General features: G+C 53.1%; 3 protein-coding genes, 1 long non-coding RNA gene and 2 other non-coding genes across 18 annotated transcripts in view; 3 read left to right on the top strand and 3 right to left on the bottom strand.

Moving 5' to 3' along the window:
- The window catches only part of MDM4 (MDM4 regulator of p53), a 46825-nt gene extending 2662 nt beyond the window's left edge, over nucleotides 1-44163 (bottom strand). Inside the window, exons 1-11 of one of the 8 annotated variants that reach the window (XM_002717573.6) lie at nucleotides 43545-44163; nucleotides 26063-26175; nucleotides 24446-24520; nucleotides 21605-21738; nucleotides 19990-20045; nucleotides 13787-13854; nucleotides 12909-13008; nucleotides 10584-10744; nucleotides 7493-7642; nucleotides 6164-6244; nucleotides 1-3543 (exon numbers count right to left, since the gene is read on the bottom strand). The exon at nucleotides 1-3543 is cut by the window's left edge and continues 2662 nt beyond it. In XM_002717573.6, the coding sequence (XP_002717619.2) occupies nucleotides 2971-3543; nucleotides 6164-6244; nucleotides 7493-7642; nucleotides 10584-10744; nucleotides 12909-13008; nucleotides 13787-13854; nucleotides 19990-20045; nucleotides 21605-21738; nucleotides 24446-24520; nucleotides 26063-26140 (1476 nt within the window). In that variant the 5' untranslated portion in view covers nucleotides 26141-26175; nucleotides 43545-44163 and the 3' untranslated portion in view covers nucleotides 1-2970. Of the gene's footprint in view, nucleotides 3544-6163; nucleotides 6245-7492; nucleotides 7643-10583; nucleotides 10745-12908; nucleotides 13009-13786; nucleotides 13855-19989; nucleotides 20046-21604; nucleotides 21755-24445; nucleotides 24521-26062; nucleotides 26176-43544 lie in introns of all 8 variants that reach the window. The other 7 variants (XM_089311360.1, XR_011381362.2, XM_008268530.5 and 4 more) reach the window with 7 other exon arrangements.
- Nucleotides 44164-50294: 6131 nt separating this feature from the next.
- On the top strand, nucleotides 50295-50367 carry TRNAK-UUU (transfer RNA lysine (anticodon UUU)). Its single transcript has one exon. It is a non-coding gene; the product is annotated as a tRNA-Lys (tRNA).
- Nucleotides 50368-50719: 352 nt separating this feature from the next.
- Nucleotides 50720-50792, bottom strand: TRNAK-UUU (transfer RNA lysine (anticodon UUU)). The gene has a single exon. It is a non-coding gene; the product is annotated as a tRNA-Lys (tRNA).
- An 8159-nt stretch (nucleotides 50793-58951) lies between these two features.
- Nucleotides 58952-122114, top strand: PIK3C2B (phosphatidylinositol-4-phosphate 3-kinase catalytic subunit type 2 beta). 3 transcript variants are annotated; one of them, XM_051821194.3, is made up of 33 exons: nucleotides 58952-59089; nucleotides 78013-79033; nucleotides 83094-83194; nucleotides 84809-84963; nucleotides 85217-85337; nucleotides 91255-91366; nucleotides 91494-91573; nucleotides 93061-93124; nucleotides 94323-94469; nucleotides 94984-95017; nucleotides 95763-95958; nucleotides 97040-97162; nucleotides 99982-100149; nucleotides 100576-100687; nucleotides 101886-102028; nucleotides 104062-104250; nucleotides 105323-105416; nucleotides 105557-105651; nucleotides 106316-106496; nucleotides 106992-107099; nucleotides 107628-107720; nucleotides 108943-109072; nucleotides 109679-109815; nucleotides 114409-114578; nucleotides 115260-115416; nucleotides 115735-115844; nucleotides 116500-116701; nucleotides 117058-117182; nucleotides 118063-118180; nucleotides 118906-118987; nucleotides 119254-119360; nucleotides 119796-119924; nucleotides 120321-122114. In XM_051821194.3, the coding sequence occupies exons 2-33, from the start codon at nucleotides 78101-78103 to the stop codon at nucleotides 120504-120506; spliced, it is 4902 nt and encodes a 1633-aa protein (XP_051677154.3). In that variant the 5' UTR covers nucleotides 58952-59089; nucleotides 78013-78100; the 3' UTR covers nucleotides 120507-122114. The 3 variants fall into 3 exon arrangements, with proteins under 3 accessions (XP_051677154.3, XP_002717620.3, XP_051677155.3); XM_002717574.6 differs by lacking the exon at nucleotides 58952-59089 and adding an exon at nucleotides 59314-59635; XM_051821195.3 differs by lacking the exons at nucleotides 58952-59089; nucleotides 78013-79033 and adding an exon at nucleotides 81316-81730.
- LOC103350997 (uncharacterized) lies at nucleotides 114656-129802 on the bottom strand. Of its 4 annotated transcripts, none has more exons than XR_016218840.1 (4): nucleotides 129673-129802; nucleotides 126822-127066; nucleotides 121556-121630; nucleotides 114656-114824 (listed from the first exon to the last, which is right to left on the bottom strand). It is a non-coding gene; the product is annotated as an uncharacterized LOC103350997 (long non-coding RNA). The 4 variants fall into 4 exon arrangements; XR_011381355.2 differs by lacking the exon at nucleotides 114656-114824 and adding an exon at nucleotides 120755-121120; XR_016218841.1 differs by lacking the exon at nucleotides 114656-114824 and adding an exon at nucleotides 120755-121120 and having other exon boundaries at nucleotides 121556-121626.
- A 92-nt stretch (nucleotides 129803-129894) lies between these two features.
- Nucleotides 129895-138458, top strand: PPP1R15B (protein phosphatase 1 regulatory subunit 15B). Its single transcript, XM_008268536.4, has 2 exons — nucleotides 129895-132198; nucleotides 136030-138458. Exons 1-2 carry the CDS (start codon nucleotides 130333-130335, stop codon nucleotides 136249-136251), a joined length of 2088 nt encoding a protein of 695 aa, XP_008266758.3. The 5' UTR covers nucleotides 129895-130332; the 3' UTR covers nucleotides 136252-138458.
- The last annotated feature ends 514 nt before the right edge of the window (nucleotides 138459-138972 follow it).

Raw genomic sequence — 138972 nt, 5'->3', positions numbered from 1 at the left:
TGATTTCTGTCAGGTACACTGTAAGGTAAGTGAGCTGATATTGAGAGAAAAGATCTTTGCAGCTGTTATTTAGAAAGTATTTATCTAATGATTTATCATCTCTGTTCTGAACTTCCTGTCCAAGATAGCATCATTATAAATATGAATGTAAATGGCAACTAGAGTAAGGAAGCCAATGCTAATGTGGTGTGAGGTCACCATTCAGTCCATGGCGCTGTGCACCACGAACACCGACCCCAGTGCCACCAGCTCTGGAGCCTTCCTCACAGCCGAGGTCTCCACTCGGGCATGGCCTGCTTGTAACTAGGGTGGCCACAGAATTTACCACCAAGTGAAGACATTAGCGTGAACGGGCAATGGCAACAAATCAGACAGGATGGCGGGCCGCGTCACAGCTGAAGATGGACGGCAGCATCTTACAGTAGTAACCTGAAGACTTCCACAGAAACAACACCCTGCTTCTGTGGCAGCGAAAAAACTTGTACCGCAGGGGCAATGAAAAAAGAACAAAATCCAATCGAGGAGGTTTAACGTCTCCTGCAGCTGAAGATGAGGTTTCCCTCAGACGGCGCCAAGCGAAGGACTTAGTGCTACTGGAGACAGGGAAACCCAGGGAAGCAGACAGGAAGCAAGGGATGCTGGGTAGTGCCAGACTGTGCTGAGCAGGGATGTACCAAAATTAGCATTAAACATCTACAAACATAAAAAAAAACATTTGGTTCTTACCTAAGTTTTATCTAAAAGACTGCATCTTTATATATGGGATCACGGGGTACAACTGCAGACCCCTAAATCCCCAACTCTAATCTTAATCACCTCAAAAGCACACTGGCAAAAACTTAAGATCGAGGCTATCAAACCACGATGAGAGTATGGGGCGGGAGGAGGAAGGAGGATCAGCTTTCAGAGCATTCACCTAGGTCTCATCTACTCAAAGGGCTGGTTCTGCTTCTGGGTGAAAACCAGTGTCCTCCCAGTGCCTGGAGAGCCAGAGACTTGAGCTTCATGTCTGAGACAGGAGCAACGCTGCCCCCTTTCCCTGCCCTCACAGTGGGAGAATCTGCTAATTAGCTACGAAAGCATGACACTTACAGGGCTGTTTTCAGAGTCTCTGAAGTCCCATCCTGGCTGCAAAATCCTAATCTCCGATACCATTTATTAGAAGACCTATATTTGAAGCATCACCATTTAAAATTTTTAGCAAATGATAAAGTTAACAAGGATCATATGAAGATTTACTCGTCAACAGATTCAGATTCCAGCGACAACTCTGAACTCCGGCTGTGCACTAGCTGTGTCATCTAGCCTCAGGTGCAAAAGAAGAGACATTGAATACATGAGTACATTAAGGTTTAAAATTAGGAAAATTTCCTCTCTGGAAACTAAATAATAAAGGGAGGCTGTCTGGTCTATGTTCTAGTTTGGCACCAAACAGCGAGGCAAAGCCCTTCCTTTTAGGGCAAGGCATCTGAAAGCAGTCGGTAGAAAACCTGCATCAGAGCTTCCGGGCACATCTGCTCAAAGGCCTGGTCCTTGGGATCAATCCCTGGGGAGCTGCGCACGTACATGCAACGCAGGTGGTATTTCTCCATGAGTTGAACAGACATTGGTACTTTCCATTTCTGTATGTATTGTCCTGAAATTGTTGTGGCATGACCAAGCTTCTTCCAGTCTATCACTTTTCTTTCATTACTTCGCTTGTCCCAATTGCCTTACTCCCTATTCTCTAAAGAAAGGCTGCCTCTGACCCACCCAGAACTAGGTGAGGCACCGCTTCAGGTGTAAACTATCCTACAGGTGACAAAGAGGCCTTCCAAGACAACCAGGAGCGAGAAAGCAAGACAGAGACAGCTTTGGCTGAAACTTCTCTGCCTTCTCTAGTTCAGAACCACCACCAGGAGGGCTGGCATTGCTTCTCGGCCTTTTGGCTAAGATCAAGTGCAGGAGGGTTGGGCCAGAGACCTATGTAGTCATTAGAATTAACACTTTAATTTGGCTGATTCATTTTGAAATGAGGACAGGCTTTGCCAGTTTCTATGAGGACTTTTTCTATAAATTTAATCACCTAAGCCTACAGCTCCAAGGCTTTGATACAAGTATCTTTAAAGCATGTATATAATATACACTATATTGCATAATATCTTTTTTAAGTACTTAAATTTTTAAAGAACTTAGATGTCAAGTTAAAGATGTGCAAAAGGAGAACACAGAGAGAGCGCCATGAACTGGTTGAAGAATGGCCTGCAATGGGGCTAAAGGAAGTGTTCTGGTTCTATGGCTTATTTAGGGGGGTTCCTCAAGGTTTCTACAACTCAGCTGAAGGGAATACTTTATTACATGCTAACCATACCTCATTTTTCAAATGTGCAAAAGATTATATATATACTTTGAAATTATTTTAGGGGTATGTTAGAACAAATGTTTTATAACCACTATACTAGGCATCCCTGGAAGAAATCTCTTGCTTTTCAATACTTTCTCTTTTGGCTTCTCTGAACCATGCAGCCTAACTATAACATAAAGTGACTCTCAGTCCTCCTAATTGGACTAACCAGATCATGTATGTTTTCATTATTAGCTCTAATATTCTTCTAGTAACAACCTTGGATTATGATAACAGGAAAACATTCCCTAACAGATGGGTGGGGAATAAAAATCAACTAAGGAAGATTAATTCTCAAATAGTTTGGTAAGTGAATGAATAAATGCATTTTTGTTTGTCCTGGTAGCAGGTTCTGTCCTACTCTTTGGAGGGAGAATGAAGTGATTATTTGCATTTGTTTTCATGTTAATGGAGCCCCCAAAAATCAATCAACTAGTTCTAAAGAACTCACGCTCAAATCCTTCTAGGTGCAGAGGAACAATGTCCGGGAACACAGGGGTTAACAATAGGTCAGCTAGGAAGAGGTGCTCAATACTGATGTTTCACATGACGTGGCTCTCTTATTTCTCTGCAACTCACAGATTCAGCTATGCTATGAAAACCTTAATAACCAACTGAATCTCTTTCTTGCAAATAGGGCACGAAGCCCCAGTCTTCTTTAGTCTTCTCGCACAGTGGAAACAAGTGGTAAGGTGGCTCGTCCTCCCGTGAATGATGTTCCCATCTCGGGGTCTTTTCTCACATAAGCTGCACGGCTTCAAGATGTTCTGGCAGTCCTCCATGTTTTCTGTATCTGTCCTCTGCTCAAAAAGGTGATCTGCTTGTTCTCCCATGCTGGAGATGGTCTCTTGGCTTTCGGAACTATGAGCCAAATCTAAGAATTCCACCGAGCTGCAGGGATCAAAAAGTTTGGAGTTTTCTTCCTTTCTATAAACATCTTTAGGTCTAACAACCGGAGCTGAAATGGTTCTTCGACAATCAGGGACATCAATTCCTTCATTTTCCTTCTTTTCAGGTATGGCAGTGATATCGGACGTGGAGAGAGAATGGGTTAACTTAGAACAATCTGAATACCAATCTTTCCTCAAGGCCCAGCATCGAAAACAGTACCTCTTGCTTGGAGAGTTAAACTTCCTGCACTCAGTGCACTGCCACTCGTCCTACAAAGACAAGTGCGGTCAATTAACATCCACTCAAGTCGTGAGCAAGCCCTCAGGAGGAGAGGTGAGATTCACACCACCTCGCTAAGGATAGTTCGGACATTCCATGTCAGTGGGCTAGCGAAGGACTGGGGCAAATTCTACAGATACATGCAAGAAATGTCAGAGTGCCACAACTGCCATTTTCAAGCCAAAAAAAAAATTTTTTTTTTTTTTTTGACAGGCAGAGTGGACAGTGAGAGAGAGAGACAGAAAGAAAGGTCTTTCTTTTGCCGTTGGTTCACCCTCCAATGGCCGCTGCGGCTGGCGCGCTGCGGCCGGCGCACCGCGCTGATCCGATGGCAGGAGCCAGGTACTTATCCTGGTCTCCCATGGGGTGCAGGGCCCAAGCACCTGGGCCATCCTCCATTGCACTCCCTGGCCACAGCAGAGAGCTGGCCTGAAAGAGGGGCAACCGGGACAGAATCCGGCGCCCTGACCGGGACTAGAACCCGGTGTGCCGGCGCCGCAAGGCGGAGGATTAGCCTAGTGAGCCGCGGCGCCGGATTCAAGCCAAAATTTGATACTGCTATCTCCTAAGTTAGAGTAACTATTTAACAACTTCCCATTCAGTCTGGCAAAATGTACGTGTCTTCCTTTTCCTCACTGCCTTCTTTTAGACCATTCCTCTATGCATATTTGTTCCTTTCAGCCAAGAGGCTAAAAAATGAGGAAGCAATAATACAGTCACTCTTTCCCATTAACAGATGTTATGAAATCTAGCAAAAAGGAGGACAAAAAAGATTTGAGAATTTCAGTTTACTCATGCTCTTTCACTGTCCTTGGGATCACAGGGGGTTAACTGTAGGCCTAAATCTCTCTCTGAAACATCAGTGTTCTTGTCCTTGAACACCAAGTTATTTTCTCCCCACTTCTCCATATTCAAATTGGGAGACACGAGAGCTCAATGAGATCTCAATGGACGTGAAATGCCTTGCTCAATTCAAAGGCAGCCAGCTGCAAGAAGGCAGGAGTGTTTACTGTGGACAGCTGGCTGTGACATGACACTGGTCTCACACAGGCCGACTCGACTGCTCTCGGGATGAGGCAGAGCACTTCAAGTCTGGAGTGGGAGCTCTGCTGAGACACAGGTCATGCCTGTGTGTCAGACTGGTACACTTCCCAGAGAGCCTTAAAACTTCTGCCATTTTAAGATTTTCCAGTCACATGTGAAATGCTACATAAATACTCAAAAAGAACTTCACGAAGATTTGGAATTCATAACTGACGGTGTGTACAGCTGAACTGACATCATTTTTTCTTCTTTAAATAGTACAGAAAATAATAGGGCTTATTAAGTTCAGTGTCATCTTAGACTTGATGAAATAGTCTATCTGTTTAACATGTTTTCTGGGCCCAAGTAGTCACGGAAGTCTGATTAGGATAGAAACATTCATCTTGGCCGGCGCCGCGGCTCACTAGGCTAATCCTCCGCCTTGCGGCGCCGGCACACCGGGTTCTAGTCCCGGTCGGGGCACCGGATTCTGTCCCGGTTGCCCCTCTTCCAGGCCAGCTCTCTGCTGTGGCCAGGGAGTGCAGTGGAGGATGGCCCAAGTGCTTGGGCCCTGCACCCCATGGGAGACCAGGAAAAGCACCTGGCTCCTGGCTCCTGCCATCGGATCAGTGCGGTGCGCCAGCCGCGGCGGCCATTGGAGGGTGAACCAACGGCAAAAGGAAGACCTTTCTCTCTGTCTCTCTCTCTCACTATCCACTCTGCCTGTCAAAAAAAAAAAAAAAAAAAAAAAACAAAAAAAAACATTCATCTTTACCATTTGTATTGTGATCAAGAACACTGATGGGCCAATGTGTGCTGTTGTACTACCGAGCTATGTGCAGACAGATAATCTGCCGTAAATTATCATAATGGTCAACAGCAGTATGCTAGGGGCTGGGGGAGGAGACAGGAGGAAACACCAGAAACCACCTAAAGATGCTTCTGCGCCCAAGCAGCAAAGTGTACAGTCCCTTCTTTACCCTTCCACACTAGACTGCTTCCCACGGTGAGTGAGCTGCAGGAAATACTGCAAGAGCACAGTAAATAACACGAAAAGAGAACAGCAGGTTCACACACATTTGTATCTAGAAATGAGCTGTCAGTTGGTGACGAATCCGTATCTACTAAGAGATTGATACCCAATCTTCATCAATAGCCTCCCTTCGTATTAGCTTGTGTAGAAACTAGGACATTTTCTATGTGCTTCTTCCTGGGAGAGTACTGACAATATCATTTTTATACTCTACAGAGAAATGCACTGAGCCTACAGGTGTCTGTAAGATGGCAGTGTGGCGTGCAGTGGGACAGTGGCGCAGGCACTTGGTGAAGCCGTGTCTCCTGCGCACCATGCGTGGAGAGTTCTGTCAGCACAGAGAGCGGCACGCACAGGCACTGAAGTCAGCCTTTCACAATGCAGGAGATGATCCGATCGGAGTCTCTCCTCTCCTCCGACTCCAAGAGAACCTCTAACAATACGTACAAAAAACCAGTGCCTCTCAACAGTGAGGGAAGGCAGAAGCAACAGGCAAAGGGCCTTCCTGCCACACTGGGGAGCTTTGGGGGTTCCCGCGTCTGAAGGAGTTGTACCTCAGAGGTGACTTCTACATCAGTGTCATCACTTAAGGACTTCGAGTCCTCAGGGTCATCACTTTTCCTCTCTTCGACCATCTGTAAAGGCAAAGACACCTTGTTAGTAAGACTGCCCTGAGAGGAGCCTTTCATCTCAAGGTGAAAAAGAACAGCTTCAATTTAACTCACATTCTATCTCCATCACTAGCACTTAGAAAGAAGGGAGCTTAAATGTAAGCCCAAATACATGATTCTGTACACACCCCGCGGAAACTTCAGTCAGACCAGCGACGGAAAAGCACCAACGAGTGTTACCAGGTGTCTCCCACATTCCAAAAGGAAAAGCTGTCCAAACTTATAAATAATGTAAGGAGTAGAAAAGCTGCAAATGATTAAATATAGAAACATTTTACCTTGCAGGTGAAGGTAGAAGTGAGGAATGAAAACAAAGCATTTCAAAATCTTACTTTTCACATTTAAGAATAAAACTAGTTAGACGATACTCTGGCTGGCCTATAAAATCCTGCTCATATACCAGGGTTGGGGAGGGTCTTCCAAGTTTTAAAATTTAGGATTTAAAATTATAAAACTTAAAACCCTAGTTTCATGGTCTAATAAATGGAATAAAAATAGGAAACGATTAGGAACCTCTAACAGCAACTTCCTCAATGCCCATCTCTCTGAGTCTTCAGGATGTCACTTGTGTCCTCACTGTAGCTACCCGCATGCTTTCTAGTGCGCCCCTGACCAAGTCTGCCTGCAGCAAGCATACCAGGGCATCCACTCCTGACAATCAAGTAACTCACTCAGCAACTGTGGCAGCCTAAGTAGATGTGGTGTTCTGCTGCAGATTCAACAGATGTCTACAGAGAGTGCACTGAGTGCTGGCCCCAGATGTGCCGCCTGTGCCACTCCTGCCCAGGATGCACTTACACTCCACGTACTCATAGTTCTAACTCCCTCATTTCCTCCAATAACACTACAAGGTAGAAAGACACCATGTGCATTTCATTTAGATATAAAGTGGTTATAAAAGCTACTGAGAGTCTACAAGTTAAGGACTTTCTCTTCCAGGATGCTGAGATGTTCAGAACTTCGCCTTGTTAGCAAGCAAAGGTCACAGCTGAAAGAAGCTTCCCGACAGAAGACCCGCAAGCAGGTGAAGAGGGAGCTACAGCTCCCAGAGAGGCAGAAGCTTCTCTCACTTTAGAGACAGCCTCGGCGACACTCAAAACTGAATACAGGAAAACATGAAAAATTTTAAAACGGGAAATTATTATTTGAGTAATTTTTTGTACAAAGATATCAAAAGACCAAGATTACTATGAACACATAAACACAACATACCTTTTTGTCACCCACTTTTCCTACTTCTTCACTTGCTTGATCAGTAAGAGCAGCTTCACCTTTTATTCCAACACCTAACTGCTCTGATACTGACTCATTCAAAAACCACAAGTCATCTGTAGTGTCTGAAACAACGGCAGTACCTATATCCTAATAGAAAAAACAAACACGTGTCTGTAGTCAGTGGCTTATAAAGAAATGCTAAACCAACATAAATGAAACAAAAGTCAACGTATTCACACTACATCTCCAAAGAGCATCTCATTTTTCTTCAATGGACAAAAAGTCATTTAACAGGTATCTAACTTGACACCTACAATGGTTAAACTACAATGAATGGATATATGGTGCCTGGCAAGGGATTTTCTATTTTAACAGTGAATCAGGAATAGCACCTGAGAAACAGCACTAAGGGGCTCCAGAGTTGAAGACACAGAGTTACACAACTACACAGAACACACTCCCTACTCCTTTCCATGGGCGGCGCTCTAGAAGTCAGAAAAAACATTCCACCAGCTCTGACATATTCGCTAAAGTTGCTTACTGAGAAATCTGAGAAATCCTTTGCTCTGACACTTTCTGATATTCTAAACAACTTTAAACAAACAGAACTTTCCGCATTCATCCATGGACATTCTAGGACACGCTTTTCTACATCCTAAGGGACAATTCCTCATTTTGCCAGGGTCCTATGCCCTTTCATGTTCTCAACTAGCACTCACTGAATGTCTCCAATGTGTCAGATATGTTCCAGGTACGAGGTAATGGAATATAGTAGTGAATAATACAAAACCCTGGGCTTGCTTTGCCTTTTCTTTTCTTTAATTTATTTTTCAATACTTGAAAGAGTTACAGAGACAGAGAGGTCTTCCATCCACTGGTCCACACCCCAAATGGCTGCAATGGCCAGAGCTGAGCCATTCCGAAGTTGAGAGCCAGGAACTTCTTCCAGGTCTCCCACGTGGGTACAGGGGCCCAAAGTCTTGGGCCATCTTCTACTGCTTTCCCAGGCCATAGCAGAGAGCTGGATCGGAAGTGGAGCAGCCTGGACTTGAACCGGTGCCCACATGGGATGCCAGCACTTCAGGCAGGGGCTTTAACCCACTGCGCCACAGCGTCGACCCAGGGCTTGACTTTCAATGAGAAAAAACAGACCAAAAAATACACACAAAAAGACAGTGATAGGGGCCAGCAATGTGGCATAGCAGGTGAAGCTGCAGCCTGCAATGTCGGCATCCCATATGGGTGCTGGTTTGAGATGCAGCTGCCTCACTTCTGATCCAGCTCTCTGCTATGGCCTGGGAAAGCAGTGGAAGGTGGCCCAAGTCCTTGGGCCCCTGCACCTGTGTGGGAGACCCAGAAGAAGCTCCTGGCTCCTAGCTTTGGATTGGTGCAGTTTCGGCCATTGCAGCCATTTGGGGTGTGAACCAGCAGATAGAAGACCCCTCTCTCTCTCTCTCTCTCTCTCTCTCTCTCTCTCTCTCTGTTAACTCGGCCTTTCAAATAAATAAATAAATAAATCTTAAAAAAAAAAAGACAGTGACAGCTTTACAACATGAAGTGAAGAAGGTGTGGTAAGGTAAAGCAGCAGAGGGACTGGGGAGGTCGTCAAATGAACAAGGGGTGAATTTTGGAGGGCCACCACTTAAAATGTACAGCCCCCAAACAAAAGTGAGTGGACCCCCTCCCCCCCAGAACTGCAGCGTGACAAGCTTTGATGGCCTCTGAGAAAACTACATTTGAGCTGAGTTCTAAATCTGGGGCAAAATGTTCCAGAAACAGGAAAGAACAACCTTAAGGTACCTGAGGAAGGAAGAAGCCTGGTGTATCTGGGACACACATAGTGAACAATAAAGGCAAGTGAGGTAGCAGGGGACCAGACCAGTCATGGCTATGGTGAAGGAGTCTAGATTTTATTCTAATGCTTTCTAAGCCATCACTGAAAAATTAAAAAATGGCAGTGATATGACAAAACTTACTCTCTGAAAAGACTGAACTACTTAAGATGAACAAGAACAGCTGAGTAAAAGGCTACGACAACACCTGCATGAAAAATTACGACAGGTTGATTGAATCCGGGTACAACAGTGAAGAAGTAAAAAGTGGTTAGGTTCTGGATAGGACCGGTGCTGTGGCCAGTGGGTTAAGCTGCCACCTGTGACACTGGCATCCCATATGGGTGCTGGTTCAAGCTCTACTTTCGGTCCAGCTCCCTGCTGCAATAGCCTAAGTACTTGGGACCCTGCACCCATGTAGGAAACCTGGATGAAGCTCCTGGCTCCTGGCTCCAGCCCAGCCCAGCCCAGCCCAGCGCAGCCCAGCCCCGGCAGTTGCGGCCACTTGGAGAATGAAACAGAGGATGGATCTCTTTCTTTCTCTGCCTCTCTGTAACTCTGGCTTTCAAAAATAAATCAATCTTTTAAAAAAATATTCTGGATGTTTTGGGTAAAGACCTGAGAACCTGAATGCGTATGTGACAAGAGACAGACACCGTTACGGCAGACAGTACATTTACGAAAAGAAAAAGATTGTGGAAAGAGTGATTATACCCCTCCAAAAATAATACTCAAGAGTTCTATTTTGAACAAATTGAATGTCAAATCCTCTGAAAGCGGAGGTGTTGAGGCAGCTTGACGTGGAGACTGGGCATTCAGGAGAGTGGTCAGGGCTATACATGCAAGTTTGGGTTTGTACATTTTTTATTTATTCAGGAGACAGAAAGAGAGAACTCCCATCTGCCAATCCATTCTCCAAATGCCCACAACCTGGAAGCCAAGAATTCAATCCAAGTCTCCAACATGGGTGGCAGGGACCCAACTATGTGAGCCATCACCTGCTGCCTCCTAGGGTGCACGTTCTCAGGAAGCCACAGTCAGCGCTGAGCCAGGCTCCAACCCAGGCCCTCACTATGGGACGCAGGAATTCCCAATGGCGTCTTAACTGCTGCACAAAATCACCACCCCAGATGGTATCTAAAGTCATGGCAGTGCATGAGAATCTTAAAGGAACAATGTGCAGTGGTCAAGAGTAAACAAGAATGCTACCACTCTTTCAAAAGGAAAAACAGTTCCCCTTCAAATGTGAAATTTACCTGATTGGTCTGTAAGTCAGTTGAGCCATTACTTCTAGGTGTATAGTTGTTTCTCAAGTTTCCTAAAAACCACCAAGGCAGGCCAGCTACATCCCACTCCTCAAACCCAAGGTCCAGCCTAGATGTCTCCTCTTGGGTTAAATTTTCTATCAAGTCTTCATCTATAGGAGTCAAATGAAAATGGTGATAACTACATACACAACACTTAATCACCAAGACTTTCTTTAGAATACTTACAACTTCTCTGGTGGACAAGTAAAAAATTCCTACTCCCAGTAAGAAAAAAATCAGAAATCCAGTATCCATCTTAGTGGCAGAGCCCATGTATCATCCCCTGGTGTTAGGCTTTCCAGCGAGCAATGACACTATAAGTAGATGATCAGTATTAAGGAGTCTCAACTCTGGAAGCACCTTAACAATGACACTGTTCAACAGGATTTCTAAATAGTCATTCACTGCATTCTAAACATTCTTACCACCGTAGAAACTAAAGCAGGACCTGCTCTGGCACACACTGCTGGATAATGGCTTAATCCACTGAACTGCAATGGTGACAGCACAGTGGCCTAACCCTAGAGACCACAGGCAAGGTATACACACCTAATAATCTGAGCAACCACACGGCTGTCAAGGCAGCTTCATTGGTACTATATATTTTGAGAGATTTCTCAACAATTTTGGTATATGACAATCTTATAAAAAAGCAATGGACTCCTGGTTTCCAAATTAATACATATCTATGTCCCTTCTGGATCAGTGGCTTCTTTTGGACTTATGTATCTAGTGACGTCATGAATATTAAGGCCCCACATATTCCAAGTAAATGACCTTGTGTTGCACATGTGCATGACACTCAAGGCAATCATTAACTTGAGTTTGCTACCATACAAAATTCTTCTCTTTCTTTCCCATCCTCCACTTTCTTTTGTTGTGCTTTGCTCTCTCATTCTCTTCTACCTTTGCCCAGTGCACTAAGCCTGCCAGCGGCTATCAGGTGTTTACATGTACAAGGCCTAGGGAATTTCTGCAGTAAATGGGTCCCTGCCAGAACGTAAGGTCACCCTAATTCCTTATAAACCATGTGAATACGGTCTATTAAACGGTGTATATGTGCCCAGGGAAATTTCAACTTCCTTTTTATTTACTCATTGTTGAAATTAGCAGAAATCCAATTCCTGAGATGGTATCACAAAACTATCCACAGCTACAACACTGCAGCTTAGGTGAACGAGAGGACAATGAGTCCTTGCTACAAAGAACACCCTGCCCTTCCTACCTGTAGACCATCCTGAAAATACTTAACTGTCCCCAAAATTTACACCACAAGGTACAAACAGTCTCTTGAATGGATGATTCTTATATTTTAAGTAGTCTTTTGTGTAGAAATAAGGATGTGCATTTAGATAGTACCGCATTTAGTAACACATATACTACATACAGGCTGAAATTATTCTAAGGTAACTAAGTACCCTAAAATTCAGCTTATGTTCAAATGCAATTTGAAGGAAAAAGCAAAACTGATTCTCAACATCAGAAACAACTTCAGGAGCATCACGATCTAGGACAGAGCTGGAGGCCCAACCTGCCATTGGTCCAAGTGTGAGCCAAGTACCTCTACTAGAATCCAGCACATCATAAAACACCTTTGGGGAAACTTACGATTTTTATATTCACACACATCTGAGAACATTTAGAAGATATCTTATCAAGTGGGTCTTGGGGAAGGCTTCCAAAGGTATCAGTGAACTCGTTTCGCCTAACCACACCATATCTAACTACTGGCACAGCCATCCAAGGATAAAGGAACCACTGAGCTTTTTAGCTATCACTTTTGGCCAAAGGATATTTTGAAATCTCTGCAAATGTCAAAATCTATGAAAACTGGCCTTTAACTCAAGCAGGTAAACCAAAATAAAAATTGCAATGAAATCAAATAAACACATATACACACAGAAGGCATTTGAATTCATGTTTATAGCAAATTCGGCAGGTGGCCAACTAGCAACTGTGTGGCCCCTCTATCAGCCTGCTCACTCCTGGGACAGCCTCATACCCCCCGCCCAGTGACCACGTGCTGCTGAAAGAGCACCACCCTCTGCAGTTAGCAAGTTACCACTAGGTTGAAAAAACGTTATGAAAAAAGAGAGGTATGTACAACAGGTAGCCCTCCTACTCACATGCCCAGACAGCATCTATTTTGAGTCCTCCATATAAAAGTTTCTACAATGCTCTTAATTACAGATAGTGCTTAATATGGACAGATGCCACATCTAGAAATAATCGACATAAAGACAGAAACATCTACAACGCCTTATCAAGATTCACCTTCTCTAGAGTTTCTGCGTTTATGCTGTGAGGTAGGCAGTGTGGGAACATTGTTTTCTTCGGCTCTTTTCCTGGAACTGGAACTCCCCTCTGCACATTGCTGAAAGAAGGGAAAAGTGTGTATCAGGGCAGCAGAAATGACTGAGACCAGGGGATGTAGCAGTTCCATTCTAGCTCACCAGTTAGTGTGCAACACAACGGGCTACACACAAGGAAAAGAAGAGAAGTCTGGAGTTCAAGTCACTCAGCAAGTAAAAACAACACAACTCTCTCTTAACCCACATGAGCAGAACTAGGAGAATCCCAAACCTGAGGGGGGAAAAAAATCACTGTACAAAAGCCCAAATCCACTGTTAAAAACAGGCTGTCTAAAGCCTCTAATGTACTACAAAATTAAGTGTAATTCAGAAAGCATGTAAAACCCTCATCCTGCACCAAGATGTTCACTAAGTTACCCACGTTTGGGAAAGCTTTAAGAAATGACCTGATATGAACTTAACTGCAACAAACCTGTAAAATCTAACAAAGCTGTTTCTCAAACACATGTGTATACACACAAGCACACTCTCTTGCTCTCTCTCTCTCACACACAGGCACACACGCGCACACACACACAGAGGCACACACAAACCCAAGGAAAATGCAACTGGAAGAACTGAAGATCAGAAGTGCTACATCCCAATAAAGATGCAGAGACTGGAACTCTGTTATGGGCAGAACAGAGAAGGTTCACTCTGTCCCTGGTCTGTGAACTCCCAAGGACCTTTCTTATTATGTCCTTACCACGTCCAGGGAAAGGTCTTGGGAGTCCAAGATCCACAGGTACAGAGAAGGGGCCACTCTGTACAACAAAAGAAGTCACCGTGTGGTGATTTTACCTTCAGTTGGTCTTGACTTGGAATATCCATACTGTGATCTTGTGCGAGAGCGAGAGTCTGAGCGGCATCTGGATAGCAAGTAAAACAAAAGGAAAACCTTCCCTGGTAATAACCATTCTTTCCACACAAAAAGGACCTCAGCAAACAACCCTGAAGCCAGATTTGGTCCCTAGAGATGAACTTCTCCATGTGGGCTGGACAAGGCTCTCATTTGCAAGAGGGGAAAAATCAAAATCGATAAAAATGACACAGATCCAGACAGGCCATATTCAAAACATACCACCAAAATATAATTTGGGGGAAAGTGAAAAATAACTAAAAAAATTCTTCCATGGCAAGCTTTCAAATTTGGAAAAGTAGTTACAAGCAGAGGATAAATTACCAAATTTTCCTAACATATGAACAACCACCACCACCATAAAGAAAAGTACGTAAGGCTCTTTAAATTTGATTTTTATTTTCCAGTGTGAAAGTTATACAGGGCCATGAGATCTGAAATCTGGAATTTCCCCTACTTGCCTCATAAAATAACAGCATCTTCATGTAAACCCCCATCCTAAATGCTAATGATGATTTCATGACTTAAAATTCCTGTCACCTGAATGCAGTTAGATTATTTTTCATCAAGTGTTAGTTTGCCCACTTACTACAATTCATAAGAAGAGAAAGCAGATAGAAGTTTTTCTCAAATTCAGTAAGTATTAGCCCAAGAGAAAAATACATTTAGAAATTTCTGAAACAGAAGAGAAGGTAAAAACATGGTGGCAGGAAAAGAATAAATTGAAAGAAATGTAACAACCTGGAGCACTCATGACAGACGCTGAATGCAACTGAGATGCACCCAAAAACATCGACCATGCGGCAGGTACATCAGTCACTACCAGGTCCAGAGAGGAGACACTTACGGAAAACCTCACCCTAGCCTAATAAAGACCGAAAGAGAAACAATATAGATGCTACAGCTGGTATGACAATTCACTGGTTTTGCACAAAGCAAACATCTTCACAATTATAATAATAAAGAATATCGTTTCAAGAAGTATCTTTATAGCTAACTGGAGATACTGGAAAGTTCAATAGACAGTATTTCCTGACCACAAAGCAAAGTTAGCATACAATGCAGGTGAAGTAGTTCTTTAATGAAACAATTCTATCACTGTCATTTGTATTACCACGCCTTTCTAACACAGGTTAAAACAATTTGAAGCATAAGATAATCGAAAATGAATCTTGATGTGAATGGAAGGGGAGAGGGAGTGGGAAAGGGGAGGGTTGTGGGTGGGAGGGACGGTATGGGGGGGAAGCCATTGTAATCCATAAGTCGTACTTTGGAAATTTATATTCATTAAATAAAAGTTAAAAAAAAAATTTGAAGCAAAAAGATATTTCAGATAGCCACAATGTAAAAAGCAATCTTAAATATAAAGTTTGTCATATCTATTTCATTTTATTGATATACACCAGGAAAATGGAAGAAATTATTTAAAAAGAACTATCTTTAAATAATTCATTTTATTCAATAATCAAAAAAAAGGGTTAGAAGACTGGCACTGCTGCCAAGAGGGTGCCACCACTTGCGATGCCAACATGCCATACTGGAGTGCTGATTCAAGTCCCGGCTACTCTGCTTCCAATCTAGCTCCCTGCTAATGCACTTTGAGAACAGCAGAAATGGTCCAAGTACTTGAGTTCCTGCCACCAATGTAGGAACCAGACAGAAGTTTAGGCTCCTGGCTTCAGCCTGGCTCAGCCCTGGACAGTTGCAGCCATTTCAGGAAGTAAAACAGCAGATGGAAGATCTCTGTCACTGTGTCTCTTGAATAAATACACAAATTTTAAAACAAAAACAAGTTGGGGTCAGCGCTGTGGCACAGCGGGTTAAGCTGCTGTCTGCAATGCCTGCAACCCATACAAGCAGCTGCTCCGCTTTTGATCCAGCTCACTGCTATTTCGTCTGGAAAAGCAGCAGAGTGTGGCCCAACTCCTTCCAACCCAGGTGGGAGACCCAGCTGAAGATCCTAGTTCCTGACTTCCACCTGGCCCAGCAGGGGCCACTGTGGTCATTTGGGGAGTGAACCAGCAAATGAAAGGTCTCTTTCTATAAATCTGTCTTTCAAATAAATAAATAAATCTTTGTTTAAAAAAAAAAAGTTTAGCTCATTTGCAAAGGTATAAAATAAGTTATACAAAAAGCACTTTTCTCATTTGTCCTTATAAATAAAACACATGCAAACCAATTTATGAAAATCAATAAATCCAGCCAACACAAGAACCATGTAAGCAGAAGAAAGAATAGATAATCAGAATTACCTGGGGCAATTTTGGGGTCTACATCATTGTACTACGGCTATATAATATGTTACCATTTTTGGTAAAGAGTATGTGGGAATGCTATATAATACTTTTGCAGCTTTTTCCTAAGTCTGAAATTTTTTTAAATGACAAAAGTTAGGCACAGCTAACGTGGAACAATGGATTAAGTTCTCTTTGGGACACTCACATCCCACATCAGAATGTGTGCTAATGCACTTAAGAGGCAACAGACGAAGACCCAAGTACTTGAGTTCCTGCCACCCACATGGGAGACCGAGATGGAATTCTTGGTTCGTGACTTCAGCCTGGCCCAGCCTCTGGATACTGCAGGCCAACTGGGGAGTGAACCAGGAGATGACAGATAGATCTCTCTCTCTCTCTCTCTCTCACTCCTTGTCACTCTTTCAAATAAATACATAAATCCTATTTTTTAAATGACAAGAATAAATGTTTTAAAGATTGATTCTTCAGAAGGTAAAAATGTTTCCAAAAAAAATGAGGAGGCAAACTCTGTTACAATCAAGGGTTAAAGAGACATTCATGCTTGGCACAATAGGAAGACCAAGGACCAGCCAGTCAGAAATCTTGGCTCTGCCACCTATCAGTGGTGTCTCAACTTCAGCAAACCACTCGTTCCACCTAAAACACCTGTTCTTGGAGCTGGCTTTGAGGCACAATGGACTAAGCTACCATCTGTGATGCCAGCATCATACTTTAGAGCACTAGTTGGAATCCTGGCTGCTCCATTTCTGATTAAGCTTCCTACTAACGTGCCTAGGAAAAGTTTAGGTCTCTGCCACCTAGTGGGAGACCTGAATGGAGTTCCTGGCTCCTGGCTTCAGCCTGGCCCAGCCCTAGTCACATCAATCGTTTGGGGAGGGAACCAGTGGATGAAAGCATGTTAGTATGTATTCAATCTTTCCCTCCCTTCCTCCCCCAGTGTGTCACTCTGCCTTTCAAATAAATGTGCTGTGGCATAGCAGGTAAAGCCCATATGGGTACCAGTTCGAGTCCTGGCTGCTCCACTTTGATCTAGCTCCCTGCTAATGTGCCTGAGAAAGCAGAGGAAGATGGCCCAAGTCCTTCAGGCCCTGAACCCATGTGAGAGACCTCGAAGAAGCTCCTAGCTCCTGGCTTGGACTGGCCCAGCTCCAGCCATTGTGGCTATTTGGGGAGTGAAACAATGGATGTAAGATCTCTATCTCTCCTTCTAATTCTCCTTTCAAATAAATAAATCCTTAAAATAACTAAATAAAATAGACCTTATAACTGTTCTTAATAATATATGAATATGGGGGCTGGTATTCTGGGGTAGCAGATAAGCCACTGCCTGTGACACTGATATCCCACGTAAGCACTGGTTTGTGTTCCAGCTGCTCCACTTCTCATCCAGTTTCCTGCTAATGACCTGGGAAAAGCAGTGGAAAATGGCCTAAGTGTTGGGGCTCCTATCACCCATGTGGGAGGCCCAGATGAGGTTCCAGGCTCTTGGCTTTGGTCTAGCCCAGGACTGGCTGTTGGGGCCATCTGGAGAGTGAACCAGAGGATGGAAGATCTCTCCTTCTGTTAACTGTGACTTTCAAAATCAATCTTCCAAATAAATAAATAAATAGGTGTATGTTAAATTCCACAGAGAAAGTAAAAGAAAATGACAGGAAAAAAAAAGTAAGAATTGCACCTACTCTACACATTCAGAGAACAAATCTTACTGAAAGAGTAGATCAGCGATCATAAAATCCTCCATGTATTTCAAGCTATTAATGACTATCCCAAAAACACACTCCTCCACAAACGAGTAAATTTCAAGAAAGCTGCCAGACCCTTGCTCTCCAACAGAAATTTACAGCTACAAGTAGATGAAAGGGGCAAAAGGCTCAATGAAAATAACAGGCTTCCAAAGTCAAGCTAAGTTCAAAATCACATTTCACTGTAAGAGCAAAACATCTTTCTCTAATTTTAAAGCATAAATCCTTAATAGGAATGGATCCCTTTCAATGTTTATTTCCATAAACTATCTAATGATAGCCAATCAAGAGAGATTATAAACTTGGGCTTTCTTCAAAGGACAATGTTACTCAAAATCTAATTTGAAACTCAGAGAAGTGCTTCACAAAGGACTAAAGGGGGGGGGGAGTTTCATCACGGCAAGCGAGAGTTACAGTTCAGTTGTACCCAGTTCATTCTCCTATCTCTTAACAAACCACCACGTTGAAGCCATTAGACGCCAAAGCAGCCATCTTCCTATGTACATCTAGTAAATTACGCTCACAGGGTAATATTTTAGGAGTGTGGGTTGGCATTTAAGTAAGAGAACTAAAACTCTCAGGTGAGAGGTTCCTGCATCCCTTTACAGAAGCCGGGTCAGACATCACCAGAGCCTGCAGTCTGGCCTGGACCCAGGGGGCAAGGGCAGACCTTACAGGCACTGATGTGCTGCGACAGAAGCAGAGAGCCCACCTAGGAAGCTTCTTGGCAAAAATAAAAATAAAAAAAAAATTGGAAAAAAAAAAAAAAAAAAAAAAAAAAAACCTTGAATCCACTCAAGCACTACTAGTTTACCGAAAAACCTGGGAGATAAAGAAACACATTAAACAACACCACAGGGATACAATCTGTCAACTTAAGAATATGGGAAATCCTACAGGACCAATGACCCATTTCTACAAAAGGTAAATGACATGGAAGTAAAAGGAGTGTTATATAGCACAACGGGGCGAGTTAATTTACTGTATTACAAAGGGTCTTCAAAAAGTCTAAATTTCAGTGATTTGGGGGCTGGTGTTACAGTGTAGCAGGTTAAGCTGCTGACTGCCACCAGCATCCCACATGAGCAGCTGCTTCACTTCTGATCAGCTCCCTGCTAATGGCCTGGGAAAGCAGCAGCAGATGGCCCAAGTCCTTGGGCTCCTGCACCCACGTGGGAGATGGGGATGAAGTTCCTGGATCCTGGCTTCAGCCTGGCCCCAGCCATTGCAGTCATTTGGGGAAGGAACCAGTAGATGGAAGACTGATCTCTCTCTCTCTCTTTCCCTGTAACTCTGCCTTTCAAATAGATATACAAATAAATCTTTTAAAAAATTGTTTTCCACCAAAATAGACTTATTTTTCAACTCCAATTTTCCATAAATTATTTGAAGTACCCTCATATTTCAAAACAGTTGAGTATTTTAATATTTCCACAGAAATGATGAATGTTTGAAGTGACGAATTTACTAATTACCCTGACTGGATCACTGTATTATATATATATATCTTAAAATATCACCATATTCCATTAATAAGTACAATTATATGTCAATTTAAAATAAAAAAGATTTGTTACTGAATAAAGGTGATTCAATTAAACCCAAACCAAAAACAAGTCCAAAAAGAGGAAGATTAAATTTTCTCAATTAAAGACACAAGACGTATCAGCCAAATGCAACATATAGACTTATGTTCCAATCCTGATTCAATAAACCAAAAACAATAAACTTTTTGAGACAACTGGGAGCAATGGTACATGAACTAGCTATTAATAGTAGTACGGGATTATCTTTAGTTTTGTGTTATTCATTTTGTTGGGTATAATAATGATGTTGCAGTTATGTTTGAAGGAAAAAAGGCCTTATTTTGTTGGCAATTTCTCAAAGTATGACTAGAAGAAGCAAAAATGGCAAAACACCAGCAGTTATTTAATCTAGAAGAAGGGTAGCTCACTAATCTCAGTATGTTTCATGTTTTTTCACAATGAGAAGTTATCTAACATGCTAAAAACGTTCTGTATGACAGGTAGCACACAGCCTCCCAGCCATGCTAACGACAGCATTCTGATCCTCCTTGCTTTCCCATCATTTGTCCCCTTGAACCCAACGCTGGCATAAAGACTGAAGAAATAGGATGTGACATACCTGTAGTAGCAGTGGCTAAAGAGACAAGATTCTTTCTTAGCATATCATAGAGGGGGCTGTTAAAGAGAGAACATAAAAAATTAATCTCAAATACCACTATGAAGTTATCAGCCATATTGGTAATTTTCCATTAAATATTACATGGATTTCTTAAAATGCTATCTCCCCAATTTTTCTATAGGGTAAAAAAGAGAGAATCTTTTTCCCAGAATAGATTTTTTAAAAAATCAGCCAAATATTGGCAGGCGCCGTGGCTCACTAGGCTAATTCTCCGCCTGTGGTGCCAGCACCCCGGGTTCTAGTCCCAGCTGCTCCTTTTCCAGTCCAGCTCTCTGCTGTGGCCCGGGAAGGCAGTGGAGGATGGCCCAAGTGCTTGGGCTCTGCACCCACATGGGAGACCAGGAGGAAGCACCTGGCTCCTGGCTTCAATCGGCACAGCGCGCCGGCCGTAGTGGCCATTTGGGGGGTGAACCAACGGAAAGAAAGACCTTTCTCTCTCTCTCTCCCTCTCACTGTCTAACTCTGCCTGTCAAAAAAAAAAAAAATTAGCCAAATATTAAGATGTTTAATGCCTAGGCCCTTGTCTTACTTTGTCCTCATTAAAAAAAAACTATTAACTGGATACAGAAGGCAAGCTGCTGCTTGCAAAGCCTCTATCCCATATGGGAGCACTGGTTCAAACCCCACTTCCAACCCAGCTCTCTGCTGATGCAGCCTGGGAAAGCAGCAGGTTAGGTCCCTGCCAGCCACATGGACGCCCAGATGGAGTTCCAGGCTCCCAGCTTCAGCCTGGCCTCTCCTGGTCATGGGTGCCATTTGGGGAGTTAACCAGAGGATGGAAGATCTCTGTCTCTTGCTCACTCTCTCTATAACTTTGCCTTTCAAATAAATAAAATAAATCTAAAAAGGAAAAGAAAGCAAGAGAGAGAGAGAGAGAGAAAGAACACAGTGATTTCTGAATTTCTAATTAGTTTTTAACGGTATAAAGATAATGACCATGTCCCATGCATTCGGTGAAAGTCACATCACAGGTCAGATTAGCTCCGGTGATTCTTACAAGGCTAATCACCAACCTCAAAATGCCTAGCAATTTTTCATTTCACTCATCTGCTCAATCTCCCTCTAGTAGTAATTTCATACAATTCTAAACAAGACACATCCACCTCCCTCCTTACCTTGACCTTGGCACATGAAGCTCAAACTGAAGCTATCCTCCCACTAACCCCTCTAATCCAGTGTCCTTCATCCTTCAGCCCAAATTTTACTTCCGCAAGGAGCCCTTCCTGGCCCCACCCACTCTCCAGCCCACCCACTCCCTGTGCCAGGCACCTCTCGTTTCTGTAGCACTTACGCTCTAATTTTACCACATGGTGGTAATGATCACACATACTGGTGTGATGGTTTGATTAAGATGGAGAAGGTCATCTTCTATCTTACTCTGTAAGCTGCACAAAACCAGAGGCTGTGTTGCTCACAATACTCCTGTTGTATCACAGGCTACCTCACATCAGCTCGGCTCTTAAACACGTGTTGACTGATGGCACCATTAATAACCTTGAGAGATGAAGTGGACAGCTGTAAGTACCCAAGAAGGCAAGCAACCCTCGCTTTTTACCTTGGATCTTTCACAGAGAAGCTCTGCCGTCCTAGAAGCTCTCCCAAAAGATCTCCACCACAGTACACCATATGCTGCTCCTGCTGATCATAAAGCTGCTTCACCATTATATACTGGCCTAGGTAGTGCATAACCTGCGTAGAAGCAAAACTGCATGAGGCATCTAGCTAGCTGTTACCAAGGCCACAAATTACCAGTAACTGAAGTAAATCAGTATGGCAGAAAAAGACCACTTAGAAGGCTGTCAGTGCTATGCAAGGGGTCCTACAACAAAGAGGCTGTTCCTAACTAACGAGTGTTCACCCACTTGGCTAGTAACAGACCAGACATTTTAGCCCAGACATGCACCAATCTGCAGCTGGCACTGTGGCGTAGTGGGTGAAGCCTCCACCTGCGATACCAGCATCCCACATTGCCGCTGGTACGGGTCCCGGGTGCTGCTCTTCTGATCCAGCTCTCTGCTACAGCCTGGGAAAGCAGCAGATGATAACTTAAGTGCTTGGGCACGCCCTGCACCTGCAAAGAAGACTCAGAAGAAGCTCCTGGCTTTGGATCGGCCCAGATCTGGCCACTGCAGCCATGTGAGGAGTGAATCAGCAGATGCAAGATGTCTTTCTGTCAGTAACTCTACCTCTCAAATAAATAAAGTCTTTAAAAATATATATATACTGCTCTGACAATGAGAAAAAAATGGTAACTGACCTAATATCCCCTTAAAAATCCTCTCACCAGTCCAAATGAAGGGAAATGTTCTACTAGTAGTGATATACTCTGCCTGGGCCATAAGAATTTCTCCAGGGCAGGGGTCTGATGCAGCAGTTAAGGTGCCACTTGGGATGCTGGCATCCTGCAGGAGTGCCTAGGTTCAAGTCATGGCTCTGTTTCTGATTCAGCTTCTTGCTAATAAGCATCCTAGGAGGCAGCAAACGATGGCTCAAGTTCTCAGGTTCCTGCCACCCACACGGGAGACACAGATGCAGTTCTGGGCTCCTGGCTTCAACCAGGCCCAGTCACAGTTATTTCAGGAATTTGGGGAATGAACCAGCAGATAAAAGACCTCCCTCTTTATCTTGCTACCTTTCAAATACAATGAAGATAAATTTTTTAAAAGTTTTAAAAAAAATTCCAAGTCCAAGGGCACATAAACAATTTACCAAAGACTTTCATTTTTTTATTTGAAAGGCAGAAAGAAAGAGAGATGGAGAAAACAGAGAGAAATCTTCTACCCACTACTTCACTCCCCAAAGTACTTGAACCATCATCTGCTGCTTCTCAGGGTGAGCATTCACAGGAATTGTCATGGGAGTGGAGTAGCCAGGACCTGAGTCAGGCACTCTGATACAGAAAGCCAGCAGAGCAAGCAGCAACGTAACTGCCATGCCGAACACCTTCCCCTGTACAATGTTTAAAAATCCATCAACCCTGTAAGTACAAGAAACAGAACTGTGTTTATCAAGTAACAGTTTAGTCTATCTGGCCTTCTGTCACAAAGTTCACAAAATGGAAGAGAATATGAACAAGTTTATGATTCAAAACTTGAAAATGATCCACCATGGGGTAGGAATTTAATCTACCGCTTAAGCCCCAGTTAGGATATCCATGTGCCACATCGGACACCCAGCTCTCATTCCTGATTCCATCTTCCTGCTATGCAGACCCTAGGAAGCCTTGGTGACGACGGCTCAAGTAGCTCAATCCCTCCGACCCCCGTGGGACTGGGTTCTCAGCCACCAGCTTTGGACTGGTCCAGCCCCAGCTGTCGGAGGCATTTGGGGAGTAAATCTGCAGATCAGAAAGATCTCCCTGTCTCTTTCTTTCAAATAAATTTAATTAATTAAAATAACAAAAAAAAATATAGATTTCCTAGAAAAACCTGAAATGCCTGCAAATTTGTTCCCTTAAGAAGTCTAATAGCTCAGAAATAAGGCAGTGCCGATAGGTATGAAGCTTTTAAGAAAAGTTTTTAAAAAAGGGGGTTGATAATTTTGTTTCCTCTGTTTAGGAAGGCTTTGATACTACCCTACTAAATGCAAACAGTTCAGACAGATTAACATTTTAATACTTAGCCTGTTCCACTTAAAAATTCAATTTGCTTTTGCTTAAAAAAAACTTCAGAAGCTAAGTAAGTTATTTAAATGCATAAGTGTTTACAATAACTCACAGTGCTTGGAAGAGAGTATCTGACAGATTTATAATGAAAAACTACTACATTTAATTCTTGCCTGGCAGCATATCTTCTAAGTCACAATGTCATTTTTTAATCTGTACATGTTTTGCATTTTAACTCTGGAACAATGTATTCATGGTTAATTGTGTTTTTCTTCTAACTACTTTGAAAGGAACTCTGAATGAAACAAAGTTCAACTTGACAGTCTAAAACAGAACAGAAGTTGCCCTTCTAGTACTTCTAAGCATTAAAACTTCCTTTCTTAGGCCTGATTTCAGAACTACTTATTTGCTGGCTTCCATTTCTCAACTGTTCTTAAAACTGAGAGTTTGGAGCTGGTGTTGTGGCACAGTGGCTTAAGCTACCACCAGCATCCTATAAGGGTGTTGGTTTGAGTGCCAGCTGCTAACCTTCTTATCCAGCTCCCTGCTCATCTGCCTGGGAAAGCGGTGGAAGATGGCCCAAGTGCTTGTGACCTGTCACCCATGTGGAGACCTGGATGGAGTTCCAGGCTCCTGGCCTTAGCCTGGCTCAGCCACAGCTGTTGCAGCCATTGGGAGAGTGAACCAGGAGACGGGAGATCTATCTTTCTGTGCCTCTCCTTCTCTCTGTAACTCTTTCAAATAAATAAATCTTTAAAAAGCAAAACAAAACAGTTTTTCTTGATGCCTTACCTCTTTAACAGTGAACATTTCACCTTGTGCACCTGCTGCCTGCAAGATCTTCAAAAGCGGCAGTTTTGGTCGTACCTGATGTAAACATAAAATAAGCCTGCTATATCATTTCAACTAAATTAGTTTCTGAAAGCCTATGGAACAAGAATCTCCTGAAACACTTAAAAAAAAATCCCTGGAACTACTTAACATCAAATTATGCATAACCGTCCAATGCAAAATATAACTACAAATGATCAAAGTGTTACTTGCTGCCTTCCTGAAAAATCACTTATCAAAGAGCACTTCACACCTATTAGGATGGCAGTAATAAAAAAAAAATTTTAAGTAAAGTAAGCAGTAGTAAGGACACAGAAATTGGAACCCCTGTACTTTCCCTGCTGGTGGGAAAGTAAAATGGTGTCACTGTGGTGGTAACAGTCTGGCAGCTCCTGACAAAGCCTTGTGACCTAGTCATTTTGTTCCAAGGAACATACCCAAAAGAACTGAAGGTTGGGACCAAACTAAGCATTTATACACCAGTGTTCATAGCCGCATTATTCACAGAGAGCCAGAAGATGGGGACAACCTACATGTCCATGAGTAACAGACACATAAACTGCTAGCCACCTCGACTCTGCTGTGTGCAGTGCCAGCATCCCACATGGGCACCAGGTTCAAGTCCTGGCTATTCAGCTTCCGATCCAGCTCCCTGCTAATGGCCTGGGAAGGAAGCAGATGCCCCAAGTCCTTGGGCCCCTGCACCCACGTGGGAGATCTGGAAGAAGTTTCTGGCTTTTGCCTGGCTCAGCCCTGGCCATTGCAGCCATTTATAGAGTAAACCAGCAGATGGAAGATCTCTCTCTCTCTCTCTCCCCTTAACTTTTTCAAATAAATAAATCTTTATAAAAAAAGATACAGAAAGATGCATAAATTATAGCTTGAATTTTCTGTAAGAATACAATTGCTTATTTTAAAATTATTTTTTAAAGATTTATTTATTAATTTGAAAGAGTTACAAGAGAGGAAAGGCAGAGAGAAAGAGAGAGGTCTTCCATCCAATGGTTCACTCCCCAATTGGCCACAACAGCTGGAGCTGCACCAATCCAAAGCCAGGAGCCAGGAGCTTCTTCTGGGTCTCCCACATGGGTGCAGGGGCCCAAAGACTTGGGCCATCTTCTATTCCTTTCCCAGGCCATAGCAGAGAGCTGGATTGGAGTGGGGCAGCCAGGTCTCAAACCGGTGCCCATATGGGATGCAGGTGCTTCAGGCAAGGGCGTTAACCCACTGTGCCACAGCGCCAGCCCCTAAAATTAATTTTTAAAGCAAGCAAACTAACTATAACAATGTGAGGGACATAGAAAACAAACTTACCTAACTTGGCCCCAAACTCCTCACTAGCCACCTGTACCCAAAATCATGCCATTGTGTAGGATATGCCACTTTCGCCAGTCTGAAACCTCAAATATTTAGTCAACGATCAACTCAAATATCTAAGTGTTGGTACCATTTGCCCATTTCCCTAAAGTAACATATAGTCACGTTTGTTTTGTATAAAACCTAAGTAAATGAAGTCAGCTACATGCCTCAATTCAATTCAAAAAATAAAGAAAACAGAAGTGCCCAATAATGATTTACCTGATTGATTCGTTCTGTAGAGATCCCGCAAGCACTCTCGGATGCTGAACACTGGGCAGAAGTAGAAAGTGATGTCATTTTGGCAGTGAAGAAATCGCAGCCTGTGTGTAACACTAAAAGGAAAAAAATACATACAATCTTCTCTTAATGGAAAATTCTCTACAGCATTTACAAGTAAGAGGCAGCAGAAGTAAAAACACAGGGCCAGTGCTGCGGTGCTGGCATCCAATAAGGGTGCTGGTTCTCCATACAGTCAATGGTTCAAGTCCCAGCTGCTCCACTTCCAATCCAGCTCCTTGCTGATATGCCTAGGAAAGCAGCTGAGGATGGCTCCAAGTACTTGGGGCCCCAAACCCACGTGGGAAACCTGGAAGAAGCTCCTGGCTCCTTACTTCAGCCTGGTCCAGCGCCGGCTTTTGTAGCCATTTGGGGAGTCAATCTCTCTCCAACTCTGCCTTTCAAATACATAAATAAATCTTAAAGAAAAAAAAGACACATGGATTTGAAGTACCCTACACAAATGCAACAAACTCATGCTATACTTCATACCTTCTGTCCCTCTATAGTTCAGATCCTGCAAAAAGCTGAAAAGCTGAATTAAAAGAAAGAATCATCTATGCTTCCCTCAGGTAAAGCCCAAAAGAGAAACAGGTTTGGGCATGTTCCAACTTCCACATTGATGCTAATGAGTGAATTGTTTTTGCAGAAAGTCAAATTTACAGTCACTTCCCAGTGGCTATCAGTCCCTCACTCATCTCGTCTGGGGGACAGCAGCACTTGCAAGCCCCCTCTAGAAGATATCTGCAGGTCTGGAGAATGAACAAGGGAAACACACATGGGAGAGAATCTGGGAAAACACACTGGAGCATTCTTGACAAAGGACCACAGAAAGTCAGAGTCAACCTGTTCACTGTCAGTTAAAACAGCTTTAAAATGTGCCAACCCCAAAAGGAACAGAGCGACCAAAGACCTGCCAAATAGGCCCAACTGAGATGGTTGTATATCATCAGGAAAAAGATGCAGCCTGAATTGAAACACATGTTGAAAATTTTTCTTTTAAACTTCAAGATGCAATGACTTCGAACAGCCCTTGTACTGACTGTTGAGGAACAGTCTCTGTGTGTGTGTGTGCAAATTGTTGAACTCTTTACTTAGTATAGCGTTGGTCTTCTGTGTATAAAGTTAATTGAAAATGGATCTTAGTGGAGAATGGGACTGGGAATGGGAGAGGGAGCAGGAGGAGAGGTGGGAGGGTGGGAATGGTAGGAATAATCACTATATTCCTAAGTTGTGCTTACGAAATGCATAAAGTTTTGTATTCCTTAAATAAAAGGCTTCTTTTTTTAAGATTTATTTACTTTACTTGAAAGTCATTTACAGAGAGAGAAGGAGAGGCAGAGAGAGACAGAGACAAAGAGAGAGAGAGAGAGAGAGAGAGAGACTGACTTCCATCCACTGGTGCATTCCCCAGTTGGCCACAATGGCCGGAGCTGATCCAAAGCCAGGAGCCAGGAGCTTCTTCCAGGTCTCCCACATGGATGCAAGGGCCCAAGGACCTGGGCCATCTTCTATTGCTTTCCCAGACCATAGCAGAGAGCTGTATCTGAAGTGGAGCAGCCGGGACTCGAACTGGCACCCATATGGGACGCCGGCATTGCAGGCAGCGCCTTTCCCCCACCACAGCGCCAGCCCCAAATAAAAGGTTTCTTTGGGAAAAAAAATAAACATAACAGCATGTAAAAACATTTTTTTCTTTTTAAAAAAAGGCTCAAAAAAAAGTTCCAGAGAGGAAAATAATTTTTTTAAATAAATTTCTTTAAGTTGGGGCCGGCTGACGCTGTGGCGCATTGGTTTAAAGCCCTGGCCTACAGCACCAGCATCCCATAATGGGCCCCGGTTCGAGTCCCAGCTGCTCCTCTTCAGATACCGCTCTATGCTATGACCTGGGAAAACAGTACAAGATGGCCCAAGTGCTCGGGCCCCTGCACCCGTGTGGTAGACCCAGAAGAAGCTCCTGGCTCCTGGCTTCGGATCAGCTCGGCTCTGGTGGTTGTAGCCATTCAGGGAGTGAACCAGCAGAATGGAAGACCTCTCTCTCTGAGGCTCTACCTCTCTCTGGAACTCTTTCAAATAAATAAAATAAACCTTAAAAAAAAAAAAAAAGATTAACTGGAACAGGCGGTAAAGATGCACAGAGCACACTCTATACCACATACATAGACAAATCCATTTAATAACCAAATAGTCATAGGATGTAGTTACTATTCTCATCTTTATTTTACAGATGAGACCAAAGCCCAGAGAAGTTATCTGCCCAAGATCATGTAGTCAGTACATAGTTGGAGTCAGGATTTCAAACTCAGAGTCTGAAGTCCCCATTTAGCAACATTTTTCCCATTAGATCTCAAGTGCACAAAATTCATCACAATCCTTTCATTAAAGACATTCTCACTGTTTATCCACACACGGCCCATTTCTACTTAAGAATCCACAAGCTGACCCTTACAATCATCTATATTTAATCATAACACCCCCATCTTATTCCTCTGCCTCCTTAGATCAACTTGAATCTTACATTTTGATTCCTTGCTTTCCTTTTCTGCATTTTACTGCATCACAACAAATTCCTAGAAAGTTTGTATTTTCAGCTGCATGTAACTTTAAAAAAGCAGCAAGCATATTAAATTTAATTTGGGGGATTTTTATTTCACTAAAACGGACTAATTCCTACTGTCATGTCACTTCAGTTCAATAAAAATTACATTATGGTAAACTGCACATAACTTAGCATTTTAATATGTACAATTCAGGAATTCACAAAACTGTACAACCACCCACCTCCAGGACTTCCAAACTGAAACAGTAACTCCCATATTCCCTCTCTCCAACACCAGGAGCCATGGTGTTTATGAATTTGCCTTCTCTGGTACCTCTTTTTTTTTTTTTTTTTTTTTTTTTTTTTTTTTTAAAGATTTATTTATTTACTTATTTGAAAGGCAGAGTTAGAGGGCAAGAAAGAGTTCTTCCATCCTCTAATTCACTCCTCAAATGGCTGCAACAGCCAGGGCCGGGCCAGGCAAAAGCCAGGAGCCAGGAGCTTCCTCCGGGTTTTCCATATGGGTGCAGAGGCCCAAGGACTTGGAACATCTGCTGCTGTTTTCCCAAATGCATTGCAGGGAGATGGATTGAAGTAGAGTAGAAGGGTCTTTTTTTTAATATATTTATGCTAATTTATTAAAGCAATAATAAGAAATACAATATCATATTTTAACTTCTAAGGCATGTCATATTACTTCTTAAAAATTTTTTAATAGAAAGCTTTTATTTAATAAATTTCTTAAGTACAACTTTTGGATTATAGCGGTTCTTCCCCCCATAGCCACACTCCCACCTGCAAATCATCCCATCTCAGTAGAAGGGTCTTGAATCACCACCCAAATGGGATGCTGGTGCCACAGGTGGTGGCTTTAACGGCTACACCACAGCGCCAGCCCCTCTAGGTACCCATTATAGGTGAAATCATATAGTATTTATCCTTTTGTGTCTGGCTTTTTTTTTTTTTTTTAAGATTTATTTATTTGAAAGAGTTACAGAGAGAGGAGAGGCAGAGAGAGAGAGAGAGGTCTTCCACCCACTAGTTCACTCCCCAATTGGCCGAGCAGCGCTGATCCGAAGCCAGGAGCCAGGAGCTTCCTCCGGGTCTCCCATGTGGGTGTAGGGGCCCAAGGACTTGGGCCATCTTCTACTGCTTTCCCAGGCCACAGCAGAGAGCTGGATTGGAAGTGGAGCAGTCAGGACTGGAACCAGCGCCCATATGGGATGCTGGCACTTCAAGTCAGGGAGTTAACCCACTGTGCCACAATGCCAGCCCCTGGCTAATGTTTTCAAGGTTCATGTCTGTTGTGTTTTATTTTCGTTTTTTACTTCAGTGTAATATTTCTGTATATAAAAACATTTGAGTTATTTCTAGTTTTCTACTACTATGAACAGTGTTATTAACATTCTTTTACATAGCATAAATACATCTTTTAACTAACTTATCAAGGTCTTATACTGACCTATACTTAAAAAAAGAAAATGTTTTTTAAGGCCTGGCAGAAGCCAGGAGCTCAGAATTCAATCTGGTCTCCCACATGAGAGGCAGCGGTCCAAACAACTGAGCCATCTGCTGGCGCCCAGGATGCGTTAGCAGAAAGCTGGATAGGGAGCAGAGTAGCTGGGACCCAAACCAGTGCTGACACGGGATGCAGCTGTGTCCCACGGGACAGATTAACTCACTGCACTACGGTTTACACCCCACGTACCTATACTTTCTATTAAGTTTAAGGTTCATAAACCTTTGTTTATGACATCTATACTCTTAATCCACTGGATTTTTTTTTAATTTTTATTTATTTATTTGAGAGACAGCTGTGGGCAATGTGGCACAGAAGGTCAGGCCACTGCTAGGGATGGCCATATCCCATAGTGGGGTGCAGATTCGAATCCCAGCTCCTCTGCTTCCAACCCAGCTTCTGCTAATGCAGCCTGGGAAGCAGCAAGTGATAGCTCAAGTTCTCGAGCCCACGTTACCATCACAGGAGACCTGGATAGAAGTCTAGGCTTCTTGCTTCTGTAGGCATTGGAGAGTGAACAAGCAGATGGAAAATCTCTGAATTTAAAAAAAAAAAAAAGACACAGGCAGAGCTTCCTCCAATCTGTTGGTTCACTCCCCCAACGCCTACAACCAGGAAGCTGGGAACTCACTCAGGTCTCCCATGTGGGTCGCAAGGGGATCCAGCTACCTGAACCATCACCACTGCCTTGGGAAGGTGTGCTTTAGGAGGGAGCTGCAATCAGGAAGAGCTGGGACTGGAATGCAGCACTCCAATATGGGACGCAGATATCCCAACTAGCATCCCAACTGCTAAGCCAAACACCCATTCCCACTGATCATATTTTCATTACATACAACCATGTTCCTTGGGATTTTCAATGAAATTAGACTGAATACACAAATTGTTTTCTAATCCATATACATGGTACATTCTTCTATTTATTGAGATTTTTTTTTTTTTTTGACAGGCAGAGTGGACAGTGAGAGAGAGAGAGACAGAGAGAAAGGTCTTCCTTTGCCGTTGGTTCACCCTCCAATGGCTGCCGCGGCCGGCGCACCGCGCTGATCCGATGGCAGGAGCCAGGAGCCAGGTGCTTTTCCTGGTCTCCCATGGGGTGCAGGGCCCAAGCACCTGGGCCATCCTCCACTGCACTCCCGGGCCACAGCAGAGAGCTGGCCTGGAAGAGGGGCAACCGGGACAGAATCCGGCGCCCCAACCGGCTCTAGAACCCGGTGTGCTGGCGCCGCTAGGCGGAAGATTAGCCTAGTGAGCCGCGGCGCCGGCCCATTGAGAACTTTCTTAATAAGGCATCATTTTCCCTTCAACGTCCTCACACATTTGTGCTAGGTTACATGGGTTAGGGGGTGTTTATTTATTTATCTGAAAGGCAGAGTGACAGAGAGAGATCTTCCATCCACTGGTTCACCCCCAACATGGCCACAGCAGCCAAGTCAAAGCCAGGAGCCAGGAGCTCCATCTGACTCCATCTGCGTCTCCCACGTGAGTGGCAGGAGCCCAAGCACTTGGACATCTTCCACTGCTCTCCCAGGCACATTAACAAGAACCTGGATCAGAAACAAAGCAGCCAGGACTCCAACCAGCACTCCAAAATGATGTGCCAGTGTCCCGAGTGGTAGGTTAACCTGCTACACAACAATGCCAGCCCCTAGATTTAAAGTTGATATTCTAATACTTCTATAATACCTCTTAATTATTTGTTGACGTTTTTCACAGTAAACTCTTTAAACGTTTATTTTTATTCATTTGAAAGGCAGAGCAAAGGAAGGAAGGAGAGACAGAAATATCTTCCATTCTCTGGTTTACTCCCCAAAAGCCCACCAACAGCCAGGCTGGGCCACGGTGACAGCAGGAGCCACAGGCTCCATCTGAGTCTCCCACATGGATGGCAAGGACCCAAATATGTGACCCTCATCCATCAGCAGGCAGCTGGGACTCAAATCAGCACTCAGATAAGATACGGCATGTGGCCATCTTAAGCAGTGATTTAACCTTATGTGCCACGCCTACCCACTTAATTATGTTTTTAAGCTCTTTTTACAAGTGTTGAGAAATACAATGACTTTCATTAATCTTCCATCTGGTTACCTTGCTAAACCTAGTTATTTCTTTCTCTTTTTTACAGGCAGAGTGGACAGTGAGAAAGAGAGAGACAGAGAGAACTTCCTTCCATTGGTTTACCCTCTAATGGCTGTCACGGCCGGCGCACCGCGCTGATCCAAAGGCAGGAGCCAGGTGCTTCTCCTGGTCTCCCTTGGGGTGCAGGGCCCAAGCATTTGGGCCATCCTCCACTGCACTCCCGGGCCACAGCAGAGAGCTGGCCTGGAAGAGGGGCAACCGGGACAGAATCCGGCGCCCCGACCAGGACTAGAACCCGGTGTGCCGGCATCGCTAGGCGGATGATTAGCCTATTGAGCCGCGGCGCCGGCCCACAGTTATTTCTAATAATTGGACTGTAATCCTGGCTTTTCCATGTAAATAACTATGTCATATTTAACAAGATTTTATTTCCTACTTTCCAATTCTTATGTCTCAATATTTGTCTACTTTTCTTACTGATACAAGTTCTCCTTGTCAGTTATCCAGTGTTGAATACACACACACCATCTTTGTCTTCCACTTTAAAGGGAAGGTTTCTAATGTTACCCCTTTATAACCTGGAGGGTTTTGTTGTTGTTTTTGCCTTTTTTTGTCTTTTTGTGTGTTTTTGTTTGTTTGAGAATCAGAGGGCAAGAGCTTCCCTCTGTTGGGTCACTCACCAAATGTCTGCAGCTGAGCCAAGGTAGGGACCAACGAACTCAACTCAGGTCTCCCCCACGGGCGGTAGGAAGTCAGTTTAAGCCCTCACCTGCCTTCCAGGGCCTGCACAGCTGACAGCAGAAGTCAGGACTGGAATCAGTGTGGAACCAGGGCACTCTGCTGCAGAACGTGGAGGTCTCAACTGCTCTGCTGTGCCCCTAGCCCTGCTCTATTTTCTGACAGCTATTCCCTAGCAGCTTAGAAAGGTTCCATCTCCTTACTACAGGTAAATTGCAAAAACTGATTTATAAATCACTTGTCTTTATTAATGTAACAAACCTTGAATTTCACTTATGAATCTTCTAATATTAAATACTTGCACACTTTTGAGATAAACCCAACTTGATTTATATATATATATTTTAAAGATTTATTTTATTGATTTGAAAGACAGGTAAAGACAGAGAGAGAGGTCTTCCATCCAATGGTTCAATCCCCAGACGGCCACAACGGCCGGAGCTGTGCCGATCCAAAGCCAGGAGACAGGAGCCTGCTCCAGGTCTCTCACACGGGTGAAGGGGCCCAAGGACTTGGGCCATCTTCTATTGCTATCCCAGGCCACAGCAGAGATCTGGATCGGAAGAGGAGCAGCTGGGACTAGAACCGGTGCCCATATGGGATGCTGGCACTTCAGGCCAGGGCATTAACCCACTGCACCACAGAGCTGGCCCTGATTTTTATATCTTTTTCTAACCACTGTTAGTTTGGATTTGCTAGTACTTAGTGTAAGGTTTAAAAATCTGTATTAAGCAAAAAGGGTCTTCATTTACAGCGTCCCTTTTTTTATTTAGGTAGGATCTTAAAGTTACATAGGCTTCAAAAAAGAAATAAATTGTGGAATGGTCCACATTTTCCTAATTGCACAAAATAAAGTCTACAAACTTAGTATTTTTGGTTTTTGAAATATTTGTAGAACTCACTTGTAAAATTTCTAACCTACTGCTTTCTTTATGGGAAGATTTTTAACCATCCTTCAACTTCTTTACCAGGTAGTATTCAAGCTTTTTATTTTTTCTTCTACTTATCTTTGTGTAGATTTATCCTCCTTTTCACTCATGATTTGCTTTACTCTATCTTCTCTGCTCTCTTGACCAACTTTTTAGAGGTTGTTCACCCTCCCCCCCCCCAAAAAAAAGACTTCTGGCTTTGACACTCACTCTCTACTGTACCTTTAACAATTACTCTTATTTTGGGGCCAGCACTGTGGCACAGTGGGTTAAAGCCCCAGCCTGCAGCACTGGCATCCCATATGAGAACCGACTGGAGTCCCAGCTGCTCCACTTCAGATCCAGCTCTCTGCTATGGCCTGGGAAAGCAGTAGAAGATGGCCCAAGTTCTAGGGCCCCTGCACCTGCGTGGGAGACCCAGAAAAAGCTCCTGGCTCCTAGCTCCGGATCAGCTCAGCTCCAGCCATTGTGGCCTTCTGGGGAGTGAACCAGATGGAAGACCTCTTTCTCTTTCTCTGTAACTTTCTTTCAAATAAATATTTTTAAAAGATTGCTCATGTTTATTATTTCTTTGTTCAAACTTACTCTGCTCATTAAGTTGTAGTTATTCTTCTTTTACAATTTTAATATTTAAGGCTACAAATCCCCCAAAAATATTTTTGACTCAGCCCACAGGTTTTGATAGTTCATTTTTAAATTCCCATAATTCTTGAAATGCACAACTTAAATGTCTATGCCCATACATGCTGTTTTTTGAAACTTGTTTCTGAAATTAACTTCTGACCTAGCTACAGGGTGGTGCGATCATCCTCTGCATGAAACCTCATCTGAGAGACCGACAAGGTTTTCCACATAGCCCAGCAGATGACCAATACTGCAACGCCTCCATGTGAGCTTGCTGGTTCCTCAAAATCCAATACTTCCTTGCTAATCCGTCAGCTTGACCTAAATCAAGAGATGGTGAATTTGTCTGCTTATCCCGGAGCAGTTCTATCGATTCTGCTGCATATATTTAAGACTTTTAGAGCTATTCATACTTTCAACTGCTGTACTTTCATAAACTGTCATGTAACTTCCCATCCCAGGTAAGACAGTCTATCTGCAGTGTATTTTACTTTCCACTAGTATGACCACAAGTTTTCTTTGGATAGAATTGATGTTTCCAAGGATGTCTTCTCTCAAAATTTTCATTTCATAGCTTGCCATGGCCTTAGAAACTTCTGATACGCCACTCGTAAAAACCATGTACCTGGGGCTGGCACTGTGGCATAGTGGGTAAAGCCACCAACTGCAGTGCCAGCATCCCATATAGGTGCCAGTTCAAGTCCCGGCTGCCCCACTTCCAATCCAGCTCTCTGATGTGGCCTGGGAAAGCAGTAGAAGATGGCCCAAGTCCTTGGGCCCCTGTACCCATGTGGGAGACCCAGAAGAAGCTCCTGGCTCCTGATCAGTGCAGCTCTGGCCGTTGTGGCCATCTGGGGAGTGAACCAGCAGATGGAAGACCTCTCTTTCTGCCTCTCCTTCTCTCTAACTCTGACTTTCAAATAAATCTTTGATCCGAAGCCAGGAGCTTCTTCTCGGTCTACCACACAGGTTCAGGGGCCCAAGCACTTGGGCCATCTTCTTCTGCTTTCCCAGGCCAGGCACATTAGCAGGGAGCTTGATTGGAAGAGGAACAGGCGGGACATGAACCGGCCCCCACATGGGATGCCAGCGCTGCAGGCTGCAACGTAACCAGGCATTGCACAGCCTCAGCCCCATGCTTCATCTTAATGTCATTACTTTCTTAAGGAAACTACACCTGTCACCCTGCCATGAAGACCTTCACACACCACCTGGGCTTTAAACGCTCAGATTTTTCTTGCTTCTTAAATTTGCCTTCGCCTTTAAGACAATAAACAATATCAAGGACACTGATTCTCCTTTACTTCATGCATAACTTTTAATCACTGAATTAACTTAAATCACTGGATTTAAGTACCTCATCTTGCAGTGCCTTCAATGTAACTTTTTCTGTTACAAAGCTTCCAAAACCCCATGTACCTGAGTATTTTTATCATGCCCTTGTACTTAAATGCATGTGGTTGGCTATAAAATTCTGGTTGCCCTTCAATACTCTGAAAACACTGTTTTCTTGCATTTAGTAAGGCTGTCGAAAACTGTGATGTCAATTCAGTTTGTCTGTGATTTATTTTATTTATCTGAAGGGCAGAGTTACAAAGAGAGGGAGATACAGAGGTCGATCTTCCATCCACTAGTTCACTCCCCAACTGGCCCCAACAGCTTGGTCTGTGCCAGGCTGAAATCAGGAGTCAGGAGCTTCACCCGGGTCTCCCACATGGATTTGGGTGTGGGGGCCCAAGCACTTGGCCATCTTCTGCTTTTCCAGACACTTTAGCAGGGAGCAGGATCAGAAGCTGGACAACCAGACGCTCATATAAAATGATGACATCACAGGCAGGGGATTAGCCCACTGAGCCACAATGCTGGCCCCATCAATTCAGGTTTGCTCCTTTGTAGGTGAGCTTCTCTGAGGCTCCATTTTCTTCTGCATAGCCATCCATCCTTTAGAATGGGCCTAGTTTTCCTAATCTCTCATCTGCAGCACTCCTAAGCATCCTATCAATCTGAGGTCTTACCTATTTTTTCCTTTTTTATTCTAAAGGAGAGAACCATTTCACTATTTCTTCAAGTAGTTCTCTCTTGCCACTTTTTCTAAGACTTCCCTCACTCAGATGTGAGGCCCTCTCCTTAGCTCTCAGCTGGACTCTTGTACTACCTTTGCTCTGGGAGGCTTTTCTGATTCCTCAGCTGTATCCATTCTGTTATTTATCCCATCTGTGTGGTTCTTTATTTCAACGACTGTATTTTCAGGCCTAATATCTGGTTCTCTCAGCCTACACTCACGCTCATTCTTATTTCAAATTGCTAACACCTCCCCTCATTTCTTTACGGTTGATTATCAGTCTACCTTTAAACTCTTGATCCATCTGCTCTAACACTTCTGTTCCAATGAAGCCTTTATTTTATTTTTTCCCTTAAAATACCATGTTCTTCAGTTCTCCTACTCATCTTCCCCAGAGACAGTCAGCTGCCATGACAATCAAAACACATGGAGAAAATCCGGACTCCAGCGTCTGTCAGCCCCAATAGGATGAGTCAAATGGGAAATGCGCATGAAAGTGGAATGCCCAAGCACTGGAAAAACCACCACCACCTTCCACCCACCCTCTACTCAGATCAAGGCTTCCCCCTTTATTCCTGAGGGACGGAAGCAGCTCCCTGTAGTCCATCACCAGTTTGCTTTTTTCTCAATTTCTCCTAAGTATGGATTTCCGTAATGCCCTGACTTACACTTACGGAGAGTGGACCAGGATGCTGTATCACAGGTACTCTGGAGTAATTAAAGCCCAGGAGAAACGGTATTCCCACAGCTACCTTCCCCCACGCCTTCGCCCTCTACAGCTCTGCCTGGCCCACTCTGCTTCCAGGCCAGTCCTCCCCACCCCCACCACTCCATAAGGGCCCACATCACCCATTTATTCCTCTCAGCATTTTCCATCTGAATTTCCTCCAGGGATGACTCTAGGGAAGGGAGCCAGCAGTCATGGTAGTTCAGCATCTTGGTAAGAATAAGAACTGACTGTAAATTTACATTCATTAAATAAAAGAAAAAAAAATAAGAACTGACCATTTGCAGCTGTGAAGAATTTAAACACCAATACGGGTTTCTTTAACACCAAGTAGAAAGTGTTGTGCCATTAAAAAGATAATTTAAGGGCCACGAAAGCTCAAGAGAAGAAAAAATTACTTTTGAATGCAAGGCAGAGGAGGAATGGGCGGGAGCGGGGACAGCAGTGTCAAGATTTTTAAGCAGGAAAATACAGGAAAGAATGAACAAAGGCACTGCTCCATGGTATCTGTAAGATAAACATGACAGCCTTTGAATTTAAAGCAGCACTTTCTCCCTTCTCCATGTGGAACCCCATTTAATACAACCGGGTTGGGAATTGCTACCCACTTTTTAAAGAGAAAACGGAATAACAAACACCATGCCAAATCTACGCTCTTTTCCGGTAGCTGCACACTGGTGACATTCAGTTGCTCAAGCCAGTCAGGAGCTGCCCGTGATCTCTCTCTTCCAGGCTATCACACCCATCACCAAATCTTGTAGATAAAATCAATCACTTAAGCACCCCCTCCCCAAGTGTTATTTCTTGCCTGGATCACTGCACCATACTCTAAACTGGTCTTTCTAACTCATTCCAATCTCAACAGTAAAGCCAGAGGACTGAGAGAGAGAGAGAGAGAGAGAGAGAGAGAGAGAGAGAGAGAGAGATGCCTACAGCTGTGCGCGGCTCACTCCGCAGCCTGCTGCCTGTGCTTCGAGGACAGCACACTTCCTAGCTCACGGCGCCTCAGCCACCAGGCTCTTCGGGTGTCTCAGAGGTTTTGCTTCCTGCTTCAGGGTCTCCGTACACACTGTGCCTCCATTTGTAGCACCGTCAGTTTCATCCTAAACCTTCAAGTCCCAAGTGAATGTCACTTCTTCAACAGAAGCTGAAACAACTTGGGGGCAGGGGAAGAACTGAAAATACATGAGCAGGCACAGCACCTGACCACCCCAGTCAACAAAAGACCGTTTTTCACACATCATGTACTTCCTGGTAAGAAGCAACAGGAAGTAACCAGCAGCACCTATTAAGTATTCTTGACCAAAAACTGAAAAGAAAGAATCTGGATCTAACAACTAACACGTGTACAGAGAAAGAGCGGGCAGGGGAATAAGTAAACGATACTAAAAGGAGGCAACAGGGCAGGTGCTTGGCACCTGCATCCCATATCAAAGTGGCTGCATGCACCCTGGGAGGCAGCAGGAGAAGGCTCAAGTGCTCCGGTCCTTGCCACCCACCTGGGACACCTGGATTGAGCTCTGGGCTCCTGGCTTCCATCTGGCCCAGCCTAGCTTTTGCATTTGGGGAGTGAACCAGCAGATAAAAGATCTCTATTTGCCTTTCAAATAAAAAATAAACAAAGGCAATTAGCCAAATCCAGACTGTAGGAGACTCCACAACCTGAGTAGGAGGACTGTTCTGAAGACTAAGAAAACAAACAATATGTAGACACTATTTGAATCCTGATTCAAACCATTTGTGAAATGCCATTTTTTTAAGTCTAGCAATTGAGTTATGTACCAGATATTAGATAAATATTAAACTGTTAATAGCTATAGAAAGGCATTGTGGTAATTCTTAAACATTATTGAGTTTTTAAGTCTCTTAACCTTTTATTGATTTAAAGGTAAAATGACATCTGTGAAACGCTTTAAAATATTATAATTTGGAATAAACAGGTTTTAGTTACCTTACTGAATGGCACACAACAAATCTGGAAGAAATCACACGGAAATTCTATTTGTATCTCATAGACCCTAAAATATCCCAGTTACATCAAACCAATCATCACTCATATTGCTCTGGATTTCTGGAGATTTCTTTTTCCAGTGAATAACAAAGCCAAGGGCTGAGAATAGACAGCTGAAAATAATGTGCCTGCTTTTAAATGAGTGAAGTTCTTTTAAAATAAATAAATAAATAAATAAATCCTGGGGCTGGCGCTGTAGCATAGTTGGTAAAGCCGCCACCTTAAGTGCCAGCATCCTACATGGTCACCAGTTCGAGTCCCGGCTGCTCCACTTCTGATCCAGCTCTCTGCTATGGCCTGGGAAAGCAGTGGAAGATGGCAGGAATCCTTGGGCCCCAGCATCATGTGGGGGAACTCAGGAAAAAGTTCCTGGCTTCGGGCTGGCACAACTCCAGCCCGTTGCGGCCATTTGGAGAGTGAGCCAGCGGATGGAAGACCTCTCTGCCTCTGCCTCTCTGTAACACTCACTTTCAAATAAACAAAATATTTTTTTAAAAAAATCCTGATGGAGGGGCCAGAGTTGTGGTATAGTGCATAAAAGCCACAGGCATCCACATAGACCTGGCTGCTCCATTTCCAATCCGGCTCCCTACTAATATGCCTGGGAAAGCAGCAGAAAATGTCCCAATGCTTGGGCCCCTGCAACCATGTGGGAGACCTGGAAGAAGCTCCAGGCTCCAGGCTCTGGCCTGGCCCAGCTCCAGCCACTGTGGCCATTTGGGGAGTGAGCCAGCAGATGGAAGCGGACTCTCCCTCTCTAACTCTGCCTTTTAAATAAATAAATCTTTAAAAAAAAAATCTGAAGGGCAACAGAGACAGAGATCATTCACCCACTGGCTCACTCCCCATTGCCTACACAGCCAGGAGTCAGGAACTCCAACTCAGTCTGCCACGTCGGTAGCAAGGATCCAAGTATGAACCACCACTGCTCAAGATGTGAATTAGCAGGGAACTGGAACTGGGAAGGGGACCTGCCTGGCACCAGTCAAATCTACCCAACCTCTAAGCTCTTCTTACATTTCTTTGCTTGCTCTCATCCGGATGTATTTTCTGGTAAGAGTCTAAGGATGAAAAAGAAGCCAAACCCACCCCTCCTTCTGAAATATAACAGAACTAGGAATACCCAGTGCATGCCAAAATACCCCAGCTTTTCAGGGTATTTGAAGAGCAAAGGACTCCCCTACACGGCCCCACAGAGGTGATTCAGGAATGGGGGGGCTCAGAACACATCACCCCAAATAAGACTGAGGAGACCAGAATGCACCATCCCAAAATACACTTTTTTGGCCAAGCTTTTTATTTTTTAATTAGTTTCTAACAGATTCAATATGGTTCAGTATGGTTTATAAACACAATTCTGAGAACATGATATTCCCTCCTCCCTCCCTCCTCTTTTAAGCTGGTTTTTCTGAGAAACTGCAGCTGTAAGAACAGTTCTGGGAGCTGGCGCTGTGGCATAGCGGGTAAAGCCACCACCTACAGTGCCAGCATCCCATATGGGCAGTGGTTGAGTCTCAGCTGCTCCACTTCCCATCCAGCTCTCTGCTATGGTCTGGGAAAGCAGTAGAAGACGGCCCAAGTCCTTGTGTCCCTGCACCCACAAGGGAGACCTGGATGAATCTTCTGGCTCCTGGCTTCGGATCGGCCCAGCTCTGGCCATTGCGGCCATCTAGGGAGTGAACCAGCAGATGGAAGACTCACTCTCTCTCTCTCTCTCTGCCTCTCTTTAACTCTGCCTTTCAAATAAATAAATCTTAAAAAAAAGCTCTGAAAAGCTATCCTTCTATAAAATAGATTTACATCTATAAAGGAAATCTCTACCTTTCAAATAAAATTCTGAAAATTTATTTTAAAAACTACATTATATTCCTGTTTTTATGAGGATCCTATAGTGGGATGAAATCAGCGAAGAAAGTTATTCAATTCTCAAAGATGATGAATGGTTTTGTTAAAATATTTTTATTGAAAAGGCACAGCAATAGGGAAAATCAGGGAGAGGGTGAAAGAAGTCTTCTATCCACTGGGTCACTCCCCAAATGCTCACAACAGCCAGGGCTGGGCCAGGCCCAAGCCAGGAGCCATGAACTCCATCCTGTTCTCCGATGTGGGTGGCAGGAATCCAAGCCCTTGGGCCATCTTCTGTTGCCCACCAAGACACATCAGCAGGAGGCTGAATGGGAAGCCAAGTAGCCAGAACCAGGCCCTCAGTATGGGAGGCAGGCATCTCAAGGTCTTACTGCTCTGGGCCACTGCCTGCCCCTCAAAGGGCGATTTCCACCCTAAACCTCATCTTCAAATCTCTATCTTTGAAGACAACTGTCATTTTTTTTTTTTTTAAAGATTTAGTTATTTATCTGAAAGGCAGAGTCACAGGCAGAGGCAGAGGCAGAGAGAGGGAGGGAAAGGTCCTCCATCTGCTGGTTCACTCCGCAAATGGCAGCAACGGCGGGAGCTGTGCTGATTCGAAATCAGGAGCCAGGAGCTTCTTCCAGGTCTCCCACGCCGGTGCAGGGGCCCAAGCGCTTGGTCCATCTTCTACTGCTTTCCCAGGCCATAGCAGAGAGCAGGATCGCAAGTAGAGCAGGCGGGACTCGAATTGGCACCCATGTGGGATGCCAGCACTGCAGACCGGGGCTTTAACTTTAACTGATTTTAAAACTAAAATAAAATCTCCAACAGAATTTAGCAGAACCGATCATTCTTAACAATTTTTTAAAGGCCCAAGGACCTCTCTTAAACACTACAGTTCTATTCTTTCGACTGGATAGATGACAATAAGGAAAATAACTTTTTTCTTTGAAAAAGGAAGCTACTATTCAGATGTTGATGTGGTTCTCACCAGAACTGCTACAGGTCAAAGGGTGAAATATGTAGCAAAGGTGCACTCCAAAGTTTAATTTGCAAAACAAGTCGCATATAACCTAAAAATCCAAAGAAAATGTTGTACAACCCTGTAATCCAATACTATCCCAAGTCTTTATTTTTTTTTTAAGTGTTATACTTGTATGTATGCTTTATGAAAAGCTGTCCATGTTATCTGAAAAAGGTGCGGTATCAAACAATTAATACAAAATCATCCCCCTGTTAACAAAGTGAGTGCGGGGGTGGGCGTCTGGCAGCTGCTAGTAACATGCTCCCGTCCCCTCCCCACCGCAGCCTCCGGAGAACGCGGCCCTAGGGGGGCAGCAGGTGCCGGCTCCAGCACCGGGGTCCCCGCCACCCACGGGAGAGGCCAGGGCTGAGCACCCAGCCCCAGCTGCCGCCAGAAGCCGGGGAGCGAGCCAGCAGCCGGAGCTCTCTGCCTTTCAAATGCATTCTTTAAAAATCCTTCCTAAATAAAAACGCGAGCGAGTCTGAGAGGACAGACCATCAGGGACAGCAAAGGGGTGTTTAGCTCACATTCGCGCATTTCGCATCATTAAAAAAAAAAAAAAAACTTAAAAAGTTGTGATCCTGACAATACTGGGACACAGAATGCCGTATAATAAGCGCTTTCAAACGAAAGCATCGTTTGCTGCCAGGAAACTTAAACGCAGTAACAGTTAACACCCAAGGCTCCAGGCATCCCCGACGGACCCCGCTCCACATGGGGAACCGGAGGGAGGCAGCGGCATTTTCTCGGGGTGTCGCGTCACAGCAGCCAATCTCGTGGGGGTACAAGGACTCCCGGGGGACCCATCCGCGAGCCCCAGCCCCCGAGGGTTTCGGGAGGTCCGCAGTGTGGCCCCAAAAGGAGCATTTGTCAAACGCACACCCCAAGCGCGCGCGAGGCGAGGGCTTCGCAGACTGGAAGGAAAACCACGTTGCGACGCCCACAGCCCTCCAAGACGTCACGCGCCGGCGCGCCCCGAGCCCCTCTCCGCCACAGCGCCCGGCGTCCCCCCCGAGCCCCCGCCCGGTAACGGCCGCCAGCCCGACTCCGTCCACCGCAGGCCTGCGCCCAGCCGGCCGAAACCGCGTCGCGTCACAGCACCTCCATGTTTGTCTCCCGCCAGCCCTCGTCCCACAATCCTTTCCCCTCGAGCCCTCCTTCCGCCCGGCGCCATCCGCTCTACGCCGCCACCCACGCCCGAAGCTCCTCCCGCTGCCTTCAACGCTCCGAGTCCCGCAGAACCGGCCGCACCGCCGCCTCCTCCCCACGCAGCCCTGCCTGCCCCCGGCCTCCGGCACCCCGCAGACAAAACCCGAGAGCCACACCTCACGGCCGCTCCATGGAGTCGCTCCCCCTCCGAGCCCGGGGGGGAGGGGTGGCAGCCGCACGTCCTACTGCCTGGGCAGCATTTTCAAACGGCGAGCAGGGAGGGCGCACTTCCGGCCTCTCACACTCTTCTCCCCCCAGAGCTTCCGGTGTGGCCTCCGGAAACCATAGATGAGCAGGCCGAGAGCTAGAGAGGCTGAGCGCGCTACCATAGAGCAGGCCCTCGTCGGGGCAGAGAGGCGTGAAGTTCGGGGAACTCTCGGGGTCCTGGGAGACGAGAAAACTGGGAAGTGGGCCCGCTGTGAGAGCAGTCAGAGGCGGGCGTCAACTGTTCGGGGAAACTAGGCTTCCTCTGCCCTCGCCGCGGTTGCTCGGCGTTAGTGCCCTCATCCCTGCTCCGCCGCGGCCAGGGGTGGACGTGAGCAAGTCCAGGATCCGTGGTCCACGCCTAGAGAAAGGCGAAGGGTGGGATGGCGCTCCCCGAGCGTGGCCGCCCTTCAGCCCGCGCGGTGCCGGGGCCACCTCCCCGGACACCTCGGGCCGTTCTCCCAGGCTGAGTCCGGGTGTGACGGCTTCATTTCTTCACGTTGGAGAGCCGAGTCTTCCTTCGCCCAGTGTGAACACTGCCCGGTGCATGCCCACCCCCCACGCCCTTCGTGTTTCCTGCGGGCCAGGACTCTCCCTGAGCCCTGCAGCCCCGCCACCACTCCGGGCACCGTCTCCTGCTCGTCCTCTCGAAGATCTGGCTCCCAGACGTGCGTCGGTGCAGACCCACGCCGCACAAAACCGGGCAGAGCCGCCTTCTTTCGACTTGGCCCCTTGCTCCGCTCCTAGCGTAGCCTCCGGAGTTCTGCAGAGGAGCCCCCCCGAATCCGCGCCTCTCGCACAGCCGTGCACGACTGGGGAGCCCCCGAATCCGCGCCTCCCGCACAGCCGTGCACGACTGGGGAGCCCCAGAGTCCGCGCACAACCGTGCACAACTGGGGAGCCCCCGAATCCGCGCCTCCCGCACAGCCGCATCTTTAAAATGGGGAGGGGGGCTTCTTGGGTGAATCGCCGTTAACGAGTCCCCTCGTCTCTCGTGCGGTACATTTTAAGAATGTCCTAACAGGAATTTAATTTGAAATAGCGTCTGGTTAGTTAAGTCCTCTTTGGTGCTTGCACATATACTAAAATTGGAACCGTATGAAGAATAGCACAGCTGCTGAGCGAGCATAACGCGCAAATTCGTGAAGCCTTCCATACTTAAAAAATAAAAAAAAAGTTCTCTTTGTACCGTCTCCTGGAGTTTTGAAATTATGATCTCATGGAGTTCAGTATGTTTTCTAAGATCAACAAGAACTAACCCAGAAGATGCCAAAGCAAGTAAAACCTGCGGTGTCTAGCAGAGGAGACAGACTAGCCACATAGTGTGGTTAGTGCAGTGACTGATGAGACGCCTCCTGTGGGACCGAGAGAGGTCAGCTTTCATTTTTACATTTTGCCAAATATTGAACAACTCTTTAAAAAAAAATTTTTTTTAAAGAATTGCTTGAGAGGTGAAGTTACAGAGAGCGACACAATGGCTGGAGCCAGGAGCTTCCTCCGGGTCTCCCACGTGTATGCAGGGGCCCAAGCACTTGGGCCATCCTCCTCTGCTTTCCCAGGCACATCAGCAGGGAGCTGGGTCAGAAGTGGAGCAGCCGGGACTGGAACCAGCTGCCAATATGGAATGCCATCTGCCTCAGGAGGAGGCTCAAGCCACTAGCCACAGTGCCTCCCAGAAGAACATGTTTAATTTGTCTTCACTTAAAGCCTTGATAAATGTGTTGACTGGGACATGATTAGGAATAGAGCTTTTCCTAGTAGGATTGACACTGGTTGCTAATCCATCCTGACGGTTGCTCTTAAACCATCAGTGGTCCCACTTAGCATTTGGCAACATCTCTCCATCCTTTCCCAAGGATTTCATAAAACTTCACCATGCGACTATAATAAACAATAAGTCATAACTATCGTATTTCTGTCAATGTTACAGTCAAGTAGCATTGTCAATAAAGAAATTGTGGGGAGCAACTTGGACTAGACCAAGTTACTGGAATTAAGACTTATTCTATGCATTTGCTCTCCCACAATATGGCGCTGAGAAGGGAGAAACAGCTTCTACACAGCTGCCTCTAGTTCAACCAATAAACTGTAGGACCTACTCCTGATTGGAGGAGAGCAGCGTACTCGGCGTGTGGGTAGCAGAGTTGGGATTGGTGGAAGAGGACTATAAAGGAGGAGAGAGACAACATGCACCAGGAACATCTAAGGGGAACATCTATCTGAAGGAACACCTGTGCAGCCCCCGAGAGAGCCGGCCGGCGGTGTGCCACTCCCCTGCGGAAGTGGGGAAAGTGGCAGGGGGAACCGCCCTTCCACGGAGGTGGAAGGGACAGTAGCCAACCCAGGAAGAACCAGCAGCAAACCCGGGGAGGGCCGAGCAGATAAAAGAACAGCGCAGGGTCCTGTGTCGTTCCTCCACGAAGAGGGGGAGCGACAGAAATAAATAAATTGGCCTAAAATATCCAAGCAACTCTCAGTGATGATCACTTCCTTAAGACTTACAATTACATCAGTGCGGTGCGCCGGCCGCGGCGGCCATTGGAGGGTGAACCAACGGCAAAGGAAAACCTTTCTCTCTGTCCCTCTCTCTCACTGTCCACTCTGCCTGTCAAAAAAAAAAAAAAAGACTTACAATTACAAACCATTGATTTTTTTTAATTTATTCATTTGAGAGGTAGAGTTACAGACAGTGAGAGGGAGAGACAGACAGAAAGGTCTTCCGTCCATTGGTTCACTCCCCTAAATGGCTGCAACAGCTGGAGCTGCGCTGATCTGAAGCCAGGAGCCAGCTGCTTCCTCCCGGCCTCCCATGCGGGTACGGGGCCCAAGCACTTGGGCCATCTTCCACTGCTTTCCCAGGCCATAGCAGAGAGCTGGATTAGAAGAGGAGCAGCTGGGACTAGATCCAGTGTCCATATGGGATGCCGGCACCGCAGGTGGAGGATTAACCTACTGTGTCACGGCAGTGGCCCCCAAACCATTGATTTATTAAAAAGACAGGAAGTCTGGGTTCTAATCCAGCTATTTCTCTTTTTTATTCTTTTGGATTTTTTTTAATTCTTTTGTTTTCATTTTATTTGAAAGAGAGAGGTCTTCAATCCGCTGATTCACTCCCCCAAATGCCCATAACAGCCAAGGCTGAGGTGACCAAAGCCAGGAGCCCAGAACTCCAACCAGGTCTCCCACCTGGGTGGCAGAGACCCAAGTCCTTGAGCCATCTCAGGGTGTGCAGTAGCAGGAAGCTGGATCAGGAGCAGAGTGGCTGGAAGTAGAACCAGGCACCTGATCCGCAATGCTGGTAGCCCAAGGGGAACTTTAACTGCTGTGCTGCACACCCACCCCATGGTCTGTCAGTCATTGAAACCTGAAAGTTACACAATTCTTCAGGTCCCCAGTCTCCCAATCTTGACAATGAAGTGGCTGTCAGGCAGTTTTTCTATGGCTCATTCTGTATGTGAGAGAATTAGAAGCCAATATTACTGATCTATGGCTTCTACAGAAAAAGATGAATGAGCTACCTCATACATACAAGAAGATTCAAAGACTATATGGCCCTTTTCCCCACCACTCTTCCTAAAGAACAGTATGAGGGGTCTTCCAAAGGTTCGTGGAAAATGCATATTATTAAAAGCTGTGGATCTCAATATTTTGGCACCAAAACAAACATGTGAACGTGTTATATCTGAACAGGATCTAGTTTGAGGCACAGAAGGGTAGGACCCCATTTTGAAAAGCTCCCCTGTAAGGGCATCATGAATTCTGAAATGGAAACAAGAATGAATATCAGGTTGGTGAAGCTTGGGTGGAAGAATGATGACGCCACTGGTTCTTTACAGAGTTGATGGGGGAGGGGGCCATCAAACTGTTCTACAACTTGCATTATTGCTCAGCATAAATTTCACCATGCTGCAATTTTTTTTTATTCTTTTTTTTTTTTTTTTTTTGACAGGCAGAGTGGACAGTGAGAGAGAGAGACAGAGAGAGAAAGGTCTTCCTTTTGCTGTTGGTTCACCCTCCAATGGCCGCCGCTGCAGCCGGCGCACCGCGCTGATCCGATGGCAGGAGCCAGGATCCAGGTGCTTTTCCTGGTCTCCCATGGGGTGCAGGCCCCAAGCACCTGGGCCATCCTCCACTGCACTCCCTGGCCATAGCAGAGAGCTGGCCTGGAAGAGGGGCAACCGGGACAGAATCCGGCGCCCCGACCGGGACTAGAACCCGGTGTGCCGGCGCCGCAAGGTGGAGGATTAGCCTAGTGAGCCACAGCGCCGGCCATGCTGCAATTTTAATTGAAGCTAAAAATTATAGCAAATCATTTGTCATTGTGTTATTGTAATGCTGTATAGTAACATATTGCCTATTGCATTGCAAAACATGTCATGAATTGTTATATAGTAATTGAGTTCATTTTCCAGGGATCAGGCGTTTGGTGAAGTGCTTAAGATGCTGCCTGGGGACCCCCACCCCATGTCAGAGTGCCTGGTCTGAGTTCCAGCTACCCTGCTGGTTCACTCCCCAGATGGCTGCTATGGCTGGAGGTGCACTAATCTAAAGCTAGGAGCCAGGAGCTTCTTCCAGGTTTCCCACGCAGGTGCAAGGGCCCAAGCACTGGCGCCCATATGGGATGCCGGCACTGCAGGCAGCAACTTTCCCCGCTACGACACAGCGCCGGCCCATACCCTGCTTCTGATCCAGCCTCTTGCTAATGTGCATCCGTGCCATTACATGTGCCTATTCTTTTTATAAGGATACTGGTCCTATTGTTTAGGGCCCACTCACAAGACCACATCTTTCCTTAATCACCTCTTTGAAGGCCCCATCTCCTAATACAGCCCCATTCTGAGGTGCTGGGGGTTAGGGCTTCAACACAAACTTTGGGATGGGGGGCACACAACTCAGCCCTTAAGAGTTCTGTATGTACCACAATTTTTATTCGTCTCCTCCTTAATAAATATTTAAGTGTCTCAAGCTTAATAAATATTAAAGTGTTTGTTAATATTTAATAAGTGTTACAGTGCATCTCAGCTTTCCTGTGCTTGTCTCCTCATGCACTCTGGAGGAATGACTGAGTCACGGCCGCGCGCATTGTCCACCCTGCTGGCTCACGCCAAAGAGCTCTCCAAAGCGGCTGCCATGATTTGCACTTCTGACACAAGGGCATCAGAATTCTGTTGCTCCACATCTGTGTCAATTGTTGGCATTTTCAGATTACTAAAAGAAAAAAAGACGAATAGGTGTGAAACAGCATCTTACGGTGGTTATATATCCATGACTATTAATAAGGGACATTTTTCCATATTTATTGACTTAGGGCTCCTCATTCGTGAATTGCCTGTTCATAGATTTTTCCCATTGTTCTATTGGCTTGTTTGCCTTTTCTTGTTGGTTCATAGCAGCTCTCTACAGAACCTGGATCCCAATCCTTCTTGATTCCGTGTATTAGACACCATCTTCACAAATATAGCTTGTTTCCACTTTTTAAATGTTGTCTTCTGATAAACAGAAGTTTTTGTAATTAAGTGAAATTTACCAGTAAGTTTCTTTATGTTACATTTTTTTTGGTATATTGTTATTTAGCAGAGTATTCCCTGTCTCATGCATAATTTTTTTTCCAGAAATTCCAAGATTTGCTTTTCGTATCTGGGCCGTTAACTCATTCAGAATTACTTTGTGCCCGTTGTAACACAGAGATCCAATCTTACTTTTTCCATTGAAACAACAGCCGTTGAGGCTCTGATATGGAATCTGTAAGCTTAATGGGAGCCTACAGCTCTTAAATCACCCTTTCCTTCCCGTATACCATAATTACTGAAGGCTTCTAGAAGCTGCATTTGAGTGACGTCTTTAAAAAGGCAGAGATGGGCGAAGCCCCTGGAAGCAGCAGCACAGCACAGCACAGCACAGACGTGAGGATGAGGGATGAGTAGACGTGCGAAGGGGCCGCTTGCTGGGTGCAGCGTGGCAGGCGGACGCAGCACTGACTCCGCGTGGCTGGCAGTCCCAGCTGCGATGCGCTGAGGCGTCTAAGACCTCGGCGGGGACGCCCACACCCCGGGCGCGGCCGGGCTGTCCCAGCCCACGGCCCGCTGCAGCGTCTCGCCATGCACGCCTGGGAGGCCGCGGGGAGGGCTGCAGCGGCCGGGCCCCTCCGCGAGGCGCTCCGCTGCACTCGGGGCTGTTCGCCCCCGACGACTTCTTCAGGACGAATTCCACGCCCGGAGCGCAGGACTCGCTGCAAAAGCGGCTCAGGACTGAGCGCCGGGAACGCGACCCCAGCTAGCAGAGGCCCTTCAGGGTGCCCCTCGGGGAGCTCCGCGAGGGCCTGCGCCCCACCGTCCCCAGGCCGCCCTCGGGGGCTGCAGACCCTCCCCTCGCCCCCCGCACGCTGGCAAAGCAGCACGTCGGGCTGTCCTCGGAGACTGTTTCCGCGTGGGCCGGGGCGCGGACGTGATGGAGCCACAGCGCCCCGACAGTGGCGTCTCACCGTGCCCGTCGCCCCGGCCCTCGGATGCGCCCCCGAGAACCCCGCCTAAGGAGGACCGCGGGGCCCGCGAGGGGCGGCGGGCGGTGCTGCCGGCCGGGGCAGGAGCCGCGGCCCGCGATTCGGAGCTTCCGCGAGCGCGTTCCCATGTAAGAGAGCGCGGTAGGTGGCGCTTCCCGCGAGAGCCCGGATAGCTCAGTCGGTAGAGCATCAGACTTTTAATCTGAGGGTCCAGGGTTCAAGTCCCTGTTCGGGCGCTGCCACTTTTTCTTCAGTTTTTAAATTTACACTGAAAAGTGTGTGGCTTGCTTGGTTCCTGAGACGCGAGTACGTTCCAGGATGACCACATGCAGTCGGAGTCGTCCTGGGGAGAACCTGCGTGTGCCATTTTACCGCCGCGCCGGCCTCCTCGCCCGGAAAGCGCCGCGCAAACCCTCGACACCAGCCGGCGACCCGAGGACGCTTATCCAAGCATACGCGGAAATCGATGAAAAACTAACTGAACTCCCTTCAGGTTGTAACCGTAGGAACGCTCGGTAAGCAGAGACGAATTCCACCTCAGAGCGGAAGTCACTTCTCAGCGCTTGGAAGGAAAAAAAAAAGCACAAACGCCCGAACAGGGACTTGAACCCTGGACCCTCAGATTAAAAGTCTGATGCTCTACCGACTGAGCTATCCGGGCGCTCTGCGACAGCTGTCTCCGTGCATTTACTTGATATAGTTCTAACAGGTTGTTTCCTCTAGCGCAACAAGAGCAGCTTTTCCCGGATTGCGGGGGTGGTTCTGTTTTGCTTTTTTTTTTTTCCATGCAAAACAAACACTTGCCTTTTCCTTTTTGGGGGGCTCTGAGCACGTAAGTCATGGGTTCCCCAAGCTCTTATTTCGAGTTCGGTAAGTGACTCCGGAGCGGCCTGGCAGCACCTCCCAGGAACGCCGGCAGCCTTGCACCCTCTCCTGGCCCCGTGGCTCGCTCGGCTGCCCGGGCCTCTGCACTCCGGTCAGATCACACAGCGTCTTTTCCTGTCCGTGGCAAATCCATTTCCAAGTGCCGGATGAGGTGGGCGTAGGCTGGGTCTCCCTTCACACGGGCAGGGCAATGGGAGTGGAGGTGATGGCGGGAGGGTGAGCCTGGGTCAAGACGGATCCTTAATTGGACTTCGATGGGATTTCTACCTTTCTTCCAGTTTCCACTCCATGAGCCCTCTCCCAAGGGGGTGTTACTGTGCGCCAGGTGGAGGACTGAAAATAAGAATCGCCCCACCAGCCTCGTGTTTCTCAAAAGCGGCTTCCTCAACCCTGACGCACAGGGCGTGGAGCGCAGGGTGATGCAATTTTAAGGCTGATAAGGGAGTTCCTTCTCGTTTCTGGGAACTGGAGCTTTGTGAACACAACAGACAAACTAGCTCGGCCGCGGCTGGAGGAGCGCTTGTCTGCCTACAGTTGTCCGATTCTTCCAGAACAGAGGCCAGCCACAAACTGTGATCCTAAACTGGCCTGGCCCTCCACATCTGCAAAACGAGGGAAATTCATGAGATAATTTCTCCGATATCTTCTTCCTCTAGGATTTTACCACGCTGTTCCCCTTTCCACTGTGGATCTAATCAGAACAGCCTGACTCAACCTGCACCAGGCTGGAGTGATGAACAACATTCGTTGATCACCCACTCTAACTATGGTCGCGGGTGCCTCTGGAGTAGAGATGCATGGCATATGGACCCTGCTAACGGTCTACAAGGGCAACTTTAACACCAAGAGACAAGTGCAGTAACAGCCTCAAGCCCTCCCCGAGGATGGACAGAAAGACAGGGCTTACAGAGCGGGGGTGGAGGGAGGTCATCCGTTTTCAGCGAGGAAACCACGTGGTCGGAGTGGACTCCAAACTCCCCGCTGGCAGAGGTGTCGGAGGGAACCCTAGGACCAGAGACTTCTTCTGTGTAGACATATTTCTCGGGCACCCACTTCATTAGATGAGGGAAAACGCCTTGCTTGGTTTCTACGAGTAAGACGTGGACGCGAATTATTCCTGCAAAGTTGGAGGGCAGAGAGATGGCGGGTGCCCAGGCCTCTGTGAGCGGGGAGAAGAGACAAGGGGCCCTCATGCTTTTCCCTGCCCACAGGCCGTGACATCAACGTGTACCCCTTCCTTTAGGATGAGAAACCAGCCGCTGGAAGCTAACTAGGTGGAGTGGGGTGGGCCCATGGTCATTGAGCGAGGCACAGCCGGGCTCGGGAACAGTAAGTGTGGAAGGAGCGTGGGGAGGGTAAGCTGCATGTGGGGGATGGTGAGCAACTGAATCTAGGGTGCGGGGAGGCAGGGCTGGCTCAGGGGCAGCCCATCAGGCCCACGTCAGGGAAGGAGAATAATTTCCCCTTGGGGGCAGCGGGCAGCAGTCGCAAGTTTGGCCTGCAAACCTTGCAAAGTGGAAAGAATCTGTTCCACCTGTGTTGTGTCGTGACCCCCTCCCCCCCCAGGCGCTGTCATCCCGCAAGCTTCACATTTCACACAGGCTGTGTAACTTAGTTTTCTCACTAGAGGGCAGGCTAACCTCACAGGTTAGCGTAGTCTCGTGCTTCTGTTTTAAAATATTTCTTTACACATTATTTTTCATCTATTCATTTGAGAGGGAGAGAGAGAGAGAGGAGAGAGAGGTCTTCAGGTCTTCCAGCCACTGGTTCACTCCCCAGACAGCCACAATGGCCAGGGCTGGGCTAGGCTGAAGCCAGGAGCCAGGAGCTTCCTCCGGGCCTCCCACGCAGGTGCAGGGGCTCACACAGCTGAGCCATCCTCGCTGCTTTTTTACAGGCCATCAGCATGATGTCGAGTCAGGGATCAGAGATGCTGAATCGGAAGTGGAACAGCAGAGACACGAACCAGCGTCCATACGGGATGCTGACATCTTGGGCAGTGGCTCTACCCGCGTGGCGCCACAGCACCATCCTCGACCCAGTGTTCTCTCAATCTTTGTGGAGTCTTTGGAGCCGAGACCACTACAAGATGCCTGGTACAGAGAAGTTGTTCCAAGGAATCCCCTAATGGGGCCAGTGTTGTAACACAGCGGGTTAAGCTACTGCCTGTGGCATCCTGTGTCCTGGCGGCTCCACTTCCAACTCAGCTTCCTGCTGATGCACCTGGGAAAGCAGAGGAAGACTGTTCAAGTGTTTGGGTCCCTGCACCCACGTGGGAGACCCAGATGGAGTTCCAGGCTCCTGACTTTAGCCTGGCCCAGCCCTGGCTCTTATGGACACTTAGGGCCTGAACCAGTGGATGGAAATCTTTCTCTGTTTTTGTCATTCTGCCTTTCTAATAAATAAAATCTTAAAAAAAAAAAAAAGTCTCCTAATGATTCCAAACTGAGACTAACCTGGGTTCCTAGTGGGCCCTCTAACCTGCCCTCCCGGTGACTACAGGGGAGCCAGCAGTCCGAGACTTTGCGCCCCCTAAGGAGCTGAGAGACTGGGATGCGTAATTCCCAAATGTTGTGGGTCATTTAAAAGGTGTAGGGAACATGTGGGATTCCTTCCTCCCTCCCTCCCTCCCTTCCTCCCTCCCTTTATTCCTCCCTCCCTCTCTTCCTCCCTCCCTCCCTTCCTCCCTTCCTCCCTTCCTTCCTTCTTCCCTTCCTCCCCCCCCCTTCTTAGATATATCTATTATGTGAAGGACAGAGTTACAGAGAGAGATCTTCCATTCGCTGGCTCACTCCCCAAATGGCTGCAACTCCTAGATCTGGGCCGATCCAAAGCCAGGAACCAGGAGCTTCCTCCAGGTCCCCACACGGGTGCAGGAGCCCAAGCACTTGGGCCACCTTCCGCTAAGTTCCCAGGCCACAGCAGAGAGCTGCATGGGAAGTGGAGCAGTCGGGACACAAACCAGCACAACACAACCAACACAAACCATGGGATGCCGGAGCCACAGGCAGCAGCTTTACCTGCTGTGCCATGGCCCAGGCCCTGGGGCTGATTTCAAAAGCAGCAGCCATTAAGGGAGTAAAGAAGCGAATCCATCCACAGAATATCTGCAGCACCTCCATCTGATCTCAAAGGTCCATTCAGGTCCCAGAGATATTTGAGTCTTTAAAAGAAAGTCTACTAAAGGGTTTTAAAATGAAGATGCTACCAACACTGCCTTCTCAATGTCCACTTGAAGTTGTGTCACAGATCAGTCCTATCCCAGAGAGAATAGGGCTCAGGTAAGCAGGCGCCATCCCCATCTCCTCCCCGATTTCAGGCACCCGCTCCCTGGCCAGTGGCCTTGTTCCTTTCTCGCTAGCACTGAAACCTTAAACTCCCCAGCTCTCCGTGGCCTGGCTCCGTCACTCTCTTTCTTCCCGTGAACTCGATCCAGGTCTTCGTCAGTGACTGATTTGCTAAGTACTCACTAAGGAGAAGCTTGGAGCTAGGCAATTCATGAGGGCGAGGAAGTCACGGGAGTTTCCTTAGCCTAAAGAAGCTGACAGTCTAGTTGCCTTCCTCCTCTGTCCCCTCCCCAGGACAGAAAAAAAGTAGACCAGCAATATCAGCTGGCTGCTGTGTGTGTTTGGAGCTCTTTGAGGCCCCCAGGGAAGCAGCCTGGAGAACCTGCAAGGCATGTTTGTTTGCCATGGCTGCCATAACAAATCGCAAACCTAGCAGACTAATGACACGTGCATTTTTTATCTTGCTCAAAAGTCTAACACAGGTTTCACTGGGCTAAAATCAAGCCATCCGTAGGGCTGCGCTCCTCTCCGGAAGCCCTAGGGGAGAGTCCGTCCCTTGTCTTTTCCGGTTCCTGCAGGAGCTTCCCAGCGTTTGGCTCAGGGCCTCGGTCCCCAGGCAGCACTGTGTTGTTGAGAGCATCGGCCTCGATGCAGCGGGGCCGGCGCGATTGCCCTGGGTCCACCTGAGTGGCCCAGGCGCCTCTCCTAGCTCTAGGGTCTGGATTGAATCACACCCTCAAACTCCTGCTGCCTTGTAAAGTAACACATGTAGAGCTTCCAGAGGGTGGGAAGTGGACATTTCTCTTTGCGGAAGGCCAAGTGGAGAGATGGCCACGAAAGGAGACAGAGGTGGGGGCTGGGACAGGAGGCTGTTTCCAGGCAGTGGGGAAACTTGTAGCAAGGCCCCTGGACTCCACCTGCAAGATTTGCAGCTGCTTCTGGGCTGCCCTTCCCTCCCCGGACCCCTGGGAGGCAGGGACCTTCCTTCTCCTTTATCCTTCTGCTGTCCCTATAGTGCAAACCCCAATCCTGACTTCACCTCCTACCCTGGGGCCTGCAGGCCTTGCAGAAGAAAATGATGGTGCTCTCTGATTGCAGCCATGACACAGAACACCCGATGCCAGCTGTCATCTGATGCCAGCCGTCCAGCCGCCCACTCTCTCTCTAAAGGGCTGCTGTTCGCACTCCTGTCAGGGGCTAAACCAAACCTTAACCACTTTCCTTAAGCCTGCAACCCGCTCCTGACCTCTTACATCTCAGCAGGTTGCTTAGGGACCATCAGGTGGCAACCAGTTCTCTCATCCTCTGGCCTCTAGGTTCACCAGTCTTCTCCAGTGCAGCCCAGGCGACTCCACCCCGCATGCATGGGCCCCGCTCCTGCCATCTCCCCCGGGACATTTTCCATTCTTCATCTTCGTCAGCATCATTGTCTCTCTGTCTTCTTGGTCTTGCACCTCAAGATAGGTACATATTTAAGCCTTTCCCATCTTAAAGAAATCAGTCTCCTCTTTGCTGCTGCATTCCCCTTCACCCACTGCCTTCCATTTCTCCTTTTAATTGAGCTGCTTTTGGGAAGGATGCGTTCCTTTTCCTTTCTGACTCACTGGAGCCTGTGTTAGCTAGGACTGCTCACGCTCCATGAGTACTGCGGATTCCGGCTGATCGAGGAGCCAGGAGCCAGGAGCTTCTTCCGGGTCTCCCACACAGATGCAGGGGCCCAAGGACTTGGGCCATCTTCTACTACTTTCCCAGGCCATAACAGAGAGCTAGATCAGAAGTGGAGCAGCTGGGCCTTGAACTGGCACCCATATGGGATGTTGGCACTGCAGGCGGCAGCTTTACCCGCTATGCCTCAGCACCGGCCCCAGGCTACCAATTCTTAAGCATCAAGTGGGGAGTAACCCCACAACCCCGCCGGGTTCCTACATTCAGCGCCTTGTTAAATATTCCAGATGTGACCTCTCTGCTGTCTTTCGTCTCTGTCTGTTTCGTTGGCTCTCCACCACAGTTCTGGCAGATTCGATTCTGCCAGCCAGAATGTAGCCATGGTCTCCTTGTTGAGCCCCCAGACTGGATCTTTGGGAGTTTTGTTTGTTTTTTAAAATTTATTTATTTATTTATTTGAGAGGCAGAGCACAGGACAGAAAAAGAGATCTTCTTCCATCTGCTGGTTCACTCCTAAAATGGCTGCAACAGCTTGGGCTGGGCCAAGCCCAAGCCAGGAGCCGGGAGCTCCATCCGGGTCTTCTGCAGTGGGTGGCAGGGGCCATCTGCTGTCTCCCAGGTGCATTAGCAGGAATCCAGCCTGTACCTTTGACCTGTATCAGTCAGGTCCTGGTGGGAAGCAAACGGGACATTGCAAAATGTGGGGTGATTTCAGGAGAGCTTAAAGAATAGAGGACAATTTATAAAGGGTTGGCAGGGGCTAGGAAAGCTACAAGGAAGAGTGCTCGGTGCACTGGGACCAGCAGCAAGGCAGCACTTCCAGCCCTAGCCTGCAAAGGCTAAGGAAGGGAGTGGTGGTCTGAACTGAGAGAGAGAGAGGAGGGGGAGGGGGAGGGGCAGGAGGAGGGGGAAGGGCAGGAGGAGGGGGAGGGAGTGCACCTGATGGGAGCTGTGATCTGCAGCTGAGTGGCAGCCCCTCCCACAACATGACTTCACAGAGAAGGGTCCTGAGAATACACATGCAGCCTTCTCTGGCCTCCTCGCCCCATCTCATGCCATGCCCCGCCCCCCATCAGCTCCCAGGAAGCCAGGGGGTCCAGAGGACCTGAAGAGGCAGAGGCAAAGTGTGCGGTGTGACTTTCACATCCTCCTCTGTGACACGCCAAAAAAGTCCCCCCTGCTCACGCCCCTGCCCGGCCCCATTTGTCCACACCCAGCTGCTTCAGCACCTTCAGAAAGCTCAACTTTGTGGCATGCACCAGTTCCTCTTGATACCATGTTTCTGCTCACCAAATTGCATCACCAAGCGTTTGGCCTGCTCCTCCCGCAGCACCCTGGGCTGACCTCCTGGGAGTTCTCGGCCAAGGCCTCCCCCTCCAGCAATGAGGACCCACCCATGACCCCTATACCACTGTGTTCCCTCTGGCTGCTGAGATGGGCCTGATGACAGTTACAGTAAGCTGTCGTAAACGTGTTCAAGCGTGAGTAAGCAGACAGGGCAGGAAGAGCATGAGGGTACATGAGCAGACCAGGCCACTACAGTCATCACGATGCTTCACTAACTGTATTTTTCCACTGGAAAAAAAAAAAAAACAGATTTGCTTATTTATTTGAAAGGCAGAGTATCAGAGAGAGAGGGAGCGAGATCTTCCACCTACTGGTTCATTCCCCAGATGGCCACAATGGCCAGAGCTGGGCCAGCCCAAAGCCTGGAGCTTCATCCAGGTCTCCCACGTGGGTGGCAGGGACCTAAGTCCCTGAGCTATCACTTGCTGCCTCCCAGGAAGCTGGATCACAAGCAGAGACAGGACTCAAACCCAAGCGCTCTGATAGGGGTGCAGGTGTCTTAACAGATGCAAGTGCCCACTGTGCGTCTCTCCACAGCCACATAGATTGGATCGCAGGGGCTCACCTTAACAACGTAATCCAGCTGTAATCACTTGCCAAGGCCCCACCTTCAGACACCATAATTCCATTAAGTTTCATCCTTAATCCATTCACACTAAGACGCTGGGGATAGAGACTGGAACACTTGGGCCTTGGCCGACACTCACATTAGGCTCCAAACCTCACACCTGCACCCTGTGCTTTCGTTTCCACCGCAGCCCTGAGTGGTAGGTGAGAGGTGAGGCCCGCGTTGCCCTCTGTGTTGGGAGAGTGAAGTGGCCCAGCCAAGGTCACGCAGCAGAGGAGACGCACACAAACTCAACCCCAGGGCCCTGCCCTATGGCTTCTCCTCCTCCTCCTGCCTCACCCAGGGTCACCTGCTGTCAGTCCCTTTTTATTTTGCCCAGATTTCAACTTACCCATGAGAACCAAACAATAGCCTGAGAAAGAACTCACTTTCTGTATGGCTTTCTGCCCTGGCTGGGACTTCCTCTAGCTACTCAGATTCCTTGCCGGTTACCAGTCCTGCCCTTCCTGGGTGCTGGCTCTTTCTGTCCTATGACTCCAGTGTGCTAGGATGACTTACAACCGCGTCTCCTGGAGAGTTACCTCTGGGTATGCTGCAGAGTTTGCTATCAGCAAAGAGAATGTGGAAGGCCCCAGGTGTTTTTTTTTTTTTTTTTTTAAAGGCCTTGCTGAGACTTCTCTGTTTTTAAACTCTGGTGAACCCAAGACAGACCGGAATAGCAGCATCTTCACAAATATTTCCTGGAGTTGAGGGAAGGGGGAACCGGGCAGCTGTTTCCATGGGAACCCTGGCAGGGCCAGTGGGCATCTGAGGGCTGCACAGGCTCCAGCTCTGGGTACCTGAAGAGGCTGCAGAGACCCTGGTGTCTGGCGGCTGGGGGGGCGGGGAACAAGGTCGACACTGGGAGAAATGTCCTGTGATTTCAGACTTCATGGGTATTATGCAAAGCAAATGCAAAGAAGAGTTGGCCAGCTCTCGGTTTCTTCTGGGTGGAGCCTTCGGGAAAATTCTACAGACCACCGCTCCAAGCAAGGGAGGGCACCTTTTAAACGTAAACGTGACAGCTTGTCCCTCTACTCTGGCTGGGCCGGGGGTCGTCGCCCGTGCTCCCCCTCGGGGTGTCTGCCGCTGTCCCCGGGGCCGTAAGGCGGGAGACCCACGCGGAGTCGGCTGCTGGAAGCTTCCCCGACGCACGCCTGCCTCCAGGTTGGGCACCCAGATCTGTCCCCATGTCACTTCTAGCAGAGCCATCTGGCTTCCCTGCCCAGGGGGTCCGGCAGGGGGAAGCAGCGCCCCGCCGCAAACCCCTCCCGCCCGCGGCCGCGGCGGCCTCTGGCCCTGCGGAGCTCCGCGCGCCGCCAGCCGCGGGGAGGGCGGGCCGAGGGGCGGCGGCCCGGGTCCCGCGGCCGCCCCGCCCTCCGGCTCGCGGCCGATTCGCGCTGCGGCGGGGCCGGCGGCCGGGCGGCTGCTGTCCAGGCAGGGCTGGCCGGGCCTGGCGGCGCCGTGCAGTGCGCCGGGCGTCCGGGAGATGGCTTCGCCCCGCTCGCCCGCCGCTCGCGCTATTGTCTCGCCCGGAGTAGCCTGACGGCGGGCTCGCGCGCGCGCTCGGCCGGCCCCTGCGCCCCGCGAAGCCACTCTCCCTGCCCGGGGAGCCGGCGGGAAGCGGCGCGCGGCTGTAAGGGACGCCCGGAGCCCACGTCGCCGAGCACACGACCCGTCGGGTCTGGCCGCGGAGCCCGCCGCCGAGCGCAGGTAGGACGCGCAGCCGGCCGGGAGCGCCGGCCCCGGGTCTGCAAAGCGCCCGGGAGCCGAGGCGGCGGAGGCAGCGGAGGCCGGGGCTCTCGCTCGCTCCAACATGGCAACAGCCGAGGTGCAACAATGGAAGCGGCGAGGGCTCCCGGCCGCGGGCCGAGCGGGGGGCGCGGGGAGAGCCCCGGCTCCAGCCCGCAGCGCCCGGCAGGTTGCGCGCCCCGCGCCCGCCGCTTCGGGGCCTCTGCAGCTCCGGACACCCCCATCCCCACTCCGTTCTCGCCAAACACGCTTCCTGGCGCCCAGCGCGGGGCGATCGCAGCCAACCAATGGCTTGGAGGTTTGTTTGTCGGTTTGTTTAAGATGAGAGATTAAAAAGCAAAAACCTGCCCCGGAGCGGGGCGGGGTGGGGTGTGGGGTTGAGAGGGGGTGCCTAGCCGTGCGCTGTGTGAAAAGTCGGCATCTGGGCCGGGGAGTCGCCAGACAGAGGGTAAAACTGGCTTCTCCCATATAAGGGCACTGCAGCAGAGGGAGCCGGAGAGGGACCCTCCGCCCCAGGTCCCTGCGCCCTGGGAAGGCGCTGCTCTCCTGGCCTGCCCTCCTCCCTCGTTTTCAGCCCTCGACAGCGGTGGCTTTGAAGCTCGGGGAAGCCGGAGCACACTGCCAAGCTGGGGTGGGGTGGGATGGGCTTGGGGAGCTGAGCCCAGGGGCTTGGCAGGCTCCTGGGTTGTGGGAAGAGGTTAACAAATGTATGAGGTTAGCGCACACACCCTGGCCAGCTGGGGTTGGAGGGAGTGTGTGTAAGAGAGAGGAGAGAGAGAAGGATCTGTTACCCTCCTCCCCCTTCAAGCCAACCTCCCCCGTCTATTTCCACCCCCTTTTGGGGTCTTTGTGGCTTCCCTGCACCGGTCACGCCTGGGATGGAATTTCTATTGTCTCTGGCTGCCCTGATATTTTTTTCTCAACTCTGTTGGGGAGTTTTGTGCCCTGGGCTGGCCGATGCCAGCAGGGCCCCGGATTCGTTCACACGCAGCGACCCCGGCTCCTAGAATTGGGCCAGCACCACCCCTGGTTCTGTGTCTGAACTACCTGACTGTCTGGGATGTGGCCAAGCACATGTAAGCAATTTGCACCGAATTCAGTTCCTGAAGGGACTCGCTCTTCCGCTGCATTAGGCTTTGCAGAGATATTGGGAGAAGCCACAGCCCAGAGGGCCTGACCTCAGATCCTCCCCCGCCCCCTTCCCAGCTCCAGCTGCGGATCCCAGAGCAGAGAGGCCATGAGCCTTTGGAAGCACAGCTCCTCCAGAGCCTGGCGGTCCCATCTGGTATTGTGTCCATGGAAAAATGAAGTGGAGGCACATTTTATGGCTCTGCCTGGCAGCCAGTGTCTGACGAGACGGTGGCTCCGGGCTGGAGCCCTGGACCCGGGCTGTGGCTGCTTTTCCTTTGGCCTTTGGGTGAGCCCAAGGTTTGATTTCCATGGCTCTGAGCTTCCTGCTGAGTGTGCATGGGTGTGTGTCTGAATCTGATCAAGCTCTCGGCGCTGGCCAGGGAGCAGCTTGTCCATTGTCCTCTCCACTGGAAGCATGGGTGAGGGAAAGCCGGGGTGGGGGTGAGAAGAGTGAGTGTCTCCGGGGCCCTGGCTGTCCCCTGGGGTGCTGCTTCGGGCTCGCCCAGTGACCTAGTTATGCTCTAATAAAGACTCCACACCCTTGAGGGCCTTTGGTCCCTTTTATGGTGTTCTCACCCAGCCTCGGCCTGGTGCTTTGCAGGTCATATCCGTGATCCTGCCCAGGCCAGCAGGAAGAAAAATGAAGGGATCTCTGTGCCTTTGGAGGGTGTGTTACTGGCCATGAACTTCAGGCTCCTCCCGCTCTGAGGACGGGCAATTGCTCGGATATCATAGCTGGGAAAACACCGTCAGGAGACCCTGGCCTGGCTTCCTGCCGGGCTGTGTGAGGGTGTCTAAGATTTGGCTTGCAGATTTGTAAAGTGAGAGGGGGAGCGTCTGTGACCTGCGGGGTTGCTTTAAGGGTGAGAGGGCCTGCTCACCAGGAGCTGCCGACAGCAGCACGTGTGCACGCCTCTCTGCATGCTGCAGGGTGCCCTGCGAACGCCCCCTCTTCCTCCTGGGCGGGCTTAGCTGCATCACAGGGGAGGGGAGCTGCCGAGGATTGAAGTAGGGAACGTTCTGGAACTCTCCTTTCTGGCTAAGGTGGGAGTGATGTGACCATACTAAGGTAACGTCTTTGGCTGTTTGAGGTCGATCCAGCAGGGATAGGAGAGAAGGAGCGCTTCCTCAGTGACATTTGTGTGGCACTGGGGAGAGACAGACACCTTCCGAAGGCTGCTGCTGCTGAGCTGGCAAATAATGCAGTAGCTACCGCTTCCTGATGTCAGCCCCCGGTGCATGGCAGCGGCGGGTTTTGAAGCAGGGAGTCTCACTGCACACGTGTGCTTGTAGCTTCAGTGCCACCGTCGGAGAGTTTTACAGGGTCTTAGGAGAACAGAGAGGGGCAGCGGAGTTGTGGATTAATTCATTCGCAGTGGATTCCTGGTAGGCTGCAAAACATGTCCCCATGAGACCTGGGAACAAGGCAGCAACCTCCCAAGGACAGGGACCCTGGGGATAAATCTCTCCCCAGCCCCCGTCCAGCCTATGTCTGGGGGTTGAATTCCCTGGCTTCCTTCCAGCCTTAGCTGCTCTTCCACACGTTTTCATTTCTGTCTCTCCCCTTCCGTGGATAGAGAAGTCTTGGGACATTGAGGTCAAACCATGAGGCCAGCCCCTCGCGGCAGGGCTGGGATTTGGCCCTGGGAAAATTACAGATTTCGGGTTTGGTCTTTTCCTGTCCGCCTTGTGGCGCACCTGTTTCCCGCCATGACCTTGGAGGGACTATTGTTGCATTCCCTGTGGTCACATAAAGCATGTAAACTGGACAGCACCTTGGCCGTCCCTTGCCTGAGAAGGGACTCTCCCAAGGTCACATGGTGACCAGCAGTGCTGGGACCTGATGCTCGCCCACGGGTCACAACCTGGCCTTCCACACGTTGGAGTCTTGTGTTGGCCCTGACGGCCCAGCCCCCGTCGCGTTCCAGTCTTCCAGAGGGGAAGGGGGGTGAAGGGACAGAGCACCCTGAGAGTGGATTGAATTCTGGCTGGGAAAGGAGAGATCGTTTGCAAGTCAGGTGCTGGAAGAAGCTGGGAGAAGGCGATTCTGTTATCTCGGCATCCTAGCCAGAGACGTCAGACTTCCACTCGGCTTTAAGAAGCAGCATTTTGTGTGTGTGTGTGTGTGTGTGTGTTTTAATTTTTTTTAAGTTTATTTGAGAGAGATAGAGGGACAAAAAGAGCTCCAATCTGCTGGTTTGCTCTCCAAATGTCTGTGACAGCCAGCGGACTGAGCCAGGAGCTGAGAATTCAGTCTGGGTCTCCTGTTTGGGTGGCAGGAACCCAACCATTTGAGTGATCGCCTGCTGCTCCCCGGATGAGCCTAGCAGGAAGCTGGAGTCGGAAGCAAACCCAGGCACCCCGATACGGGGTGTGCGCATCTTAATTGCTAGGCCAAAGGCCCACCCCCTTTTTTAAATTTAGAGAATAGATACCCCGTAGATATATATAATTATGATTTATCAATTAAAAATAGTAATAAAGCCTAAAATAAATTACATTAAAGAGAGAGAGGATGTGGTTTCTTGAGAACAGACTGAAGTCAAGTGCATCCAGAGAGCTGGCAACTTCTCAGAAGTGTGCTCTGGGCCGTGGTGATGCAGGAGATCCCAACCTGGAGGGCAGCACTGGGGCCCTCGAGTCACCCCGTGCAGTGTCTCCACCTGCCGCGGCCTTCACTCCCCCGGAGGCACCAGCAGGGTGGAGGCTTGCTGGGGAAAGGGAGCTCACGGGGTGGGGGTGGGGGGTTGAGAAGGGGTGCACTCATTTCAGCAGGACCGGAAGGCTGGGCTCCCCTTGTGTGGGGAACGTTCAGACCGGGAGGGGTGGGCAAAGTGCTGGGGTGGGGGGCTCTGCTCCCGCCCCTGCGGCTCCCATCCGTGAGCCACCTCTGTGGCCGTCGGTCCTCTTGGCTGCAGAACGGTGCATTGTGTGTGTGGTTGGGACGGGCTGGGAGAGTGCGGTGTTCTGGGGTCTGGGAGGGCACGGGGCTCTTCCAGAGCCATTGCTAGCATCAGTGTGAACACACAGTCAGGTACACTGGGCCTGGGTTTCCGGGGCAGGATGGGGAGAAGGTGATGAGTCTGGAGCTCACACGAGTTTCAGTTTAGCTCTTGATTCTAGAATTCACGTGTTGCGTGACCTTGGGCAAATTACTCAATCTTTTTCCTGTTTCCTCATTCATAAAATAAGAATAATAATCTAAGGACTGAAGTGGGGATTAAATAAGACAATACCTGGCACGGGGGCGGGGGAGGGGCAGAAAAAAGCCTGCTTCCTTCCTCTGTTTCTGAGATGCCCGCATTGATTTAGCCTGCCCCTCCTCCCCACCTCCCTGCCTGCCTTCTGCTCAGAGCGTACACCCTCACTGCAGGCACTCTGCGTGCCTGTCCCCTCTCCCCGCCCCAAGGGACTCTTGGGACACATTTTACAAGGACGACAAGTAGGCGTGTTGACACTAGGGGGCCTGCATGACAGTCATACCGCAGCTTCTGATGGTGGCTACCCGGGAGACCCTGGAAAGGGTCACATGGGCAAGCGAGCCGTGAAGAAGGGGCTCACGGAATAGGAGTGCTGTGCTGGGCCACAGGGCCCCGTCTCTGCCTGGGCTCCAGTACAGACCTCGCCCAGGGTACACCTGAGGTCTGTCTCCCTTGGGCCCTCCCTGTGGCCATGGTCGGAGAGGCCATCAGACAGGCGTCAGGGCAACAAAGCCACACCAAAACTAACTGACGCGAGTCCTTGCCACTCCACTCTCTGTGCCACCAAAGCCACTTTCTCCTTTGAAAATCTCTGTGACCCTCCACCCACCAAGATGTCCCAGGTTTGTTTTATCAGCAACGGAGGCAGAGGTATTGGCCTTGTCCCCCGGAGCCCAGGCCGGCGCTGTAGTCACCCAGCATGCTGGGAGTCTGGGGTGAGGAGCAAGAGGACTAACCAGGGCGGCCTCTGAGCATGCTGAGCTGGGAGGGGGCAGGAGGAAGGGGCAGGTGCACCCAGCCCTGGGCAGGGCTTCGCAGCCCTCACAGTCAAGTGGGATTGGGAACTGGGGCATGGGGAGCCCATCCCTGGTTGCACACGAGCAGGCGAGCCGGGCTCAGGGAACGCCGAGAGCTACTGCCGTGGCAGATCTAGGGGGTGACCTGGGCAAGACCCCCGTCGCCTGGCACCATCAGGGTCACTGCCACCCAGGTTTGGGGATCCTGGGACCCTCAGAGGCTATCTCGGGGACTGCCTTACTTCTCAGGTCTCCTTAGGGCCCCGCATCCCGAGTGGGTTTCCCCTTTCACCCTTGGCCTCACCCTGGAGTCAGTGTCCTTGTCTGACTCCGGCAGGATGTCCTTCCAGCCTGGTGCCGGGAAGAGTGGGGGCTTCCAGCTTGGGAGCTGGGGGAAGCCTGGGAGCCACCTGCATGGGGCTAACAATAGCCAAGGGCAGGGGTCAGCGGGGGTCAGCGACTTAAAGGGACAGGTTGCCTCGTGGTGGGAACTGTGTTTAGGGGGGATAAGAGATTTTCTGGGCTCAGGAGCTGAGACCAGGGGAGGCCATGCCCTGGAGACCCACCCCGCCTGCCCCGACAGGACTGTAGCTCCCAGCGAAAATGGGAACCTTCTTGGCACATCCAAGGCCTGTTGGGGTGGGCACTGCCGTCTCAAAACAAAGACTCTGCTTTTTAAATACAGATGTCCCCAGGAGGGGCCAGCACCTTGGCCTGCCACGCCCCTGTGTGAATGAGTGTCAGCTGTTTGGTGCTGTTTGCTTTTTATGGTTTCTTCTGGACCGAGGGACAAAGGACAGGGTTTTGCTGGAGAGCCTGTGTCCCCCATCCTCCAGGGCACCCCAGAGTTTCCGCATGCCTTCCTGACTTAGGAAATGGCCGGCATCCCTTAGGCCCACCTCACTGACCCCTTCTGTCTGCGGCTCCTTTTCCTGGCTGTGTCTCCCGGGGGCTCACCTCCCAGCTGCCTGCAGCCTGTCCTGGCCATGTCTCCCTGGGGCTTACCTCCCAGCTAGCTAGCCTATGAACATGAAGGAGGAAGTGCGGCCGGAGAGGCCTGGGCCCCCCCACCTGACAACACCTGTTTTCTTTTCTTCCAGGGTTGACTTTCCATCTTTTTCCCAGACTTCTTTGCCCGTTGACACTGGGAATGTGACGTCATGGGGCCTAGGTCAGCTTCCTGTCCTCAGGGAGCTAAAGATGGGAGGGGGTTGTGTTGAGGGGACACAGGGGCTTGGGGTGTCAGGGGCAGGTGTGATGGGCAAGGGTGAGCATGGTGAAGGTGGGGGCTGGAGGGTGTGTTTGGGGGATGGGGTGAGTGGCGTGCAGTGCAGGGGAGGGGTGAGGAGGTGCGTGCAGACAGGGTGTGGGGGGGCACATGCAGTGATGTGGTTACCATGGCTTTGGGTGGCTGAGATGACACCTGCCCTGGCTTGCTGGTGTGGAATGTGTGGTGTCTGGGGGACTGTGACAACACTGAACCGCCCTCCCTCCGCCCCCCAGAGGCAGGGACGGAGCTTGTCCCCGCAGCGGTGTGAGGACCTGGTTGGGCCTCATCCGGTTTCCCATGGGTGGCTGGCTTGCCTTTTTCTGCCTCACTGACCTCGGCCCTCCTCGGAGCCCAGCAGGTGTCTGTCAGCCCACACACGCCTGTCCCAGTCCGCACCCAGGCCTGCAGGCGGCCACCCCACCCTTCCCTCAGGTAGCACCACCGCATGGGGCTGCCGGCCCGCTCAGGGCTCTGCAGGCCTTGGTCCTCCTGGCGGTGCCAGGCCCTGGCACGTCGGTGCCGAGTGTGTGCTTGTGCCAGGGCCAGGACGGTGCCTGTGTCACTGCTGTGAGACCCTTCCCAGCATCGGGTGTATGGGTCCTTCCCAGCCCTGCAGTGCCCCAGGGACAGACCCAGGGCCAAGCCACTTCTGCCTAGTGGCTCTCGCCACCCTCCACTGGAACAGACGAAAGGCGCCGCTGCAAAACACCGCAGAGTTGTCACACGCGGGTGCGGTGGAGGCGCTCCCGGAAGTGTTGGCCTCTGGCAGCCATGCCCTTCTCCCGGAGGGTGGCCGCAATGTTGGGATTCCATGGCCTCTGCCCTGACACGGGTCCCCCTGCTGGCCGGGGCCGGGGAGGGGGGGCGGGGGGCCCTCAGCACCGCCTCCTTGCTGTTTGCAGAGCTGACGCGCTGGCCCAGCTGGTGGGCACCGCCCTGTGAGATGGCCCCCCGGGACGCTGCTGCCCTCGGTGGGCTGTCCAGGCGAAGCAGGGCCTTCCCTGCACGATCTGCCCTTGCTTGGTGCCCCGGCTGGGCGGCAGCAGCTGCCACCTGCCTTGTGGATCCTGTCCTACGGGGTGGCCTTCTCCCGGGAGAAGTCCCCGCCCAAGCAGGAATCCTGGGGAACTGGATTGCCAAGGGCAGGAGCTGGGGAAGCTGAACTGGGGCAGGAGGTGACCAGCTGGGCCCTGTAGGAGACCTCAGCTGGCTACCAGCAAATAGTGTGTGGAAGGTGAGGAGGAGGACAGACGGGGGACCAGGACTGGAGAGAGCGGCTGTGTCCCTGGGCGCCTGTTTCCAGGTCCCAGCCCCTGGGAGCAGCTTCCTGTGTGCTCCCGTGGCCTCTCTGCCATGTCTTCAGTGTCCAGGCTTCCCTGCACGTGGCAGTTTGGAAATGTGGCCATGGTTTTTCTGATTTGGGGGGTGCAAAACTTGCATGGAGAGAGGTGTCCTCACGAGTCCTTCACTGGAGGCCAAGGTCAGTAAGGGGAGGTCATTATCCAGGCACCCTCTCCCCCTGCCATCCTGTCCCTGCACCCTTCTCTGGAGGGTGAGGGAGCGTAACCACTCTGTTCCTTAGAGGGAACCTGGGGCCATGTCGACAGCGGGGAGGAAGCCAAAGGCAGGAAGTGGGGAGCAGACAGAGGAGATGTGGCAACTCTGGCTGCCTGGATGATTCTTAGCTTGGAAACCCAAGCTGCCAAGCCTTTTCTTCCCTCTCCGCCCAATGTTCCATTCAGCTGATTGCCAGCTGCTGCTCCCCGGCCCCGCGATCCAAATCTCGGGCTGTAGAGGAAGGAAAGTTTTGAGAGGAGCCACTGGCTGCCTCACCTCTTCCATCCCTGCTTCTCGTCATGCTCGGAGCCCAGAACCTGTAGCCAGCGCGGCAGGAGCTCTGATCTCAAGGATTCTGCGTGCCTGCGCCCAGCGCCGGCTGTACACGTGGGCTGAGTTAAAGCCAGTAATGCCTGCAGACCTGGTCTCTAACCATGTCCCCCAGGCTCCTAAAACCTGCCCTCTGCTCATCTAGGACCCAGGAAGCCCTTTACTAAGTATCTGCTTTGGCTTCAAACTACGAGTGCAAGGTGCACCCCGGGACGAGAGGCACGGTGGGCAACACGGAGCCACACGGGGCCACACGGGGCCGCTTTGACCTGGCCGTGAGGACACTAGAAGGGGGACGATGAGTCGGGAGAAAACACAGCGGCTGTTTTCTGTCTCCTCACATCTGGGACTCGATGAGAGCTGCCGAGGGAGCAGGCTGCAGAAGAGAAAGACACTGTGGGCGCACGTGATTCAGCCGTGGATCTGATATCACACGGGCTTCTTGGGCTGCATAAAACCTGGGGCTTTTAAATAAGCAAGCAGGGCTCACATACACATCTGTTGGAGGCAGGGAGCTGGCCTGCTTGACCTTGGCAGGCGTCCTGCTGGAGGAGTCGCAGGGCGTGCTCTCTGGGACCAGGCAGCAGGTGTGTGGCTGCAGAGGCGGGGTCAGGGTCCCCGGCTGCAAAGCTGGTGGGAATTTGGGTGTGGGTGTTGGGGGAATGGAGAGAAGCAGGAAAGGAAACGTCTGGAAGCCAGGGGGGTTGAATCCTCAGGGCTTCGAACTCCTGGGCCCTGCCTGCCCTAAGGGGAGGCACTAAAAATCCCTTCCTTGGGCAGTCCTAGAACGAGTTCTCTTCCCTTAGTAACAAACCCCTGGAAATCGATTGGCCAGTGCGGGGGGCTTGAGACCCTCCATCGTTTGTCACCCCCTTGCTTGAGAGCTGGCCGATGTCTCCGCTGGTGAAGATGGGACAGGGCATGCAGTGCCTGCCTGTGTGGTTTCTGTGTATGTCGGTCCCAGTGTGAGGTCGGAAGCTCCCTAGACTTGCTCCACGGTCCTGTGACTATCCGCAGTGTTCAGATGTGCAGGTGCCTCGCATGGCGCGTGACTGGTACTCCCCACCCACTGGGGTCCAGTCCTGTGGTCAGGATGAGGAGGTGACCCAGACCCACTGAGGTTCTCAGTCCCACGCAGTGTGGCTTGAGAGGGACTGCAGGACGTCCCTCCACCCGGTGACTTCAGGGCTGCAGCCGCCCTGGCACAGAGCCAGCCCCACTGGAGGGGATGCCCCCCCTTTCTCTGCACCCTTTGACTCTGAACCATTGTGTGGCTCTGCCCTCACCCCATTGCCTCCCTGGCCAGCCCCTGGCCATCTGTGGGCAGCTGTGTGGCCTGAGTTTGGTGCCTGGTGATGCTGGGACCCTGGCACCGACCAGCTCAGCCAAAAGGCTGTCCTCTTCCCTCTCCATCTGACTGCCTGGTGCTTTTTGGGGTCTCTTCACCCAGTCCCTTCTTGTCATCCTGAGAATTCTGGAACCCTAGGGTATGGGATCAAAGCCAACAGCGCATCCTAACTGCCCCTAACTGCCGAGGGGCTTTGGAAATACACGGAGTGCAGGGACTCGTTCCACTGAGTCAGGACCACTGGAGATGAGAGTGCAGTCATTGGAATTAGATAGTAGTATCGTGTGAGTGTTGAATGTGGGGGCGTGCTAACGGCGCTGTGTTTATATAGGAGACATGTCCTAGTTCTTGGGAGATTCAGGCTGAAATATTTAAAGACAAAGGATTTGCATCTTGCGAGTGGTTCAGCAGAAAGAGAGCAAATGTGGAAAAATGTTAACAATTAGTGCATGCAGGTGGTGAAAGGAAACTGGCCCTAGCTGGCCTTTGAGAGGATTTGCAGCTGCTGTCAGAGAGACACTGGGAGGGACACAGCCATGGCCAGCGACTGCAGAGCACCAGGAGGGGCCATTCATGGCCGGCCTCTCTCTCTCTGTCTCTCTCTCTCTCTCTCCCTCCCTCCCTCCCTCCCTCCCCGTCTCTTTTTAAAGATTTATTTCTTTATTTGAAAGGAAGAGTGTAACAGAGAGAGGGAGGAAGAGAGAAAGAATCTTCCATTTGCTGGCACTCCCCAAATGGCTGTAACAGCCAAGGCTGCGCCAGGGTTAAACCAGGAGCCAGGAACTCCATCCGGCTCTCCTGCGTGGGCAGCAGGGACTCAGATTCTCGAGTCGTCATCGCTTCCCGGATGCACTAGCAGAGAGCTGGATTGGATGTGGAGCAGCGGGGACTTGAACGGCCACTTCAGTATGGGATGCCAGCGGCAGCTTAGCCCACGGCGCCGCAGCACCTGCCACTCGTGGTCTTTTTTCTTGTGTTCAGGGTGTGTCCTTCATGTGGAATACAGTACGTGGGGTGCTCCCTGGAGTTGTGGCACATGGTGGTTCTGGCCCCAGCCGCCTCTTCCTGGAGGGGCTGCATAGTGGCAAAGACCCTCTCTCCTGGGACCCACACGGCTGCTTGCTATCTCACTGACTCTCCTTGCCCTAGAAAAGAGCCAAGGGGACAGAGTGATGTCCAGTGTGTCACCCAGCAGAGGCGACAGAGGAACCCAGCTGGAGAAGGGGGAGCAGGGAACACGAGACCTTGACTCCTAAAATGCTTGGTGCATGGGCCCCACCCCTGGAACATAAAATCGGAGACTTTTTTTTTCTTTGAAGTTTTATTTATTTGAAAGCCAGAGAGAGAGAGAGAGAGAGAGAGAGAGGGAGATCTTGTATCTGCTGGTTCACTCCCAAATGGCCACAGTGACCTGGGCTGTTCCAGGCCAAAGCCAGGAGTCCAGAACAACCACATCAGGATCTCTCACATGGGCGGCCGGGGCTCAGGCACTCGGGCCGCCTTCTGCCTTCCCAGGTGCATCAGCAGGAAGCCGGATAGGAAGCAGAGCAGGCGGGATTTGCACGAGCGCTCCCATGTGGGCTGCCGGCATGGCCAGTGGCAGCTCAAGCTGGCCCCGCCAAACGTGTGGACATTTTCACACACATGCACCTCTGGATTTAAGAGCTGTCATTTTGGGGCCGGCCTTGTGGTACAGCAGGTAAGGCTGCTGCCTGCGTCGCCACATCCCATATGGGCTCCAGTTAGGGTCCCGGCTGCTCCACTTCCAATCCAGCTCCCTCCTAATGCACCTGGGAAAGCAGTGGAAGATGGTCCAAGTGCCTGGACCCCTGCACCCACGTGGGAGACCTGGAAGAAGCTCCTGGCGCCTGGTTTTGGCCCCGCCCAGCCTTGGTCATTGTGGCTATTTGGGGAGTGAACCATCAGATGGAAATTCTCTTTCTCCTAAACTCTGCCTTTCAAATAAATAAATAAATCTTTTAGAAAAAAACCAAAAACTACTGTTTTGCTGTATTTATCACTTATCTATACCTCCATCCCTCCCTCTATCCAGTCATCATCTCATTATTTTTTTAACATGCATATGTATGGAGTACAGTGTGATAATCCAGGGTATGATGATAAAATTTGGTTGGCATCTCCATCTCCTTAAACATTTCTTTAAAAAAAAATAAATAAATCTTGACTGGCCGGCGCCGCGGCTCACTAGGCTAATCCTCCGTCTGCGGCGCCAGCACCCCGGGTTCTAGTCCCGGTCGGGGCGCTGGATTCTGTCCTGGTTGCTCCTCTTCCAGGCCAGCTCTCTGCTGTGGCCCAGGAAGGCAGTGGAGGATGGCCCAAGTACTTGGGCCCTGCACCTGCATGGGAGACCAGGAGGAAGCACCTGGCTCCTGGCTTCGCATTGGCGCAATGTGCTGGCCGTGGCGGCCATCTGGGGGGTGAACCAACGGCAAAGGAAGACCTTTCTCTCTGTCTCTCTCACTGTCTAACTCTGCCTGTCCAAAGGAGGGGGGGAGTCTTGACCAACCCCTAGTACTTGTCTGTGTTTATGGAATATCATGTGACGCTGCATATATCAGAGGCGTGTGTGGACTGCTCACCTGGGCTGGTTCACGCCCCCTCCTTGTCAGCATGCACTCTCCTATTTCCTCACCCTGAGGCTTGAGCTCCTAGGGGAAGCCCCCTGGCTCTGCCCCAGGGTGGTTGGGACTGCTTGCTACCTCCCCTCGTGTTCCGCCTCTGATTTCCTCGTGCCTGGCTGAGCCTCTGCTTGCCCTGGGGGGGCCCTGGGGGGGCCCTCCCAGAGCCTAGAGGATGCTGTTGGTCCTGTGACCTCACCACACCTCCAGCTCTGAGCGTCAGAGTGAGCCGAGTGCTGAGCCTGTGGACAGGAGCGGCTGCCAGGGTGGCCTCCGGCATGTGAGCGGTCAGCGGGCTGGGCATGCCTCCCTGTGGTGAGGCCGTAGGTGGCGTCCTGGCCCAGCGCCAGAAAGATGGTGGTTACCGTGGCGTAGCTCAGCTTGCCTTGGTCTGAATTCCAGTCTGGGAAGACCCGCGGGACTGAGGGCTGCTTGGATAGCCCTCGGGCCTTTCGTTCTATTTCCTGTGACTTCGGAGTCCCCTGAGAGAAGTGACTGAAGAGGATCAGTAGGTTTGCATCACAGAATCCAGAGCTGGAGGTCACTCGGTGCGGTTTCCTTGTTCACCTGTGCACCTGCTTAGAGGTGCCCAGCCCAGCCCAGTCCGTCTTAGAAACCCAGGCCTGTACTTGAAGGACCTTGAGGGAGGTTACCACCTGGCTGTGGTCACTGTCTCCGAAAAGTCCCACTGCCCTTCCTTCCATATGGGTTCGTTTTTCTCAGTGGGACTGAAGTGAATCTTGAACTTGAGTGAGTGGAGGTGGCAGATCCATAAATGTGAGACTTTGAACTATTTTAGGACCTCTCTCTTGGCAGGATAGGGAAGCAGTCCCATCAGAGGGTTTCCAGCAACGCTTCCTGATGACTCTGGTCCGAGCAAGGTCAAGGTCGAGTTCAAGTTGCACAGGCAGCTAGCGCTGGGATAGGCGTGCCTCCGGAGGGAGAAGTTGAAGCAGGTCACAGAGGTTTCAAGTCCTTGGGAACGAGTGGCTGGGGATGGGAGGGCTTGGTCAGTGGGTCTGGGAGGAACGCAGAGGGACTGTAGGGTTCCTGGCTCCAGGGACTGGGTGACCAAGCAGGGTTTGGGAGGAAAGGACCACGTGCACTTTGAGATGTGGGTGGGATCACCCGCCTGCGAGTGGCAGGACTAGGAACCGAGAAGGGAGCAGGTTGCTTGAATGTACATGGTGGTGGTGGTGGGGGGGTGTCTGAGCCAACACTGGCGTGTCGGGCAGGACAAAGGAAGAGGGGGACAGAAAGGAGTGGGAAACAGGGGAAGCCACAGTGCCCTGACGGCCTGGGCGAGAGGAGGCGGAGCGGTGCAGTCTGGGCAGGGGGGAATAAATGCCTTCTGTGCCACCCGGCACGGTTGCTGGAGCCCGTCGGTGGCCTGTTGGGGCAGGTGCTGACTTGCAGTGAGTTCAAGGGTAAACAGTTCTGCAGGCGTGAAGCTGCCACTGGAGACACCCCCCTCCTGTCCTACCTCCACTTCTGACCCAGCTTCCTGCTAATGTGCACTGTGGGAGGAAGCGGGTGCGGCTCCAGTGGTTGGGTGCCTGCCACCCATGTGGGAGGTCTGCATGGAGCTCCTGGCTCCTGGCTTCTGCCTGGCCCAGCCCTGGCCGTTGTGGCCACTTGGAGAGTGAACCAGCAGATGGAAGATCTCTGTCTCTGTCTCCCTCTCTGTGTCACTTCTGCCTTTCAAATACATAAATATTTTTTTAAAAAAATATCTGAAGAAGAGAGCGATTAAATGAAAAGCGAGAACGTGTAGACATCAAGTGTCTTCCACTCGCTTCTGGAGCTGCCTCAGAAGGGAAGGAAGAACAGGAAGTCCAGGGGAGGGATTTAGGGTTAGTTTTCTAACTCCCGTCCGTCTGTCCATCCGCACTCCCGTCCATCTGTCCATCCGTCCTCCCGTCCACAGGAGAGGCATAATTATGCACAGAAGAGAAGAAGCAAGATGAGGAGGAGGGGTTGGAGACCCGGGAGAGGGCGGGGGAATCTATGGAGCATTTCTGAGGGGAGGGGCAAGGACAGGGTTGTGTCTGCATGCGAGGTGGCACCTGCTTTCCTGGGGACCGCACGGGAGGAGGCAAGGCTGAGCGCAGGTGTGGACAAGCTCATGCTGCAGGAGCGGCAGGAGGCAGAGGGGTGACCTCCAGGGGCCTCCGCTGTCCTCGCGTGGTGCCCAGCTGAGGCCGATCTTAGTGCCCTGCTTCTCCTCGCTCGGGGCTGAGCACGTCGTTTTCTGGATGGAAAGGCTTAAACTCAGTCCAGCTTTGAGCATTTATCTAGTGGCTCCTGTCTGTGAAGTGCGAGGGCTCCTTTACCTGGGACCTCTTTCCCAGCCCCCAGCAGCCAGGTTCTGGGCGTCACCATCTGCCTTTCCGGCCCCTGGGAATTTCAAGTTGCAAGACTCCCTGGTGCCCACTGAGGGTGAGGAGGAGTCTGCAAGCAGCTGTGGAAGGGTGCGGAAACCCCACAGGCCGTGGGCTCACGAGAGAACCACGCCGATCCCTGGAGGCTGCTCCTGGTCCCTTCTGCCTCTGGGAACTGACCCGGAAGTGCCATCATTGTCAGGTCTCCTGGGCCAGCCATGGCCCTTCAGGCCTGGGGCCTGGGAGCCCACCCCTGGTGAAGGGAGACCCTTGTCCTGCCTTGTTTTGAATCTAATAGAACTTGCCACTCCGGAATCTAGCTGAGGGGCTGGTGTTATGGCACAGTGGGTTCAGCCACCATCCGTGACACCGGCATCCCATATGAGGGAGGGTTTGAGTCCTGACTGCTCCACTTCTGATCCAGCCGTCTGCTGATGCTTCTGAGAAAGCAATGGAAAATGGCCCGAGTGCTTGGGCCCCTGCATCCATGTGGCAGACCCGGTTGGAGTTCCAGGCTCCTGGCTTTGGTCTAGTGCAGTCCTGGCCGTTGTAGCCATTTGGGGAGTGAACCAATGAGTGGAAGATCGATCTCTCTCTGTTAATTCTGCCTTTCAAATGTGTAGATGAATCCTAAAACAAACAATATGAATCTGGCTGAACCTTGTTCCTGTTGACATGTCTAGCTTCCAAGTCGGGAGGGGGATGTGCTTCTCCTGTTTATTTCCTGTTGGGTAAAGCAGGATGGTGCAATGACCATGTCTGAGAATTTGACGAGATTGTAAACTTCTTGGCTGCTGGTGCCAAGGGACAGTGGTGACTACTTCACACTGACCTCTCCCAACCTAATCCCCCCGCCAACACGTGCACATCCGTGTCCATGCAGCTCAGCTTCAGTGACAGACTAGAATCTCTTGGGGGAGTTTTTAAAAACACCATTACTCTGCCACAAACCAATCAAATTAGAATCTCTCTTTTTTTTAAAAAAAATTATTTATTTATTTGAAAGTTAGAGATAAGGAGACAGAGAGAGAAATTGACCTTCTGTCTGTTGGTTCCCTCCCCCGATGGCTGAAATCACTGGGACTGGGCCAGTCTGAAACCAGGAGCCCTGAGCTTCTTGCAGGTCTCCTGTATGGGTGCAGGGCCCCAAGCACTTGGGCCAGCTTTTGCTGCTTTCCCAGGTGCACCAGCAGGGAACTGGATTGGAAGTGGAGCAGCCAGGACTAGAACCAGTGCCCATGTGGGATGCGGACTCTGCAAGTGAAGGTCTGACCTTCTAACCACAGCTCTGGCCCCTCATATTAGAATCAGTACTCTAGGGGCTGGTGCTGTGGCACAGTGGGTTAATGTCCTGGCCTGAAGTGCTGGCATGCCATATGGGTGCCAGTTCGAGGCCCGGCTGCTCCTCTTCCGATCCAGCTCTCTGCTATGGCCTGGGAAAGCAATAGAATACGACCCAAGGCCTTGGGCCCCAGCACCCACGTTGGAGACCCGGAGGAAGCTCCTGGCTCCTGGCTTCGTCAGATTGGCGCAGCTCCAGCCGTTGTGGCCAATTGGGGAGTGAACCAAGGGATGGAAGACCTCTCTGCCTCTCCTCTGTGTGTAATTCTGACTTTCAAATAAATAAATAAATCTTAAAAAAAAAAAAAAAAGAATCAGTACTCTAAAAAAAAATCCCCCAGGGGCTGGCATTGTAGGCTGTGGGTAAAGCTGCTGCTTGGGACACCTGTGTCGCATATGGGACTGATGGACTGCCCGATTGGTTCAAGTCTTGGCTGTTCTGTTTCTGACCCAGCTTCCTGGGAAGTCAGCAGGGGATGGCTCAAGTGCTTGGTTCCTTGCCATCCACATGGGAGACCAAGATGGAGTTCTTGCCTCTTGATTTCTGCCTGGCCCAGCCCTTGCTGTTGTAGGCATTTAGAGTGATCCAGAGGATGGACAATTTCTCCCTCTCTGTTACTCGCCTTCTAAATAAATAAGTTTAAAAAAAAAAAAAAAAGCTCCCCCGAGTTTTCATGTGTGGCTGGATTGAGAACCACAGCGCAGACTAACCTTGTCATTACGACCAACTGTCCAGTGCCTCTTAACTGTTTTCATGTTGTGGCTTCTAAAGAAAAGGGTATCAGCGTCCGAGTAAGTGCAGGGCCTGCGTGTGGCTGGAGGCAGCTGGCCAGCGGCCGTCAGTATTTTGGCACATCTGTAATCCATCTGGCCCCTGGCCCTCACCTGTTGGCAAGCTTTGTTTTATTGCACGCAGTGGTGTATTCTGGGAGGAGCCTGTGTAGTCTGAGTAATTACGAGGTCTGTTTAATAGGGCCCTGCTGTGCGTTCCATTTACAGCTTTATTGAGGTGTGGTTGACCTACCATACGCTATATACAAAGTCCAGCTTGATAGGTCTTGACACTTGAATATACTGCTGGATGCACCTCCATGATCAAAATCATGAACGTACACATCAGCCCCGAAAGTTATACCACTTGGTCACTGCATCTCTCTCTCTCTCTCTCTCTCTCTCTCTCTCTCTTTCTCTCTTTTAAAGATTTATTTATTTATCTGAAAGGCAGAGTTACAGAGAGGCAAAGGCAGAGAGAGAAGGAGAGAGAGAGAAAGACAGGTCTTCCATCTGCTGGTTCACTCCCCAGATGGCCACAAGGCTGGAACTGTGCCAATCCAAAGCCAGGAGCTTCTTCCAGGTCTCCCATGCGGGTGCAGGGGCCCAAGGGCTCGGGCCATCTTCTACTGCTTTCCCAGGCCACAGCAGAGAGCTGGATTGGAAGTGGAGCAGCCAGAACTTGAGCCGGCGTCCATATGGGATGCCGGCACTGCAGGCGGCGGCTTTACCCGCTACGCCACAGCGCCGGCCCTCACTGCATCTCTTTCCACTCCTTCCCCAGCCTACTTTTTGTCCCTGTCGATTAGCCTTTGTTTTCCAGAATTTGATGGACTCACCTGTGCTCACACTCTGGCCGCTTCTTTTACTCAGCATGGTTACTCTGCGATACATCCACGCTATTGCAGCGATAGTTTGTTGGTTTTCATTGCCGAGTGGTATTCGATTCATATCACATTTTATTTAAGAAATCCATTCGCCTGTGGACAGACATCGGGTTGTTTGCAGTTTCCGATGTTACACACAGAGCTGCTGTGAACACTCTGTCTGTGCCTCTGCGTGGACATATGCCTGCATTCTCCTGGACCACCGTGAGTGGGTTAGTGGAGTTAGTGGTAGGTGTCTGTTTATCTTTTTAGGAAGCTGCCTGTTTTCCAAAGTGTTTGCATTCCCCACCAGCAGCACGTGGAAGCGTGGGAGCTCTCTTTAAACAGACCGAAGAGCCTCTTGCCCGTCTTTTCCTCTGTGTGGATGGAAGTGCATGTGTGTCTGTCTCAGGGCACATAAGAGAGAGATGACGTTTGCAGGTTAGGGACCAGAGATGGAGATACGCGTCGGTGGGTGGGCGCGGTAGTGTGGATGTGTAGACACAGACCCGTGTACATGGATGGGGGAGGGGCTGGGTGTGACAGATACAGTGGTTTTGGGATCCTCCTCCTCCATCTTTCTGTTTCTTTCCATCTGCTGTGGGCACTGAAGAAGCAGGTGCGGGCGCAGGCTATGTCATGGACACCAGATTATTGCTAAGTCTCTCTTTATGACTGAATGACTGATACTCCCCCCTTGTCTGCAGGTGCCCAGACACCATGCCACAACCCCGCAGACCTGGCACCGGCAGGAAATAGAAGGTGTCCTCGTCTCCTGTGCCCCCCGTCCTCACCATGTCTTCAACTCAGGGCGATGGGGAGCACTGGAAGTCCCTGGAGTCAGTGGGCATCAGCCGGAAGGAGCTGGCGATGGCCGAAGCCCTGCAGATGGAGTATGACGCTCTGTCCCGGCTCCGGCATGACAAGGAGGAGAGCAAAGCCAAGCAGAGCGCAGACCGCTCGCTCATCAGCTGGGACGAGCCTGCCTTGGACTTCTACAACAAGCCCACAGGAAGGCGCAGTGACCTCAAGCTCTTCCGCGGTCTCTCTGGCTCTGATCCTACCCTCAATCACAACTCGCTCTCCCCACAGGAAGGGCTGCCCGGCCACCCTGCCTCCCAGGGCCCCCAGCCTGGCCCGGATCCCTGGTCCAAGGGCTCCCTGTCTGGAGACTATCTCTACATTTTCGATGGTTCTGATGGGGGCCTTTCCTTGTCCCCAGGACCAGCGGACGTAGATGGCTCCTGCAAGAAACTGTCCCCACCCCCTCTGCCCCCCCGGGTCTCTATCTGGGATGCCCCTCCCCTGCCTCCCAGAAAGGGGTCCCCTTCACCCTCCAAGACCTCCCAGCCCAATGACATCAACACGTTTTCCTTGGTTGAACAGCCGCCAGGCAAGCTGCTAGGTCCTCAGATCCTGAAAGAGGACGAGCCACCAGCAGGCGGGGGTCAGGGGTGCCTCCTGGGGCCTGTGGACTATGACGGCATCAATGATGCGATTACGAGGCTCAACCTGAAGTCAACCTATGACACAGAGCTGTTGCGCGATGCCACCCGGGACTGGAAGGAGGGCCGAGGGCCTCTGGACTTTGGCAAGGACACCCCTGGGAAGCCCGTGGCCCGGAGCAAGACCATGCCCCCGCAGGTGCCCCCACGCACCTACGCCTCCCGCTACGCCAACCGAAAGAACGCCACGCCTGGCAAGAACCGCCGGATTTCCGCTGCCCCGGTGAGGCTCCTAGTGTGTTTCTTCTGTCCCCCATCCTGTGTCACTCAGAGATGAGGCCAGCCCCCCTCTCTTCTTTGCTGCTCCACATCCAAGCCCTCACCCCTTTAGTTCCCTGCCCCCTCTGCTTATGGCACTGGGTCCCTGCGCCCTGGCCTGGGGGAGATCCAAGGTACTCTTTTTTTTTTAAGTTTGTTTATTCTTTATTTGAAGGGCAGAGTGAAGGAGAGACACAGAAAGAAAGGTCTTCCATTTGCTGATTCCCTCCCCAAATGCCTGTGACAGCCAGGGCTAGGCCAAACCGAAGCAAGGAGTCAGGAGCCCTAGCTGGGTCTCCCACGTAGAGTGGCGGGAACTCAAGCACTTGAGCCACTGCCTGCTGCCTCCCTGGCGTGTTAGCAGGAAGCTGGATTGGAAGCAGAGGCAGGATTCCATCCCAGGAACTCTGGTATGGGATGTGGGCATTGCAACTGGTGTTTTTTTGTTGTTGTTGTTGTTTTTGTTTTTGTTTTTGTTTTTTTTTTTTTTTTGACAGGCAGAGTGGACAGTGAGAGAGAGAGAGACAAAGGTCTTCCTTTGCCGTTGGTTCACCCTCCAATGGCCGCCACGGCTGGCGCGCTGTGTCCAGCGCACTGCGCTGATCCGAAGCCAAGAGCCAGGTGCTTCTCCTGGTCTCCCATGGGGTGCAGGGCCCAAGCACCTGGGCCATCCTCCACTGCACTCCTTGGCCACAGCAGAGAGCTGGCCTGGAAGAGGGGCAACCGGGACAGAATCCAGCACCCCGACCGGGACTAGAACCCGGTTGTGCCAGCGCCGCTAGGCAGAGGATTAGCCTAGTGAGCCACGGCGCCGGCCGCAACTGGCGTTTTAACCTGTTGTGCCATAATGCTGCCCCCCAAGGTAGTCTTAATTGAGGGTTGGAGAACCCAGGGGAGATAGGGCTTGTCTTCAGGGCCAAGTTTCGTGTATCTTGGCCACAGTGGCCTTTCTGGTGTATTCTAATCCTGGTTCTTAGTGTATGTGCACTACATCATATCAGGACTGAGTTAGGAGCTGGGTGGTCCATTTAAAATTTTATTTGTTTTCATTTTCTTTGGACTGCAGAGAGCTAGAGGGCAGACAGACAGCAACAGCCACAGGAGATCTTCCATCCTCTGGTTCACTCCCCAAACATCTGCAACAGCCCAGTGCTGGGCCACACTGAAGCCGGGAACCTAGAACTCCATTGGGGCTTCCCACATGGGTGGCTGGGACCCAAGTCCTTGGGCCATCATCCGCTGTGTCCCAGGGTGCTTTAGCAGGGAACTGGATCGGAAGTGGAGTAGCCAGAACTCAAGCCCAGGCACTGCTGTATGGGATGTGAGCATCCCAGGCACACGCCTGCCCCTGGGGAATCTTGTAACTGTGGCTGAGTGGCCCCGTGCGTCTGAACAAGTGGCTTCCACTCCCCAAGTCCCTGCTCCGCCTCAGCACTGTGTGGTGATGAAGGTCTTTCATGATAGGAACCGCTTCTTTAATGCTCGCTGCGTGCCAGACCCTGGTCCGGTTCTGCACAACAGCCCTGCCTGGGAGTCCAGAACCCCCCCAGCGAGAAAGGGGAAGCTGGCATTCAACCCTGGTCTCGCTTGATCTGAAGCACACACTTGCTCTCTCGCTCACTCACTCTCTCTCGTTGTATATACATAGCATCAAATATACATAGCATCAAGCCGGCCACCTCAGCCATTTCTCAGTGGATGGGTCAGTGGCATCAGCCCCCTTCACACTGCTGGACAACTGTCACCACTCCCCATCTCCAGCCACTCTCTTTTCCCAGTGAAAGCATTTAAAACAAACAAGCAGCGTGACGGTGCCGATTCGACTGTATCCGAACACGGTGTCAGACGGCGGTGTCTGCTTGGCGGCCCCGGTGGGCTCCAGCGTGCGCTGGTCTCAGTTCTGGTGCTGCAGCGCGGTGGCAGCGCCTCCCCAGGGGGAACTTGGAGGCTGCGGCTCCCGTTTCACCCCTGGCCCGTGGAAGGGCTGGCGGCAGAGCGGAGAGGCATCTGGTGCCTGATGGCTCGTGGGGCAGCTAAGCCTTCCGCCTTGTCCCATCCCTGTCTCCGGCTTTGCCGTTGTCTGAGGGACGGTGGGCTTTGGTGCCGCGTGTGCAGCCTTGGGCTGAAACAGAGTCCCCCCAAAAGCAGCAGACTCGGCTCCTGGGAGAGGCCGTGGCTTTTTAAAGGGCTGCTCTCGGAGGTGGGGCCGCTCCTGCTATTTATAGGGCCTGGGAGATTACTCTTCCCGGCTCCCAGTTCCTCGCACGGAGCTGGGCCTGCTCACCGGCTCGGCCGCTGGTGGTCCCTCTGCGGCAGCCCCCCCATCCCGCCCCCCGCCCGGAGAGGGAGCAGGCTCAGAATCTTTCTGAGGAATCGAGGGTGAAGCACAGGCTCTCGCCAGTGCTTAGGGGAAATGCGGCCTTGGTCCTCCCCTCCCCAGCCTGCCGGGAGGGGGGACCCCCTGCGCCCTCGGCCTGTGCCGCCGCCCCGCCTCCGCCGGGCTGCCAGCCGGAGGGATCTTCCTTACCCCAGGCCCGTGGAGCCAGCCCTGGAAACGGTTGGCTCCAAATGCCAGCCTGGTCCCCCCACTGCCAGCCTCTGCCTGGCTGACTCCCCCAGCCGGCTTCGGGTGATGCCACCAGCGCCTGCCAGCCGGGCAAACGTAAGTGGCTTTTGTTTCCTTACAGTGCCAGGGAGTGGTACTGAGATGGCGTAAAAATGGCTTCCAGTAGCCGTTCTGTTCTCTCCCTCTGCCTCTCTCTTGTGCCTCCTCCCCCTCTCTCTCACTGTCTCTCTGTCTTTTGTGGGTTAATTGCTGACAGTGGTACTATTGTTTTGACTGGGACACAGGCATTCTCTTGGCAGAGCCAGGCCTCACATGCCAACTGCCCCCACTTCTGCGTGCACCCTCCCCAGCCCCCGGGGAGCCAGGCTGACACGAAGGGGAAGGGGTCACCGGAGGAAGCAGGCAGGATGTGGCGATGCGCCCCGCCTGCCCCCAGGGGCAGAGCAGACAGAGCGAAGCCCCGGAGGTGAGATGCGCCCCGGCCTTGGCCTTGCGGTGAGCGCAGACCCCGGTGTCAGGCTCCCCCCGGAAACAGCTGGGGAAGCCACTGCCTGTACCGGATGCAGCCTGGGACTACGTCAGAACTGCGGCTTCACCCCACTGGCACCCGGGCGGGCACCAGCAGCCCCCGGTTTCCTTATCTGACGGCTTCCTGGGGACTCTCCTGGGGGCTGAGAGCAACTCTGCATGGAGACAGCTTGGGGCCTTGTCTGGGAGTCCTACCAGCCACGGGTTCTAGGAGAGGGGGTGGGCCCGGTGCGAGCTCTCCAATGTTCCAGCCGGTCAGAACCAGCAGCCTCGGGAGCCGGGAGGAGCTGAGCCTTCTAGCAGGTTCTCTCCTGTCCAGGCACTTTCTTCCTCAAATAGCGTTTAATGAGAAGGCATGTGCATCTGAGTCATGTCCTCCGGTGCGGGAGCTCAGTCTCTCTCTCTCTGCTTGGCTCCCTGGGGCTTATGATGTTGAGACTTTCGTCCAGGGCCAAGGCTCCTTGGATCCATCTGGGTACCCCACCTGCCCCAGCCCTAGCGGAGGGGCTGGGAGAAGCAGCTGCCTGCTCAGCTCCCTGCCATGCCCCTGGGAGCAGTCCCCAGAAAGCCCTTGGCCTGCTGAGGGCCAACAATGCCACGCACCGCCCACGCAGCCACACTGAGCTTATCAGCACAGCCCTGTCTTCCTGGGGGTCTGGCCACACCCTTGGCTTCCGTGCTGGGCCAGGGCTTCCAGTCCTCTTTCTCCTCTTGGCTTTGGGGGTTCCTGGGACAGCAGATGATGTATTTCTGGATTTTCCGATCGCTTCTCGGCCTTTTGGCTAAGACCAAGTGTGTGGATTTTCCGGATTGTCTGGGTGTCTGTTCGCTGCGCTGAATAACTGGGACGGAGAGCAGGGAGGACCTTACTGGGGGGCAGGGCGGGTGCCACGAGCGACTGGGCACTGAGTCAGCTGCTCTTCTCTTGCAGGTGGGCTCCCGGCCCCACGCCGTTGCCAATGGCCACGAGTTGTTTGAGGTCTCAGAGGAGAGAGACGAGGAGGTTGCTGCATTTTGCCACATGCTGGATGTGTAAGAGTTGAAGAATGGGGCAGGGGACTTGGGAGGGTTGTGTGGGCTGGGGGGGTGGGTCACCCATTCCAGAACGTTCTTAGGAAAGAAGAGCCATAGTAAGTAAAATTCAGTTCATTGCTGTGGGAATTCCTAAGAAAGAGGTCTATAAAGTGTTTTTTTTTTTTTTTTTATTTTATCTTTTGACAGGCAGAGTGGACAGTGAGAGAGAGAGAGAGACAGAGAGAAAGGTCTTCCTTTGCCGTTGGTTCACCCTCCAATGGCCACTGTGGCCGGTGCATTGTGGCCGACGCACCGCGCTGATCCGAAGCCAGGAGCCAGGTGCTTCTCCTGGTCTCCCATGGGGTGCAGGGCCCAAGCACCTGGGCCATCCTCCACTGCACTCCCTGGCCACAGCAGAGAGCTGGCCTGGAAGAGGGGCAACCGGGACAGAATCCGGCGCCCCGACCGGGACTAGAACCTGGTGTGCCGGCGCCGCTAGGCGGAGGATTAGCCTACTGAGCCGCGACGCCGGACTTTTTTTTTTTTTTTTAATCCTTATAAACTTTTTAAATCTTAGAAGTTCCACATTTAAAAGAAATTTTTTATAAACCCATACAAGTGTGATCAGCTGATTTTTTTAAAAAATTATTTATTTATTTAAAAGGCAGAGTTAGAGATGGGGGGCGGGGGGAGGGAGAGGGAGCTTTCATCCACTGGTTCACTCCCCAAATGGCTGCAATGGCTGAAGCTGTGCCAGTCTGAAGCCAGGAGCCAAGAGCTTCCTCCAGGTCTCCCACGTGGGTGCAGGGGCCCAAGGACTTGGGCTGTCCTCCGTTGCTTTCCCAGGCGCATTAGCAGGGAGCTAGATTGGAAGTGGAGTAGCCAGGTCTGAAAATGGCACCCATATGGGATGCTGGCATTGCAGGTGGCGGCTTTACCGGCTATGCCGCAGTGGCAGCCTAAATTTTTTTTTTTTTTTTTTGAGAAAGATATAGACAGCTCCCATCTGCTGGTTCACTCCCGGGATGCTTGCCACAGCCAGGGCTGGGCCAAGCTGACGCTGGGAGCAGGGAACCCAACCCAGGTCTCCCACGTGGGTGGCAGGGATTCTACGTGCACCGTCATCGCTGCCCCCCAGGTCTGTATCAGCAGGCAGCTGGCATGGGGAAGGCGCGGAGCACCCGGTGGAGAATGCTGGCGGCACAGGTGGCAGTTTTAGCTCTGTGCCACAACGCCGACCCCAGATCCCACCTTTTTAACAAAATCCCGAGCCCTCCATCTCACAGTCCGGTTACCCCGATCACCTGAGGCTCTGACCCAGTGGCCCTTTGGAGCAAATGCTCCCAAGTGGAGACAAGCGTGTTATCTGGAACTAAGCCGGCCAGGAAATGGATTCATAGCAGTTCTCTGTTGCTCTTGCATGGAAAGCTTTGTCACTTTGGAGTCATCCCCGCCGTTCCACTGGGGGAAACATTTTGCAACTGTGGTCAATGTGAGAAGCACGGTTTCCCCCATCCCCATCCTGGTCGGCAGACCCGAGTCTTCCGACTGAGCGGGGACAGAGGGGCCCCTCCTCCGCTGCTGTCCGGAGGCATAGTGAGGTGAGGGTCCTTTCCCTCTCTTCCTGGACAGCCTGCGGTCCGGCTGTGACATCCAGGACTACTCCCTCACCGGCTACGTCTGGAGTGCCGTCACCCCGAGCCCAGAGCACCTGGGGGACGAGGTCAACCTGAAGGTGACCGTGCTGTGTGACAGCCTTCGGGAGCCGCTCACTTTCACCTGCAACTGTAAGTGTGGACCGGAGGAGCCTTCACCCTTGAGTCCCGCCCCCTGGTGGCGCAGCTGTGGGGCCGTGGGGACTCTCCTCTGGGGGACTGGCTCTGCAGCCAGCTTCCCAGGCCCAGCCTGTTTGCCTGCTCTGCCAGGTTGGTGGTGAGACCTGGGAACGCTTAGCTGGGGATGGCGGGTTGGGGTGGGGCAGCTGAACCCCACCTACCCCTAGTGCCCCCTGTCATGGCTCCCCCTGCCTACGCCTCCCAGGTTCCTCCACCGTGGACCTGCTCATTTACCAGACCCTGTGCTACACCCATGATGAGCTGAGGGAAGTGGACGTGGGAGACTTTGTGCTGAAGCCCTGCGGGCTGGAGGAGTTCCTGCAGAAGTGAGTGACAGCTGGGGCCACGCCTGCAGGGGGCAGTGCTGGTTTTCTGCCTGGGAAGGTGGTGAGGGGCTTCCTGGGCGTGGTGTGGGGAGCAGGGCTGGCAGCTCTGCCCCAACCCCACAGCCAGGACTCCTGCTTTCTGGGCACACTGTCGGCCACGTCGCACTTTCCCCAGGAGCTCCAGCTGCCAGCGGGCTTGGCTGGCTTCCTGCGCCCAAGCTGCTGTGGAAAGAGCTTGGAGCTGGGGTTAGGCAACGTGTAGGTCCTATCTGCAGGCTTCTGCTGGCGGGGGGGACATGTGCATCTGGGGGCCGGGGCCAGGCTTGTGTCTCCTGTGCTGGAGTCCGTCAGATAGCTTTGTGGCTGGGGGCAGCAGGAGGACCGGGCAGAGGTGCCCTGCGGGACCTGGGAGAGAACTGACAGTTGCTCACTTTCCCTCTTCCCCTGCTGTCCTGGGTATCCTCCCACAGGGGCTCACTTCCAGCTGCTCGCCATCCAGTGCTCTCTGCAGAGAGCAGCCTCCCTGGAAAGCCTGGCGTGGGCCAGCTGGGGCACCCCTGTGGCTCTGGAAGGCGGGGCGCAGAGGAGGCCGGGCCGAGGTCCTCACACCCAGGGAGCGCAGCTGGCCGGCAGCAGGCAGATGAGCTCTGCATCCCCCCCCCCCCCCCGTTGCTGCAGAGTTGCTCCTGCCCCCCACCCTGGCCCCTTGTGCTCCTGCCCCCCACCCTGGCCCCTCGCGGGAAGCAGGTCTTAGGAACTGGGCCAGGAGAGGCCCGCCCGTGCCTCACTTCTCAGGAGTGCGAGCTCAGGGCCACCCCCACCTTTTCTCTGTCTGGCCTCCGGGCCTGGATGCGGGGGTGCTGTCCAGTGGTCAGGCCTGAAGTCCATTTCTTGGCTGACTTCTTCAACCTTAGGGATTTTGGAGGTCCCTCTCTGGCCTCTGGGTCCTCATCTGGACACTGGGGGCAAGGAAAGGCACAGGGCCCTACAGGGCAGAACTCCAGGGACACCGGATGCCGTTCAAATCTCCGTGTGCTGCTTGCTCTTGTCCTTGATTTTCCCTGGAGGAATAAGGAGGGTGCTCAATGTGTGGTCTCCTGGCAGAGCGAGCCCCAGGCAGCTACTGTGAAGAAGGTCCCCAGGCCCTGGTCACATCATTATGCTGGCTTGCCATGTCCCCTTGCAAAGCCTGAGTCTCTGAGGGCTGGGTACAGCGGGCTGAGGGTTAAAGGTGGCATCGACCCAATGGGCAGTTGACACATTCCAGCAGGGGAGGGCCAGCCCAAAGCCGGGAGTCTCGGGGCTCTGGCTCAGACACATGCTGGCAGGACCCCCAACCCTGGAGCCCCCACAGGTGTTGCAAGCCCTGTGGTGCAGGAGCCCTGGCGAGGTGGCACAGGGTCCGTGGTCCTCAGGCCTTGCCCATTCTAGAGAAGGTCAGCCAGACCTCCTAGGGGACTGATGCCCACCACCCTCCCACCCAACAGAAGAGCACAGCTCCGGGCCCCTGACGCACGACAGCTGCCCTGGGCCAGGCTGGGAATGGCCCTCTGAGGGTTGGAGAAATCTTGTTTCCAAGGAAGCCCAGGTTTCTGAGCCCTGCCCGTCTCGAGGAGGGGCTGACCCAGGGGAGTGTTGGTCCAGGATGCTGGCTACTCTCAGATAAGAACCTTGAGCCGTCCCAGGAGAGGGCTGGGTTTCCTGCCACCGCCCCCCGCCCGCCACACTCTTCCTTCCTCTCAGACCTGCCCACCAGGCCCAGCCCCACAGCCCAGCCTCTCCGCCCTCGGGTTCTGGCCCACTTCAGTCTTAGCCTGTCGGGGCCCAGACCACCCCGGCGCCTCGGGATGTGGAGAGCCGGCTGGGTGTCAGCTGGACCCGGCCTGGCTTCTGCAAACGGCGCCCCTGTGCTCCGCCCGCCGTTTCTGGCCCAGGTTCCCGGCTCTGCTGAGGCAGGAAGCCCCTTTCCGGCTTCTGTTTCGCAGCCGCTGGGTTGGAGGCCTGGAGGTGGGACTCCCCCTGCCCATTCTCCCAGCTCCCTTTCTTTTCTTCTTTGATTTTTTTAGCAAGAATATGGGATCTTAATTTTTTATTATCTTCATTGTACTTGAAAGGCAGAGTGGGGCCGGCGCCGTGGCTCAATAGGCTAATCCTCTCCCTTGAGGCGCCGGCACACCGGGTTCTAATCCCGGTCGGGGCGCCGGATTCTGTCCCAGTTGCTCCTCTTCCAGGCCAGCTCTCTGCTGTGGCCAGAGAGTGCAGTGGAGGATGGCCCAAGTGCTTGGGCCCTGCACCCGCATGGAGAAGCACCTGGCTCCTGGCTCCTGCCTTCGGGTAGGCGTGGTGCACCGGCCGCAGCGCGCTGGCCGCGGTGGCCATTGGAGGGTGAACCAACGGCAAAGGAAGACCTTTCTCTCTGTCTCTCTGTCTCTCTCACTGTCCACTCTGCCTGTCAAAAAAAAAAAAAAAAAAAAAAGAAAGAAAAGAAAGGCAGAGTGACAGAAAGAGAGGCAGAGAGATAGAGAGAGCTCGTCCATCCACTGGTTCATCCCCCGCATGCCTGAAACAGCCAGGGCTGGGCAAGCTGAAGCCAGGAGCCCGGAACCGCATCCAGGCTTCTCACCTGGTGGCAGAAACTTCAGTACTGAAGCCGGCACCTGCTGGCCCTTGGGGTGCACAGGCAGGAAGCTGGGTGCAAAGCCGAGGAGCCAGGACTGGAAGTAGGCACTGGGGTGGGGGCTGTGCGTCGGGGCAGTGACGTAACTGCTGCCTCTGCCTGGGTTCCTTCCTGGGCCAGGGATGATTTGTGGGGAGGAGGGGGCTGGGTTGCCACAGCGCTCCCTGAGCCTCCTCTGCAACAGGGTTCTTTTTTTTTTTTAAACTCAAATTATCTTTTATTCTTTTGGCAAACATCAGATAATATGAGCAAAACTATATTGCTCACTAAAGTAATACACATTCTATTTTCTTTATACAAGTTGTAAACATATTTAAGTAGAAAAAATTCCTGGCTACGACATATTCCAGAACTCTTGACACACACTGTTCTAAGATGAAACCAAGCTTATGTAACTTCCATAAGACCATCATCATACAGCAAAACTAAATTAGTATATGCTGCTTTTGCATTAACACCTGCCATTTTTTTAAAAAGACTTTTTAAAAAAGATTTATTTATTTATTTGAAAGTCAGAGTTACACAGAGAGAGGAGAGGCAGAGGGAGAGAGAGAGTCTTCCATCTGCTGGTTCACTCTCCAAGTGGCCGCAATGGGCAGAGCTGCACCGATCCGGAGCCGGGAGCTTCCTCCGGGTCTCCCACGTGGATGCAGGGGCCCAAGGACTTGGGCCATCCTCCACTGCTTTCCCAGGACACAGCAGAGAGCTGGACCATAGAGGAGCAGCTGGGACTAGAACCGGCGCCCATATGGGATGCCGGCACTGCGGACAGTGGCTTTACCCACTACGCCACAGCGCTGGCCCCTAAAAGACTTTTTGGTTATCATTAAAATGATATTTACCTGAAGTTTTATGAATGATCAGAAGCCGATCACACAAACCTAGTTCATAATCATAGTGGTCATTTAAAAATTTGTTAAAATAATAAAAATACAAGTATGAATAAATAATTAAGAAAATTCTAACTTCTTGTTAGAGGGGAAAAAAAAGCTACCAGTAAGTTTTCTTCCAGATATTTTAGATGTAGGTGGAATTCACAAGTAGGCTACATCAGACTTTTACTGTTAATGCTGATATTTTTATTCTATAGCAGCAGATTGTTTCAAAATAAACCCAAAGCGTTTACCATTTTACAATTTAATTTTTTTACACATTTCTGACCCCCAAAAGTTGAGATCAAGTGTCACAAACAGGCAGCCCTCAGAATGTATTTCGTTTGGCAGGCAGAGTGACTTTCTCCTCTCTTGAACTGCAGTCCTTCAGGAGCTGCTCTGGTTGCCGGCAGTCCCTGGTGTGACAGGCGTATGAGACGCACACCTCATTTCACGTCATAAGCCCAATGTTTACTTACAAAAAAATTGATTGCATTCATGGAGCAAATGTCTTATGTTACAAGCATGATGATAAACCTTACTGTGGTACTTCTGATTTGGGGAAAACTCATCAAACAGAAAAGGTCGCAATTTCCTACTACTTCCTTAACATAACAAAATATCAGACACAGGTATGTATGGATACTGTGTGCTTAGAAAGGATACTGTTATGAGCCCTTGAAATTTGAGCTACACAAATCATTCCTATAGGAAAGTGTTGTAGACCGACTTCACTATGGAGGTCATGGCTCCCAACAGTGGCTGTCAGCCTAAAAACTCTCAGCTTTTTGAGTTGATGGAAAGGCAACATTAATAAGGCTAATAAAGCAACAAGTAACAACGACCTTCATCTAATCTTAAAGGGGAAACATAAAGCGAGAAATCCTCTAAGTTAAATTGGAGGAAAAAAAAAGAGGAAATTGAAATAAATGTGTCCTTGGACCCTTTTTCCTGTGCAAGGTACAGAATAAGAGAGGTCACAAATGTTTCTTGGTGGAGAGGCCACACAGACAGCAATGCAAGGACACACACACACACACACACACACATTTGTAGTTACAAAGAGAAGCAAGAAATGATGGTACTAGCTCCAGTCTGACGTTTAAGAAACAGCAAAGAACAAATGAATTAGAAAGACAGTAATCTGCCAGCGCCGTGGCTCACTAGGCTAATCCTCCACCTAGCAGCGCCGGCACACTGGGTTCTAGTCCCGGTCGGGGCGCCGGATTCTGTCCCAGTTGCCCCTCTTCCAGGCCAGCTCTCTGCTGTGGTCCGGGAGTACAGTGGAGGATGGCCCAGGTGCTTGGGCCCTGCACCCCATGGGAGACCAGGAGAAGCACCTGGCTCCTGGCTTCAGATCACACCGGCCACAGCGCGCCAGCCGCGGTGGCCATTGGAGGGTGAACCAATGGCAAAGGAAGACCTGTCTCTCTCTCTCTCTCACTGTCCACTCTGCCTGTCCAAAAAAAAAAAAAAAAAAAAAAAGACAGTAATCTGTTAGGTCTTTCTAAAGTTATACACAAATAAAAAACTAATCTCTCATTGTTTAGGTTTAAATCCGACAGGGAATACCTATTTGCCTTTGAATTTTTTCTTTGAAGTTAATGACTGATTCTCATCTGAATAAATATTTTTTAAGTTTTTAATTATCAAGGTAAATAAGCTTCTTAACTGCACTGGCATAGGGTTATATCAAAAGCTTCATTCACTAATCCCCTCAGTACCAAGGTTACTGTAATCAAGTTCATTGTATAAGCATTAATTAAATTTGCTATGCAACAGGGTTGTGAGTGCTGGGGCCGGGGTAGTGGGAACAGCCTGTAGGGGGCGTCTCCAGGAAGTCTGTAGAGCTGTGAGGGTTCTCCCCATAAGGCAGGGATCGCAGACGTTCAGTGGGGACATCCTGGCCGGCCTCCTGCTGGGTTGGCTTCTTTGCACCTGAGCTGGTGATGTGGGACGAGGGTGACACAGAGCTTCCGCCTTGAAGCCTGAGCAGTGACCCTCCCATTGGCTCCTTCTACTAAAGCCAAGAGAATGGGGTTTAAACAGCTGCCCCTATTAGCCTGGCTACTCCCCACTGTCCCCAGCAGTTCCTGCTCTGCAGGGATCCAGTGATGGTGACACCGGTGGTAATAACCCAGGCGAGTCGATATTTGCACAGACCAAGGGTTAAGTGTGTCGGATGGCTTCAGTGCAGGCTGACCTCCGTTCCTTCCCCTGGCACGACCCTAATGTCAGGAGCCACAGCAGGTGCCACCCCCTGCATCTCCACCTTCACCCCGATTCTCTCTCCCCACGGCTCGGGTGGGCCTCTCCCTTCCTGCTGAGCCCCCAGGATGCTAACGGTCTTGTCCCCCTGCCGCACCAGCAAGCATGCCCTGGGCAGCCACGAGTACATTCAGTACTGCCGCAAGTTTGACGTTGACATCCGGTTACAGCTGATGGAGCAGAAGGCCGTACGCAGCGACCTGGCCCGGACGGTTCGTGTGGGGCATGTTGGGTGGTTGCAGGGGGCTGGGGAGGTGGGGCGTTGGAGGGCAACAGTGAACAGGCGGACAGGAGGTAGGGGCACCGGGCTGGGGTGAGGATGGCACTGTTCATACACAGGTGAATGATGACCAGAGCCCGTCCACCTTGAACTACCTCGTCCATCTACAAGAGAGGCCAGTCAAACAGACCATCAGCAGGTGAGGGGTGGGGGACGGTCCTGGATGTGGTCCAGAAGGCACCGGGAGAGGCTCCCAGCAGACTCGCCTGCTTGCCTTTCTGTTAGAGCCAAGAGGTCCTTGCAGGTGGCAAGAGCTCCAGTCCTTAGGCTGACGCCGCGGCTCAATAGGCTAATCCTCCGCCTGCGGCATCGGCACACCAGGTTCTAGTCCCAGTCGGGGCGCCGGATTCTGTCCCGGTTGCCCCTCTTCCAGGCCAGCTCTCTGCTGTGGCCCGAGGGTGCAGTGGAGGATGGCCCAAGTGCTTGGGCCCTGTACCCGCATGGGAGACCAGGAGAAGCACCTGGCTCCTGCCATTGGATCAGCGTGGTGCTCTGGCCGCAGCACGCCGGCTGTGGCAGCCATTGGAGGGTGAACCAACGGCAAAGGAAGAAGGAAGACCTTTCTCTCTGTCTCTCTCTCTCACTGTCCACTCTGCCTGTCCAAAAAAAAAAAAGGCAAAAATCATAAAAAAACGCTCCAGTCGGGCCGGCGCCGCGGCTCACTAGGCTAATCCTCCGCCTAGCGGCGCCGGCACACCGGGTTCTAGTCCCGGTCGGGGCGCCGGATTCTGTCCCAGTTGCCCCTCTTCCAGGCCAGCCCTCTGCTGTGGCCAGGGAGTGCAGTGGAGGATGGCCCAGGTGCTTGGGCCCTGCACCCCATGGGAGACCAGGAAAAGCACCTGGCTCCTGGCTCCTGCCATCGGATCAGCGCGGTGCGCCGGCCGCAGCGCGCCAGCCGCGGCGGCCATTGGAGGGTGAACCAACGGCAAAGGAAGACCTTTCTCTCTGTCTCTCTCTCTCACTGTCCACTCTGCCTGTCAAAAAACAAAAAAAAAAAAAAAACAAAAAAAAAACAAAACAAAAAAACAAACAAAAACGCTCCAGTCCAAGAGTCTTGTCAGGCAACATCCATTCTTTTTCCTTTTTTTTTTTCTTTCAATTTGAGAGGCAGAGAAAGAGTCAGAGAGAAACAGCTCCTATGGGCCGGTTCACTTGCTAAGTGCCTGCAATGGCCGGGGCTGGGCCAGGCTTCTGAAGCTGGGAGCCAAGAACTCCATCCTGGGGTCCCATGTGGGTGGCAGGGACTCAGCTACTTGAACCATCATCTGCTGCCTCCCAGGGTGCACGTTAGCAGGAAGCTGCATTTGGAAGCAGAGCCTGAACTTGAACCAGAGCACTCCCATGAGGGATGCAGTATTTCCACTGGCGTTGTAACCACTAGGCCAGCTGCCCGCCCCCAGCTGCCCACTCCCCTTTCCTCTGGCCATCATACTCTGGGCCAGAGATGGCCAAGTGGGAAGGGCTGTGCCTCCGGTCTTCAAGGGGTGAACACAAAGGGTGGGAACCACTTTAAATCAGGGTCTGATCTGCGAGTGGAGGAGAAGGAGGGCAGGAGGGAGGCTCCTGGGCGGGCCCTGGGTCTTCTGTGACCTCTCCTGTGATTTCTCCCTGCCCCCACCTCCCCAGGCAGGCCCTGAGTCTTCTGTTCGACACCTACCACAACGAGGTGGACGCCTTTCTGCTGGCTGATGTGAGTGCGGCTCCCCTCCCCCACTCTCCTCCCCCCATCCTGGCATCAGCCGGCGCTGAGGGCTCTGGGGAGACACCAGAAATCCGTGCCAGACACTTCTGTTTATTTCCCAGCTCGTGGGTACACCGAGACTGCTGGCTACTGAGCAGCTGGCAAATAGGTCGAATGGGGTGCTGGTTTTGGGAGAAGGGCTGGGTCAGGACCTGTACCCTGGTCCCGCTCTCTGGAGTGGGGCACGTCCAGAGCTAAGCGACCCAGAGCTGTGCCCCAGCTGCGGCCCCCGAGCGTGCAGTGAGGGGCGTAGTCTCAGTAACCCCTGCTTCAGAGGTCTGTTGTACAGGTGTCGCAGGTGGAAACCCCTCAGGTGCAGGAGGACCCGGATGTGCGGTAGGGTGGGCGGGGCTGGAGACCTCCCCACGTGGACTCGCATGGAGTCTGCAGCCTTGGTACCGTGACAATGAGTGTTTGCCCAACGTCACGAGCTAAAGGAAGCCTGGCAGTGATCTTCAAGTTCATGGTTATTGGCAGGGCTGGGCACGCTGTCCTGTTCAGCCCTTTGCCCACTGCCGAAGTCCCTTCACCAGCAGCCTCTGGTGGTACGCGTGGGTGATGAGAGGGCGCTCTTTGAACACCTGTCCAGCGCTGGTCTGGCCTGAGCTAGAGGCTGTGCTGGCCCTCAGGAAGCTTGTGTTCTTGTTAGCAAAACGGAAGAGTCACGTAACACTAAGCAAATGGGCAGAGCTGCCCTGCAGAGAGACTCGGAGGGTACACGGTGGGGGCGGCTCCCCTGTGAAGCCGGTAGGGCATGGACGCGGGTCATCGGGCCGGGTTGGGTGGGAAGTGAGGAAGCTGCAGGAGCCCACGGGCAGGGGAAGGCGGGGTGGGGTCGGGGTGTCGGGTCTAAGGACTGAGATGAGATTTGGGAATTCTACGTGAGGTTATGAGAAGTGAGTCAGTGGGCAGGCAGGGCCTTGCATGGAGGGCCAGGTCCCATTGACTGTGTGTGAGTGTGGGAGGCTGTTGCTGGCGGGAGGCTGGCCAGAGCATTTGCTGGTGTTGGATATTGGTCTCTGAAGCATGCATTCTGCTAGGTATTTTGGAGGGTCGTGACCCCCCCCCCCCACGCATTTCTCCAAAGACCTTGGGGGCTGGGGGCCGGGAGCCCTCACTGGGCCGCTGCTTGCTTGCTCACTTGCAGGGGGACTTCCCGCTGAAGGCCGACCGGGTGGTCCAGTCCGTCAAGGCCATCTGCAACGCCCTGGCTGCCGTGGAAACGCCTGAGATCACCAGCGCCCTCAACCAGCTGCCCCCCTGCCCTTCCCGCATGCAGCCCACGATCCAGAAGGTACAGGGGCCGGGCGCCAGCTGGGGGGGGGGAGCAGCCCTGCTGGCCACCCGAGCTGCCACTGCTCCGTGCCCCCGTGCACGCTGGCTACGAAGCCTCTCCCCGCCATCCGCCTTTTATGTCCGAGTGCTTCAGTCCCGTGGGCCCTAGCATAACGTTTGCCAAGCATGGCCCCTCTTCCTGGGGCTGAGGACCAGCGAGGGCCTGCCCCTGGGCTTGCTGGGCTTGGGCCTACAGTTTGAGGATCCATCAGGGTACAAACCAGGCCGGGGGGAACATCCCCGCTGAGAGGGGTCTCCATGCCAGCGCCGGGGCCATGGCTGTCTGCAGCTGAGTGTCCTCTCACCTGGCGGGACACTGACCATTTCCACCTTCTGTCCCCTCGTCCTGACCATCACAGAGCCTGGGGCAGCCCTGCGCCTCCCATTTCAGCCCAGTCCGGCCCAGACGGCCCCGGCTGTGACACCAGAGGCTAGGGCTCTGCAGCCCATTCCCTCTCCTTTTTCCCCAACAGGACCCCAGCGTCTTGGCTGTACGGGAAAACCGAGGTGAGGGGGCTCCTGTCCACCTGTGTCAGGCAGCTGCAGCGGTGGCTCTGCAGGCTTCTTTTCTCCTGGGCCTCTGCACTTGCGTGTTTGAGTTCACTGCTGCATGTGTGGGCATGCGTGTGCGCACGTGTGCTGGAGAGCCCACTCCTTCCCACCACGCGCTTTCTCCTCTTTCTTCCATGTCATTGCCCCTGATGTCCCCAGGGGAGGGTGACAAGGTGGCATAATGTGGGCGTGGGGGCGGGCGAGGCTGCACGTGTCCACTGGGCTGCCCACAGCCCTGTGATTCCAGTCTGGAGTGGGTTGAGGAGGGACTTTTCCCTAGGATTCTCCCCCTGAGCCCTGCGAGCAGGACTTTGTTCTCAAAGGCCCCTCTCGCTGGGATCCCTACTGTGGCCCTCACAGTGCCTCCCGCATAGCCTGGGACCAGCGCGTCATCGGCAGCATCCTCTCTTTGGAAGAACTCGGTGGTTGTTATCACTGTCATTTCCTAAAAGGCAGGACCTCTTAGCACTAAATAAGTAACAATGCATAAAAATGAAGTGCGTGTTTAAAACTGAACAGTTATCACTCTAGGAAAAGCTCACGGCCCCAAAGATGGGGGAGCTTGGTCATGGCTGTTAGAGACGGTCTGGCATTTGGGGACCCCCGGTGCTAGGCTGTCCCCTCCTCGCCAGTGCCATGGCAACGAGATGGGGCCGGTGGAGGCCTCACGAGCGTCCCTTCCGATGCCTCCCTGCCACAGAGAAGGTCGTGGAAGCGCTGACGGCTGCCATCCTGGACCTGGTGGAGCTGTACTGCAACACGTTCAACGCAGACTTCCAGACGGTGGCGCCCGGGAGCCGCAAGCACGCCCTGGTGCAGGAGGCCTGCCATTTCTCCGGGGCCCTGGCCTTCACCATCTACGCCACCCACCGCATCCCCATCACTTGGGTCGCCAGGTGAGCCGGGCCGAGGGGCCCCCCGGGCCAGCTGAGCTGGACTCCCGTGCCCCCTCCTTGCCCGCGCCTGACCTCGCCAGCCTCACTCTTGGGATGCCTGGCTCTGTGGGACTGAGGGGTGAGCCGAGTGCCCGAGGGGGACCTGGGCCAGGCCGTCCCTGAGGAGGAGAGAGCGGGTCCCCTAGGAGACCCCGAGCCGAGCCGCTGCCATTCCCTCTGGCTCCGCGTCCCTGCCCCCGCCAGGTCCATGGCCAGCTGAGGGAGACGGGCGACAGATGGCCTGTTCCCAGAGAGTGACTGCGCTCCCCTGTGGGTGCACAATGGGCGGGGCGGGGAGGTGGGGGTGACCCTTTGTCTGGGGTTCCCCAGGCTGCAGGGGTGGGTGGAGGAGCAAGATCGCTGGGAATCCTCAGCTCCTCTGCTGGGTCCCCGGCCTGGGGCAACAGGCCCTCTGCACCCCCTCCCCTGCCCCCTCCCCTCCTCTTCCCCTCATCTCTTTGTTCCTCCCTTAATGTATTCCTCTGGGCGGTTGGCTGGGAACAAAGGAGGCAGCCTGGGAAACCCAGGCCTTCTCTGACCTCTTCTGTCAGGCACCTGTCACGAGCCACAGGGACCCCCATGTGTTGGCATTCATGGTGGCATATGTTGCTTTCCTCCCCTGCCCATGTATGCACACAACACACGCCTATGCACATACCGACACACATGTGCCCACATGCATGTATGCACACACATACTTGGATGCACACATGCATGCTTGCGTACACATACACACCCACACACACATACACATGCACACACAGGCACCTGACTCTAAGGAGGAGGCTGCAAGGCCAGTTCCATGGAAGGAAAAGAAGCCATTGCTAAGCACGGAGGGTGTGACGGGGCCAAGGGACCCAGGTTGAGCTGCGGGTCGCTGAGCCAATGTCCGGAAATCAGCCGGGCTGCCCGCTGCCCTGGCCCCTGACTGAGAGGGGTCTTGTGGGGGACATGGGGTTTGCCCTTCGGGGGACACACAGGTTCGGGTGGCTGAGTCGGGTTTGGGAGCTGGCTGTGCTGACCCGCTCCCTCTCCTCTGTAGCTATGAAGATTTCTACCTCTCCTGCTCCCTCAGCCACGGCGGCAAGGAGCTGTGCAGCCCGCTGCAGACCCGAAGGGCTCACTTCTCCAAGTACCTGTTCCACCTCATTGTCTGGGACCAGCAGTAAGCCCTCCCCTGGGGCGGGGCGGGGTGGGGCGGGGTGGGGCGGGGCCAGGCCACTGCGCACCTGCTCACCCTCAGGAGCGGCCCTGGGGGTCAGATCAGCAGGCCAGTACCGTGGGTGCGCGCCTGTATTAAACCTGGGGCTCTGGTGCTAGCCCTGAGCTGACAAGCCGTTCAGCTTTGGGGGTGCGTATTTCTACGCCCGAGCTGTGTGAGGATGCGCGAAGGACCGTGTAAATGCAAGCTGTCGATTTCGATAGTGCTTCACTGTTGTGATCCCGGCTCCCTTCCTCCCAGGGTGTCCTTAGAACCGAGGGAGGAGCCGGTGCTCTCAGCTGCTCGGGTGGGGGGAGTTGGCCAGCGGGGGGAGCATGGGCTTGGAGCCGCAGGCCCTGACCCTCATCTCGTGTTCTCTCCGGCTTTTCTGGCTCTCGGGCTCTCACACCGGTACACCTGCTGAACTCGGAGGTGGTTGCAGTCCGGAAATGAGAGAGGCAGGTCGTGATTGACAGTGTGAGGCCACAGCACAGGGTGGCAGCAATCGCCGTTTCTGACCCATAATTGGGTGTCAGGAAGGGAGTGGAGGAGGGGGTGCCCCAGAGGGTGGCGTGGCGGGCGTTTGCGGGCCCCGTGCCCCGACTGTGGTGCTCTGTCCTCCCCCAGACGGTCAGCAGGCTGTCACTTCCCCAGGCTGCCTGTGTCTGCACCTGCGTTTGCAGCAGCTCTGCAGCCGGGGTGCTGGGAGTGCACGGGGAAGGGACAGATGCAAGGGGCCGAGACAGGTGGAGGAAGAGCCGAGGCGGTGCCGGCAGGGGTGGGTCCCTTTGCACGCGGACATCAGGGCACGTGGAGCCTTCCCTGTTCCTCACACATCGGCCATACGGGTGTAGGCACAGCCAGGCCAAGAGACTCCCCGTGGAGGCAGTCAGTGTGGCTCCTGCGTTTCACGGTCCCTGCGGGCCTCTCTTTTTGCCGCCGTCAAGTTGTGCCTTTCTGTGTTCTGGAGGACCCCCAAATTTGGCCTTGGGTCTTTTCCCCGTCTGCCCGGTGGTCCCCTTCCACTCCCATGGAGATGTCGCCTTGATCCTAGAGGGCGGTCCCTTCTCACTTAGAGCTCTGCAGAGGGCGCCATCTCCACCCTGCCCGTCCTGGTGCCCCGGGGAGGTCTCTTGGTCCTTCACGGTCAAGACCAAGCCACTTGGGAGGAGGCCTCCGTGTGGCTCTGGGCCAGGCGCCCTCTCCTTACTGGAGGTCACCCAACCTGGAGTGGCCAGGACAGCAGGTCTACCGCAGTGCTGTGTGAGGCGCGCTTAGGGCACTGCGGGTTAAGTACTCGGCTTCCTTCTTCATCGTCGTCCTGGGAGCCGCTTTCTCTGTTCCAGGTGACGGCCGGGCGGCTGATCCATGTACGTGAAAACACGGGGTGTGTGGCCCAGCTCCTGTGCAGGCCCCGCCGTGTGCACACCCCACACAAGGTGTTCCCCTCTTCCCTGACGAGAGTGAGGTGCACAGACCTGAGTGAAGCTGCCCAGGGTTGTGAGTGGTGGCACCAGGAAACCAGCACATTCCAGGACTCCTTCCTGTAGGAGGCGGCATCTGTGATGTGACGCCGAGGAATGAATTGCAGGAAGCAGAGGGGTTTCTCCAGCAGGGAGTTAAGTTCAAGGCCTGGTTATCCTGACGGACCCAGGAGGAGGTCTGTGGGAAGGTTCTAGAATTCCAGATAGGCCTGAGCACTGAGGGGACGTGGTCTGGGCTGGCCGTGGGCCCCTTTCCCTCTGGACACGATCCTGGAAGGTGCTCGGGACTCGCTCCCTGTCCCCTCTGCTGTGGGTCAGCTGATCCCTTCGCACTGCAGCTTCAGGGATCAGCTAACGAGATCTCAAAATAGGCCCAGCCGCCAGGGCCGGTCACCTCCAGCCAAGTCCAGCCCAGGCCTCGCTGGCTGCTGGAGGGCCCTAATTTTAGGGTCGAGGCAGCTGGGGCCGAGCAGGGCCGTGCCAGTCTCTGGCAGGCGGGCGGATGGGTGGGAGGGCCTCACCGGGGCAGAGTCCCCGGAGGAGCGAGGGCACCGGGCAGGGAGGCTGCTTTCTCGCGAAGCTGCTGACGTGGGGTGGCCGCCCTGCCTCTGGGACCCGGGGCTGGCCAGGAGGGTGTGACTGTGTGGATTTTGGCCTGGGGCCGGCTTCCAGGAAAGGTAACTGTGGGTCCTCCCTCTGTTTCCAAGGCTCCTGATCCTGAACTTGAAGGGCGTGGCTGGGCGTGACTCAGGGGGAGTGGTGGGCTTTGTGTCTGGTTTCCTGGGCCCTGCCAATTGGCCTTGTCCCAGCCCAGGGCCTTCGAAACCTCTTCTTCTTATCCCCGTGCCTTTGAGCGTGTTTGGGGCAAGCGCAGACCTGAGGACAGGTGGGAGAGGTGCGGCGGGGTAGGGGTGAGCAAGGCTGGCGTACGGGGTGCTTCCTCCTGGTGGCTCTCAGCAGCCTCAAGTCGGGGAGGCATGGGAACTGCGGATGGAATAGGGGACGGGAGCAGCCCTGGACACTCCCTGGCCCTCCTCCCCCCAGTCCTGAAGCCAGAGGCGGAGCCTGGCTCCAGTGTGGGGCGTGTGGGACAGCTGCCACCTGGGCTGTTGTTCTGACCATGTGCAGCCTGCAGGCAGGGACCCCCTGCCTCACCCCGAGGGGCTCCAAGGACATCAGCAGGTGCTTTCCAGGCCTCCCGAGGAGGTTCCCTTTGGGGCCTGGTCTCAGAGAGGAAGGCCCAGCTCCCCGCCTGCGCTTGAGGGTGCCCCCTCCTGACTCACGTCCTGTCCTCCCCAGGATCTGCTTCCCAGTGCAGGTGAACCGGCTGCCTCGGGAGACCCTGCTGTGTGCCACTCTCTATGCACTGCCCATCCCCCCGCCCGGGAGCTCCTCAGAGGCCAATAAGCAGCGACGGGTGCCCGAAGCCCTGGGCTGGGTCACCACCCCGCTCTTCAACTTCAGGCAGTATGTGAGCCCCAGCACAGCTGCGACCCGGGCTTGGGAGGGAGGGCTGGGAAGAGAGACAGGGGGCTAGTGACCAGGACTGTCGGCGTAGGCAAGAACCCTGGGCAGGGCTGGCAGCACACGGCCGCTGGGTGGCACACCGAAGCAGGTTGTCCTGCCTTGCCATCCGGCATCCGGCCCAACCCCCGTCTCAGTGAGTATCCCTGCCCCCAGGCCTGCAGACCAGGTGTGGTGCCTCCCGGAGGGGGCGGGCTTTTATAGGACATGGAAGAAGGCAGAGGCCGTGGTCTGTGGGGCGAATGAGAGAGATGGGAGTTCAGTGGTGGCTTCCAAAGAGGAAGCAGGTTTGGGATTGGAGGAGCAGGTGGGAGACCCTCTGCTTAGCCGGTGGGTTTGTTGGCACGCGCCACCCTCCCTCCTCCTTAGGGTCCTGACCTGTGGCCGGAAGCTTCTGGGCTTGTGGCCAGCGACACAGGAAAACCCCAGTGCCCGTTGGAGCGCTCCTAACTTCCACCAGCCGGACAGTGTCATCCTGCAGGTGAGACTCCGCTGGAGCCAGCTGCAGGCTTCCCCCCTTACACTGGGGCCTGGGACTCGGCATGGGAGGACGGTGTGCTGGAGCCGCAGGGTGAATGTGGTTAGAGGCTCGGGGGTCCCCGGCTCCCAACTCCTGCAGCTTCCCTTTGGTTTCCAGGAGTCTGCATGTAGGGTCTGAGGCCTGCCCCATCCTGGGGAGTCCTTTGTATTGACCCCTCACCCTTGTGATCAAGGCTGAGCTGCCCCCTCCCCCTGGCCAGTCACTCTGCGCGTTTGTAGGGTAGACCCATTGTCCTAGGGGAGGAGGAAGAGCTGGCCAGGTCCAAGGTCCAGGTCCTGCTTCCTGGTTCCCCTTTCTGTGGTCCTGAGAGTCTTTGCTACAGAGCATGGAGTATCAGAGTCCTTAATGAAATCGAAATGGCATCAAATGAAAGCTGCCTGAGGCGGGTTTCTGTTTTTCATTTTATTTAGTTAGTTTATTTAAGAGACGGCCAAAGAGAGAGCTTCTGTCTGCTGGCTCACTACTCAAATGCCCACAAAGGTTAGGAACGGGCCAGGCCAGATCCAGGAGCTGAGAACCCAACTGCTTGAGCTGCCTCCCAGGGTGCACGTTAGCCATGAAGCTGGACTCGCACAGGCACTGCGAGGGGGGTGCAGGTGTCCCGAGCACCCTCCTAACTCTTAGGTCAAACGGCTGCTCCAAGGCAGGAGCCTTGTCTGTCTCCCTCACTGCCCTGTGCCCAGGGCCTAGAACAATGCCCGGCATGAGCTAGGGTTCAACCAGCAATTCCAGAAGGAGGGAAAGTAGGACACCCTTGGAGAAGAGGCTCACTGAGCTCTGAACCCACTGTAGCCAGGTGGACATCTGGTGTCCCAGGCCCTAGGGTTGGTAGGGCCCTTACCCAGCAGGTGGTCCCGCCTCCTCCCCGCTGCTCACTGGTTCTGGGCTGGGGCCCATCCCTTCCCCTGGCTCTGTCTCAACCCAGCCACTTCCTCCCTGGTTCTTTTCCCCTCTTTTGCTTCCTTCCCAGTTCCTGCTGGAAGGGAGTTCGGGGCTCCCCGAGTCCACCTGGGTCATGTGTTTTATGCAGAGTCAGAGGGGAAGGGAGGTGGGAGCAAGGCGGGAAAGTGGGCAGCCAGCCAGTGGGGGCCCCGTTCATGCCGTCTCTTCTCTCCCCTCTCTCATCCCCCGCCCCCAGATTGACTTCCCCACCTCGGCCTTTGACATCAAGTTCACCAGCCCCCCTGGAGACGAGTTCAGCCCCCGCTATGAGTTTGGGAGCCTCCGGGAGGAAGACCAGCGGAAGCTCCAGGACATCATGCGCAAGGAGTCCCTGTACTGGTGAGGCCCCGGGAGTCTGCGTCAGTCCTTCTGACCTCCACCTGCCAGGCCCTGGCCCCTGTCCTGCTGTGCGAGTTGGGGTACTGGGGAGGGCATCACCACCTAGGCAGGAAGTGGTACGGCCCCAGGCCTTTCTCAGTGAGCTGACACTAGGACAAGTAGAGAGGTCAGGTCCGGAAATTAGACCCGGGAACGCGCCTTCCCCCACTGGGGGGCCTGAGCCAGGCACAGCCACCTCAGAGGACCTGAGCTGTGACCCACACCCCAGATGTGCCATCGACGGCTTGCATTGGCCATCCTCACCTCCCTGCCCCCACATCCTGCCCCTTCCACGCCTACAGGCTTGGCATATTTCTGTCCCCGTCACTTTCCGAAAAAGGATCAGGTGTCAAGGCCAGCTGGCGGCTCTCCCGTGAGCCAGGGCTGATCTCATCCTCCGGGCTGCTGCTTCCATCAGGACTGGAGAAGGAGGGCTGAGATGGGAGAGCCGCCTGGGCGGGTGTGGTTGAGGCCCCTGCCCAGCCTGCACTCTAAATTCAGCGTCCACCTTGCTGGCCCCTGCAGAGCCCCGTGCACCTGCTGGGTGTGGGTGGGGGAAAACACCTGCAGCTGCGTTCCTCTCCCTCCCTCCCGTCCCACCCCGGGGAGCCCAGCGACTGCTGAATTTCTGCCCCCTCTTCTCTGCTGACCCCTCGCTTCATCAGCTCCTCCCTCGTCCCATCAGACACCTGATCCTAGGCCAGGCCGATGAGCTCAGGGCCTACACAGCTGCCAGCTGCACTTCCGCACTTGAAAATTGCTAAAAAGCTCTCCCAGAAAGCACAGGAGCGAGCTCTTATAGCAGGGGTGTTGAGAGGTGCAGATATGCAGTGACAAAAACAGAAACAGAGGCACACATAAAAGGAGAACTGGAGGCATGATGACCGAGGGGTATGGTTATTACATGAAACAAGAGATTAGTTTGGGGCTGGCACTGTGGCATGGCGGGTGAAGCCACCACGTGCGAAGCCAGCATCCCGTGTGGGAACCGGTTTGTGGCCCGGCTGCTCCACTTCCGCTCCAGCCCTCTGCTGGTGGCCCAGGTACTTGGGCCCCTGCACCCCACGTGGAGAACCTGGAAGAAGCTCCTGGCTTTGGCCTGATCCAGTCAGCTTTCTCAGTGTCTCTTCCTCTCTCTCTGTAGTTCTTTCAGATGAATAATTTTTTAAAAAAATTATTAGTTTGATCATATTTTCTTTTTTAAAAATATTTATTTTAAATATTTATTTGAAAGAGAGAGGGGGGGGATCTTCCATGTGCTGGCTCACTCCCCAAATTACTGCAACAGCCAGAGCTGGACCAGACCGAAGCCAGGAGCCAGGAGCTTCATCTGTGTCTCCCATGTGGTTGCAGGGGCCCAAGCACTTGGGCCACCTTCTGCTGCTTTCCCAGGTGCATTAGCAGGGAGCTGGATTGGAAGTGGAGCAGCTGGGACTCGAACTGGCGCCCATATGGGATGCGGGGGTCACAGGCAGCATCTCTCCCACTATGCCACAGCATCGATGCCTAGCTTGACCACATTTTCAAGCCTCTGAGCCTTCCCAGACCCTCGGTGCCTTCTTTTCTCTCACCCAGGTTACTGTTCTGTTTTAGTGTTTCTGCTCATGTTGTGTCTGTAGTCCTGGAAGGTGAAGTTGTGAGTTACTGAGTGTGCAATAAAGGTTGAAAAAAACCAACCTGACAGGTGGCCACTGGAGGCGCTCAGCAGCCCAGACCCTGCGGGGACCACTGCCCCCTGGTGGTTCCACGTGGGCCTGGTGCCCCAAGGGCATCCCCTGAAGGAGCAGCCGAGGGGGTGCCCCAGGCCCACAGGTTCTGAGCATCCTCGGATGGAATCCGAGGTTTTGGCCCCTCTTCCCAAGCCTGGCTCCGCCCAGGAATCACCTGGCTTCCCCAGGCATTCCGAAAGAGTAGGTGGTGGGTGCGACTGGGGCGGGGCCTGCAGCGGAGTTGGGGCGACTTTGCCCTCTCGCCCCACCCACCCCGCCCCGCAGGCTCACGGAGGCCGACAGGAAGCGCCTGTGGGAGAAGCGCTATTACTGCCACTCGGAGGTGAGCTCCCTCCCCCTGGTGCTCGCCAGCGCCCCCAGCTGGGAGTGGGCCTGCCTGCCGGACGTCTATGCCCTCCTGAAGCAGTGGACGCCCATGAACCACCAGGATGCCCTGGGGCTCCTGCACGCCACGTGAGTTCCAGCACCCACCTTTCCCGCCTGGTTCCTGGCACTGCCCATCCTGGCCCCAGCCAGCCCCACGGTTGGGCGGGGGGGGGGGGGAGTGTGGAGGGGGCGTGCATATCCTGGACTTTTCTCTTTTGCCTTTTTGCTTTCTCTGTGTCTGCCCTTCCCCTTCCCCGCCCCCTCCCTCCCAGTGTTGTTATAAAATTGAAAAACAGAACCAGCTGGAGTCAGGAGCCAGAAGTCAGGGACTCCATCCAGGTTTCCTACGTAGGGGCAGGAACCCAAGCTTTGGGGCTGCCCTCTGCTGCCTTCCCAGGCGCAGCAGCAGGGAGCTGGATTGGAAGTGGAGCAGCTGGGACTTGGGCCAGCACTCCCATCTGGGATGCCGCCCACCCTTGTTGCAAGTGTCGGCTTAACCTGCTGCACACGATGCTCTCCATGGCCTGGCTTGCTGTGTCACGTGATTGTCCCTCTGCCCATCCATCAACCCATCTTTTTATGCATCTTGAAATACATTGCAGAAAGCCCTCACCTCCTTACTGGACCTCAGTATTTCATTTTTTTTTTTCCTTTTGGAGGAAGAGTTTTGACAGATGCATAAACCTGTGAAGGCCAAACCCCTGTCATTTGGTTCTGTTGGAAGAGTGCTCTCTTCCCTCTTCCCCCGAAGGGTTCACGGGGACACAGGCCCCAGGCTTGGCCCCCTAGGCTGCCTTTCCTCGATGGGACCAGGATTCCTGGCTTAGTTCCTTGCCTCTCTGTAATCAGAACTTTTGAAGCAGCCGTGGTGCCGCTACACTGATTCTGCCAGGCAGGTGGGGGAGTAGTATGGGCTTCCATAAAAACCCTGCACCCAAGGATGTCCCCCAGACGAGGGCGTGGCCCTCTGCTGCTCTTCCCTGGCCTGGGGTAGACTGATGTGGCAGGGGGTGGGGGTGCCATCCAGAGAGGGTGCCGACTCCTCTGCTGGCTTTGGCAGGCTCTGGGGGCCCCTGCAGCCCACTGTGTAGGGGTCTAGCTCCCTGCTGGCCTCAGAGCCTGCAGGCCGGGCGTCAGGGCACTGGCTCCTGTTTTGCAGTTTTCCCGACCAGGAGGTACGACGCATGGCCGTGCAGTGGATCGGCTCGCTCGCTGATGCCGAGCTGCTGGACTACTTGCCCCAGCTGGTGCAGGTGGGTGGGCTGGCCCTCTGCACCTGCTGCCCCGCCCTCCGCACCTGCTGCCCCGCCCCACGGCCCAGTACCTCTGAGAACCCAGGGTGCCCTGCGGGACCAGTAGAGCCTCACGCCACCTCTCCCTCTGCCCCGGCCAGGCCCTGAAGTACGAGTGCTACCTGGACAGCCCCTTGGTGCGCTTCCTGCTGAAACGGGCCGTGTCGGACTTGCGAGTCACTCACTACTTCTTCTGGTAAAGCTGCGCGTGCCCCTTGGCATGCCGGGCGAGTGGCCGGGTTGTCCCAGCCGCCTTTCCCTGTGGCCGTGGAGGCGCATCTTTTCCTTGGGGTCTCAGTGCACCCCGGGAACATGGGGCGGGCCGTCCCTGTCCCTCCCTGCCGCCTGCACGTGGCAGAGATGTGGAGCAGAGAGGAGACATAGAGGGCTTTGAGCACTGCTGGAAAAGGTGGGTGGGGGCCTTGGTCTGGTGTTCAGACCCTGGTTAAGATGCCTGCGTCCCTTATTGGAATGCCCCGCCCCCAAATCCAGCTTCCCGCAGAGACAGCAGGCGATGGCCCCAGTCGTGGGGTCCTTGCTACCCACGCTGGGGACCCGGATTGAATTCCTGGCTCCTGGCTTCAGCCCCCTTGCTGATGCAGGCATTTGGGGGCGGGGGGTGAACTAGCAGGTGGAAGCTCTCTCTTTATGATTGTGTCTGTCTCTGCCTATTAAATAAATTATTTTAAATAAAAGTAAAGAAAGAAGGCACCGCCTGGGACAGCCTGTGTAGGGGCTGTGCTTAAAGAGGAATTTCTGCTCCCAAGTTTGGGGTGGGTTTTCCGGGAGTTGGAGCGGGCGGTGGCCCTGCGCTCCTGGCATCTGGGAGGAGTGGTGACCCCACGCCCCCTGCCTGCCAGGTTGCTGAAAGACGGCCTCAAGGACTCCCAGTTCAGCATCCGGTACCAGTACCTGCTGGCAGCCTTGCTGTGCTGCTGCGGCAAGGGGCTACGCGAGGAGTTCAACCGCCAGTGCTGGCTCGTCAACACCCTGGCTAAACTGGCCCAGAACATACGGGAGACCGCCCCGTCCGCACGGCAGGTGAGCGAGCCTGGCGGGGGGAGCCCTGGAGGAGGCGACTCCGTCACAGGCAGACCGCAGCTCGGTTGTTTAAGTTGTACACTGCTCAAGAACAGCCCGCAGAGGGGCAAGTGAGAGTTGAAGTCCAGTTATGTTTTGGTCACTGAGCTGTAAGCCCTGCTACCCAGAGGAGACCCCTTCGTCTGTGGGCACAGAGCCCTTATGAGGCCAACACGGGCCTACTTGCTTATCTTCCAAAGCTGGGAAATGTTACATTTTAGTCCCGGGTGATGGCTTTCCTTGGCACAAGGCTGAGCCACACTCACCCCTGGAGACACAGCCTGCCCTGCCCGTTGTGTGGCCAGCTTCCCCTGTCCCATCAGGACACCGGTGTGTGTGTGTGTGGGGGGTTCTCCCACTTCAGGGCCTCCTGGAGGTGGTTCCCTAGCAACCACGACTGAGACCCGCCTCCCCAGGAAGCCTGGTCACCCTGCTGTCCCTCCCCCGCCCTCTCAGGGGATCCTCCGCACCGGCCTGGAGGAGGTGAGGCAGTTCTTCGCCCTCAATGGCTCGTGCCGCCTGCCGCTCAGCCCCAGTCTGCTGGTGAAGGGAATCGTGCCCAGAGTGAGTGGCGGGTGCACCTGGGCCCTCCGAGGGGGCAGGGCTGGGCAGGCATGGTCCCCACTGAGCCAGCTGTGGAGAGACGAGAGGCAGAAGGGCGTGCACGGACTTCCCCCGAGCCGAGCAGGGTGGAGGGCCTGGCTGGGCACGTCGCTCCCTGATGATGCCGGGGATGGTGGCACGGTCATCGCTCGTTTACCAAGACTCTGCCCACCACGGTTCTAAGCGCTCCACGTGGGCCTTTGCGTTTCATCTTCACAACTCTTATGAAGTCGGTACTATTGTCACCCCATTTTACAGAGGGGCAAGCTGAGGTTTAGGGGGCCATGTGTCGTGGGCACAGTGAGCTCCAAGTGGGATGGGAGCTCCGAGGCCAGAGCTGAAGTCTTAACAAACAGATGGTGGCTGGAAGAGGGCAGGGGAGGGATCTGGGGTCCTGGGAGAGTGGGGAGACCCGGGGGCGGGGTCTCGGCTGCATCCGGCCCCGGGCATGGCCGTGCTGACCCCGGCAGGACACGCTCTGCCCGGCAGGACTGCTCCTACTTCAACTCCAACGCGGTCCCCCTCAAGCTCTCCTTCCAGAATGTGGATCCGCTGGGTGAGAACATCCGTGTCATCTTCAAGGTGAGCCCGGGCCTGGGGGCACGAGGGGAGGGGGAGAGGAGCCCAGGGCAGCTCTGGTGCCGCCATTTCAGGCTGCCTCTCAGCGGAGGAGAGGGGGGTCCCTAACTCTGCGTGGCTCCAGAACGCCGAGCACGGTGTATTAGGGGAGCAGCTGACAGCCCGGGGTGCAGAAGTGCTGTCTCTTGGTTTAAAGATTTATTATTTATTTGAAAGGCAAAGAGAGAGAGAGAGAGAGAGAGAGAATCTTCCAACTCTGGTTCACTCCCCAAATGGCCGTAGTGGCCGGGGAAAATGGCTGCAGTGGTCAAAGCCAGGAGTCAGGAGCTCCATCCGGGTCTCCCACGTGGCCAGCAGGGGCCCAAGCGCTTGGCCATCTTTTGCTGCTTCCCCAAGCCATTAGCAGGGCGCTGGTCCTACAAGATGCTGACGTCACAGGCGGCAGCTCAACCCACTGCACCACCACTCCTGACCCCTGAAGTGCTTTCTAGGAGCCACCCAGCAGTGCAGTGGGTGAGGTAGTGACCTGCTTGTCTCCCGGGGTATTCAAGTGGAGACTGAGAGACCATGCGGCAGGGGCACGGAGGAGGAAGTTAGATGGGTGGCATTCTGATGCAGTGGGCTAAGTCACTGCTTGGGCTGCCTGCATCCCATCTCAAGTCCCAGCCCCTCTTCTTCTAGTCCAGCTTCCTGCTAATGCATTCCGGGAGGCAGCAGGTGATGGCTCAAGTGCTTGGGCTGCAGTCTGGCTCAGCCGTGGCTGTTGCGGGTATTTGGGGAGTGAATCAGCAGAAGGAAGATTCTCTCTGTCTCTCTCAGTCTGTCACTCTGCCTTTCAAGTAAGTAAATAAACAAACAAACAAAAACCCAAAAGGCATACCTGGTGTTGGGTGGGCTGGCGAGCCCTAAGTTCCCTCCTATCTGGTACCTCCACGGTTCTGAGACGTGCTGGTCTCAGAGCACGCCATGGAGTGGGGCGACCCGACGCCGTGGCAGCCTGTACCTGTGCTGTGCAGATGTGCCGAAGCCGGGGTGCACACAGTTTTCTGCAAGGCCTGAGAGTCGGGGGGCCACATGTGGGAGAGAGATGGAGGGAAGCGCAGGGCAGTGTGTAAAGCCAGGGCGACCCGCCCCTGGCTCTGACCCTCCTGTCCCCGTAGCTGGGGGCAGGTGGGAGGTGGCGGGTGCGGGGGATGGGGTCTGGTCACGCTCTCCCTCCTCGCAGTGCGGGGACGACCTCCGCCAGGACATGCTCACCCTGCAGATGATCCGCATCATGAGCAAGATCTGGGTGCAGGAGGGGCTGGACATGCGCATGGTCATCTTCCGCTGCTTCTCCACTGGCCGGGGCAGAGGTCAGCCGGGAGCCGGGCCCGGGGCGGGGGGGAGGGCGGGGGGAGTGTAGGCTGTGGAACCTGATTCAGACAAACCCTCTGTAAAGAACTGTTTTTGAGATGGCCGCGGGGAACTGGGATGTAGTGTGGGTCAGACTGGTTTAAGGAATGATTGATTTTTTTTTTTTTGGATGAGACAATGGCGTGGTGGTTATGTCCTTGTTAATTACACTTGAAATGCCCAGTGGGGAGGCAACATGTCTGGGATTTGCTTTAAAGTCCTCCAGCCAGGGCTGTGGGGAGTGACATTAGCACAAGGTGGCTCCGTTTTGAAGCTGGGTGATGGGCACCCCAGAATCCGTGGAACCACCCTTCTGATTCTTGTATACATTTGAAAATGCCCCTGATCCAAGCTGGCAACAGGAAAGGAGCAGCGGCTGTGAATTGGGGAGACCAGAGCCAGCCTGGAGGAGGGGGTGTGGGCCTGGCTGCCCCACCCTGCCCCTTCCCCCATTGTCATCAGACTCTGTCCAGTGCCCCCGGCCTTCGCCTCTAGGGAGCCCCCAGCCCAGCCCTGCAGTCCCCCTTGCCTCTGCTCCGGAGCCTGACCTGGTGCCTGCTCCCCAGGGATGGTGGAGATGATCCCCAACGCCGAGACCCTGCGGAAGATCCAGGTGGAGCACGGGGTGACCGGCTCCTTCAAGGACCGGCCCCTGGCCGACTGGCTGCAGAAGCACAACCCCGGGGAGGACGAGTACGAGAAGGTAGGATGGACGGAGGGGCTCGGAGGGCGGGGCGGGCCACGGGGCGCCCTGCCTGGGCACCTGGCTCTGCTGCCGGCACACGCCAGAGGGCGCAGCTGTGCCTCCAGCTTTCCAGGGTTGGGCCCAGGGGCTGCTGGAAGCTGACCTGGAGAGTCCCGTGCCAGTCAGTGGCTGGGGGCAGCTTCCTGCAGGCCCCCCCGCCCCCCAGCCAGCTGGTGTCCCAGTGGTGGGGCTTGGTTGACGCTGCCCTCGCCTCGCACTCTCAGAGGGGTTTGATGGTATTTCATGGGACAGGCGCGGGGAGGAACACGCTTTAGATAGCATGTGAGTTTCTTTGCATCCGTGTGAAGCAAGATTCACTCACTCGCTCTAAGTCACAGAGCTACTTGTGGTAAAGCTATGGCTGGATGCCAGGACTGGGGTTAGCGGGGAGGCAGAGGCTGCCGGAGGGCCGCTGGCTCCTGACTGCGTTAGGGTAAAGCAGCCTTACCGGGGGAGGGGGGCAGGCCTGGGGGTCCTGCTGTGCCTGTGGCCGGCCCACGGCTTCCTGACTCCGGTGCCTGGGTTCCTTGGGAACAGGTGCAATAATCAGGCTCACGCGAGACTGCTGTGCGCCGTGATGCTAATTTACATGAACTTAATTTCAAGAGGCTGCTAGTACTAGCTGACCTTGATCAATGCATTGTATTCCTGGGGGAAGACCTGCGGAGGCAGCCAGCTTATGAGCAGAAAGCTGTCTGGGTGAATGTGTAATTAGATGACCTTAATGGCCCCTTGCGTCTGTGCCCCCCCTCCCCGGGGTTCCCTTCCTGGCCCACTGGGCCCCCCACCCTCCTCCTGCGCCGGCCCCTCCTCCCCTGCTGCTTCAGCCACACCCGCAGGCTGATGACTTCCAAATCCCTTTCCCCCTCCTTCTTCCCTCCCCCAAGCTTTGGACTCCGGAGCCACCTGCTGGCTGGTCTCCCCCACCCTTGCCTTTGCCCCACACCTCAGCCTCGGTACAGATGGTCTCCAAATTAGGATGGTTCCGTTCAAGGTTACTCAGCTTCACCGTGCTGCAAAAGCCGTGCATGCTCAGTGGCAACTCTACTTTGAGTTTTGAATTTGGGTCTCTCCTCTGGGCCGGCGATGTGTGGCGGGATATCCCCCTGGTGCTGGGCACCCCCCAGCCAGCCCCGCCATCACAAGTGGGAACAGCAGGTACTCTGTGCTCGCTGTGTTTCGTGTTTCTGTATCCCGTGTCTTCCATCAGTCACTGGAGATGTTCGGGACTTAGCTGTAAACTGGGCTTTGTGCTCAGTGGTTTTGCCCAGCCGTGTGTGAGTGTGCTGACACGTGTCAGTAGGCCAGGCTGAGCTCTGATGTCCAGTGGGAGGCACGTGCGGGCTACATTTTCGACTTCAGGCATTTTCAACTCTTGTTCCCCAAGCGCAAAGCATTGCGATGCTCCTTAGATCCCAGTCTGCAGGGGCTCCCTGTGTCGCAGCAGGGAAGTGCGACCTTCACAGCCTTGCGCCCAGCCCCGCCGACCCCTGCTGTCTCCACTCCTGCACCCCCGAGTTCTGCTCCACGCGGGGGGCCGCTTGCTTTCCCTCCCTACCTGTAGAAGACAGCACCCCCTTTGCTATGAAAGCTGTTTTTTCCTCTTCCCACCCCTCAAAGCCCACCTGTCCTCTTCAGGGTCCCCTGACGCTGGAGAGCAGTCACAGTCACTCTTTCCCGCCCCTCCGCTGTTCCTTCTAAGGTGCTTTTCCAGCAGCGCGGTGGTTAAGCCACCTCTGGGAGCGCACTCCCCATTGGAGTGTCTGGGATTGAGTCCTGCCTCTGCTTCCAATCCAGCCTCCTGCTAAGGAGCCTGGGAGGCGGCACTTGGGTCCGTGGGTGGAGTTCCTGGCTTTGGCTTCAGCCTGGCCCAGGCCAGCTCTGCATTTCAAATCAATGGAATAAAACCACCCCCCTTAATGAGGTACTGTGCTAGGTGCTAGAATTATGATTAGTCCTTGCCAATGTAATAGAATCATATAAAAGTGATGGGCATAGGTGTCTGGCCTAGGGGCTAAGATACTTTTAATATATAACATATATATTATAATATAATATTATATAATGTGTACTATATAATATGACATAGTATAACATCTGACATACGTTATAATATAACGTATCAGAGTTCAATGCCTGGGTTCAATGCCTGGCTCCTGGTTCCAGCTTCCTGCTAAGGCAGACCCTGGGAGGCAGCAGGGATGGCTCAAATAATTGAGTTCCTGCCACCCATGTGGGAGACCTATTTGAGTTCCTAGCTCCTGGCCTCAGCTCAGCTGAGACCACTGCAGTTTTTTGGGGAGTGAACCAGTAGGTGAGAGCCAGTGCTTCCTCTCTCTCTCTCTCTCTCTAATAAATAGAAAAAAAAAATGTTAGTGAAGTGATGGAACTGTGTGCAGGGAGAAGGCGCAGAGGGAGGCTGACTTCAGCAGAGGCTTCCTCTCAGTCGTTCCCAGAGAGCTGCTGGCTCCTGCAGCCTTCCTGCCCGCAGGGTGCGGCACTTTCTTACCAGGACTCCGGGAAGAAAGGGATGAGAAGGATTTTGCTATTTTGCTCTGGGCCACCTACCCTGCATCCCAGCAGTGAGATCCCTGGAGTGGAGAGATGCCCACCCTCCTCTTTGATGCCTGAGCCTTCTCAGCAGGAAGCTGTAAAGGGAGTGTTCTTTAAATCAAAACAAAACAAAACAAAACAGAACAAAACAAAACAGAACAAAACAGAAGGTGTGTAGATCATCAGGGAGCCTGGAGTGGAGCTGAGACTCGAACCCGGGTACGCGGATACTCAGAGCAGGTGTCCTAAGCGGGGTCTTATTCCATGCACCAAACAGCAGCTCCTCAGAGAGAATTAAGAAGGTGAAAGATGTGCCTCTGCTGACTCCGTGTGTTCTCACGTCCTGGGGCAGATGTCAGCCAGACTAAAGACTCCGAATGCGAAATCTCCCTAGCGCGTTGTGGCGGCTGGGGTGTTAGATGTGCAGATGTCAGCACCACCTCAGCTCTTCTCTGAGGTGCAGAGACTTTAATTAGATCGACACCTAGCTGTGACCAACAGCCCCGATGGCGGAACTGAGCAGGGTGGGGAAGGGACCCGGCACGCGCCTGCCTGCCTCTGGGCAGGTGTCCCGGTGACTTCCTGTCTGTGAAGGTCTCCCCAGTGTGGACAGGGCAGCTCTGGGCTCTTCGAGCAGCCCGTGGTCTCCCCAGCCAACCTCCCTGGCAGAGGGAGAGGCGTGGGCAAAGGCGGCATTCCCCAGGAGTGGTGGGGCTGCTCATACGACCTCCCATCTCCTACTCCAGGAGACAGGGGAGATTTTTTTTTTTTTTTTAATTTTAGATTTATTTATTTGAAAGGCAGAGTTACAGAGAGAAAAGGAGAGAGAGATCTTTCATCTGCTGGTTTGTTCCCCAAATGGCTGCAACAGCCAGGGCTGGGCCCAGGCCCATTAGCAGGGAGCGGGATTGGAAGTAGAGAGGCTGGGACTTGAACCAGCTCCCATATGGCATGCCAGGGTCACAGGCTGTGGCATTACCTGCTACTCCATAGCGCCGGCCCCAGCGAGACAGTTTTATAAGGGTCTTTCAAAATGTTTGTGGAAAAGGGAGTTAATTGGGCTAGCGCCGCGGTCGGGGCGCCGGATTCTGTCCCGGTTGCTCCTCTTCCTGTCCAGCTCTCTGCTGTGGCCTGGGAAGGCAGTGGAGGATGGCCCAAGTGCTTGGGCCCTGCATCCACATGGGAGACCAGGAGAAGCACCTGGCTCTGGGCTTGATCAGCGCGGTGCGCCGGCCGCAGCGGCCATTGGAGGGTGAACCAACGGTAAAGGAAGACCTTTCTCTCTGTCTTTCTCTCTTACTGTCCACTCTGCCTGTCAAAAAAGAAAAAAAAAAAAGGATACATTCAGGGTGGACCTGGTAGTTAGGATGCCTGTTTAAAGGTCTGCGTCCCGTATCAGAGTGGTTGAGTTTGATCCCCGGCTCCAGCTCTTGGCTCCAGCTTCCTGCTAATGCAGACCCTGGAGGCAGCGCTGATGGCTCCAGTGGTCAGGTTCCTGGCTCCTGGCTTCCTTCCAGCCCAGCTCCAGCCATCACAGTCATTTGAGGAGTGACCCAGCAGGTGGAAGATCTCTCTCTTTTTGTCTCTCTCTCCCTCTCCTTCCTTCCGTCTCTCTGTCACTCTGCCTTTCAAGTAAATAGATAAATCCTTTTTATTGTATTTTTTTTAAAGTTTATATTGGTACAAAAATATTTAAAATCCCCTTGAAAGTTTTTTCATGAACTTTTGGAAGACCCGTTCCAATGCATGGATTTCAAAAATATTCTCACCATAAGAAGCTCACCTGCTCCTTCCATTTTCCACGAGCTGCTCAGGGAATGCTCACGTGCACACGCACGCTTATCCGTAGTGTGTGGTAAAGGATGACCAGGCAGATGTGAGGTGGCGCTGGGCCTGGCCGAGAGGGGCTGGGCCTGGCTCAGAGGGGCTGGCTGTGGCTCCCACAATCCCTCCACGCAGGCTTAAGTGTCCGTGCCGGTCCGCCCTCACTCCTCCCAGGCCGTGGAGAACTTCATCTACTCCTGTGCCGGCTGCTGCGTGGCCACCTACGTCCTGGGCATCTGTGACCGACACAACGACAACATCATGCTGAAGACCACGGGCCACATGTTCCACATCGACTTCGGCCGCTTCCTGGGCCACGCCCAGATGTTCGGCAACATCAAGCGGTAAGCAGCGTGGAGGTCCGCAGAGGCAGGCGAGCGCTGGGACACAAGCCGGGGCTGGGCTTCGGAGCGTGGTCCCTGGGCCGAGGTGGGGACAGTGGGGCCAGCTGCTGCCCTCCTCGCTGGGGTCTGCGCAGGGAAGTGAGCCCCAGCTGCAGCAACAGGGACATGCTGAGCTCTCCAGAACAGTGGTTGCAGGCTCTCCGGTGAGCAGCCAGCGCTGGATGCGGGATGTCCATCTCCTGGGACCTGTTAGGATTCAAGGTGGCAGAGCAAAGAAGAGGAAAAGGTCATGTGGGCCCCGGTTCGAGTCCCAGCTGCTCCACTTCCTATCCAGCTCCCTGCTAATGCACCTGCAAGGGCAGAGGAAGATGGGCCCTCACACCCACGTGGGGGACCCAGGAGAAGCTCCTGGCTCCCGGCTTTGGCCTGGCCCAGCAGGCTGTTACAGCCATTTGGGGAGTGAACCAGCGGATGGAAGATCTCTCCCTCTCTGTAGCTCTTTCAGATAAATAAATAGATAGATAAATAAAAAAAAAAAAAAAAAAGAGGAGGAGGAGGTCAGAGAGCGCCCGTCTGTCCAGCGCCACGCGGGTGACGGAAGGGAGGACGCGCCCTGCCGCAGCCACAGCTGGGCCTGGTCCTCCACGCTGACCTTTGACCTCTGTGTTCCCCTTGGCCCAGGGACCGTGCCCCCTTTGTCTTCACCTCGGACATGGCGTATGTCATCAACGGGGGTGATAAGCCTTCCAGCCGCTTCCACGATTTTGTGGATCTTTGCTGCCAAGCCTACAACCTCATCCGCAAGCACACCCACCTCTTCCTCAACCTGCTGGGCCTGGTGAGGAGCCCCGCCCCTCTCGCCTCGGCCCCTGGCGCCCCCGTGCCCTGCTCCAGACGACTTCTGGGGGCCCCCTCGCGGTGGAACACCTGCCGCCCCAGATGAAGGCAGGGACCCTGCCTGCCTGGGGACAGTGGCGTCCACGTAGGTGTCTGGCCCCGGCTTCCGGCCCTGGAATTCTGTGGCCTGCCAGCCACAGCCCGCAGCGCCTGCCTTCTACCATCCAGAAGGGCTGGAGAAGCCGGCTTTACGTGGGGGAAGCAGCAAGAATTGCCCGTTGTCACAGGCACCCTCCGTCCCCCTTCCCTCTCCTTGCAGATGTTGTCCTGTGGGATCCCTGAGCTCTCAGACCTGGAGGACCTCAAGTACGTGTATGACGCCCTGAGGCCCCAGGACACGGAGGCCAACGCCACGACCTTCTTCACCAGGTAACAGTGTGTGAAACAGCGCCGCCCTGCTGGCAGGGGCAGGGTGAGAGGAACGGGAAAGGCTTAGTCAGGGGTGGAGCTGGCGCCCGGCAGCGTTGGCCGGCCGCCCCGGCTTTGCTGCTGACTCAGGTAGATCACCTTGCTTCTCACGGCTCAGCCTCCTGTCTGCATCTGTGCCAAGCCTTTGCATAGGGGTGTTAGGCGATAGCATCGCTCTCACCCCTATTCTCACCAGGGCACAGGCTGTGTCTCTGGGGCAGCTCAGAACAGGGGTTCCGTGATAGTCCCCAGTGCTCTGGGTCACGCCCCTCCCCCTTGTCAAACACGGGAGTCCGCGTCACTTTCCCTGTTCTAAGGCACATGGTGTGAGCCCAAGGACACGGGCCTGCAGTCTTGTCCTTCTAGGTGACATTTCCGTTTTACTGTGCACTCTTTGGGGAGCTTGGAGAAGTAAATTTCTCGGCTCTAATACACCTCCTCTTTGGAGCTGAGATCCCAGGAGCAGCTGCCATAACCCAAGTTTGTGCCAGGCGTGTGCTCTGTGAGGGCCCACCCAGGGAAGTGATGGGATCTCGGGACCCAGGGACCGTGCCTTCCGACAGCGGGAGTCGGGGTCCCCGTTTCATCCTTTTGACCTGTCCTCTGGCACCAACAGGTTGATTGAGTCGAGCCTGGGCAGTGTGGCCACAAAGCTCAATTTTTTCATCCATAACCTGGCTCAGATGAAGTTCACGGGCTCGGATGACCGCCTGACCCTTTCCTTTGCCCCCCGAACACACACCATCAAGAGCTCTGGCCGCATCAGTGACGTTTTTCTCTGTCGCCACGAGAAAGTCTTCCACCCCAACAAGGGCTATGTAAGTGTCTCCTCACGCCTGACCCTCCTGCTGCCCGCTGACCCAGCTCTGAGGGTCCTGGCTGTTCCCCACCTGCTCAGTGGGGCTGACTGAGCCAGCCCGGGCCGCCTGCCTCCCCCCTGCCCGGGCCGCCTGCCTCCCCCCTGCCCAGCCTCAGGCAGTGGAGCTGCAGGTGTTCCCTCTGGGGCAAACCCGACCTCTCAGATTCCTGCCTGTGTGCGGCCATTGTCTCCATCTGTGCTGGAGACGCTCTGCCCTCTTCCTTCCGGAAAGTTCGCTCACTGTGCCCCCTCACCTGCCCCTTCGCCGGGTGCAGGGCGGCTGCTGGGTTTCCTCCAAGGTTTGGGTCTTTGCAGATATACGTGGTGAAGGTGATGCGAGAGAACGCCCACGAGGCCTCCTACATCCAGCGCACGTTTGAGGAGTTCCAGGAGCTGCACAACAAGCTGCGGCTGCTGTTTCCTTCTTCCCTCCTGCCCAGGTAGCCATCCCCACCACCCAGCACGCGGTGACTCTGGAGAGGAAGCAGGAGTGGGGCTCTGGGCAGGGCCACAGCGGCCCCTTTAGACTATAAAGATGCACCTGCTGTACTGGCCTGGTACTGCGTTCCGTAGCACGAGCTCCCCCTGCTGGCCAGACTGCAGCCTTGACAACAAGGGCCCACCTGCCGGGGCAGGGCAGCCGGCTGGTTGATTGCTGAAGGTGTTCCTGATCATTTAAAGACTTAAAGCGGTTTCTCAAATGGGTAGGCAAGAACATGGAAGATCTACGCAGCATGATATCCAGCATTAACCAGAAGGAAATGCGGGCACTTGCTCCAACATGGAAGAGCCCTGAGAGCTTGTGCTGGACAAGCCCGCCACAGACAGATGACTGACGCTATTATCCCACTTATCTGGGTTACCCAGCGTAGAGGCAGAGAGTAGACGGTGGCTGCCACGCCGAGGGGAGTTTAGAACGTGGGGCTGTGGTTTTGCAGGGTGCACAGTGGGAGTGTGCTGGTGCCTGCCACTCAAATGTGGCCGATGCACTCGATTTTCTGTTCTGTGTATTTTCCCATCTTTTTTTTTTTAAATGATTTTTCACATTTTTATATCGATGGGAGCCCCCGAGGCACCTCTAGGGAGCCACAGGCCTCTCTACTGAGCCATTCGTTTTCTGGTCTGGGGTCCTAGGAAGTGTTAGCCCAGGGCGCAGATCGGAGCCAGGGGACATCGGGGCGAGTGACGGTCCCTGGGAAGGGAGGCTGCTGGGGCACAGGGCTGCAGGATAGACGCGTAAGCAGAGTGTGAGTCGAGCCTGCTGTCTTTGCTTCCTTCCTCCCCGTCCCCCCGCGCCCACGGCCCACCCTGCCACACCAGCTTCCCCAGCCGCTTCGTGATCGGCCGCTCCCGGGGCGAGGCGGTGGCCGAGCGGCGCAAGGAGGAGCTGAACGGCTACATCTGGCACCTGATCCACGCTTCCCCCGAGGTGGCCGAGGTGGGTGGGGGCTCCCCTGTTCCTGGCCGGCCTGGCTGCTGGTGGGGGAGGGGGAGGCACGGTGAGGGAGGAAGGGTCTGGAGCCCGCCTGGGATGCAGGGCAGACTTGGGTCTGCAGGGTTGGGGAGGAGGAAGGTGAGAAGCAGTGCACGGTCAGGCATGGGAACTTGACCCCAGGGATGGCAGCGATGGAGCGGAGCCTGAGGGAGGAAGGGGCTGTTCCCTAGGGAAGACATGTGAGGGCCGAGTGTGCGCAGCCACTTAGCTCTGTCCCGTTCATGGCAGTAATCTTACAGTGGCCCAAAGGGAGTCGTCAGGGATCCCTTCAAGAAACCATGGACCCCAGCTTCCGGGTTCCCTCCCTGTCTGTCCACACGCAAGTGGGTTTTACAGCTCCGTAGTGGTCAGAGGCTGGGATAGAACCCTCTTTTCCCTTAAAGTTAATACATCTGAGAGGCAGGGAGAGAGCGTCCTTTTGCTGGTTTGCTCCCCAAAGCCAGGAGCCGGGACCTCAGTCCAGGTCCCAGGGTGCGTGCTGGCAAGAAGGGGCTGACGCTGGGTGCTGAACCCGGCGCTCCGAAGGGCACGCGGACATTGTAACTGGCACCTTAGCCGCTGAGCTGGACGCCCGCCCCGTGGCCTCTTCCGGTCTGCAGTGAGGCTTTCCTGTGGTTATCGGGCCGCTGTGGAACTGAGGCATGGCCTTGTTTCTGCTTGTGTCCCAGAGTGATCTGGTCTACACCTTCTTCCACCCGCTGCCCCGGGATGAGAAGGCTGCGGGCACCAGCGCAGCTCCCAGGTCCTCAGGTACGGCCCTCCTCGGAGCCCCTCCCCTGCCCCTCCTGGCCTGGTCTCCAGCTCCCCTGTATTCTCTCCAGGGAGCGGGGTTTCCTGGGGTCCACAGCTGCTTGTCTGACACCAGCAGAGGGTGCCTGTCCCACCTTCATGCTGCCCAGCCCCAGCCCCAGCCAACCTGGAGCCATGGCCCAGACTCCACTGGTGGCAGCTGGGCGTGGAGAGACCCCTGCCCGGCGCCTCACTGCGGACCCTCCTCATTTCCTGTCACCCTACAGATGGCACGTGGGCCCGGCCCGTCGGGAAGGTAGGAGGAGAGGTGAAACTGTCCATCTCCTACAAGAACAACAAGCTCTTCATCATGGTGATGCACATTCGTGGCCTGGTGAGTGCGCCTGCAGCCCCACGCGCTCGCGCTCGTCTGCTACTCCTTGGCCAGGGCTCTTGCCCCACGGAGGGTCACCGCCCGGCCACCGGGCCAGGCAGTGTGAGAGACACCGCTTCTTACTAGCGGTGGTCTTTGGCAAGTATCCGGTTATTGCAGCCTCGTTATGACGAGGACGCTAGGACTTACCTCTCAGGGGGGCTGGTACGGAGGTTAAAGGGGGGATGCGTGGCGTGCCTGGCGCGTGGGTGAGGTGTGCTCACAGGCGCGTGGCGTGCCTGGCGCGTGGGTGAGGTGTGCTCACAGGCGCGTGGTGTGCCTGGCGCGTGGGTGAGGTGTGCTCACAGGTGCGTGGCGTGCCTGGCGCGTGGGTGAGGTGTGCTCACAGGCGCGTGAAGGCAGACGGGAGCATCTTCATCTCTGCTTCTCTTGTAGCAACTGCTCCAGGATGGGAACGACCCTGACCCCTACGTGAAGATATACCTCCTTCCCGACCCTCAGAAAACCACCAAGAGGAAAACCAAAGTGGCCCGGAAAACCTGCAACCCCACCTACAATGAGATGGTGCGTGGGGGCGGGCCGGCCAGCTCACCCATCTTGGGAGGTGAAGTTGGCCAGGAATGGGGCCAGGCTCACCCGTGGCTGCTTCCCTGTCGCGCTAGATGGCTTGCCAAGTCTGAGTAGTCACTGCCTGTCCCCTGAACGTAAAACTGGCTGACCTGGGGGCTGGGACTGCACAGCCGGGCCTGGGAGCCTGCTGGCCCAGTGCTGAAAACGAACAGTGGCCCCGATAACAAGCCCTCAGCTGCTTGAACTCTGCCTAGCACGGGGTTCTTTAAGACCACCCTTGGCTCCTCGGGGCCTTGCATGTTCCCGGGGTTGGGGGGACAGAGCCCGCGGGCGTCCGCTCTGCTCTGGCCCTGTCCCCCCTCACCACAGCCTGTCCCCCGCCCCGTGCAGCTGGTGTATGACGGGATCCCCAAGGGAGACCTGCAGCAGCGGGAGCTCCAGCTGAGCGTGCTGAGCGAGCAGGGCTTCTGGGAGAACGTGCTGCTCGGCGAGGTGCACATCCGCCTGCGGGAGCTCGACCTGGCCCAGGAGAAGACCGGCTGGTTCGCGCTGGGATCTCGGAGCCAGGGCACCTGAGGGGCCCAGCCGAGCCCGCGGCCCGGCACCCTGCCTGGGGGACAGGAGACTCCCCGCGCGGCTCCTCCTGCCGCCACGCCCCGCGAGGGGGCGCGGCCCTGGGCTGGTCCGCCTTGGGCTCTGCTGCCCCTTCCCCTGCAGAGCCCGCAGGGTGGCAGCAGTGAGGGGCAGCATTGTTGTATGTTTACCTTGTGTCAAGGGAGCAATGCCTGGTGTGGGTGTGTGCGGGTGGGCTGGATGACGTCGCGTTTGCGGAGGGAGGGGTGAATAGCTTTTATTTTTATTTTTAAAAAATGAAATGGTAATGTGGTCCTGACTGGGACAGGAAGCCTCGCAGGAAGTGCCGTGGCCGGCCGTGGCCGACCGTGGCAGCAGGCGAGGAAGGCGTTTGGATGTTTTGTATGGTTAAGGTTCTTACTGGACTTTTCTCCAGGTTTCTGCTTTCTGTTTTTCTAGCTCCAGGAGTGATGTGGGGAGGGGCCAGTGGGTCCTCGGCCGGAGCCTCCCGTCTCCAAGGGCAGGTCGCAGAGGGCGGGAGGGCTGCCCGCGCCAGACTGACGCCTGCAGTCGCTGGGCCTTTCTGATTTTGCCTCCAAAGGAGAGCGATGCCATCCCTGTGTGTAAGGGAGGGAGGGCCTTCTCGCTGGGGGGCAGCCTCCCCCTGGGGTCCCCCACCCCCCGCTGGACGCTGTCTTCTCCCCCCACCCCTGCTGGGGGCCGTGGGTCCCTGTGGATAGGCTGGGGTGCTCCCCCATAGCTCTCTCCCTCGTTTTCTCCCGGGGGACAGAACACTGCCCCAGCCCTCAGATGGAGTCTCTCCTGGGGCACCTTGCCAGCGTGGCCAGAAGGTTCTAGAAAGTTCTCCTCACACTCCCCTTCTTTCCCCCAAACTCCTTTCCTCTCACACTTTTTATAAGGATTTCTCTCCTGTGGGGCCATAAACCAATACAGCCTGGAGGCAAGGCCGTGGGGAGGGGGCTTCTGTCACACCTGTCTTTCCGAGGTGGTCTCCTTGCCCAGAGCTGGAAGGGGGAGACTGGGTCTCTTACCTTTTACCTGATCTTCACTCTCTACCAGATGGGTTTTAAATTTGCTCTTGTGTTTCACTCCAAAGGGTTGTCTTGCTTGAAAAAAAAAAAAAAAAAAAAAGCAGGGAGAGACTTTGAACTTGATGTTAACTTTTAAAAGAGGAGTGATCTGGGGAGAGTTGTAGAACCGGGGTGTTCTGAAACCCGACCGCCCCCCAGCTCCCTCCGTGCTGACTCATTCCGTACCTGGGAAGCCGCAGGGCAGCTCTTTCCTCCTGAGAGTGCTGGGGGCCGGGGAGCGGGGGGCCGGGGGCCGGGGGCGGGGAGCGGGGAGCGGGGGCCGGGGGCCGGGGGCGGGGAGCGGGGGCCGGGGGCCGGGGGCGGGCAGTCCGGGGGAGCTTTTCCAAAGCAGGGGACCACAGCCGCGTTACTGGCTCTTTGGCCTGTAGCACGTTTCATTTTGCCCTCTGTCCTCCTGAGCTGAAGACGTCCCTGTCCTGTGCCCACTTCCCGAACCCCTCGTATCTCCTACTTTGTCTGGAATTGTATTTTCTAATAAATGACATTTGAGAAAAACAAATACCACTTCCAACACTGGTCGACATTTAAATGTTCAGGGTAAAGCGTCTTAGTACAGGATTTCACAGGTGGGGATGGGTACAGGCCCTAATGCACTGCACTGGGCAACTGTTTTTTTCTTTAGGATTGATTAACTGATTGATTTGAAAGGCAGAGATCTTGATCCTCCATCTGCTGGTTCACTCCCCAAATGCTCACAACACTCAGGGCTGGGCCAGGCTGCAGCCAGGAGCTAGGAGCTCCATCCGGTCTCCCATGTGGGAGGCAGGGAGCCAAGGACTTGGGCCATCATCCGCCGCCTTTCCAAGTGCATTAGCAGGGAGCTGGATGCGAAACAGAGCAGCCAGGACTTGAACTGGAGCTCCAATACGGCATGCCACATTACAAGCGGCGGCTTAACTCACTGCACCATAACACCGGCCCCATCGGCAGTGTTTCACACAATCCCTACGCTGATGCAGCGTCTTAGGGTTTTCAGAGTGCCTTAATCCACATGATGTCATTTTTTTCATTCCAGCCACCTAGGAAGGTAGATATGGCTCAGTCAGTAATTCCGTCAGCAGTTAGTGTGGATCAGTGCTACCTGTTGGCACACTTGCATTTACAAAGAATGCAACATGGAAGATGCTCCTAGAGTCCCGTACTGGCCCTGTGCTAGGTACCAGGCTGGGGGGTCACGGAAGCAAATTAAGATCATCCTCTGGGGCTGGCGCTGTGGTGCAGTGCTGGTTCAAACCCCAGCTGCTCCACTTCCGATCCAGCTCCCTGCTAATGTGCCTGGGAAAGCAGAGAGAGACAGCCCAAGTGCTTGAGTCCCTGCACCCACAAGGGAGACCCAGAAGAAGCTCCTGGCTTTGGACGGGCCTAGTAGCTCCAGCCCTTGCAACCATTTGGAGAGTGAACCAGAGGATGAAAGATCTCTCTCAATCTCTCGATCTCTCTCTCTCTCTCCCTCCCTCCCTCTCTCTGTAACTTTCAAATAAATAAAGCTTAGGGGAAAAAAAGACCCTCTGTGCCCTTAAGTGTACCTATCGCCTGGTGATGTCCTGCCAGCCCCATTTACAATCTCTGACCTCGGCACCTGAGCCTCAGCTGGGGCCCCCTGTTTTACTGGCAGCTTTCAAGGTGCTTCCTGGGGAGTCGGGTTTCATGCCAGGAGGTCTTGTGGGGTGTCCAGGTAGGAGGGGTCACCTGCTGACTTCCCAGGGGGCTGTGAGGCAACGCGGTTCTGGGCAGGTCCCTGTGGAGCACTCTGAAGTTAGAACTTGAATCTGGTGAGAGGCTTAGTGAGGGATAGTTCGTGGCCAAATGGGGTAGAACTCTGAACCCCCCCCTGAGGGAATAGGCAAGGGGGGTTACCCCAGGAGAGGAGAAACCAAAGAAGCCCAGGGGTTTTCAGAGTTCAAAGAGAGGAGGAAAAAAAAATGAAAACCCGACCTGCTGGGACGGGGGCGGGGGAGGGGAGGATGCGTTTGGAGTTGAAAGGTCAGAAATGAGGCAGCATTTCCTGGGGTGGGGGTGGGGAGAGGGAACTCTGGTGGCTGGAACTTGGCTGACACAGCTGATCAATTCAGCAGACAGCATGGATGGCCTGCCCCGGGCCAGGCAAAGGCTCAGGCGCTGTGCTTGCTGGGAACAGAAGGCGGGTCCTGTGCAGGGAGGCCAACAGTTACAGGGCAGGGGGCGGGGCAGAGTGGGCTGCACAAGAGAGATACTGGGGCTTCAGGGAAAAACTGGAATTAAGAGGTTAAGTTTATTTTGGTTCAAAACATTTTGAATCTTTGTATTCACTTTCCCTGAATTTTTCGAGTGTTAGTCAATCAGAACTCTGGGTTTTTAGTGTGATGGAGCTGCCGGTCGAGTGTTTTGAGAAACACACTGCCACCCTCCACTTAGTTTATTTATTTTTTTCGATCTTATTTATTTCTTTGAGAGGCAGAGAGAAAGGTCCTCCACGTGCTGGTTCACTCCCCAAATGGCTGAGCTGATCAGGAGCCAGAAGCGTCTTCCGGGTCTCCCATGCAGGTGCAGGGGCCCAAGCACCCGGGCCGTCCTCCACTGCTTTCCTGGGCTATAGCAGGAACTGGATCAGAAGAGGAGCCCATATGGGATGCCAGCGCTGCGGGCAGAGGCTTAGCCACAGCACCGGCCCCCGTATCTTTTATTTTTTAAAATTTATGCTGTGGCCAGGGAGTGCAGTGGAGGATGGCCCAAGTACTTGGGCCCTGCACCCCATGGAAGGCCAGGATAGGTACCTGGCTCCTGCCATCGGATCAGTGCAGTGCGCCGGCCGCAGCACGCGGGCCGGGGTGGTCATTGGAGGGTGAACCAACGGCAAAGGAAGACCTTTCTCTCTCTCTCTCACTGTCCACCCTGCCTGTCAAAAAAAAAAAAAAAATTATTTGAAAGAGTTACACAGAGAGATTCTCCATTCACTGGTTCCCTCCCCAGATGGCTGCAACAGCAAGGGTTGAAATGGGTTCCCACGTGGTGGCAGGGGCCCTCTTCCTCCACTGAATTTCCCAGGCCATCAGCAGGGAACCAGATTGGAAGTGGAGCAGCCGAGAGACAAACAGGCACCCACACAGATGCCAGCACCGCTGCTGTATCTACTATGCCATATGCTGGGCCCCCTCCATTTTTTTGTTTGTTTGTTTTATTTTAAGATTTATTTATTTGAAAGGTAGAGTTAGAAAGAAAGGTACAGGCAGAGATCTTCTGCAGGTTCATTCCCCAGATGGCCACAACGGCCAGAGCTGGGCTGATCTGAAGCCAGGGGCCAGGAGCTTCTTCCAGGTCTCCCACGTGGGTGCAGGGACCCAAGGACTTGGGCCATCTTCCACTGCTTTCCCAGGCCATAGCAGAGCTGGATGGGAAGTGGAGCAGCTGGGTCTGAACCCACGCCCATATGGGATGCTGGCGCCTCAGGCCAGGGCGTTAACCTGCTGCACCACAGCGCCGGCCCCTGTAACTAACCTTCTTTTCTTGTCTTTCTTTTCTTTTTTTTTTTTGGACAGGCAGAGTGGATAGTGAGAGAGAGAAAGGTCTTCCTTTTGCCGTTGGTTCACCCTCCAATGGCCACCGCGGCTGGCGCACTGCGGCCGGCGCACCACGCTAATCTGAAGCCAGGAGCCAGGTGCTTCTCCTGGTCTCCCATGGGGTGCAGGGCCCAAGCACTTGGGCCATCCTCCACTGCCTTCCCGGGGCCACAGCAGAGAGCTGGCCTGGAAGAGGGGCAACCGGGACAGAATCCGGCGCCCCGACCGGGACTAGAACCTGGTGTGCCGGCGCCGCTAGGTGGAAGGATTAGCCTATTGAGCCACGGCGCCGGCCGTAACTAACTTTCAAATGAATACATCTTTAAGAAGATTTTTGTTCTGGTCATAACAAATGTGAGCCAGCCGACAGAAATCCACGTGGGGACGTAGTGGGGTGGAATCTGAATCCCAAAGGGGAGGCCAATTCGGGTTTGGATCGTGGCAATCCTCAGCTTCTGGGTGGCATTTCATTCCATGGGCTGGGCCGGACCATCCAGGCTATGGAGGCTAGGATAAGACAGGGACAGAAGGAGGCCAACATTTAGAAGAGGGAGAGGAGGAGCAGGACCCACCGCTGAAACTGGGACCGTACAGAAAAGACAGGCTCAGTGCCTAGGGCTGCTGAAGCGGGATCACAGAGCGCATGGCTAAAACATCAGACGTGCAAGTCTCTGCGTTCTGGGGCAGCAGCGTGTGGGCTGCGTGGACATGGTTCCTCGCCTCTCCCACTCTCTAGTGCTGTGCGAGCAATCTTGGGCTTTCCCTGGCTTAGGGATGCATCGCCCTGGTCTCTGCTGTCTCGTTCACGTTGCATCCTCCCTGTGTGCACATGCGGGGCTGGGGCTAGCTTTCCCCCTTTGAGGGGGACACTGTCATTCTGGACTAGGGCCCACCCTAATGACCTCATCTTAACGTGACCACCTGCAAAGGATCTGCTTCCACATAGGGTCACCTGCACAGGCCCTGCAGGTTAGGACCCCAACACCTTCTGGGGCACAGTTCAGCCCCTCATAATAGACTGGAAATGGCATCATGCCCTTGGTGGCCTCGATGAGACCAAGTGAGGATGAGGGCCACATTTGGTTGAAGAAAGAACAGGTGGGAAGGAAACAGAGACCATGAACACAGGCAACTCGAGAAACTGAGCTGTGGTGGTGGTGCAGGAACTCGGAGGAGCACAAACCCAAGTGGTTTTTTTTTTTTTTTTTTTTTTTTTATACTTAAGATAGATGATATGGGGCCAGCGCTGTGGTGTAGTGGGATAAAGCCGCCGCCTGCACCTGTGTGGGAGACCCGGAAGAAGCTCCTGGCTCCTGGCTTCGGATCAGTGCAGTTTCAGCTGTTGCGGCCATCTGGGAGCGAACCAGCGGATGGAAGACCTTTCTCTCTCTGTAGCTCTTTCAAGGAAACAAAGTAAATCTTAAAAAAAATGACATGAAGCTGTGTTACTGTGAATAATGTACCAGTGAGAGAAACTTGTAGGTTACAGGAGAGAACAGAAGACCGGCCAGAGTTCGTGGAGGGCGAGAGGACGGGGTCGGGGCTCCTTGGCTGTGGTGGGCCCGACGCAGGTGGACTGGGTGGGGAAAGCGGAGGTGGTTTATGGAAACTGTCTCGCTCTTCTCAATGAAGTTATGCACTGTGGTTCCAGGTCAAGCGCATGTACTTACCGAGAAGGCAGGAAATCTGAGGAAAGAGGTGTTGTGAACTAGTCTCGGGGATAGGACAAGCGAAGCTATTGGGATCTGTGGTGGGAGGCCTGGCACTGCTAAGCTTCCTTGTCGGTAGCCACGCACAGGGAGTGAAGCGGACGGCACGGCTGAGTGGTTTGTTCCCAGCACTGATGGGTGGAGAGGGTGTGGACACAGCGTAGGCCGGAAGCTAGTTTCACGAGGTTAGGGATTTGCCAGAGACCCTAGAGTAGACGGTCAGAGAGAATAAAGGGTCTTAATGAGGGGACAGTTCCTTTTTTTCTTTCTTTAAAGATTTATTTATTTATTTGAAAGGCAAAGTTACAGAGAGGCAGAGAGAGAGAGGTCTTCCATCTGCTGGTTCACTCCCCAAATGGCTTCAACGGCCAGAGAAGCACTGATCCAAAGCCAGGAGCCAGGAGCTTCCTCCGGGTCTCCCACACAGGTGCAGGGGCCCAAGGACTTGGGCCAATTTCTACTGCTTTCCCAGGCCATAGCAGAGAGCTGGATCGAAAGTGGAGCAGCCAGGACTAGAACCGGCGCCCATATGGGATGCCAGCACTGCAGGCAGCAGCTTTCCCTGTTACGCGACAGCGCTGGCAAGGGGACAGTTTCAGTACTGGATGGAGGAAGGAAGGGGAGAGGGAGATGGATCCCAAAACAGTGGCAATGGCAAGGTCTGCGGTCCCCCAGACTGAGCTGCTGAACAGGGCTCTGGGCCGGTGACTGCAGGCAGGAGGTGGAAGGCAGAAGGTAGGAAACAGATCTTGGAGATATGCTGCCTCTGAAGACAGGCAGGGGCTGAGAACCCTCCCGCTCCAGCCTGGCCCGCGGGTTACCGCCAGCAGGCCTGAGGCCTTCGTCTCCTGCAGGGCCAGTCAGCCTGCCAGGCCAGCTGGCACGCGGCCACACTAGGCACCAGCTCAGGAAGGCTGGGTCCCCCACGCTCGCCCCAAGGCAAAGTCACACCTTCCACGGCTTTCAAAGCTTTCTGATTGTACTTGTTCCCCTAGAACCACCTCCAAGGTCAGGAAGAATGAAACCATGCATCCCACGGCCAGATGGGGGGAGGGAGGCCCACTCAGACGCTCTGAGGAACTGTTTTCAGGGGTGGGTGCTCACAGCCCACCTTGGAGGGCCTGGGTTCAAGTCCTGGATCTGCTGCTGACTCCAGCTTCCTGCTAGTGCACCCTGTGGGAGTCAGCAGGTATTGGCTCCAGTGTCTGGGTCCCTGTCACTCACGGGGGAGACGCAGATGGAGTACTGGCTTCCTGGCGTCGGCCTGGCTCAGTCCTGGCAGTTGCATGAATTTGAGGAGTGAGCCACCAGTGGAAAGTTCTCTGTCTCTTTCAAATAAGTAAAAATTATTAAGCAAAATTGTTTTCAGGGTCATGTGGTGTCCGTAGTGACAAAGCAAGGACTGGACTGAAAGGCTGGGTCATAAGGGAGGTGCGATGACAGTATCACTGCGGCCATCTGGGGAGTGAACCAGCGGACGGGAGACCTCTCTCTCTGCCTCTGTAACTCCGCCTTTGAAATCAATCGGGCGTAGGTGAGGCGCAGCAGCTTTATCCTCCGCATCCCATATGGGCGCCGGTTCTAGTCCTGGCTGCCCCACTTTCGATCCAGCTCTCTGCTGTGGCCCGGGAGGGCAGTGGAAGATGGCCCAAGTGCTTGGGCCCCTGCACCCACATGGGAGACCCAGAAGCTCCTGGCTCCTGGCTTGGGATCAGCTCGGCACAGCTCCAACCGTTGTGGCCATTTGGGGAGTGAACCAGTGGATGGAAGACCTCTCTCTGTCTCTCCCTCTCACTGCCTGTAACTCCACCTCTCAAATAAATAAATAAAATCTTTAAAAAAAAAATCAATCTTAGAAAAAAATAAAACCTGGCTGGGTGGGATCAAGTCTGGCCGGGAGGGTCAGCTGAGGCTTGAAGGAGACGTTGGCATTTGAGTTGAACACCGAAGGGGAGGTAACGGGAAAGGTGAGGGCTTACCTGGACAGGTAACCAGGGACACTGAGGAGTGACAGGGACTGCAGAAGGGGGTGGGAACAGAATGAACAGAGCCGGGGACCCCAACGTGGCGCCACACAGGGACATGGAGCGGGGTGCTGCCCAGGCGCCCAGGCCAGGCTGCTAGGGAGAGCGCCCTTCCTCCAAGCCCGCTCGGAGAGGAATCGCCAGCTCCGCTCCACAGGCCATCTCTCTGCGTCCCCGGGTCTCGTTCTGGGTATCACGTGGGTTCCTTTTATTCTGCATTTTTCCCTGAAGTTCTTAGAAATGAGACACCTCCAGAGAGCCGGGGTAATCAATAAGATAACACGGAGAGGGAGGCCGGGACAGCAGGGCCGCCCCAGCGCCCCGTGCCCTGCGTGGGTTCCGGGCAGAAGTCGCGACGCGAACTCCGGCCAAACTCCACGGAGAATCAGACTCGGCAACCGCCAGCCACATTTTTCCCGGAATAACTTGTTGTACCCGTGGGTCTGGCCGCTCGGGACGGACAGGCGAGCCGGGAGGCGCGCCGGAGGGTGCTCGGGCCCGGGGGACCAAGTCGCGGGTCCCCGCTGCGGCTTCATGCGCCCCAAACGCCAACAAGGAGGCCCGGCCCGCGGAACACACACTTCCACCTGCGTGGGTCTGCGCGTGGGAAACGCACGCTACGCACAACCTACGCGGACTGCGACACGGCTCCACGCCCAAAACAAGCCTCTCACTGAACTCCGTCGGAACCGGCGCGGCACCGGCGCGGGAGATGCCTCCGCCGGTTCGGAACCCTCGCCCCTCCCCACGCCGAGGAGCGGCCTCGCGGGAGACCGCGGCTGACTCACTGCGCACGCGCACCGCCCGGGCCCGGCTGATGCAACCTCCCGCTCGCGGACGGCTCTACGGAGAGTAAGGAAGCCGGGAAGGAAATCGCGCGGGACCAATCAGCGGCCACACGGAAGTGCGCGCAGGCCCGCCCCCCTGGGGCTCGGCCAATGGCATTGGGCGGCGCGGGGGCGGATGCGTAGATGCCCCGCCGACCTGCGTCTCATCCGGAGGCCGGGGGTTGTCCTGACTCTGCGCCGGCCTTGCGGCCATTTTGAGCTTCGCTTCAAGCCGCGCCCGCCGCCTCCTTATCCCTTCCGGTGTCGCGCTGTGTGGGGCTTTTTTTAGCCGGCCGTCTCTTGGAAGAGTCATCGTCGCCGCCGCCGTCGCCGCCGCCGTGGGAGCCCTCCTACCTATGCTGTCGAGGCCTTGCGCGCACTAGGACGCCTCGTCCCCGCCAGTATGGCCGCCGCCCCCGCCGCGTCCTGCGCTGGCCGCCTGGCTCTGAGCTCTGCCTCTCGCGGCCGAGGCCGCCGCCCTCTGTGGCCCCTCTGCAGGCGCGGGGCTCGGCCTGGACCACCCACTCCTCCTCGGGGCGGGGCCGGGCCTGTGTAGACCTCTTCGGATCCCGACTCGCGTCGATCTCCAGCCGCTCAGCTGCCCGAGAGAGTGCCGAGAAGATGGAGGTGGAGCGGGGGCCGCGGCCCGGGCCTCGGGCGCGCGCCTGGTTCCGGCTGCCCTCCTTCCTCCCGTGGCGGCCGCAGCCGGCGCCGTCCGAGTTCCCGACGCCCGCGCCCGAGGGCTGCGCGGACCGCACGCCGCCCCCCGCCGCCCGGCCCGAGGCGCGGCCCGGCACCTGGGCCAAGCTGCTTGCCCAGCTGCTCGCGCCCCTGCCCAGCCTGCTTCACAGACTGCTGCTTTGGAGCCAGCTTTTCGGGGCTCTGATCCCGACCCGGTGGCTGGGGTTGGCCGGCGGCTACAGCGCCCTGAGAACCTGGAGGGGGCGAGAGGAGCCGGCCGCCCCCTCGGCGCAGAAGCCCTTGGACCCCTCGGAGCGCGCGGTCGCCAGCGCCCTGGACTGGCTGGAGGAGGGGCTCCACTGGCGGTGCTCCTCTGCCCTGGACTTGGAACTCAAGGCCAAGGGCGGTGCGTTGGACCCCGGCGCGCACGCCTTGCTCCTGGAGCAGCGGCTGTGGGGCGTCGAGCTGCTGCCCAGCGGGCTCCAGGCCCGTCTGTTCGCTGACCGGCATCTTGGCTCTTCGCCCTGCGGGCCGCTGAACGTGGAGCGCTTGGGCAATATCAGCGTGGTCTCCTACGTGGTGAGCCCCTCTTACCTGGACTGCCCGCCCCGGCTAGAGGTCGGCTGGCGGGGCAGCGGCGGAGCTGGCGGGCTGGTGGATTTGCAGACCCTGGCCTCAGAGAGCGGCTGCCTTCCGGAGGACCCGGGCCTGCCCCAGCCGCTGAGTGCGGAGCCCTCCGCAGCCCCGTGGCAGGGGTGTCCACCCCCGTCCACGGAAGGCCTGCCCGAGATCCACCATCTTCGCATGAAGCGGCTGGAGTTCCTGCAGCAGGCTGGCAAGGGGCAGGAGCTGCCCACCCCCGACCAAGACCACGGCTACCACAGCCTGGAGGAGGAGCACAGCCTTCTGCGGCTGGACCAGAAGCCCCGCAGAGAGGACGCTGCCCACTCTGGCCCCGCTGCCGGGGGATCCGACCCTGGGCCCTCCCAGGAACCCACCGAGGGAAAAGCAGAATTGCTGACTGAAGGGGACGCGGCGGCTCCGGGCAGCTGGCCCGCTCGGGCGGTGCCTGGGGAGGCCCACACGGGCGCCGCCGACTCCTCGGACGGAGAGGAGCTGCCCCCCTCTGCCAGGCCGGCTTGTAGTAACAAACTGATAGATTACATTTTGGGAGGTTCCTCCAGCGACCTGGAGACGAGTTCTGACTCGGAGGGTGAGGACTGGGACGAGGAGGCCGAGGACGATGGCTTTGACAGTGACAGCTCGCTGTCGGACTCGGACCCCGAGCCGGACCCGGAGGGGCTTCACCTCTGGAACTCCTTCTCCAGCGTAGATCCCTACAGCCTGCAGAACTTCACGGCCGCGATTCAGACTGCCGCCAGGGCGGCCCCCGCGGCCCCTTCGGACTCCGAGCCGGATCCGGCTGACCAGTCGGATCGGGCGAGTTCGCCCCAGCTGGGAGGCCCCCCCGGGACCCCCGACTGGCACTCTGGGGAGGAGGAGGAGGAGGACTGGGGCTCGAGTGCAGATGAGGCCGAGAGCCTCAAACTCTGGAACTCCTTCTGTCATTCCGATGACCCCTACAACCTGCTTAATTTTAGGGCTCCCTTCCAGACGTCAGGGAAACAGGGGAAGGGCTGTCAGGACTTGAAGAGCCCGCCTGAGTCCATGGTGGCCATCGCTGAGGGTCGCGCCTTGCTTTCTTGTGGGGTGCGACAGGCAGGGAGCCCAGGAAGTGAATGTCCAGGCTGGGGACAGCGCGGGAGTCTTTCTGGAGAAAGGCACGCACACAGCAAAAGGAAAAAGGTTTGTTTCTTCCCCGTGACATGCTGATGAGGTGGCCGTGTGGCCGTGCGGGGTGGGCGACATCATCATGCTTTTTTCGGAAGATCTCTGAGGTCTTAGACTTGGGTTGAGAAGTTCAAGAATGAGTTCTGTTTATTCCTCCGTGTAGAGCATTGTTCCTGCCAAAACAGATGCCAGTGCCTTGATGTTAGCCGGCAAGTGCCGGGTTGGTGTTGGGGCAGTTTGCCTAGAAGCTTCAGTTACTCACGTAGTGTTAGGGGAGCGGAAGTATAAACCGTGTACACCCATGGGCCTGAGATGGAGAGCTTTTCCAGAGATTGGCTGTATCATTGCCATGGTGTTTGACCAGTCTTTAAAATGTGCCGGAACGTTTGCAAACACTTAGTGTTTTGTTTGTGTGGCCACCTGTCTTTATTCTTGACCCCTAGACCCCAGGGGGTGGTGGTTCCAAGTAGCAAGTCAGGTTTGTCTGGTGGTTTTCTGCGAAAGAGAAGAGGATGGTGACAGTACAGGGTTTTGGTTAATAGTTGGTACAGGAGCTGGGACTCCCTTTTCTTAATGAGTGTGATACTGGTTAGCAGTGGCTAGCTCAAGTTCATCCTAGTAAATCATGGTCGCTTCTCTTCAGTAGTTGCTTCCTGTGCCGGGCTAATCTTAAGCCTCCTGGAGAGTTACCCTGCCATCACACTGTTGGTTAGCTTTGTTTTGGAAATCTTTAGATTGTTCCTGCAGCTGAAGCGATTAACTGAAAATCCCCCAAACACAGAGGTGTCTTATTGTAGAGGGAAAGTTCCTGTACTTTCCTGCCCCTTTCTTTTTTTTTTTTTTTTTTTTTTTTTTTAATTTTTGACAGGCAGAGTGGACAGTGAGAGAGAGAGACAGAGAGAGAAAGGTCTTCCTTTTTGCCGTTGGTTCACCCTCCAATGGCCGCCGCTGCAGCCGGCGCACCGTGCTGATCCGAAGGCAGGAGCCAGGATCCAGGTGCTTTTCCTGGTCTCCCATGGGGTGCAGGGCCCAAGCACCTGGGCCATCCTCCACTGCACTCCCTGGCCATAGCAGAGAGCTGGCCTGGAAGAGGGGCAACCGGGACAGAATCCGGCGCCCCAACCGGGACTAGAACCCGGTGTGCCGGCGCCGCAAGGTGGAGGATTAGCCTATTGAGCCACGGCGCCGGCTCCCTTTCTTTGGAAAGTGACAGGAGTGGGAGAGTGACTGTTGCTGTCAGGATCTGCTGCATCAGGTAGCTTCAAGTGCTGCCTGGCTTCAAACTCTGAAATTATCCCTGGGGTCGAACATACTTCTGGGTGTAGTCTCGGGTCTTAGCCGTGGAGACGCGGTGAGTTGTGTAAAAACTGAATTTCAGTACGTACTTTGTACCTGTCCTGGTGAGAAATGAGCTTTCTTGATCCTTTTAAGGGCCCCTGACAGAATGACCTGGTTAGAGCCAGAGTGGGGCACTGAATGAGAACAGCGGCTGGAGACTGTCTGCCTTACTCCGGAGTGTTTAGGACCAAGGGACGTGGAGACAGCCAGACCGGGCACCTGGACTCCCATGTCCTTGATCAGTCACTTCAGTAATGCTAGTATCTCTTATACAGGGTATTCCAAGATGGAGATACATAAGTTACATTTCTTGTCTGCCTTTAAATGGCCCAGGCCAGTCTCATGTCTTGTTTTAGCTCATTAAGTAAGATGAAATGGGTGAAGTAGATCCGTGACTTGAACAAGAAGCAAAATTTATTGATTTTGTATCTAAATGTGATAACATTTGACAGTTTTGCCCACATGCCCTTATCTAGGCATATGGCAGTAATGGGGGGCATCTAATTCTTAGATCCAGGCTCTTCAGATCTAGGAATTCAAAATACTGTGTGTCGTGGCCTAATACAGTAGAGCAGACTGTTTGGATCCCATCTGCTGTACTGAGGGGATAGAGGGTCCATGCCTCCTAAGGTTGAAGTGAGGCTTAAATGAGATAAGTGTAAGACTTTGCAAAGAGCTTGGCATGTGGTAGACATTGTTTGTTATTGTTTATTTTAATGACTGATGAATGAATCATGGCTAGAATGCAATATCTAGTAAGATGTTACATACCTGCTGATCGTCCTCCGGGGCATTCCCGGGCCTGATGTAAAGGGAATGAAAGTAGTAGGCCACGAGGGATTAGCTGATGTAACTGTTGAACATACTGTAAAGCAAGTACTTCTGGAGTTTGATATTTAGAAGCTTCGTTACGAGAAATTATGTAGTAATGAGTGGGGATTGTTACGCATTACATGTCATCATATGTATTATAATAGCCACAATTGCATGTACAGATTGAACCTCCCTAATCCAAAAATCGGAAATTTGAAATGCTCTGAAATCTGAACTTTTTTTTTTTTTTTTTTTTTTTGACAGAGTGGACAGTGAGAGAGACAGAGAGAAAGGTCTTCCTTTGCCATTGGTTCACCCTCCAATGGCCGCCGTGGCTGGTGCACTGCACTGATCCAATGGCAGGAGCCAGGTACTTATCCTGGTCTCCCATGGGGTGCAGGGCCCAAGCACTTGGGCCATCCTCCACTGCACTCCCTGGCCACAGCAGAGAGCTGGCCTGGAAGAGGGGCAACCGGGACAGAATCCGGCACCCCGACCGGGACTAGAACCCGGTGTGCCTGCGCTGCAGGCAGAGGATTAGCCTAGTGAGCCGCGGTGCCGGCCTGAAATCTGAACTTTTCTTGAATGTCAATGTAACACTGAAAAGGCTTTGGATTTGTGCCACAGGCAGCTGCTCCACTTCTAATCCAGCTTCCTGCTGTTTCGCTTGGGAAGGCAGCGAAGACAGCCTGAGTGCTTGGGTCCCTACCAGCCGTGTGGGAGACTTGGTTGGAGTTCCTGGCTTCCCCTTGGCCCACCTTTGGCTGTGGTGGCCGTTTGGAGAGTGAAACCAACAGAGGGAAGATCGCTCATGCTCTCTGTCTCTCCCTGTCACTCTGCCTTTCAAATACATAGATAATTTTTTTTAAGATTTTGGATTGTGGAGTGTTTCACATTTGGGATTTTCAGATTAAGGATTTTGAACTAATAAAGTCTACACAACTATTCCCAAATCTGAAAATTGCAACCTGAAACACTTCTGGGCCCAAGCCCAGATCAGGGAGGTCCGCGTTCTGTGTACAAGAGTGTAGAGCTCACATGCTGAATGCAGAGAGTTTCCATCTTCATCCAGGTCCTTTTCTAGTAACACCTCCTTAAGTATGCTGAACTTTGTTTACTGAGTAACTTTCTCATCTATATTCTGATTGCAAAAGTCATAAAAGTAGAACTATATACTGTTGATCCAAAAATTGGAAAGCACTAGAAATGAAAATTTTTTGAAAAGGAGAAAAGAATAGAAATCAGTGAACTTTAACGCCTTTGTGCTCCAATGAAAACATTCACTTCTAGAGATGTAGCGGTTATTGCTGAAATGTTTTGTCATTTTTGGGAAGAATATCAGAGAACTATATTTCCATAAGGGTTACACTTAGCAGGACTTAATAATAGCAAGAAAATTTCAGTTTCCCATCTGTGTTTATTTTATTAATAAAAAGCCCAAGAAGTGATTTGGGCATTTGGTTGTTGTGTATGTGTATAGATAGATACATGGACAGATGAAATGTTCAGAGATAGTTAGATACGTGAGAGTATGTGTGAAAGATTCAGGTGGCATTCGGTCACTCTTCTGTCCAAATTCCGTGCATTCAGAACTCGATGTCATTGGTGACGTGCGTGGTGGCATGAGATGTTGCTGACCTGGGTGCTGGTTGTGCGGTTCTGGAGCATTGTTAAAGTTAGTTTTTGTCTTTATAGGTGACCTTCCTGGAAGAAGTTACTGAGTATTACATAAGTGGTGATGAGGATCGCAAAGGACCATGGGAAGAATTTGCAAGGGATGGATGCAGATTCCAGAAACGAATCCAAGAAACAGAAGATGCTATTGGCTATTGCCTGACGTTGGAGCACAGACAGCGAGTCTTTAACAGGCTCCAGGAAACATGCTTCGAAAGACTTTACGTTTCTGGGCAGTGCTGAGATGAGCTGACAGCCTGGAGCCCTAACATTCTCTACCTCTTACTCCAGAGGTTCTTTAAAACAAACATTGGCAGCTGTCCTTCGACATTCTTTAGAGGATATGTAATTTGGATCCAATGATCTAGTTTAATTGTTATTTTTTGCAGCAAATCCCATCAGACACCCAGGTTTGAAGCCAGCCCCAATAATAAAGGAAGTACAGTTTTTAATCCGCCCTCTCCTTTGCTTGCTTGAAGTACAAAGGGGACCTTTTGCGTTACAATTTTGCACTTTCAGAACTTATTTCCAAGGGAAATAATATTTATAGGGCTTAAAGCCCATTTTTGGTTCTAATTTAAATTACATATACCTGTCTAAGAACTTTGAGCTTGCTGTTATTTTGGTTTTGTTTGTTTTTTTCCCCAACATTCTGAAATTACGGACTTTTTACGTGTGGTTTTTCTTTTCTTTTTCTTTTTCTTTTTTTTTTTTGTATCTTTTGAAAATTTCAGTGATGTGGCCTGTGTATATTAAGGCTAAAATAATCTTGTGTATGTTATCAGCTTAAAGGACATGATCTTGTATCACTTCTGTTTTTCTTTAAAATTGGCTTTGGTTCAAAGTGGGCAGTGTCTTTGTCTCTGCGTTAAGCCCAGCCCTGCAGACCCCTCTGCTCTGGAAGCTGTCGCTTCCCGCCGGATTGTGAGCACTGACTGGCTCTCGCAGACCCTGAGAGGGAGCGCCGCGGTACTCTAGGTTTCAGGTTGAATGTGGCTCCTTGTATCTTTCAGCAGGTAGCAGTTGTACAGCCTCTTCAGAGTGGCAACTGTCGTAGGCATTGATTTTCTAGATGTTGCAACCTAGCATCTTCCCGGGAAGCAGGGAGGCGGCATCTCCGTGTAATCTGGTTTTGTTGTCTGCGCTCCGCAGGGACCCAGTGTTAGTAGTCTCGTGCCTCAGCACTGTCACTTTTAGAACCTGTCAGGTGACACTAAACTTGGAAATGGGCAGTTCTGAATTTTCACATTCGAAATGTAAAATAGAAACTTCGTCAGTATCCAGGTGTATTGTGTTCTGCTACGTTAATAAAGAAAAATAATGGCCAGGCCTGTACTTCCTGAGATAGGGATTTACCACCTAGAAAGGCCTGGCACCTCTAGCCCAGGGCTGCTTCTGGGCCAGAGTGTTTGTGGGGTGCCTGCTCCGCACAGTTAGTGCTACACGGCAGGCCCGTCCGACAGGGAGCATTGGCTACGGCTGTAAGGGGCTGCTTCTGCTCTGTCTCTACCAGGGATACCGGAAAACATGAGCAGAATAGGTGAGCTCTTCATCTCGAACTTAGGTGGGGGTGAAGTTTGCCTCTGGTGCTTGCGGGGTTCCTACCTCAGTTTGTAATCTACCTGGTCTTAGTTATTTGTCTGGTTCACCCTGAAGACTGCCTCCGGTGCTCGTGTGTGGACTCACGTGGACGCACACTGAGAGTGCAAGCCGCTCATGGTTGGAATCTACAGGGCCTGCGGCCGTAGCGTGTGAGCAGGCCGGAGTCAAGTCCAGCCGCAGCCCCTGGAAGGCAGCAGCCTTTGGCACCGTGTGGACACTCCTGTAAAACCAGGCTGAAGCATGCTGTTTCATTTCGGGGTGCAGGTTTTGTTTTTGCGTTTATGAAGTGTGGCACCTCTGCACGTTTGAAGGTGATGGGACATCTTCCCTGGGGACGGCAGCCTCGCAGCCCAGTGAGTGCAGGCGTTATTCAGCGTCCTCGCGTAGCCCTCCCGTGGAAGCGAGCAGACGGTGATGAGAAAGACCATCTGAAAATTAGGCTGAAGCAGAAAGAATTCTCGTCAGTTCCATCCCAGTCTTGTTTGTGTGGGAACACTAGAAGGAAATCCTGGGGGTCCTAACCACACCTTTCACGTTTCAAGTCTTGTACTGGTGCTCTAAGTGTCACTGTAGCGTGTGAAAGGCTGTGTCCAGACAGAACGTCCACTTGTGAGTGCTGAGGTGTGAGAACACCTCTCTTCATCTCTAACTTGAAATCAAACTATCAGATTTTATTTTTTTATAATTTAAGGAGGGTGAAGCTCGGCATTGAGAAGACTTCTAAATCGGCTTCTTCAGATGCAGCAATTTACATGTAACCAGTTGGGATTTTGTAGCTAAAGTTCTATTTGTGTATGTAACTTAACTAATCTGTAAATGGTAATAAATATATTTGCAATTAAGTGTTACATGGTTTTTGGGTTGGACTTTATATATGTGGTGTAGTAGCAGTTACTCAGCAGGGTTTTCAGGGTTACGTAGGTATTCTTGTAGAAGTGCTGTTCACTCAGAGGTGCAGGATACATTTCTGTGGTTTAAGAGACAGTGATGGGGCCGGCCCTGTGACGCAGTGGGTTAAGCTGCTGTCAGCAGAGCTGGCATCCCATATGTGTGCCATTTTGAGGCCCGGCTGCTCTCCTGATCCAGCTCCCTGCTATTGTGCCTGGGAAAGCAGCAGAAGATGGCCCAAGTGCTTGGGTTCCTGCCTCCGCACCGGAGACCTGGAAGAAGCTCCTGGCTTCTGCCTAGCCCAGCCTGGGCTGTTAAGCCATTTGGGGAGTGAACCAGCGGATGGAAGAGCTCTCTCTGTCTCTCCCTCTCTAACTCTTGCAAATAAATTTTTGTAATTAAAAAAAAGTTACGTGATGTGTAAAATGTACCTTAGCTAGTGAAGGAGAGAAATGGTAGGGTGAGTATTATCAT

The sequence above is a fragment of the Oryctolagus cuniculus genome, chromosome 13 (assembly GCF_051225735.1).
Source record: "Oryctolagus cuniculus isolate XC-2025 breed Fujian yellow rabbit chromosome 13, ASM5122573v1, whole genome shotgun sequence".
Classification (NCBI taxonomy): domain Eukaryota; kingdom Metazoa; phylum Chordata; class Mammalia; order Lagomorpha; family Leporidae; genus Oryctolagus; species Oryctolagus cuniculus.
This window is presented reverse-complemented; position numbering and strand designations above follow the sequence as displayed.

Excerpts from the sequence above, each read along its gene's own strand:
- PPP1R15B (XM_008268536.4), top strand. The coding sequence starts at position 130,333 with ATGGAGGTGGAGCGGGGGCCGCGGCCCGGGCCTCGGGCGCGCGCCTGG. Across the intron at positions 132,199-136,029 it reads CACACAGCAAAAGGAAAAAG|GTGACCTTCCTGGAAGAAGT; the intron begins GTTTGTTTCTTC and ends TTGTCTTTATAG.
- PIK3C2B (XM_051821194.3), top strand. The coding sequence starts at position 78,101 with ATGTCTTCAACTCAGGGCGATGGGGAGCACTGGAAGTCCCTGGAGTCA. Across the intron at positions 100,150-100,575 it reads CCGCTCTTCAACTTCAGGCA|GGTCCTGACCTGTGGCCGGA; the intron begins GTATGTGAGCCC and ends CCTCCTCCTTAG. Across the intron at positions 117,183-118,062 it reads CCTTCTTCCCTCCTGCCCAG|CTTCCCCAGCCGCTTCGTGA; the intron begins GTAGCCATCCCC and ends CTGCCACACCAG.